The sequence below is a fragment of the Ranitomeya imitator genome, chromosome 1 (genome assembly GCF_032444005.1).
Source record: "Ranitomeya imitator isolate aRanImi1 chromosome 1, aRanImi1.pri, whole genome shotgun sequence".
NCBI classification, from domain to species: domain Eukaryota; kingdom Metazoa; phylum Chordata; class Amphibia; order Anura; family Dendrobatidae; genus Ranitomeya; species Ranitomeya imitator.
The window spans coordinates 745,104,072-745,248,250 of NC_091282.1; the positions used below are offsets into that span (position 1 = coordinate 745,104,072).

The 144,179-nt window shown below is 45.7% G+C and overlaps 3 protein-coding genes across 3 annotated transcripts; 2 read left to right on the forward strand and 1 right to left on the reverse strand.

The window, feature by feature from the left end:
• The first annotated feature begins 1,958 nt into the window (after positions 1-1,958).
• On the forward strand, positions 1,959-14,439 carry LOC138645102 (SERTA domain-containing protein 2-like). The gene is made up of 2 exons (XM_069734165.1): positions 1,959-2,237; positions 11,985-14,439. The coding sequence occupies exon 2, from the start codon at positions 11,989-11,991 to the stop codon at positions 12,814-12,816; it is 828 nt and encodes a 275-aa protein (XP_069590266.1). The 5' UTR covers positions 1,959-2,237; positions 11,985-11,988; the 3' UTR covers positions 12,817-14,439.
• A 22,187-nt stretch (positions 14,440-36,626) lies between these two features.
• On the reverse strand, positions 36,627-56,138 carry CLBA1 (clathrin binding box of aftiphilin containing 1). The gene is made up of 6 exons (XM_069734152.1): positions 55,993-56,138; positions 46,499-46,886; positions 44,678-44,823; positions 39,611-39,731; positions 39,058-39,165; positions 36,627-37,928 (listed from the first exon to the last, which is right to left on the reverse strand). Exons 2-6 carry the CDS (start codon positions 46,808-46,810, stop codon positions 37,779-37,781), a joined length of 837 nt encoding a protein of 278 aa, XP_069590253.1. The 5' UTR covers positions 46,811-46,886; positions 55,993-56,138; the 3' UTR covers positions 36,627-37,778.
• A 34,844-nt stretch (positions 56,139-90,982) lies between these two features.
• LOC138644445 (uncharacterized) lies at positions 90,983-91,942 on the forward strand. The gene has a single exon (XM_069732866.1). It carries the CDS (start codon positions 90,983-90,985, stop codon positions 91,940-91,942), a length of 960 nt encoding a protein of 319 aa, XP_069588967.1.
• Positions 91,943-144,179: the final 52,237 nt, after the last annotated feature.

The following is a 144,179-nucleotide window of genomic DNA, read 5'->3' on the forward strand; positions in this document are numbered from 1 at the left end:
TTTTTAACTTTTGCCATGCTTCAATAGCCTCCATGGGAGGCTAGAAGCAGGGACAGCACGATCGGCTCTGCTACATAGCAGCGATCTGCTGATCGCTGCTATGTAGCAGTATTGCACGTGTGCTGTGAGCGCCGACCACAGGGTGGCGCTCACAGCGACGGGCAATCAGTAACCATAGAGGTCTCAAGGACCTCTATGGCTACAATGGAGACGCATCGCCGACCCCCGGACATGTGACGGGGGTCGGCGATGACGTCATTTCCGGCCGCCCGGCCGGAAGCGGTAGTTAAATGCCGCTGTCTGCGTTTGACAGCGGCATTTAACTAGTTAATAGGTGCGGGCAGATCGCGATTCTGCCCGCGCCTATTACGGGCACATGTCAGCTGTTCAAAACAGCTGACATGTCCCGGCTTTGGTGCGGGCTCACCGCGGAGCCCTGCATCAAAGCAGGGGAGCCGGCATCGGACGGTATAGTACGTCCGATGCCGGTAAGGGGTTAAAGAGTCTGCGTCTTTCTTTCAATTAAAGGACTTTATGCTGGCTGTGTATTTTTTACAATATGACTATGGGATTAGTAATGGGTGTGTCTTAGACACCTTTCCATTACTAACCCCTGGGATGGATATCAGTGGCCATAAAACAGCAGACATCAACCCCAACCATTACCCATCTTGCCACCGCACCAGGGCAAGTGGGAAGAGCGAGACTAAGCACCAGATGTGCTGCATTTAATGGATGCGCCATTTCTGGGTGGCTGAGGACTGATGTTATTATCCTGGGAGGGTGACAATATTCCTGACCCCTACCCAGGCTATTCATATCAGCCCACAACTGTCTGCCTAGCCTTTGCTGGTTTGAATTTATAGGACCCTATGTAACTTTTTTTCACCTCGGAGGGCCCCCTGAAAACTAACCAGTAAAGGCTAAGCAAACAGCTATGATTGTAATTGATAAGTGATGACTGTAATTAATAGCCTGGGAACATTTAGGGCTAATGGCAGAGTGTTACAGAGCAGGAAGAGCTGAGCATATTGAAATACATCTACGTGGGAAATGTTTCCGTAAAATATATATTCAATTTATTATGCATTGCTTATATAGCGCTATCATATTCCACAGTGCTTTACATATACTAGTGAATGCCTGGTGTCTATGGATATGAGTCCAGTGGGTGGTCCTTTCTACTGATTGACAGTCTGCCCTCCTAGGACTGTATGCAGAGATAGCTGTCAATCACTAGTAAGACCGCCCCTGGACTCATACATATCATGCCGCCCACAGATCGACCTACATCGTACTAAGAAAAAAAAAGGGCTTTTGAATTGATATGCAAATGAGGCCAAAGGGCTATGGTAGATCTGAAGCTTTGGTCACTCCAGCTCTGCTCCTCACTGTCCCCTCCTCCTCCTAACAGCCTCTATGCTGTGACTTCAGGCAACTGATCAGTCAGTCCAGCAGGAGGAAGCAGCGCTGGATTGGTAATAGAGCTGGAGTGACAGACGCTTCAGATCTACCATAGCACTTCAGCCTCTGGGACCGCTCACTTGAGGTTTTTTAACAAAAGTCACTTTTGCTCTCTGAATAATGTGCGACTATCAAGACCAACATCCAACTTGGAAAAAAAAAAGATGTTAAATATGTATGGCTTAAAAACAAAGAGAATAGATTTTTTTTTCCCCCAAACAAAAAATAAATCCTGAAACCTGTAAGGAAACATATTATACGCCCCAGTCCGCACACCCCGCCGGTTCTGCGCTGCCGGCATGCGCTGTCAGCTCTTATAGCGCGCCTCTGACGTCATCGTGACGTCAACTCACCCGCCCTTCGTTCTCATTGGTTATCCGAGTTGCGCAATCCGATTATCACCTTGTCTCCTCCCCTGTGACCAATCAGAAAATGGTTGCTGTGCAGCCCTAGCCGCCGTAAGCCAATCAGAGGCGACGCACCTGACAAGGGCCGTCAATCAGCTGGGTATCCTTCACGCACTTTCTGTGCCTGGTGTTGGCGGCGGATGCTGCTCACGCTGGAGGGGAGCTCGGGGTGGGGGGCAGCATGCCGTGAGCCCGGCGGCTGCGGGGAGCACGTAGGACGTGACCGGAGCCGGTGCCCTCGGTCCTAGAACCTGTCGCCTCATGGTTAAGGTGACTGGAAGACGACGTCGAGGCGGAGGAGGCGGGCAGCGGCGCAGTCACAGACGGGAGACCGGGGAGGAAGTGTCCGCAGCCGCCGTGTGTCAGGTGAGTGCTCCCTGCGCCACCGGGCGCCTCTTGTAAAGTCTGACGTCACGCAATGACATCACAGCCGCCCGCTTTAACCCTTACATAACCGGGCCTTTTTCTTTCTTTACTTTTTATTATTTTCCCGTGGACGATGCGGTCCTTGTGCTCGCTGTTTGCGGTCAGTGTTCCCTCAGTATGAGGCCGGGTGTTTTACCATATAACTTACTACATGCAGGAAGAAAAATCCTGGTGCGATGAAAACGTGAAATAAATGCAATTCCGCCATTGGTTTCTGGGTTGTATCTCCGGCACTTGTTCCATGGTAGGTAATGACCCCCTAAAGGCGATTCTCGGGGTCAGTACCGTTATACTTCTGCTTGGCGCCCTTTTTTTATTTATTTTTTTTTAGGCCGGTGACTTTTTAATATGATTTTTCTGCTTTAACCCCTTCATGACCCAGCCTATTTTGACCTCAAAGACCTTGCCGTTTTTTGCAATTCTGACCAGTGTCCCTTTATGAGGTAATAACTCAGGAACGCATCAACGGATCCTAGCGGTTCTGAGATTGTTTTTTCATGACATATTGGGCTTCATGTTAGTGGCAAATTTAGGTCAATAAATTCTGCGTTTATTTGTGATAAAAACGGAAATTTGGCGAAAATTTTGAAAATTTCGCAATTTTCACATTTTGAATTTTTATTCTGTTAAACCAGAGAGATATGTGACACAAAATAGTTAATAAATAACATTTCCCACATGTATACTTTACATCAGCACAATTTTGGAAACAAAATTTTTTTTGTTAGGGAGTTGTAAGGGACCACCTCACATTTGAAGTCAGTTTGAGGGGTCTATATGGCTGAAAATACCCAAAAGTGACACCATTCTAAAAACTGCACCCCTCAAGGTACTCAAAACCACATTCAAGAAGTTTATTAACCCTTCAGGTACTTCACAGCAGCAGAAGCAACATGGAAGGGGAAAAATGAACATTTAACTTTTTAGTCACAAAAATTATCTTTTAGCAACAATTTTTTTATTTTCCCAATGGTAAAAGGAGAAACTGAACCACGAAAGTTGTTGTCCAATTTGTCCTGAGTACGCTGATACCTCATATGTGGGGGTAAACCACTGTTTGGGCGCAGGGCTTGGAAGGGAAGGAGCGCCATTTGACTTTTTGAATGAAAAATTGGCTGCACTCTTTAGCGGACACCATGTCACGTTTGGAGAGCTCCTGTGTGCCTAAACATTGGCGCTCCCCTACAAGTGACCCCATTTTGGAAACTAGACCCCCCAAGGAACTTATTTAGATGCCTAGTGAGCACTTTAAACCCTCAGGTGCTTCACAAATTGATCTGTAAAAATGAAAAAGTACTTTTTTTTCACAAAAAAATTCTTTTCGCCTCAATTTTTTCATTTTCACATGGGCAGTAGGATAAAATGGATCATAAAATTTGTTGGGCAATTTCTCGCGAGTACGCCGATACCTCATATGTGGGGGTAAACCACTGTTTGGGCACACGGCAGGGCTCGGAATGGAAGGCGCGCCATTTGACTTTTTGAATGGAAAATTAGCTCCAATTGTTAGCGGACACCATGTCACGTTTGGAGAGCCCCTGTGTGCCTATGCATTGGAGCTCCCCCACAAGTGACCCCATTTTGGAAACTAGACCCCCCAAGGAACTTATCTAGATGCATATTGAGCACTTTAAACCCCCAGGTGCTTCACAGAAGTTTATAACGCAGAGCCATGAAAATAAAAAATAATTCCAGTTTGTCCTGAGTACGCTGATACCCCATATGTGGGGGTAAACCACTGTTTGGGCGCACGGCAGGGCTCGGAAGGGATGGCACGCCATTTGGCATTTTAAATGGAAAATTAGCTCCAATCATTAGCGGACACCATGTCACGTTTGGAGAGCCCCTGTGTGCCTAAACATTGGAGATCCCCCAGAAATGACCCCATTTTGGAAACTAGACCCCCAAAGGAACTAATCTAGATGTGTGGTGAGGACTTTGAACCCCCAAGTGCTTCACAGAAGTTTATAACGCAGAGCCATGAAAATAAAAAAAAAAAAATTTTCTCAAAAATGATCTTTTAGCCTGCAATTTTTTATTTTACAAAGGGTAACAGGAGAAATTGGATCGCAAAAGTTGTTGTCCAGTTTCTCCTGAGTTCACTGATACCCCATATGTGGGGGTAAACCACTGTTTGGGCACATGCCGAGGCTCGGAAGTGAAGTAGTGACGTTTTGAAATGCAGACTTTGATGGAATGCTCTGTGGGCGTCACGTTGCGTTTGCAGAGCCCCTGATGTGGCTTAACAGTAGAAACCCCCCACAAGTGACCCCATTTTGGAAACTAGACCCCGAAAGGAACTTATCTAGATGTGTGGTGAGCACTTTGAACCCCCAAGTGCTTCATAGAAGTTTATAATGCAGAGCCGTGAAAATAAAAAATCATTTTTCTTTCCTCAAAAATGATGTTTTAGCAAGCATTTCTTTATTTTCACAAGGGTAACAGGAGAAATTGGACCCCAGTAATTGTTGCGCAGTTTGTCCTGAGTATGCTGGTACCCCATATGTGGGGGTAAACCACTGTTTGGGTGCACGTCGGGGCTCGGAAGTGAGGGAGCACCATTTGACTTTTTGAATACAAGATTGGCTGGAATCAATGGTGGCGCCATGTTGCGTTTGGAGACCCCCTGATGTGCCTAAACAGTGGATACCCCTCAATTCTAACTCCAACACACCCCTAACCCTTATCCCAACTGTAGCCGTAACCCTAATCGTAACCCTAATCACAACCCTAACCCCAACACACCCCTAACCCTAACCACAACCCTAATTCCAACCCAACCCTAGCCCTAAGGCTATGTGCCAACGTTGCGGATTCGTATGAGATTTTTCAGCACCATTTTTGAAAAATCCGCGGGTAAAAGGCACTGCGTTTTACCTGTGGATTTACCACGGATTGCCAGTGTTTTTTGTCCGGATTTCACCTGCGGATTCCTATTGAGGAACAGGTGTAAAACGCTGCGGAATCCGCACAAAGAATTGACATGCTGCGGAAAATACAACGCAGCGTTCCCGCGCGGTATTTTCCGCACCATGGGCACAGCGGATTTGGCTTTCCATATGTTTACATGGTACTGTAAACCTGATGGAACACTGCTGCGGATCCGCAGCCAAATCCGCACCGTGTGCACATAGCCTAATTCTAAAGGTATGTGCACACGCTGCGGAAAACGCTGCGGATCCGCAGCAGTTTCCCATGAGTTTACAGTTCAATGCAAACCTATGAAAAACAAAAATCGCTGTACACATGCTGCAGAAAAACTGCACGGAAACGCAGCGGTTTACATTCCGCAGCATGTCACTTCTTTCTGCGGATTCCGCAGCGGTTTTTTCAACTGCTCAAATAGAAAATCGCTGTTGTAAAACCGCATTGAAATGCGCAGAAAAAACATGGTAAATCCGCAGCGGTTTAGCACTGCGGATTTATCAAATCCTCTGCGGAAAAATCCGCAGAGGACCAGAATGTGTGCACATTCCTACCCCTAACCCTACCCCTAACCCTAGTTCTTACCCCAACCTTAGTGGAAAAAAAAAATTGTTGTTTTTTTTTATTGTCCCTACCTATGGGGGTGACAAAGGGGGGGGGGTCATTTACTATTTTTTTTTTTTTATTTTGATCACTGAGAGGTTATATCTCAGTGATCAAAATTCACTCTGGAACGAATCTGCCGGCCGGCAGATTCGGCGGGCGCACTGCACATGCGCCCGCCATTTTGGAAGATGGCGGCGCCCAGGAAAGAAGACGGACGGTCCCCGGGAGGCCAGGTAAGTATAAGGGGGGGGGAGATCAGGGCACGGGGGGGGGGGCGTCGGAGCACCGGGGGGGTGGATTGGAGCACGGAGTGGGGGATCGCTGTGCGGGCGGGTGGATCGGAGCACGGGGGGGGATCGCTGTGCGGGGGTGGGATCGGAGTGCGGGGGGGTTTGTTTGGAGCACGGGGGGAGCGGGCAGGAGGACGGGGGAGCGGAGCACAGGACCGAGGGGAGCGGACCACAGATCGGGGGGCGATCGGAGGGGTGGGGTGGGTGCACATTAGTGTGTCCAGCCATGGCCGATGATATTGCAGCATCGGCCATGGCTGGATTGTAATATTTCACCATTTTTTTAGGTGAAATATTACAAATCGCTCTGATTGGCAGTTTCACTTTCAACAGCCAATCAGAGCGATCGTAGCCACGAGGGGGTGAAGCCACCCCCCCTGGGCTAAACTACCACTCCCCCTGTCCCTGCAGATCGGGTGAAATGGGAGTTAACCCTTTCACCCGGCCTGCAGGGACGCGATCTTTCCATGACGCATATGCTGCGTCATGGGTCGGAATGGCACCGACTTTCATGACGCAGCGTATGCGTCAAAGGTCGGGAAGGGGTTAAACTTGGGAGTACCAAGATGGTGGCAACTTTTATGACAGGCCACTGACTCCCCAAAATCTTGTCGTGGTGGGAGGACTACCCAAGTGATTGAGGCTTAAACGGACAATGCCGCTGTCAGGAGCGATCAGAGCCAGGTGATGCCGGCTGTGGGACCCAGTCGGCATCTGCCAGTATGTTTTTTGCCTCTGTTCCCACTCCATACACCTGCACCCAGGTACGGACTGGTTTCAGTCCTGGCATCTGAAATCATGCAGACCCATGCTGTCCCCATGGGATATATTACTAATACTAGCTGAAGAGCCCGGCATTGCCTGGGCATAGTAAATATCTGTGGTTAGTTATAGCACCTCACGCCTCTTATTTTCCCCCCAAAACACGCCTCATTTCGACCTCACATCTGTCATTTTCTGATCACTCCACTATTTTCCCTCACTCTCATTTTGCACTCACACCTCTCGTTTTCCCCTCAGTGTATATACATGTTTGTCATCTCCCTTATATCTATAATATAACGCTGGGAGCGTCACTCTGTCCGAAGCCTTTATAGACTGCGCAAGCGCCGACGCAGTCTGGCCCCCACAGAGTGACGCTCCCAGGAGATCGCGGTATGCGTAAACACTGAACGCACACCGTGATCTCCACCGGAGAGGCAGGGACCATGGACGCGCCAGGAGGGTGAGTATTATATTCACCTGTCCCCCGTTCCAGCGCTGCGTGCGGCTCCGTGTCCCGGTCCTCTGCTGTGACGTTCAGTTCAGAGGGCGCGATGACGCACATAATACGCGCCGGCGCCGCCCTCTGACTGAACAGTCACAGCCAGAGGAGCCGGAACACGGAGCGGACGCAGCGCTGGAATGGGGGACAGGTGAATATAGCAAGTGCTGGGGGGCCTGAGCTGGCGGCGATAGCGGCACCTGACCCCCACAGCGCGCCGGTGTCCCCGCCTGCTCAGGCCCCCCAGCGACGATGGGTGAGTATGGTATTTTTTTTTTTTCTATATCGCTGCAGTATACGGGGGCATATACTATGGAGCATCTTATGGGGCCATCAACCATAATGGAGCAGTGTACAGGGCATATACTATGGAGCATCTTATGGGGGCCATAAACCATAATGGAGCAGTGTACGGGGGCATACACTATGGAGCATCTTATGGGGGCCATAAACCATAATGGAGCAGTGTACGGGGGCTTACACTATGGAGCATCTTATGGGGGCTATATATATATATTTGTCTAAGGGTTTTTCTGTCTGTCTGTCCTGGAAATCCCGCGTCTCTGATTGGTCGAGGCCTGGCGGCCTTGACCAATCAGCGACGGGCACAGCGACGATGATGTCATAAAGGACATAGACATCCTGCGTCTGATTGGTCGAGGCCACAAGGCCTCGACCAATCAGCAACAGGCACAGTATCAACGTAGATGTCATAATGGTTGCCATGGCGACGATGATGTCATAAAGGTTGCCTCGACCAATCAGCGACGGGCACAGTCTGCCACGAATTCTGGAATCATCATTGTCCATATACTACGGGGACATGCATATTCTAGAATACCCGATGCGTTAGAATCGGGCCACAATCTAGTATATATATAATTGTCTAAGGGTTTTTCCGTCTGTCTGTCCTGGAAATCCCGCGTCTCTGATTGGTCGAGGCCTGGCGGCCTCGACCAAATCAGCAACGGGCACAGCGACGATGTCATAAAGGATGTAGAAATCCCATGTTTCTGATTCAGCGACGGGCACAGTATCGACGTAGATGTCATAATGGTTGCCATGGCGACGATGATGTCATAAAGGTTGCCTCAACCAATCAGCGACGGGCACAGTCTGCCGCGAATTCTGGAATCATAATTGTCCATATACTACGGGGACATGCATATTCTAGAATACCCGATGCGTTAGAATCGTGCCACAGTCTAGTAAACCATAATGGAGCAGTGTATGGGGGCATACACTATGGAGCATCTTATGGGGGCCATAAACCATAATGGAGTAGTGTACGGGGGCATGTACAATGGAGCATCTTATGGGGGCCATAAACTATAATGGAGCAGTGTACAGGGGCATACACTATGGAGCATCTTATGGGGGCCATAAACCATAATGGAGCAGTGTACGGGGGCATACACTATGGAGCATCTTATGGGGGCCATCAACCATAATGGAGCAGTGTACGAGGGCATATACTATGGAGCATCTTATGGGGGCCATCAACCATAATGGAGCAGTGTACGGGGGCATATGCTATGGATCATCTTATGGGGGCCATCAACCATAATGGAGCAGTGTACGGTGGCATACACTATGGAGCATCTTATGGGGGCCATAAACCTTTATGGAGCACTGTACGGGGCATACACTATGGAGCATCTTATGGGGGCCATCAACCATAATGGAGCAGTGTACGGGGGCATATACTATGGAGCATCTTATGGGGGCCATAAACCTTTATGGAGCAGTGTACGGGGGCATACACTATGGAGCATCTTATGGGGGCCATAAACCTTTATGGAGCAGTGTACGGGGCATATGGATGGGAGAAGCAAATTAAAGAATGGTGGCGCAGGATGGGAGCAGCACATGACAGAACAGGGGCGCAGGATGGGTGCAACACATGACAGGATGGGGGCGCAGGATGGGCGCAGCACATGGCAGGATGGGGACGCAGGATGGGAGCAGCACATACCAGGATGGAGACCATATACCAATATAAATACTCGCCACCCGGGCGTAGAACGGGTTCAATAGCTAGTATAGTATACACCTGTATGACATCTCCTGTATATAGTATACCTGTGTGTCATATCCCCTGTATATAGTATATACCTGTAAGTCATCTCCTCTAGTATATACCTGTAAGTCATCTCCTCCTGTGTATAGTATATACCTGTGTCATCTCCTCCTGTATATAGTATATACCTGTCATCTCCTCCTGTATATAGTATGTACCTGTATGTCATTTCTCCTGTGTATAGAATATATCTGTGTCATCTCCCCTGTATATAGTATATACCTGTGTGTCATCTCCCCTGTATTAGACCTCGTTCACACGTTATTTGCTCGGTATTTTTACCTCAGTATTTGTAAGATAAATTGGCAGCCTGATAAATCCCCAGCCAACAGGAAGCCCTCCCCCTGGCAGTATATATTAGCTCACACATACACATAACAGACAGGTCATGTGACTGACAGCTGCCGTATTTCCTACATGGTACACTTGTTGCTCTTGTTGTTTGTCTGCTTATTAATCAGATTTTTGTTTTTGAAGGATAATACCAGACTTGCGTGGGTTTTTAGGGCGAGTTTCATGTGTCAAGTTGTGTGTGTTGAGTTGCATGTGGCGACATGCGTGTAGCAACTTTCTTCTGTGTGTCGAGTTGCATGTGACAGGTTTCTCTCTCTCCTCTCCAGCGATGCTCCTCACGACACTCCGTTCCCAGTTATGCCTTGTGGCAATAACCCGTGATGATGTAGCGGTCTCACAAGACCGCTACGTCATCTGTGGTCATTGCCACAATGCATTCTTTGGGCCGGTGAGTCACGGGAAAGGCGGACGCCAGAAGGTGAGAATATAATGATTTTTATTTTCTAATTTTTAAAATTATATGTTTTTACTATTGATACTGCATACGAAGCATCAATAGTAAAAAAGTTGGTCATACTTGGTGTTAATGGCAGCGTTAACGGACTGCTAAAACGCTATGTGGGCGCTGACTGGAGGGGAGTAAGGAGGGGCCAATTCGCGGCCGGACTGTTCCTGTCGCTGATTGGTCGTGGCCGGCTGGGCGCGACCAATCAGCGACACGGGATTTCCGTAACAGACGGAAGTGGACCTTAGACAATTATATAGTATATGAGAGATATATAGATATACTAGATGGTGGCCAGATTCTAACGCATCGGGTATTCTAGAATATGTATGCGTAGTGTATAGCACAGCCCACGCAGTACATTTCGCAGCCCACGTACATTGTTCAGCCCGCGTAGTGTATTGCCCAGCCCGCATAGGCAGCATGAATAGTAAAAAAATTGGTCACACAGGGTTAATAGCAGTGTTAACCGAGTGCGTTACACCGCCGTTAACGCTGCCATTAACCCTGTGTGAGCGCTGACCGGAGGAGAGTATGCGGGCGCCGGGCACTGACTGCGGGGAGGAAGGAGCGGCCATTTCCTTCCAGACTGTGCCCGTCGCTGATTGGTCATGGCTGTTCTGCCGTGACCAGTCAGCAACTTGGATTTCCATGACAGACAGAGGCCGCGACCAATGAGTATCTGTGACAGACAGACGGAAGTGACTCTTAGACAATTATATAGTAGATAGAGAGATATATCTATCTCCGTATGTATGCATTGTCTCTACTATATAATTGTCTAAGGTCCACTTCCGTCTGTCTGTCTTCCTTTTTGCCTTTTTGCCACGACCGATCAGTGACGGGCACAGTCCTGCGGCAAAATGGCCGCTCCTTACTCCCCGCAGTCAGTGTTGTCTTTGTTGTCAAGTTTGCATGGGGGAGATCACCTGTACATTCCGAAATCAAATATTGGATCCAGTAGATCCTCACTTTTCTTGTACACACAGACTAAAGTCGGCTGAACCCGCAGGACCGCCAGACATCTGATGCCGGTGGAGAAGAGGGTCAAGCGGTTTGAAACTTAATACTTGACCCTTTCGTTGTTCAAAAGATGAGACAAATCCTGTGGTAAACCCCAAAGGTGACAACGCCCTCATAGAGGCCATGAGCGCACTCCTGTATATGGTAGAGCCCAGCAATATGGCTGTCAACCTAGCATGTACGACGGACTTTAATCTATATTCCCATGGGGTGAAAACAGTGGATTTTCCTCTGTATATTCACTTGCAGAGAATGTGCTGCACTTTTACAGTGACTGCATAGTGCATGAAATCTTAAGAAATGTCATGCTGCGAAATATATCTGCTGTATAAATCCTATAGGAGTTGAGATCGACAACATGTCGGCTCCTAATGTGGATGTAGATGTGAATTTCACGCTTTATAATTCAAGAGATAAAATGTGCAGGGTCCCCTCATAATGATATCCACAGTGGGAGGTCTCCAGTGGATATACTACTGAGCCTTAGTTTTCTGTGCCGGCCATTGGCACCATGACTCTGACTCAAGGTCTGTGGGACTATGAACACCACAACCCAGGCAGCTTCAGTGCTATGGATTTGCATATTGCTCTTTAGTATATTATTTTATTATTTGTCAGACTGATCCCTTTTGCTGCCCCACTGACTTTGAGATACCGTTGAATATAACAAACGTGCCCCTATTTTTTTTTCTTTTCACAGACCCATGCTTGGTAGAGGACTTAAACGCAAAGTAAATGATTGCGAAGAGACCATGAGTGACTTTCCTTGTGCCTACGATTGCAACCGAGCCATGCCATACAGTCATCAAAGGCAACTGGTGCTCAACATGTGCCTCAACAAACTGCAAAGCTATAAAATGCTGGCGGAACCCAACCTGCACCGATCTGTTCTCATAGCCAATACAGTCCGTCAGATTCAGGAGGAAACCAGGCAGGAGACAAGCCAGCTGCCAGGTGTCATGGGGGGTGACATCCCCTCCAACCTACTGTACCCAGGAAGTGATTCCTTAGACTCCTCGCTAAACGTACCCTTTGTAATTAATACTGACTTAACAAGAGATCCCTGGCCTAATGAGAACCCGTTGGACAGTCTGATGGAGGTCACAGATGATGACATGTCTTCTGCTATTTCATCAATCCTTAAGGATCTTGACTTTGTTGAGGACATCAGCCCATCTACAAACCAGGGTCCTGCCGCTGATGAGCCATCAAAGCCCATGGAAAGTGGATGCAAAGGTGAAAAGCTGGATGTTAAGGGAACAGAATGCGTTTTTGGTTCTTTCGAACTGACCAGTTCCACCAGTTACTTAAAGGACCTGTCGGTGGATGACATTTTTGACGACATTGACACTTCTATGTACGACTCAGATTTCAGCTTTTCCTCTTTGATGTCTCCAAGATTGCAGCCGGCGATGGAGGAACCCCTCAAGCTCTATACCATGTGCAATAACACCTCAAACAGTAACTTGCAGCCCTGCAGGACGGATTTGAATGATCTGGACCACATCATGGAGATTCTAGTAGGGTCCTGACATCATACTAGTTATGAAAGCCAGACCATGTGGTCTTAAAGGGGAAATGTATTTTACAGTAAATCTGGAAAAACCCAAAAAGGGCAATTTTTACTTTACAGATGCACAAACAATCAGGTTGTACTTGTATGGAGACATATAGGCCTATGAAATCCAAAATTGCCTAGGTACGGTCATTCAGTATTATGCATATTCTTCTTACCGGAGATCTGAATTAAAAAAACAAAAAAACACCATAGCGTGAACGCTCAGAAGAAACCCAATATTTTTCAAGTTATGACAATATTTATAAACCTTTTTCAGATAGTAGAATAACCTACAAGAGCCAACGCGGGATGTCACTTCTTGTATATAGTGGACACTACCTCTTTAAGATGAAGTGCAAAAACCTTCTTGTGTGCTTTTTTTTTAATGTTTTGATGTTTTTTTTTTTTGTTCTTTCAATCTCTTGGTATCGGCATTTTCAGGTTATTTTGTGTTTAATTTATGAACTGTAATCGGATTTTATTAGCGGTCTGCTCGGCGTGCAAGCCATGTTTTAGGTGGTGATCAATACGTCTACATAAAATCACTGGGAACTTTTGACGCCAATGAGGCATTATTGGAGCTGTCTGGGATTAAAAGAAAGGACACTGCGCCACTCTTGTCCATGGGCTGTGCCTAGGTTTGTAGTTCAGCGCCGTTCAGTTGAATGTGAATGAGCTGCAGTAACAGAAGATGGCCTATGGATAAGAGTGGTGCGGTTTTCGGCAAATAGAAAATATATATCGTAATTTTTTTTTTTTCTTGTCTAATCCCCTTTTTAAAGGGGTTGTCCACCACTTGCCATCACTTCTGTTTGGCCCAAGGTCCAAAAAAAAAAATCAAATAAAATACCCGCCTTCTCGACTTCTGGTACTCCTCTGTACTCTCCATTGTGTCCTAGCAGCAACATTTAGTGGGGGCATCGTATGACGCTGGTTACCTGTAGCCCTTGGATTTCATCTGAGCCATAAAAAAGGGGCTGTTGAGTAGTGGACAACCCCTTTAGGCCCAAGTTGAGTCACTGGTTCCCAGTAATGCTGAGCTACGACTACCCCAAAGATCACCCCAAATATAAGCTGAGCATAGCCCGCAGGTACCTGTTCTTAGCATGCTGGCACTTTACTTCCGAGGCTGTCCTTGGCTTCCCTCCTTAGATCTGATCACTTCATTTCTACCTCAGATTTGTTCGTTTTGTTTGTTTTTTTTGTGGCTATTTTTCTAACGTCCGATTTTTGGTCTAGAAGAAGCGGCCTGCAGATTTTTTTTTTCTTGTATATATTTCTTGTTCTTTTTGCTACTCTTTCTTCCGAGCTATGCATTTGTAGATGTCCCAAATGTGCCGTGAGCATGTCTACGCAAGTAGTGCAGGTTTTTTTTTTTTGGTTTTTTTTTATGCTCTTTGGAAAGCACTTATTTCTTGATGTTCGTCTTTCTATAGAAAATTATTTCTAAACTTGTAAGAATCGGATACTTTGTAATAAGAGACTGAGAAATGTGCAAAGGATGAGGCTTTCTTATATACATGTTGTTGTAACACTCATTATACCACTGACTTGTTTTCTGGATTTTTTTTTTTTTAAAGGTGCGATTTAATATTTACCCTCTTTATATTGGCTTCTGAATTTACGCCGTCTTTTATACCTGCCATAAAATCAATTTAGGAAAATGTATGTGTTAGACCTGAGTTCCGGATTTATGCCATGACCCTGGAAGAAATGCACCATGTGGCACTGTACAGTAGCACGTAATACCGCACATCTTAGTACATAGAAGTATAGTTGCGCCTGTGGATTTCCATTGAATCAAACAAAAAAAAAATCTAGGTAGAGGTACACAAGGATGCGCCATTATGTCCCTGTACGGTTTGGAGGTTTTTATTCATAAAAACTATTCAGCGGTGGACGCCGCGATGACAGCACCCATATAGGCTGTAACTTTTCTCTCTGGATATCCAATACTATATTGGTAGCTACCTCCGGGCAGGCCATATAGCCACTTGAATCTATATATTGTCCCAGTAAACGTTACTGATGAAGGTCCAGTTGTGGGACCGAAACGTTTTCTGATTTGGGATAATAAATCTTTCGTTTCTTCACACCACAAAGTTGAGTGCCGGGTTTTGTATTTATTTATTCATAAATTGGGCACGTGACTCTAGTCTACAGCAATATCCTTTTTTTTTTTTTTCTTTTTTTCTTTTAAATCACACTTCATATCTCCATTTTAAAGTCTTGCTAATGATTGATCGCTTTTAAGGACGGTTTGAATGTCAGGTATTTTCTCTGGATCAGAACAGTTCCCACTTACCCGAATCTTAGTTTCCATCTTCAGATTTCTTAAAAGCCAAAGAAAACTGTTCAGTAGAGGACTTACACTGAAATGGCAAATGGCTGTGCCTTTTAAATCATTTTGTTTTTTTCCTGTCCGTCCTCTAATGGATGCACTCAGGCATCTGAAATGCATTTTCTTGGGAATAAAGCTCGACACTTGATGCTGAGTCAGTGCCTGATGGCTTCTTGTAACGTTCCAGGGAGAGTAATACACGTCGTCCCTCATCGTGCGCCAGCTGCTGCTGGTTTTATCTATCTGCGCTGTATTATCGGGATATGAGATTACCACCGACTCTATACACCCTGGTCTAAGATGGATGCAAAACGGCAAAAAGGCCATGTTCGCATGCAGTTTTTTGAGTCCTCTTCGAAGAGACTTCATAATCAAATTTTATCCGGTTCTACAATCAATCCATTTGCTATTCATATGACATTTTTTGAGGGTTAGACTCACCATTGTAGTCCACATAAGGGCTGAGAAATACTCTTGTGAATCCGGCCTTAATGAAACAACTGCAGGTGAAGTTCCTAGGTATTGTTTCTTAAAAAAATAAATAAAAAATAGCGCACGTGTTTATGCGTATAGCCGAATTGAAATTAGAAGCAAAAATAGTGATTTAGAAAAAAAAATTGAGAATGCTTTTAAAATCAGGAAAAAAAGTTTGGTGTGATGAAATGTAGTACATTGCCACCTTTTTTTTTTTTTTTTTTTTTTTTTTTTTCCCTTCGCCAGCTGTCCCAAACTCTTACGACGTCCTTCCTTTTTACATCTCTCCCCACAGACTGCTAAAAAAAGCAAACGAACACACACACTTTAGTGAGAGGGTTGTGGCATGGTATGGCAAATAAACTCATCAGAATTTACAGAAAACGTGCATTAGGCTAGGTTCAGATTGCGTTAGTGCAATCCGTTTAGCGCCTAGCGCTAGCGGATTGCGCTAACGCAATGTGATGTAAAGGGGTCGCGTTAAACGTCCCCGCTCTCGCAGATCTCTGCGAGAGTGGGGAACAGACCGCGGGCGCGCCTCGGACGCTGCAAGCAGCGTCCGCGGCACGCCACAAAACACCGGCACATCGCTAGCGCGTGCCGAAATTGGCATGCGCTAGTGATTCGCGTCCCCATTGCTGTTAATGGGAGCACTAATGGACGCGTTGCACGGCGTTAATTTCGCCGCGCAACGCTGTCCGTTAGCGCAGTCCCATTAACGCAATGGGAACCTAGCCTTATAAACATGAAGAAGCTGACAGAACCCAACGTTTTGGCCGATATTGGCCTTTATCAAGGTTATCTGTATTGTGCAAGTAGACAGGAGTACAATCTGTATGCTTATGGCAGATGGATGCTGCTTATGTTAACTTCTTTATATGGGTTTATAATACTTTATTTTTTTTGCAAGTTATCCAGTCTGTGCCAAAGGTTTTTCCCTTAAGTTGAATTGATGTCTTGCCTGACGGCACTACTACAGATAATTGCTGTTCCCCTTTTTCACTATATATACCGGCAATCATCAGAATTTATGACGGATTTCAGTATTTATGATTGTATTTCAGTTCCCTACTAGTTCCCTACTAGAGTACATTTCTTGAATTGACAAACGAAGATGCACCAAGATCATGAGTCGCACATGTCGGGGTACGTTTCCACATTCAGGAATTGCTGTGGTTTTGATGCTGCATTTATGCAGAGTCAAACCCACAGCAGCCAGATGTTATAGCATAGTGGATGGGATGTCTAGAAAGCCCATGACCATTATGCGCCACAGACGCCTGCGGATCACCTTCGGGGACAGATATGCGTCGCATCTTTCAGTACCGCAGCATGTCTCTTTATCTTAGGGAGACTCTTATCTCCGGAACAGAAATGTAGTCATTAGAATGGATTGAACGTGGTGAACCCATGTGTATTTACCTGCATTCAATAGAAGGCGGCACTTTGGACACAGTAAACGTGCTCTGCTCATTCCGGATCGTGGGCACATAACTTAAAGCCGGTGTCACACTTGCGAGTGCAGTGTGAGAACCTCGCACGAGTCTCTCGCATCAATACCCGGCACTGCCGCCGGGCTCTTGGGAATGGAGCGTTCCGCTGCATAGAAATACATACAGTCGCACATGCAGTGCCAGGTACTGATGCGAGAGACTCGTGTGTGTTTCTCGCATTGCACTCGCAAGTGTGATCGCGCCCTAACTCCAAGCTCTTCACCTTATGTGCAAAACGCTAGTCTTAATAAATAAGGGGGCTTTCTAGCTGGAAAAAAAAAATTCACCATTAAATAATAAAAAGCAGAAAAATGCTGCTTATATAAAAAAAAAATGCACCAAAAATCCACATTAAACTTTAAACATACCCTTAGTGGGTAGCCACTGATGATTTATAAGTACATTGCCCAGCAGGTGTTGGCATTTGGCACAAGAGAAATCAGCCCAATGGCAAAGAGTGGTTTTTGTTATCCGCCCCTCCACTATGGGAGTGAAACTCAGAAGTTACAAATTTGCGTCTTACAATTTTTTTTTTCCCCAATGTGTTTCCTATTTTAATCAGCTGTATTTAGTGTAATATTATCAGTAGTGACTGTTATTGCTCTTTAACATTCCCAATGTAATTTTCAGCTATTTAGTAATTCTGTGAATGTTGTGCAGGTTTTCTCTATATATAAATGAATGTCTACGTTTTCTTTCCCTCTGTGTTCATGACATGAAACCGCTGTACATGTTCTTAATATTTGCGTTTTTTTTTTTTTCTTTTGGTGTCGTGGTAGACTCTTGTTTTCTCCTATAGCAACAATTAGTTGTAAATGTCTATATTGTGCTGTTTTATATGATCATTCTCAATAGCTTATGATGGTGTTGCAGTAGTAACCATCATAGGGGGAGAGTTATCAAAACAAGTGCAAAGGAGAAGATTCATAACCTATAGCACATAGATTGTACATCTGCCCAATGGTGATGGGCAATTTACTAGCATTTCTTCTTTTCATCAGTTTTGATTAACTGTGTGTATGTGTTTTTTTTTCCATAGGGCAATATCTTCTGCATGTCAGTTCACCTACACCCTGTGGAGGCAGGTTATTTGTTTTTTGTTTTTCTTCTGGCTAATTAAAGCTCAATTACGCTTTACCGAAGAAAACAAGCATTAGGACAAGTAGATTAGTAAGCTGAGAAACACAGCTTTTTAGCATGAAAAGGACCCTAAAAAGCCTCAAAGTATGTAAAAAGGGTTAGTAATTGTGAAGCTTGGCTTATCATATTGATGGGGACAGTGCGCCCACAACTAGTGTTTAAAACATGGTTAACGACCATAACTGAGCTCCACCTTGCCACTGTCTAGTTGCATTTTTTTTTTTTTTGAGTCCGGGTTAGATTGTGACTCTACACTGGGGCTGATTTAATAACTTTTTATAGTTCAAACTTCTGTCTGGTTTCTAGCCAGCAATGGGCGCGTATTGACTATATTCAAGCCATTTGAAGCTCATTCAGGCAAAAGAATCACAAATATGGTTGATCTGTCCCAGCAAACAGTACATGTTATTGTCCTTTTTATACTTGCAAATGTGCTTTCGATAACTTGTATTTGAGGTCATAAATCAAGGAACGATCATTGTTCTCCTGATTATTTGCCAACATGCTTCCTTGGGCCAAAAATCAAGAACTTTAGACCAGTTTGGTGCATCTCTGAACAATCTAATCATCATCATCATCAGGCATTTCGGGGGCATTTTACGATTGGTCTAAAGCTGCCCAGGCACATTTACTGTAGATAAGTCGGTCAAACCCACCGATTTCTGCAGGATGTGGCAACTATCTAATATGCATGGGGGGGTCTCCTGACTTCTCCCCCAACAGATAGAGGTTGGAATTTATACTTTTATAGGACAAACCTTTTGCTCAGTGGCGACAACACATGGCTGGGCCGAGTACTCCTGTGTATGGGGAGTGTGGGGGTCAGGGCAGAAAGTTGTTGGCCAAACAATTCCTTGGCTGACAGCATCTGATTTGTATGGGGGCCTTAAGCCGTACCACTTCTTGGTTTGGTTTGTGTTTTTTGATGCACTAGCTTATGTCTAATTGTGGCTCAATTTAGGCCGTACCCTTTTCTGGCCACTTCTCAATAAGGAAAAATTCAAGAAAACACACCAAAAACAGGCAGAGATGCTTACCTATCTGAATGGGCCTCAATACAATTGCACAGACAGGGTGCAGCGGACCCAAGTAAAATGGCAAATGCACAGGTGCAATACCAAATGCAGCAGCCAGCCTTCAATCGGGGATTGGCTGTGTGGTACACCAATGCACTAAGATATATACTCTGTATGTGGCGTGTTCACACAAGGAATGCAGAGCATCTGGCTGCAGCCGATTACTAACGCCCTATGGCGGGCTGCCCAGTGCTACAATGCATCCTGAAGGTAAAATGCTGCTTTTGTTGGGTGACATGATTTTTAAAACTACCCTTAAAAATTAGTGATGAGTGATCTTGCTCTGATGACTGAGGTGTTTTCCGCACATGATCGCGTGCCAACAGTGTATTCGACGTTCTCAAAATGAGTCCCCATGGCTGCATGTCTCGTGGCTGTTTCACAGCTGCAACACTTGCATGGATCGTCTAACAGGTAATCCTTGCTTGTGTTGAGGCTGTGGAACAACCACGAAACATGCAGCCAAGGGGACTCAAAACCTATTTCTCGAACACGCCAAAGTCACTCAGCCTAACCGATAACTCCTTATCTGAGCACGTTCGCTTATCACTATTTAAAAATCATCACTCAGCAGCGCATCGTCCATCTTGTAAACCGGACCTGTGACGCCGAGGACAATGGCAGCCTACGTGCACAATTATCTAGGAGTAGTACAGATCTGTGTGCACTTAGTACAGTCACCCTTATAAACAGGCAATTAAACAGTGGTGCTTGATAAATGCAGCCTCCATTGTGTATGTGACATGTAAATGCTGGGACGTCGCCTGCCTATAAGCCATTGCTGCTATACTTTCTATACCTGTGTATGTGTGGAAGGAAAAAAAACAAAAGTACAATGCAGGAATTTCATATAATGCTAATTACTACCAGTGTTGGGAATTTGCTAAGATCCCCGTGTTTTCCTCTCTGCACTATCTATGTACAGTTTTGTAAAATCTCTTCTCACCCATGATGTGCTCGCCTGCACAGTCCAAAATAAGGAAGGCAACCCAAACCTCTGGGGGCCTCTAGGTGCATCCCCCACTAACTATATATACCGTATATATAACCTACCTAATGCGATAGCTTTGTACAGATTTGCCTTTGTTCTGAGTATAGTATTTAGATGGCAACTTCAGCAGAAAACTTAGGTTATGACTTTCTCTTTTGTGCAAAATTCTGGAACATTTCTATGTATGCGCTGGCAATGACATTTGTAAATCACAGGTTTCCTATGGAAATATGCTGCTAAAGGACAGAATTACAACAGATTGTTGCTGACTGTTAATTCAATAAAGTTATATGATTCAATCTGATGGAGCTGTGTCTGGGTTTATGCAGGTCCTACACAATCCTGTGACTTCCTGTCCCTTTTGCCTCCTCCAGGTGTAGCACAGGTTTATAGAAGACTGGGATAAAGCACCACATGGAATGCAATGGGACATCACAGCACCCAGACCTGTAACATAAGGGCGTGCGGCGATCGTTCTGCTCACATACTTAATGTACTGTCAGCAGCATATCCCATTTACATGGGGTAATGTGCTGCCAACAGCAATGATTTACTGACCTGCAATCAGCCAATGAACTAAAATTTAGCTCATTTGTTGGCTAATCTGCACCAGCTGAGGATTTAGGAATGAGGTTTTTTTTCTGCCGATTATTAACCCATCTAAAGTCTGACCATGCTGTGGATTTTGTGAAGCCTACAATGCAAGGGTACATTTACACTGCACAATTATTCCTTGAAGTGCTAGTTTTGCTGTAGGAAAGGTCATTGCCATTCTTCTCAGCAATGGAGGACAATGTATTCCAGATCATATTGTTAAACCACAAGATTGAGACAAATTGTGCAACTGTTGGCCACTCGTTTAGTGGTGGGAGTTTTGGCCACATCATGTGGACTCACTCTTAGGGTATGTTTTACCTGCGGATTTCGCCTTCATTTTTTACACCTGCATATTCCTATAATGGAGTAGGTGTAAAAATGCTGTGGATTCCGCACAAAGAATTGACATGCTGCGTAGAATTTTCTGCATGTGCACAGCGGATTTGGTTTTCCAAAAGTTTACATGGTATAATACACCGCATGGAAAACTTCTGCAGATCTGGAGGGCGAAATCCGCAACGTGTGCACATACCCTTAAGGTGCCATAGACATTGAAGGAATGTTTGCCTACTGTTGGATTGGCCAAGTATTTCATTCTAATGAGGGTTCTCTTACATCTGTCTGCATGGACATACTCAATTATAATACTTTGTTTTTACAGATGGCAACCCACTGGTAGAGGTGAGCATATATGGAGAACAGTATAAGGCTGGGGTACATCTTGACGTTGCCCAGCACAAAGGACGGCAGTTAATCATTGTATGTCACTGCTGGGTGACAGGGAGTTGTGATTAGTAAGTCACACAAGGGGAACACCAGTTGAATTTTGGGGGGGAATTTGCTTGTGTGGGGGTAACTTGCAGGTCATAATGTGATCCCCATTCACTTCTGAATGATTTACATCTGTTAGCCAGCTTGATTACATGTGGGGATTCCCTAGCAACCAGGCAACCCCCACATGTACTGATGCTGGCTTATAGATGTAAATCATTCAGCTGCGGCGATGAAAACTAAATAGCCGACCACTAAAAAATACTCGGAGGACACCCGAGCGTGAAATCTCGAGTAACGAGTATATTTGCTCATCACTACTGATTATAACTGTAAGCCTTTTTCTTGTTTATGAATTTACCATAGTAACTATGCAAATTGGTTAATGTATTTTAAAAAGAGGACATCCTTTTGGCACATTGGATCAAGAGAACTTGTATTTGCTCTGGGTAGAGGAGACAACCTAATGTTTTCACGCTGCGTTTGCAACATCTGTCAAGTGTACAGCTCTTACGTCTAGGCAGGGAAGAGGGACAGGCAGTTTCCTCGTGAGTGGTATCCCGCTGGAATCCAAGCAAGTTTGCTAGCATGGCTGGTGGGTGCTGAGCCTGCTGGTGCATTCAGCAAACAAAGGAAAAGTTTCTGGCGCATCAACCAGTTAAAATGAAAAAAAAAATATTTGGAGATATATAGATATAGTGTCAAGCCACGCCCACTCCTCATAGCAGGCACAAGCCACATCTAGCTCTGTCATGTCTAGAATGGAGTTGCTCCTGTGAGGTAGGGTGGAGAGCCAAGCTACCAGTCTCTCCTGTGTATCTGGGCTGGAACCATCAGAGCTGTCACCGGTGTTTCAGGGGGAAGAGATTGTGTACCAGGGCAGTTCAGGGCACCTGACTGAGGGGGCGGCTCCAACATAAATAGCAGTTTTAGCGGGAAGATGGCTCATTTGGCGGGGACCAAGCTTGTGAGTAGTAAGATTAACTCCCTATGCACTAACCCTCGCCCGCTAGCTGTGCCTATACCCCCAGCTAGCCAGACTGTCGACGCGTCCTGCCCTCAGCCCATAGTACTCCTTACCAGGTAGTGACCAGGATAGAGTACGGACCGTTGCTCCACTTACCATCGAGGAGGCACCGCTTAGTCCCATCCTTGCTGTGCCTGCTGAGGACCAGCCCGTGCCTGTGGACTGTGTGCTCTTATTGCAGCCTTGCTCACTGAACTTTCTGCTTCTTCTGTGCCGCCAACCATCACCTCTGCCCCACCGTGCGCACGGATCAGGAGATCGCGTGCCGAAGAACCTGAACGATTCGTCGCCGTAAGGAGAAAGGGCATCGCTCATCTGTGGGACTGGATGGGAGACATCTCGCGCCGCCGAGGGATCTTCCAGCCACCTTCCTTCAGACACAAACTGATAAGTAACCTGTTATATTTTTGTGCATTTTGACTTTTTGCCCATTCTCCAGTCACATCCCTTATCCCCCTTTTTGTACCATTGCTGTTCTTATACAAGAACCTGTTAACCATTGCTCTGCCTCCTGTGTGTCACTGCATCCTATGCACCAGCTAGCATCCTACAAGTGGCATAGTCGTCAGGATGCAGTCCAATAACATGCAGGCAGCAGACCTAGGGGTGGCCCCAGTACTAGCCTTTCCTTGGGGGCCATGCTGAGTAATTTGCCGAAGTTCACAAGGAGCAACACTATGCTTTGGAGCTGAACTGAGTGCCTTAGAGGCCTGATGAGAATGCACCCCATGACCCCTGCGCTGAAGGCTGAAGTGGCCATTATGGCACTGGATGGAGAAGCCAGGGATTCAGTAATGTTACGGACCCCACGAGACCACAATACCTTTAATAAGGTGCTACAGATCTTGAAGGGGACCCACGGGGACCCCACAGATGTAGGAGAACTGAGAACATGACTTTTTAGTAGGATGCAGAAGGGGGAGACGGTGACTCAATATATGAATGCCTTGCAAGAGCTACACACCTCAATTATTAGGAAAGACTGCAGGGGAGTAGGACCTACAGACATAATGTTACAAGACCTCCTAGTGACAGGCTTGAGAGACGTGCTGATAAAACAAGCCTTGCGAGAACGTGTACGGGTGAACCCCCAAATGACTTTCCCTGAAGTAGGGAGTGAGGCATGCATGCATGAACAGAAGCAGGGGGTGACAGTCCTGGTGGGGAAGGTCCAGAGCATGGGGGTGTCTGTAAATGTTATTGCTGAACCCCAATAGGTGGAAGAACTGAGGAGAGAACTTCTGAGTGTGAAAGTAGAACTGGCTGACATCAAGAGAAAAACAGAGGTTACCTGTAACCCTCCAGAGGGCAAGGTAGGTCAGGAGCCCCATCGTGACTCCAGAAGATTTCACCGGCCGAGGCTTATCACGTGTTATAACTGTGGAGAGCGCGGACACATTGCACGGGAGTGCACTCGCCGCAGAAGAGTGACGTCTCGTCACCCGTTAAACTAGAGGGCTCCGAGCAGGGGGGACGCTGCCCGGAGACAGAACAGGTGAGGAAGAGTAGTGGAAGGCTTGCAAGTTTAGTGTCAACATGCCCCCTGATATGGGCAGAAATGGACAGACTTGCAGTACAATGCTTGGTGGACACGGGCTCGCAGGTGACAACGATGCCAGAGGCTTATTACCAGCAACATTTCCCCCGGGGCATACCAGCCCGAATGGGGCTCTGAGATAAAGTTAATGGTGGTCAACCAACTACCCATCCCAGTCGCAAGGGTGGTATGGATGCAAGTGTCCATCTGTGGGATGAAAAGGCATGGTACTGACACAGGGAGAGGTGAATTATGGACCCGTTGTCACCTTGGGGATGAACGTGTTGAAGGAGTTTAGAAGCCTTCTCCTCAGAGACCCTCGAGACTCTGAAACAATGGGGCCCACACACACCACAGATAAGAATTTTCCAAAAATTTGGCACGAGTGGCACAAGTACAGGAGTCTAACTGTGAGGGAAGAGTGTTAGGAAAAGTAATTGTTCCGGCCTCCAACCAAAATTGTACTTCCACTAGAACAAACAGTTCTGTCTCTGCCCATTCGTGCCTGTGTCCTTCTGAAGGAAGTTGAGGTCCAAATCGAACCATCCTCTACTGAACAACTACCCACGTGACTCCTAGTGGTGCATACATTGGCCATTGTAAGGGAAGGAACTGTACCGGTGCGGTGCATTAACTTAGGAGATCTGGACATTACTGTCATTCCCAGAAGTGTGGTGGCCCGAATCATGAACCCACCTGAAGAAGTAATGCCCCCTCAAGAAGTGCAATTGGAGGTACAACCCTGAGACCCCTGGACTGTGTCAGTGAACTCCATGTCAGTGTCGGAACCTCCTTACATCAAGGAGGGCCGACCCATATTTGAACAAATGCGGGCTGAATTGGCCGAACTCGAACACGCTCAAGTGCAACAGGTAGAAGCTCTGCTGAGAAAGTATATGGAAGTCTTCGCTCTCCCCGAGGATAATTTTGGCTGCACCACAGCCTTTGCACACGAAATACCAACTGGAAGCACCGTGCCCGTATGAGAGCGTTATCGGCACATTGCCCCACAGTTGTGAAAAACATGTTGAATCAGATGTTGTAGGCCAGTGTGATCCGGGAGAGCCAGAGTCCATGGGCTACCCCAATTGTGTTGGTGTGAAAGAAAGATGGCACCTTGTGATTTTGTGTGGATTACTGAAAATGTAATGCCTGTATGGTGAGGGACTCGTACCCGCTATCCCGGATTGAGGAGTCCCTGTCTGCTCTGGGGAAAGCCAGGTTCTTTTCTACACTGGACCTCGCCAGCGGCTACTGGCCTGGCCGGTCTGTATGAATTCAACCGCATGCCGTTCGGCCTAGCCAATGCTCCCGGAACCTTCCAACATCTCATGGAGAGATGTTTAGGGGACTTGAACTTTAAGTCGACACTCATCTATCTGGATGACATAGTCTTTGCAGCTTCATTTGATGAACATCTGCAATGCCTGGAACAAGTGTTGGCCCTTCAGAAGCATGGTCTAAAGGTGAAGCCCCAGAAGTGCCATTTGTTCCGCACACAGATTGAATACCTGGGTCATGTCGTTTCTGCCGAAGGGGTACAACCCTCCAGAGAGAAGGTTGCCATGATTCAAGACTGGCCCACTCCAGAGACCGTGAAAGATATGCGGGCGTTCCTGGGACTGACTGGTTATTACAGGCGGTTTATGAAGAATTTCGCTCAACGGGCAGAGCCCTTACAGGGACTGTTGGAAAAAGGTACCCTCTGGTGACAAGAACTGGAAAATCTGTTGGCAGGAGCCCTATGAAGAAGCCTTTCAAGATCTAAAAAGGGTACTCACCGAAGCTCCTATCCTGGCCTACACGGATTTCTCTCAACCATTCATTCTCCATACTGACGGGAGGCTGCTGGGACTTGGGGCTGTGTTGTCGTAGATGCAGGACAGAAGAGAGGGTGATTGCTTATGCAAGTCGGTCCCTTCACGATTCTGAACCCAATCTGGACCATTACCATGCTTTCAAGTTGGAGCTGTTAGCGGTGGCGTGGGCTATGACTGAGAGATTCATAAAATATCTGTCTGGCTCTGAAGTGTTGGTGCATAGTGATAACAACCCGCTTGCGCACCTGGAAAATGCGAGACTGGGGGGCCTTAGAACAGCGGTGGGTAACCAGAATGGTGAAATTCCTTTACAAAATCGCCTACAGAAAGGGGGCAGAAAATTCCCACGCCGATGCCCTGTCCCAGAGGAAGAGTACCAGACCCGAGCAGGACAGAGATGAAGAGCTAGAGCAGTGTTCCCCAACTCTGGTCCTCAAGAGCCACCAACAGGTCGTTTTCAGGATTTCCTTAGTGTTGCACAGGTGATGGAATTATTGCCTGTGCATGTGATGCAATTAGCACCTGTGCAATACTAAGGAAATACTGAAAACATGACCTGTTGGTGGCTCTTGAGGACCGGAGTTGGGGAGCACTGAGCTAGGTCTCTAGATTCTGGAGGTCCACCAGGATGGTGGTGGGATCACAGGGACAGATACATACCCCAGTCCAAGACGACATACTGGGACGAACTCAAGATGAGTGGGTTCAGCTTTTGCAGGACGATGGCGAACTGGCTTTGTTAAGACTATGTGTTGCTTCTAGGAGACTACCAAGCTCGTCAGAAAGGGGAACCTTGTTCCCAGGGGTGTTGCGGATCCAACGACAGTGGGAACAACTACGGATGAAGAACGGTTTACTATATCGAAAAGCGCAACTGCGTACTGAGCCGAATGTGACCTGGCAAGTCCTCGTTCCAACGTTATTATCTTAAATTGCTGTCGCTGCACACAAGCAAGGAGCCCAATTTGGTTCTGCAAAGACCTTCCAATGGCTACAACAGTTTCAATTTCCATCCTCAGTTGAAGGCGAAAGTGGACGAGGCCTGTACAAAGTGACGGACATGTGAGCTAGCTAAGCCACCAGAACAGAAGGCTCCCATTCAGTCCATTATAACTTCCGCTCCTCTGGAACTCTTGACAATAGAATATCTAACCATTGGCCCGGCCCACCAGGCTACGAACATTGCCTGGTAATGGTGGATCATTTCACGAAATTCGCCATTGTCACTCCGACATGGCATCAGACTGCAAAGTCCACTGCGTATGCAATATATAAGAACTTCATTCAACCCTATGGGTGTCTGAAGAGAATTCACTCCGATCATGGAGCTTGATTCTTGGAAAAAGTAATGGATGAATTGTACCGTCTGTACTGGATTGACATATCACGCACCACACCGTACCACCCTCAAGGTAATGGTGCATGTGAACGATTCAACCATACACTGACTCAGATGTTAAGGACTCTAGAGGAAGATCGGAAGGCCCGGTGGCCAGAGTATGTTTCTGAACTGATGTGGGTGTATAATAATCAAATACACCGAACCACGGGATATACACCTTAAGGTACCGTTACATTAAACGACTTACCAACGATCACGACCAGCGATACGACCTGGCCGTGATCGTTGGTAAGTCGTTGTGTGGTCGCTGGGGAGCTGTCACACAGACAGCTCTCTCCAGCGACCAACGATCAGGGGAACGACTTCGGCATCGTTGAAACTGTCTTCAACGATGCTGAAGTCCCCGGGTAACCAGGGTAAACATCGGGTTACTAAGTGCAGGGCCGCGCTTAGTAACCCAATATTTATCCTGGTTACCATTGTAAAAGTAAAAAAAAACACACTACATACTCACATTCCGATGTCTGTCACGTCCCCCGCCGTCAGCGCCGGCCGTAAAGCAGAGCACAGCGGTTACGTCACCGCTGTGCTCTGCTTTACGGCCGGCGCTGACAGTCAGTGCAGGGAAGCTGACGGCGGGGGACGTGACAGACATCGGAATGTGAGTATGTACTGGTTTTTTTTTTTTTCTTTTACAATGGTAACCAGGGTAAATATCGGGTTACTAAGTGCGGCCCTGCGCTTAGTAACCCGATATTTACCCTGGTTACAAGTGAACACATCGCTGGATCGGCGTCACACACGCCGATCCAGCGATGACAGCGGGTGATCAGCGACCAAAAAAAGGTCCTGATCATTCCCCAACGATCTCCCAGCAGGGGTCCGATCGTTGGTCGCTGTCACACATAACGAGATCGTTAGCGAGATCGTTGCTACGTCACAAAAAGCGTGACATTGCAACGATATCATTATGTGTGAAGGTACCTTAACTCCCTTCTGTTCGGCTGAGACTGAAAAGGAATCACCGAATTGGCGTTGGACCCAGAAGAGGACTACCCACTGCTGGGGGTGTCCTTGGTTCGAGAACATCGACACCGCCTGCAGACCTTACACCGGTTGGTCTAGACTAGGTTACAGGAGTTAGAACATGCAGAAAGCACCTCATCTGGAGCAACAGAGTTTTGAGCTGGAGACCGTGTTTTAGTACGGGAGAAACGCCCTCGAGACAAGCTGTAAAATCAATGGGAGAAAGACCCATATCGGGTGAAGAGAAGAGTTCGTCCAGAGGGACCTGTCTACGTAATTCAACCTGAAGGAAAAGAAGATGCCTCCACTCGAATTCTTCATTGGAATATGCTCCGACCCTGCTTGTCTAGGAACCCTGTACGAGTAGAAGAGGAGCCCAAGGCTCCTGAGATAGTCCATATTCTGGTAGAAGCGAGGGACGAAGAAGGGGGTGAAGGATTAAGCTCCAAGAGGTTAGAACCAGAGTATGCAAGCTCACCCATGGCTCTTCCCCCCACAAGAGAACTCCACTACTTTTTCTGAACCGAGACGCTTCGAGCGAACAACAGCTGGCAAACCACCCAATCGCTATGACCAAGAGAATTTCATCTGGCAACAATTCACACAGAAAAAGAGAAGACACACACTTCTCAAAGAGTCTCGCCCATGGGATGGCGAGGAAAAAGAGCAGGGGAATGTAGGGTGGAGAGCCAAGCTAATGGTCTCTCCTGCGTATCTGGGCCGGAACCATTGGGGCTGTCACCAGTGTTTCAGGGGGAAGAGATTGTGGACCGGAGCAGTTCAGGGCACCTGACTGAAGGGGGCGGCTCCGACAAATAGCAGTTTGAGCGGGAAGTGGGCTCATTTGGCAGGGACCGAGCTTGTGAGTAGTAAGATGGTTAACTCCCTCTTCACGGACCCACGCCCGCTAGCTGTGCTTATACCCCCAGATAGCCAGACTGCCAACGCATCCTACCCTCAGCCAAGAGAGACTTCCTCACTGGGTAGTGACCAGGATAGAGTACGGACCTTTGCTTCTGTCACCACCGTGGAGGCACCACTTAATCCCATCCTTGCGGTGCCTGCTGAGGAGTGGCCCATGCCTGTGTCCACTGGACTATGTGCTCCTACTGCGGCCTTGCTCACTGAACTTTCTGCTTCTTCTGTGCCGCCAACTATCACCTCTGCCCCACCGTGTGCACGGATCAGGAGATCACGTGACGAAGAACCCAGAGTATGTGTCGCCGCAAGGAGAAAGTGCATCGCTGATCTGCGGGACTGGATCGGAGACATCTCGCGCCACCGAGGGATCTTCCAGCCACCTTTCTGCAGCCACAGAGACTGATAACTTAACCTGTTATATTCTTGTGCATTTTGACTTTTTCCCCATTCTCCAATCACATCCCTTACCCTCCGCTTGTACCAGTAATGTTGTTATACATCAAGAACCTGTTAACCCTTGCTCTGCTTCCTGTGTGTCACTGCATCCTACAAGGTATTATGTCAATGGAAAGGGAGGAGCCTCATGGATAGAGAGGCTGTGTATAAGGACACATTCAGTATTTGACCTCAGTATTTACAAGCCAAAACCACAAGTGGGAGAAAAATACATAAGGGGTGACGCGTATCTAATATACTTTTCTTCTGATTGTTTTTCTCTCAGTTTTAGCTTACAAATACTGAGGTAAAAATACTGACCAAATAACATGTGAATGAGGTCTAATACAGGAGGAGATGACACACCGGTATATACTATGTAGAGGAGGAGATGACACACCGGTATATACTATATACAGGAGGAGATGACACAGGTATATACTTAGGGGAAAATGAGAGGTGTGAGGTGAAAATAGTGGAGTGATCGGAAAATGACAGGTGTGAGGGGGAAAATGAGAGGAGTGAGATGCTATAACTAACCACAGTTAGTTACTATGCCCAGGCAATGCTGGGCTCTTCAGCTCGTATAAAATAAAAGCAACCTCACGTGTTTCTGGCACAACAGTGCACCCTTTGTCATAGGATATAGTGAGAACAGACAGATAAATAAGGAACAAGCACCAATCAGAGCAAAGAAAAACGAGTGAAATGCAGCAGCTGTAAGAAAACAAATGACTGGACATTGAATGGTTATTAGAATCAACAGATATAGCACAAATCGTTTTTATAATTCATTCCCTTGGGGAATTTTATATCTAGGCGCCAATCTGCTATATAATTGTCTAAGGGTCACTTCCATCTGTCCTTCTGTCTGTCACGGATATTCATTGGTCGCGGCCTCTGTCTCATGGAAATCCAAGTCACTGATTGGTCTCGCCAGCTGCCTGTCATGGCTGCCGTGACCAATCAGCGACAGCCACAGTCCGATTAGTCCCTCCCTACTCCCCTGCAGTCAGTGCCCGGCGCCCGCTCCATACTCCCCTCCAGTCACCGCTCACACAGGGTTAATGCCAGCGGTAACAGACCGTAACAGACAGTGTTATGCTGCGGGTAACTCAGTTACCACCACTATTAACCCTGTGTGACCAAGTTTTTACTATTGATGCTGCCTATGCAGCATCAATAGTAAAAAGATCGAATGTTAAAAATAATTAAAAAAAAACAAAAACCTGCTATTCTCACCTTTCGTAGTCAGACGATGCGCTCGCGCCTGCCGCCGGCTTCCGGTCCCAGAGATGCATTGCGAAATTACCCAGAAGACTTAGCGGTCTCGCGAGACCGCTAAGTGATCTGGGTAATTTCGCAATGCATCCTGGGAACGCAAGATGGTGGCAGCCGCGCATCGCCAGAGGTTCGCTGGATGCAGCCGGCGGGTGAGTATATAACTTTTTTATTTTAATTATCTTTTTTAACAGGGATATGGTGCCCACACTGCTAAATACTATGTGGGCTGCTATATACTACTGGCCAGTGTTAGATACTATGTAGGCTGTGTTCTATACTGCGTGGTCTGCGTCGTTATATACTACACTAGATTGTGGCCCGATTCTAACGCATCGGGTATTCTAGAATATGCATGTCACCGTAGTATATGGACAATGATGATTCCAGAATTCGCGGCAGACTGTGCCTGTTGCTGATTGGTCGAGGCAACCTTTATGACATCATCGTCGCCATGGCAACCATTATGACATCTACGTCGATACTGTGCCCGTTGCTGATCAGAGACGCGGGATTTCTACGTCGATGCTGTGGCGGCCTCGACCAATCAGAGAGCCGGGATTTCCAGGACAGACAGACAGACAGAAAAACCCTTAGACAATTATATATATAGATGGCTGCTATATACTACGTGAGCAGTGTTATATACTACGTGGCTGTGTTCTATACTGCGTGCTATATACTACGTGGCCACTGTTAAGATACTATGTGAGCTGTGTTATATACTGCGTGGCCTATCTTAACGCATCGGGTATTCTACAATATGCATGCATGTATGTATGTATATAGCAGCCACATGGTATATACCACAGGCCACGTAGTACTCCTATATACTACGTGGCCTGTGCTATATACTATGTGGCGGCTATATACATATTCTAGAATACCCGATGCGTTAGAATCGGGCCACCATCTAGTAGCCAATAAGATTCCCTCATCAATAAATGTTTGCCAGTCCCTCATCTAGGACAACTGACCTTGTCTATGGCAAAACATGTAAAATTAGTGAGGTCACCTTTATGGGTAGAAACAAAAAAAAAAATAATTGGCCATAAAGGTGACCTCACTAATTTTACATGTTTTGCCATAGACAAGGACAGTTGTCCTAGATGAGGAGGGGACTGGCAAACATTTATTGATGAGGGAATCTAATTGGATATTGGCGCCTAGCTAAGAAATTCCCCAAAGGAATGAATTCTAAAAACGATTTGTTCTATTATCTGTGGATTCTATTAAACATTCAATGTCCAGTCCTCATTTGTTTTGTTACAGTAGCTGCATTTCATTCATTTTTCTTTGCTCTGATTGGTGCTTGTTCCTTAGGCTACGTTCACATTGGCGTTCCGCCAATGTGCGTCGCTGTTGCGCCGGCGACGCGCCGGCGACGCAGCGGCGACGCGCCCCTATGTTTAACATAGGGGACGCGTGCGTCGTTTTGGTGGCGTTTTTCGCCACGTGCGTCGTTTCCGACGCTAGCGTCGGACGCAAGAAAACGCTACATTGTAGCATTTTCTGTGCGTCCGATTTTCGTCAAAAACGACGCACGCGTCGCAAAACGCGCGCGTTTTTGCGCGCGTTTGCGCGCGTTTTTACGTGCGTCGCGCGTTGCGTCGCCGACGCAGGGCGGCGCAACGCTAGTGTGAACCTAGCCTAACTTATCTGTCTGTTCTCACTATATCCTACTAGCTCTTGAACCCGTTCTACGCCCGGGTGGCGAGCATTTATATTGGTATATGGTCTCCCTCCTGTCATGTGCTGCTCCATCCTGCATCCCCATCCTGTCATGTGCTGCTCCATCCAGCGCCCCCATTCTGTCATGTGCTGCTCTATCCTGCGCCCCCATTCTGACATGCGCTGCTCCCATCCTGCGCCTCCATTCTGACATGTGCTGCACCCATCCTGCGCCCCCATCCTGTCATGTGCTGCTTCCATCCTGCGCTCCCGTTCCTTCATGTGCTGCTGCCATCCTGCACCCCCGTTCTGTCATGTGCTGCTCCCATCCTGCGCCACCGTTCTGTAATTTGCTGCTCCCATCCATATGCCCCGTACATTGCTCCATAAAGGTTTATGGCCCCCATAACATGCTCCATAGTATTATATGCCCCGTATGCTGCTGCGATATAAAAAAAACAACATACTCACCTATCGTCGCTGGGCGTCGAGTGCTGGGGGGCCTGAGCAGGCGGGGACACCGGCGCGCTGTGGGGGTCAGGTGCTGGTGTATGAGGGGGATATAGGGTAATATCAGTGTATGAGGGGGATATAGGGTTATGTCGGGGTCTTTGTTACATTAGCTGCTCTCTGTATCCAGCATTGCCTCCGGGCTCAGTAATGTCTGCAGTGATCTATGGGGGGAGGAGGACATTCAGCTGCCGTCTATGCTCTGACTAATGGCGGCTGTCGGGCAGATACTTTCCAGCTGGGACCGGGGACCTCCCACCACCAAGCTCCTGGAGCTGTGGACGGTCTCCGTGTATTAATAATGCTGCACTCACCCACAGCGGAGGGTCGGGCTCAGGGCTGCTGTCAGCTGTTTCCGAGAGCTGCTGCTTCCTTCCTTCCGCCCGGTGCTGCTCTGTGCTGAGTGTGGGCCACGGTGGCTGCTCCTGATCCAGAGCTGCGTGCCGCTTCTTCCGGGTCCTCTGGCTGTGACTGTTCAGTCAGAGGGCGGCGCACATTAAGCGCGTCATCGCGCCCTCTGAACGTCACAGGCAGAGGACCCAGAACACGGAGCCGCACGCAGCGGTGGAACGGGACGGGTGAATATAATACTTACCCTCCTGGCGCGTCCCTGCCTCTCCGTTGGAGATCGCGGTGTGCGTTCAGTGCTTACGCATACTGTGATCTCCTGGGAGCGTCACTCTGTGGGGTCCAGACTGCAACGGCGCAGTCTATAAAGGCTTCGGACAGAGTGACGCTCCCAGCGTTATATTATAGATGACTTAATGGTGCACCGTTGTGCCAGAAACATGTAAGGTTGTTAATTTATTTTTAATCATATCCAATTAAACTTTTTTTTTTTCCATTTTAACTTGTCAGTGGGCCGGAAACATCCTTTCCTTTTCTCAGCACTTAAGTCTAATAGACTCCATAAGCAGTTACTCTGAACTGATGAGAAGCAAGATCCCCAAAGTAGTATACAGGGGAGGAGGCTTTTGATGAAGATTTGGTGAAGGTTCTCCTTGAGAGGGACAGGCAGTGGCTTTTTTCAAGAGGAGAATGGCTAGCTTACTAATGCCACCTACCAGACTTCACCCTCTTACCCTAAAAGGAGTCTTCAGATGAAGGTATTTCTTTTTGGAGCGGACTCTGGAGTTTGCCATTTATCTTAAGTCAAGGCTCATTACCGAGCTTGACTTTTATAGGGTGGCTACATCCAATTGGTTGCCTTGGGCCATGATCAGTATTTTACGTAATTATTTAGAAGCCAAAACCAGGAGTGGGTGATAAATACAGAATTGGTGACTTGTTTCTATTATACTTTTCCTCTGATTGTTCCACCCCTGGTTTTGGCTTCTAACTACTGATGTAAAATACTCAATTTGTGCATGTGGCGTTAGTCAGCTTTCTTCCACTCTTGAAACTATACAAATTAGTTTTTGGTAACATAGTAACAGTTAGTAAGGCCGAAAAAAGACATTTGTCCATCCAGTTCACTATATTCCATCATAATAAATCCCCAGTTCTACGTCCTTCTACAGAACCTAATAATTGTATGATACAATATTGTTCTGCTCCAGGAAGACATCCAGGCCTCTCTTGAACCCCTCGACTGAGTTCGCCATCACCACTTCCAGAGTGCAGTCTGGCATTTTTTTAAACAACATCCAATTGATCAGCGCAAAGTCATCTGTCAAAAATGTTCAACTACCTTAAGCAGAGGGCAGAATCTGAAAAGTCTCAATACAAGTTGCATGCATAGACATTTAACCACCATGCATTTGCAAGCTTGGACTAACTACCAAACGTCCCTTAAGGTTGTAGCACCCTCGGCCAATGAACATAGTAACATAACATAGTTAGTAAGGCCGAAAAAAGACATTTGTCCATCCAGTTCAGCCTATATTCCATCATAATAAATCCCCAGATCTACGTCCTTCTACAGAACCTAATTGTATGATACAATATTGTTCTGCTCCAGGAAGACATCCAGGCCTTTCTTGAACCCCTCGACTGAGTTCGCCATCACCACCTCCTCAGGCAAGCAATTCCAGATTCTCACTGCCCTAACCGTAAAGAATCCTCTTCTATGTTGGTGGAAAAACCTTCTCTCCTCCAGACGCAAAGAATGCCCCCTTGTGCCCGTCACCTTCCTTGGTATAAACAGATCCTCAGCAAGATATTTGTATTGTCCCCTTATATACTTATACATGGCGATACCTCTGCTTTTAAATGTTCAGGGAATTATCAGACTTTTACTGATGGCAGTGTTGAGATGAGCATCCCCAGCCTTCACGGACCGGATACAAAATGTACAAAGTGGGATACATTATCTTACAGTTTATTCCGGTAAAGCATTATAAAATCATTTATTTGATGTTTAATAAATAAAAATCTGTATATAACATTGTGCAAAAGTCATTGATCATGAAAATCATATAAACATTAATGTTAAAAAAAAAAAATGTTATGCCAGGAAATACAAATAAGTTAGTAGGGAGTGCAGGGATGTATTTTGTTCCCCACCTCTCCAGACCATGATTACACAATCCCGTGCCATGTGGAAGAAGAGGTGAGACACCGGATAACAGTGCATTATTAATGCTCTGGAGGGGCAGAGGACAAAAACCAACTATAAAAAAACAAACAAACAAAAAGCCATAGCTACTATCGTATAAAGCCCTTGTAATCATTGCACACTGATGGAAGTTTGTTTTAATTCTAGTCTTCACGACTCCTGATTAATTTAGTCGTACGGATAACACAGAAGAGAACATCCTCACATATTAACAAAGAAAAAAAAAAAAAGTGCAGTTCATCTTAAGTGATTGTAAACTTTTACAACACATGCATAGATAAACCATTAGAAAGATTCCTCTGGCATCAATACATTAAGCTTTGTGTGACGCTTTACAGTGAGTTCACAGTTTCCATCTGAACATTGTGCAGAATAAACAAGCTACGTCATAAGGAAAAAGAGAAGTTATATATTGAGTCAGGTGCTAAACATGCCTGGTTATACAAACAGAGTTACAGGAGTGTTCTAGTTTCAGCAACCATTTTTTTTCTAGAGCCCTTTCTGAGCAAGTTTTTTTTCATGGTGGTTTAGATCTCTGCTTGCGGTCATAAAATAGAGTTTGTTTATTCAGTCATTCATATGGGTGTGCAACCTGTCGCTGTGCAGGCAGAAGCGTTGACTTCTGCTCCCAGGGGGTAAACACTGAAGGAGAACAAGCAGAGATCTGAAAAAAAAAGTTTAAAAAGTCAAGAATCAATGCATAAGCTGTACTGGAAACTTTAACTTTAATTTTTTACATGCAAAGGATTCAATTGTTTTTTGTTTTTTGAGGGGGGGGGGGGGGGGGGTGTATTGCCAAGATTAGATTAAATTATCCATTAACTACTCAGCTTTGCAAGCCCCATACACATTGGCTGAAATGGTTATATCCCATGAGATTGCTGCAGCAAAATTACTAGCCTCAGTGGTCTATGTCAAGACCACTGAGGGCATAGATTGGCTGCGGCGGTCATGAGTAGTATACAAGACATCAACCACTGCGGGCCAGGTAAAGAAAAGGATAGGGGAACAGCAGGGAGTAAATGGTATAAGTATACATTATTTACTGTAACTATTTGGGGGATATAGGCAGCTTTTTAAATATCTTGAAAAACAAATCAAAACTTTAAAAGTATGTAAAAGATGAGGCTACGTACGTGCAGGCAGATGTTTTTCTGATAATTCCGCTCTCTCCTCCCCTTCCCCCCTCCCCCCCCCCAATCCAAAAAAATAAATAAAAATAAAACACACACATAGCATTGAAAAGACTTTCTATTCAGTTCAAGATTAATTACGTCTGCTTTTCAACTGAGCAGTTTTTCTCCCCTTCAAATTTCAAAAATGCTCCTGGTAGAAGTTGCTTTAATTAGGGATTTTCATGTGAAAAAACGTGTAATTTGTGAAGGTTAAAAAAAAAAAAAAAAAGTGAATATAGGTCCTCTTTAATGCCATCACTAGGTAAAAGTTGCCATTTTTTATTCCCCTTAGCTGCTCTGAAGATCATCTGGGGTGTGTCTAAGCCGCTTTGCATTGCTACCCTGTAAGCTGTGCTTCCTTGTAAAGACCACAAAAATTATCCATATCCCTGGAGCCATATGGTTAATTTAAAAAAAAAAAAAAAAAAAAAAAAAATCCTCTGGTATGGGCAGGAATAAAGCAAAAAACTGAACACATCTGACAGGTCCTCTTTAAGGCGTTATTATTTACCCTCCCGCTCTGCCTTTTCCAATAAAGGCAATGCCTACAGTGAATAATTGCCATTCTGACAGTTCTCACATCACTGTATTCAGAAATTTCTTCGGTGAGTAGGCAGAATATACAGTGCAATAAGTTAGACATTTGCTTAAAATTTCAGTAGTATAAATATATGCTTATCCAAAAAAAAAAAAAAAAAAAAAAAAAAGCTAAAAACCAAATCAACTTTAAATAAAGAACTTCATATAAGTGTTAAAAATTAAAGCGCAAATGGCTTGCGCTGAAAAAACTCTTTTTCCCCGTAAAGGCGAGAAAAGGCAAAGAAAGTTCACTCTGAGACTTCTTCAGGACCAGTTGATAGGAAAAAATGTGTCCGCTCTTGGAACCCGGCGCAACATCCAACTGAAAACAGAAATATGTTAATTTCATCTTGAGAAAGCTAGTGGATTTGTAAGTAAATGACAAACAGCAATACAACACAAATGCTAAAGGGATGGTAATGGGGTCCATAAACACCCCTTGAAATGTAGCAGAAATATATGGTCACAAGGGCCATTGTTCTTCCACAGATTTCAGACTCAATATTTAGTAAATCTGCCTGATAAATTATCTAAAAATTAGACGTTTCATCTCATTCTTCTCAAATGGCATGTACCACTCTAAATTTGACACACCTATAGTCTGTTTGCCCTAAATTTAAGCTGAAATTCTGGCATACTGATTTTAGTAAGTTTCCTCCATTGTGTTATTAGATTATGAAAGTCCAAAAAGGAGTGTGCATGTGACCTATATTTTCCATTAGAGGTACAGTTTCTGGGGCAGCGAGTTATTACACCACTGACATACAGGTCTCTCCATAGGGACCTGTCAAATCACCTCTAACAGAGCCAGGGCAGAGTCTGAAAAATCTCATCTCCGACTAAGGTCTTCCACTGGATCTTCAAGGTATATTTTCTCTGAAAAGTTGCCTGGCTGCAATCATGGTTAGGGCAGCATGAATCGCTCGACAGGTTCCCTTTAATGTGACTAATTCAATCTCGGCACCAAGGCTGTAGGCAGCAATATCTGCTTTATGACTAACCCATAGAGGTAAGTTTGTTTCTAACTTTTATTTAACATTTTCAAAATGCAGAATATGAATTGTTATTTCTTCTGGGTGGGAATCTGCACAACACTCAGGCCTGAAACACTAGTGGAAGATCAAACTTCACTACATCGCCTGTCATTTATCACATATGCTGCACAGATTAGGCCACATGTGATTTACACACCATCACAGATTTTGCAATGGACCTTAGCAACATTTTCCATGTGATACCTGCAGATTTGGGTGTAGATTTCACCCTATGAAATGGACAAATTCACAGTGAAAATTTTTTTGGAAAAAAGAAAAAAAAAACACATTTCCAATAGAATATTTTTCCGAAGTGTGTTCATACGATTTGTTGTGCTGAGAGTTGGTTACTTTGTTACTTGTCTGCAACAACTGGATTCATAACCTCATGGAACACGGAATTAACCAGTATCTTACCTTGGTCTGTATTAAGTGTTTACTGCCAGCAGGGGGCACACTTTCATTAACTTGTAAGTGTTTAGTATCTGTAAAGGTCGTTTCGGTTTTCTCTCCATCCACAGAAGACTGAACAGAAAAAATATATATTATTATTATAGCGCCATTTATTCCATGGTGCTTTACATGCGAGGAGGGGTATACATAATAAAAACATGTACAATAATCTTGAACAATACAAGTCACAACTATTTATCACCTTTCGAGGTGGAAACAGCTATCAAGTAAGACCTATTTACACTGCTGGGACAAGCTTGTTTGCCGCTCCCTGGAATTATTTTGATTTTCCTTGACTTCCATCAAGACAATTATTGTTCCTTCAAGGTTCTTCTCAGTTAGTGGTAAACCCTACAATCATACCTCATCTGCGCCATCAGCAATGGAGAAGAAACGTGGAGCAACGAATAATATTTGTCATGTTAAAACTAAGTTACCCGTGAAAAAGTGCAATACTGTATAAAAGGATTATATGTGGGTGCATATATACATACATACACAAACAGATGAGACTTACATTATCAGCCGTCGTTCCAAGCAGCATCATAAGATCTCTGCATCCCTTAGATTTCGGCCACTCACAGCCGGATTTGGCGCATGCGCCGTCAATACTTTGCCCCGATGGATCACATTCTAGCCTGGAAGACACATTGAGGCAATATTCACATTGGAAGGAAACATTGCTGCAGAGTTCCATGCACATGCCCCCAAAATACCCCTAACGTTCACATTGACATTTCTGCAACTTGTTCCATCAATAGCTTTCACGGATACAACACATGCGCTGTACAGTTTATGGGGCTGTTCACTAATTTTTTTTTTTTTTTCTTTTATCGTGCAAATAAAGGGTCATGGGTTTGTGACGATAATGCCCCCCCCCCCCCCCCGTTTATTGGATGTAAAAATAGAAACCGATATGGGAATGGAGCTCAACATTGGGCTACTACACTCACTTTTCTGCTACTTTATTATTTACTCCCTCAATTTTGATTTTCTTTTTTGCACCCAGATTTCATCATCTGGACTGCCACTGGTGAAAAACACCAGGTTTTTTCTATGTAATCTGAAAGAAGCATGGTGCGGGAGCAGAGACCCTAATTCCAGCCATGGCTCACTTACTGGGCTGCTTGGTGCAGTTTTGTTAGAATCACAGGTTTCTCTTCTGCAGATCTAGCAGAGCTCTTGAGTCTTGAATGCTGAGCCCCGTTAAACCCGCCCACACCACTGATTGGCCGTTTGCTAAAAAATATACAACAAACGAAGCTGCCAATCAGGGATGGGGACAGGGTCCACAGACAAGCCAGACTGCTGTGCACATGACACCTAGTCCTGCAAGGATAATCTCCTACTGATGAAACACTGTATTGAAACTACAGCATGCAGCCCAGTAACTGACACATTGCTGGAATCTGGGTCCCCGCCTCTACATTATGCTGCTCTCAGACCAAATGGCAAAAACGTATTGATTAGATTCCCTTTAAGATGTCACAACTTTTTTTTTTTTTTTTTTTAACCCCTTCCCGACCTTTGACGCATACGCTGCGTCATGAAAGTCGGTGCCATTCCGACCCATGACGCAGCATATGTGTCATGGAAAGATCGCGTCCCTGCAGGCCGGGTGAAAGGGTTAACTCCCATTTCACCCGATCTGCAGGGACAGGGGGAGTGGTAGTTTAGCCCGGGGGGGGGGGTGGCTTCACCCCCTCGTGGCTACGATCGCTCTGATTGGCTGTTGAAAGTGAAACTGCCAATCAGAGCGATTTGTAATATTTCACCTAAAAAAATGGTGAAATATTACAATCCAGCGATGGCCGATGCTGCAATATCATCGGCCATGGCTGGACACACTAATGTGCACCCACCCCACTCCTCCGATCGCCCCCCCAGCCCCCCGATCTGCGGTCTGCTCCCCTCCGTCCTGTGCTCCGCTCCCCCGTCCTCCTGCCCGCTCCCCCCGTGCTCCAATCACACCCCCCCGCACAGCGATTCCCCCCCGTGCTCCGATCCACCCGCCCGCACAGCGATCCCCCACTCCGTGCTCCAATCCACCCCCCCGTGTTCCGATCCACCCCCCCGTGCTCCGACGCCCCCCCCCCCCCGTGCCCTGATCTCCCCCCCCCTTATACTTACCTGGCCTCCCGGGGACCGTCCGTCTTCTTTCCTGGGCGCCGCCATCTTCCAAAATGGCGGGCGCATGTGCAGTGCGCCCGCCGAATCTGCCGGCCGGCCGATTCGTTCCAGAGTGAATTTTGATCACTGAGATATAACCTCTCTCAGTGATCAAAATAAAAAAAAAGTAAATGACCCCCCCCCCCCCTTTGTCACCCCCATAGGTAGGAACAATAAAAAAAATAATTTTTTTTTTTTTCACTAAGGTTGGGGTAAGAACTAGGGTTAGGGTTAGGGGTAGGGTTAGGGTTAGGGGTTGGGTTAGGAATGTGCAAACGTATTCTGGTCCTCTGCGGATTTTTCCGCTGCGGATTTGATAAATCCGCAGTGCTAAACCTCTGCGGTTTTACCATGTTTTTTCTGCGCATTTCAATGCGGTTTTACAACAGCGATTTTCTATTGGAGCAGTTGTAAAACCGCTGCGGAATCCGCAGAAAGTGACATGCTGCGGAATGTAAACCGCTGCGTTTCCGTGCAGTTTTTCTGCAGCATGTGTACAGCGATTTTTGTTTTCCATAGGTTTACATTGAACTGTAAACTCATGGGAAACTGCTGCGGATCCGCAGCGTGTGCACATACCTTTAGAATTAGGCTATGTGCACACGGTGCGGATTGGCCGCTGCGGATCCGCAGCAGAGTTCCATCAGGTTTACAGTACCATGTAAACATATGGAAAGCCAAATCCGCTGTGCCCATGGTGCGGAAAATACCGCGCGGGAACGCTGCGTTGTATTTTCCGCAGCATGTCAATTCTTTGTGCGGATTCCGCAGCGTTTTACACCTGTTCCTCAATAGGAATCCGCAGGTGCAATCCGGACAAAAAACACTGGAAATCCGCAGGTAAAACGCAGTGCCTTTTACCTGCGGATTTTTCAAAAATGGTGCGGAAAAATCTCATACGAATCCGCAACGTTGGCACATAGCCTTAGGGCTAGGGTTGGGTTGGAATTAGGGTTGTGGTTAGGGTTAGGGGTGTGTTGGGGTTACGGGTGTGTTGGGGTTAGGGTTGTGATTAGGGTTACGGCTACAGTTGGGATAAGGGTTAGGGGTGTGTTGGAGGTAGATTTGAGGGGTTTCCACTGTTTAGGCACATCAGGGGGTCTCCAAACGCAACATGGCGCCACCATTGACTCCAGCCAATCTTGTATTCAAAAAGTCAAATGGTGCTCCCTCACTTCCGAGCCCCGACGTGTGCCCAAACAGTGGTTTACCCCCACATATGGGGTACCAGCATACTCAGGACAAACTGCGCAACAATTACTGGGGTCCAATTTCTCCTGTTACCCTTGTGAAAATAAAGAAATGCTTGCTAAAACATCATTTTTGAGGAAAGAAAACGTATTTATTATTTTCACGGCTCTGCATTATAAACTTCTGTGAAGCACTTGGGGGTTCAAAGTCCTCACCACACATCTAGATTAGTTCCTTTGGGGGTCTAGTTTCCAAAATGGGGTCATTTCTGGGGGATCTCCAATGTTTAGGCACACAGGGGCTCTCCAAACGTGACATGGTGTCCGCTAATGATTGGAGCTAATTTTCCATTTAAAAAGCCAAATGGCGTGCCATCCCTTCCGAGCCCTGCCGTGCGCCCAAACAGTGGTTTACCCCCACATATGGGGTATCGGCGTACTCAGGACAAACTGGACAATATTTGGGGTCCAATTTCTCCTATTATCCTTGGCAAAATAGGAAATTCCAGGCTAAAAAAATCTTTTTTGAGGAAAGAAAAATTTTTTATTTTCATGGCTATGCGTTATAAACTTCTGTGAAGCACCTGGGGGTTTAAAGTGCTCAATATGCATCTAGATAAGTTCCTTGGGGGGGGTCTAGTTTCCAAAATGGGGTCACTTGTGGGGGAGCGCCAATGTTTAGGCACACAGGAGCTCTCCAAACGCGACATGGTGTCCGCTAACGATGGAAATAATTTTTCATTCAAAAAGTCAAATGGCGCTCCTTCCCTTCCGAGCCTTACCATGTGCCCAACAGTGGTTTACCCCCACATATGAGGTATCGGCGTACTCAGGAGAAGTTGCCCAACACATTTTAGGATCCATTTTATCCTGTTGCCCATGTGAAAATGAAAAAATTGAGGCTAAAAGATTTTTTGTGAAAAAAAAAAGTACTTTTTCATTTTTACGGATTAATTTGTGAAGCACCTGGGGGTTCAAAGTGCTCACTATGCATCTAGATAAGTTCCTTGGGGCGTCTAGTTTCCAAAATGGGGTCACTTGTGGGGGAGCTCCAATTTTTAGGCACACGGGGGCTCTCCAAACGTGACATGGTGTCCGCTAAAGAGTGGAGCCAATTTTTGATTCAAAAAGTCAAATGGCGCTCCTTCCCTTCCAAGCCCTGCCGTGCGCCCAAACAGTGGTTTACCCCCACATATGAGGTATCAGCGTACTCAGGACAAATTGGACAACAACTTTCGTGGTTCAGTTTCTCCTTTTACCATTGGGAAAATAAAAAAATTGTTGCTAAAAGATAATTTTTGTGACTAAAAGTTAAATGTTCATTTTTTCCTTCCATGTTGCTTCTGCTGCTGTGAAGCACCTGAAGGGTTAATAAACTTCTTGAATGTGGTTTTGAGTACCTTGAGGGGTGCAGTTTTTAGAATGGTGTCACGGTTGGGTATTTTCAGCCATATAGACCCCTCAAACTGACTTCAAATGTGAGGTGGTTCCTAAAAAAAATGGTTTTGTAAATTTCGTTGTAAAAATGACAAATCGCTGGTCAAATTTTAACCCTTATAACTTCCTAACAAAAAAAAATTTTGTTTCCAAAATTGTGCTGATGTAAAGTATACATGTGGGAAATGTTATTTATTAACTATTTTGTGTCACATATCTCTCTGGTTTAACAGAATAAAAATTCAAAATGTGAAAATTGCGAAATTTTCACCAAATTTCCATTTTTATCACAAATAAACGCATAATTTATTGACCTAAATTTACCACTAACATGAAGCCCAATATGTCACGAAAAAACAATCTCAGAACCGCTAGGATCCGTTGAAGCGTTCCTGAGTTATTACCTCATAAAGGGACACTGGTCAGAATTGCAAAAAACGGCAAGGTCTTTAAGGTCAAAATAGGCTGGGTCATGAAGGGGTTAAACTTTAGACTATGGAGCCTTGGTTTAGCCTACCATGGACACTGGTATTAGCCCTTCTCTGCCCTAGAAAACCAGGGATGCAAACATCAGCTGTTTTTGGCGAGATGTGAACAGAGCCCTAGAAGTTGTGTAAGGAGTGTTGCAGTTCTCCTCTATTCACATGTAACCACTACCAGAGATTAAAGCAGCTTAGCACAGGGGGGCCAGTTGTCGGACCCCGACCAATCCGATATTGATGACCCATCCATAGACTGTTCCTACGATGTCTTAAGCCCTGTAAAACAGCTTGCAAGAATTGTTGTACCATAGTCGTGTCTTTATTAATTTGGAGAGGTTTTCTTCAGTGGCTGACGTCAGCAGGGATTGCAGGCTTTTCACATCTTCACTTGTTTCTTCTACAGGAACGGCTGGAAAGCTCAACCTGAATATTCGCTCACATTCCTGTCTGTTCTGCACCAAGATGACAAACAAAAGAAACATTCAAGTCATGTGTACAGTCACAGGGACAGTCAAAGCTCCTGCTGATTGTTATATTCTACGCAGGTCCATGTCTGATCAGAACATCTTATAGGTCACCCCCCACCTACCATGGAACACTTATAATTCTGCTTTATTAGGCAGAGGGGCTTTACTCACCAAGCCTAACTACTGTCCCTGCAACACTTTTCAGAAAATGTATATTTTGGTAACTTTCTTATTCCTTTTAAGCCTCACTCACACGTCCGTGTTTCCAGTACGTGTTGCATCCATTGTTTTCACATACTAGATGGTGGCCAGATTCTAATGCATTGGGTATTCTAGAGAGAGAATATATATATATATTTTCTCTCAATAGTAAAAAGTTGGGGACACAGGGTTAATAGCAGCGTTAACGGAGTGCGGTACCCACAACATAACGCGGTCCGTTAACGGTGGCATTAACCCTGTGTGAGCACTGACTGGAGGGGAGTATGCGGGCGCCGGGCACTGAGTGCAGGGAAGTAGGGAGGGACTAATTCTCGGCTGGATTGTGCCAGTCGCTGGTTGGTCGCAGCAGCCAGGACAGGCAGCTGGTGAGACCAATCAGTGACACGGGATTTCCGTGACGGAAGTTGCCGACAGAAAGACAGAAGTACCCCTTAGACAATTATATAGTAGATGGTATGGTTCAATATTACAAAATATAGAAGAAGCTTTATCATTTAATTCTTTATCCATCCATGAAAAAAAAAAAAAAAACCAGGTGGCAACAAGGGGCACACAGCATTGATGACACTGGTAGGTACCATTTTTCACCTATGTGCTTAAACACAGACGTGTGAATGAGGTCTAAGCTAAAGGAGCCATCTAAAAACACTGAAAACGTTGTAGCAAATTTCCCCTGGCCTTCCATGAGAACCTATCAACTTTGGCGCCCTATATTAAAGAGAAAGGTCGGTTTCATGAATCCAATATTCATGGCGCAAGTACAGACTAATGTATGGTCTGGCCGCAGGTCTCCTGACCTGAACTTGAAGGCCTCTTGTAGGAGTTTATGCTGAGAGACCCATGTCCAGTTCATACTTGGACCATGAATGTCAGCCTTGGTAAACTATTTAGTTATCCTCCATCCATTACAAAATTATGACTTTGATTAATGTACTTTATTAGTGTTTTGTTTCACCCTCCACTGCAGTGCGTTTCTGTGCTAGTTCAGGCTCCTTTAGAAGCCGCTTCCAGCTGCTGCTCAGCATAGATCTGTACTTTGTATTTAAAGAGTCCACAGACTGCCCATTTCCCTGTCTGAATAAGAGGTTGGGAATCAGAGCGGTTCGAAGAGGGAAAGCGTCAGACTCTATTGATATTTCCCGAGCAGTAGTTGAAAGCAGCTTCTAAAAGGGGTATGATCTGGGCACAAACAGCACTGCATCATATTGTTTGGGGAAAAAAAGAAGGGTACTTCTAAACCACAGCAGAGTCTGAAGTAAAAGTAGTAAAACTACACTTGGCCTGTTCATACATTACATAGTCAGGATGCAGCACTGCATACCTAAACAAAACTTGACTTGAGGATTCCAAAAGAAGAGTGCTGTTTTTAACAAAAGTAATATTTAGCCAATACCTGATACTTATTTGAACATAGCCATTAGATTCCTCAGACACATACCTCATTTCCTAGATTGAATGCATCCCACTGGGATTCTTCATCCGTTGGGTCAGGGTAGCCTTCTCCATCATGTATGTTCTCATCTAATGGTCCATTTTCATAGATAATTTGGTCAGACCCAGGTGTGAACTCATTAAAACTCTCAAAGTCTCCCCAAGTATTTGTGACCTCGGGTGAAAATTTATCAGCTTTGCAGTCTTTGTGAAGATCTAGTGATCCACTAGGTCCCTTCTCCGAGCACACAGATGGCACAGGTAAAAAGGTCTTTCCATTATCGTTGCATCCAGTAATGACATCACTGCCATTCTTCATTGTCCTTCATAGGGTTTGGAGGTAAATAGTCCTGAATATACCTGAAACTGGGCCAGTGAGGCATCTAGATGGAAATCTGTAACAAAGCAGATTAGGTCTTTAGGGCAATGCTATGATAGAACAACAGTGCCATGTGCTAAAATAAAAGTCCGCTCGTATGGATGCGTTGCTGACCCATTTCAAGATCTCCGCTTGCCATCAGTGTAAAACTACAGCAGCGCAAGTAAAGTTTTGGATAGAAGAAGCCGGAAGCTCAAATGTTTATTCACAGATATACTTTTAAAGATCCGTTTTTGGAACGAACCAACCAGGGCATCCACCGGCGTGCCGAAAAATCAAACATACCCCATGACATCCAGCACCATACTAAGCCATCTTAGGCCTTGTACACATGATTTTTTTATTTTTTTTTTACCGCTGGAGAAGAAAAACGGAGTAGCATTTTACAGTACCAGCAAAGTGAATATATGCATATAGGCAGCGCTTTGGATGCAGCGGATAACCCGCTCCACCCAAAGCGCTGCCCCCTTTTGTATGCGAGGTGATTCCGCTTGTGTACATATACATAACAGAAACAGACACAAAACTATAGATAAATAGTCTGCTAGAAAGGCAAACGTGTATGAGCATCACATTGCTCTCACATGTATAGTAATCAAATAGCCTAATCAAGGTAACAAGCCTTGGTAGATAAAAGAAAAAAAAAATCCGATCAATATTAATAGCTTATTTGTTTCAATGTGGCGCTTTATCTATGTTTTTTGTCCTTTGTATATAACACCAGGGGTAATCTATCTATATATAATTGTCTAAGGGTTTTTCCGTCTGTCTGTCTTTCTGTCTGTCTGTCCTGGAAATCCCGGCTCTCTGATTGGTCGAGGCCGCCAGGCCTCGACCAATCAGAGACCGGCACAGCATCGACGTAGAAATTCCGCGTCTGATTTGGTCGAGGCCGCCAGGCCTCGACCAATCAGCAACGGGAACAGCGACGATGATGTCATAAAGGACGTAGACATCTCACATTTCTGATTCAGCGACGGGCACAGTATCGACGTAGATGTCATAATGGTTGCCATGGCGACGATGATGTCATAAAGGTTGCCTCGACCAATCAGCGACGGGCACAGTGTGCCGCGAATTCTGGAATCATCATTGTCCATATACTACGGGGACATGCATATTCTAGAATACCCGATGCGTTAGAATCGGGCCACAATCTAGTTTCATTATATTTGCTGTGTAAAAACTCTCATTATATTGGGCATAACAGTTGCTGTGTTTATTGTGTGCATCCATCGTCTATCTGGTGTGCATGTGTAAGCAGGTTATGGGATGCAGTGATGCAGAGCAAGGGTTAACAGTATAACAATTTAATTGGAACAACAAAGGAACTCCTTGCAGGGAGATAGGTAATTTGAGAACAGAAGTTACAATACAATAGTCCAGTTATTAAACTTCTCGTGTCTTTAGGTTCCTCAAACACAGCTGATCCGTTGGGGGTTGTGGTCCGGCAACGGCCGATGTAGTGTCTTCCGATGGGGTCCCACAATTAATGGTCCAACTTCTGGTGGCAGCGGGCAGTCTCCGATTTTGCCCATTGAGCCTCTAGTCCATAAGCACCTGCAGCCAAAGTAAAGAGGGCTGCAGAATCCCAGTACCAGGCGGGGGCTGATGTGCGCTGGCCAGCAGAGGGAACCGCAACTCAGTATCCTGTAGCGGCCCACGTTTCTCTACACGAACATGGTCCTACGTTTAGCAGGGCGCACAGCACTCTCCATGCTCCCTGTCCTGCTGGAGTGCTCAGGAGATGTCGGCTGTAGTACGTCGTGGCGCTGCTGCTCGGGGGTGCAGCGCACGCTGCTCACCCTACTCCACTCTCCCTGATGGCAGGAAGCTACCTGAAGCTTTGCGCGCTTTCAGCTCTGTTTCCGGCTTAAACACGTCCCCTCTTCCCGGGTCATGGGTCCTGTCCAGTCCCCTATGCAATAGTCATGACCACTTGTTGTCCTTCCATAAATTCCCGGGTCCTGGCTTTACGGTCATACCAGGTTTTTTGACTGGACTGGGCCATTCGCTAATGTTCATTAGCCAAGGTAGCTAGCTGGGCGAGAGTTTCTGAGCCCTAGAACATAGGGAATGACGGGCGTTCCGATGTCTGCGATATCCCTCTCCAATTGTTCTTTCTGACTAGTGAGAAGTCCGAACAGATTGCTCCCCAGTGAGGTCCGGATGCCATGGTGCTTGAAGGGCCTGTAGTCGGGTGACTGCTCCCACAAAATGACACTAACTCCCCAGTGTCATTTGCGAATACCCCCCACCAGGACAATCAGAATGACCGCATCCAGGTGAATTGCCTGGGGTTGAACCACACGGGGGGGGGGGGGGGGGGGGGGGGGAGGAAGGGGAGGGGTTGCAGTGATAGTCAGGCATGCCCAATGTCTCTAAATCCAGACACTTTGTATCCATCAATGAAGACATCCTGCAGGTGGCGTTGTCGTTGCTCTGTATTTCTGGAGGGACAAATGCTGAAGTCCGTACACTCCAGGAGGGGTATCTATGGTGCCTGGGTTGGTGGTCTATTCAGGTGGTGGTTACTCTTCCTCAGGCGAGATGGAGTGCACAAGATGCACTGGACGAGGTGGGGCTGCATGGGGCTTCCTCCGAATCCTTGAGGGACAGCTGGATTGCAAATGCCCAGGTTGCCCACATGTATAACATCTCTCGGTGATACCCCAGGTTGTGGTCGGAACTGTTGGGGCCAGGATTGTGAGGCGTGATTGTCATTGGCCTGTGGCTGGGTAGAGGGGCAGATATAAATTTTAGGAGGTCGGGGTGCGGGTACAGGCTGTGGTTTATTGTCCAGAAGCCTCATCCATTGCGGTCGAATTGTAAGGGCTTCATTGGCCAAGGCTGCAGCTTTGTCCACAGTCCCAGACCCATTCCCATAACTCTGCAGGGCACTTGGCAAAAAAATTCTATAACAAACGCCCGTATAACATCTTGCACAGTAAAGGCGTCTTCTGCTTCCAGCCATCTCCGACATGCCTGGGACATCTCATGGGCATACACCCTAAATGACCCCCCTGTGGTGCATGGGAGGTCTCGGAACTGGGTCCTATGCGAGTCTGAGGTGATAGCATGGTAATCCAGGAAAGTCTGCTTTACAATGTTATAATCCCGATTCCGCTGGGAGTCAATGGTTCGGTAAGTCTCCGCTGTGCTTCCGTTCAGGAGTCCCACTAATAAACGCATCCAGCAAAAGTGGGGCACCTCCATCACAGCACACTACTGCTTAAAGTCCTTGAAGAACGCCTCCACATCTCCCGAAGCCTCATCAAATGGCTTAAAGTCTGTCCGAGTGATCCGTACAGGCTCCCGACTGTGGGGTTTACACTCCACATTGCATTACTCCATCTATCGATCTCCATCGCTTCTAGTCTTCGCTGTGCTTGGCGACCAACCTCCTCCTTATATTCCAGAGAGACGCCTGGGCCCAGAACCGCCGTCTCTTCTTCGTTGCACACCACCCACTGGCTTTTTGGGGTGTGGGTCCTTGTCTCCTGCGCTTCTCCTTCAGACATATGGGAGTAGGTGGTCTGGCTAGTACCCACCAGTAGATAAATTAAGGCCTCTTTAGCCAGTCCCTGGTAGTTCAGGCCCAGGTCTCTGACTCTCTCCTCTAAACTTGATACGGTCCAATTTCTGTACGCACTCTGTGTGTAGTTCTCCATTTAGTTACGCTCTTTTGATCCCACCAATTGTCACGTGGTCTTTCTCCGGTATCACACAATCAACAGAGCAAGTGAAGACTGAACAATCCCAAGACCTTTATTTAGGCAGAAATACGAAAGGTCCATATATAATCCACCACACAAAGGATAAGATAGTCCAGAAGCGGAATGTAGTTCAGTAACAGGTTACAAGCCCAGGGAAATGAGAGTCCAACAATCCAGCAGACAGAGCATAACAGTCCATATACTCTTCTTCCTCTCTTAGGTGCTGATCTTGTGTCTCACCACCCTGATATTTTAAGAAGTCCCCCACCTCATTCACAGGTTGGAGGGGGAAAGTGGGGGGGGGGGGGGGCTTTGGGGGAGTTGTCGCATGGGTTCACTGTTTCAAAAAGCTAGGTCAATATGTCATTAGCATATTCGCAAACAGTACAGTACTGTGGGGGCCGAGATCAGATGGCAACAACAGCCATTCATCAATTAGCAAATAACTCATCCTACACGATAACACCATGAACATCAGTAAAAGATTAATACAAACAAAATGATCCCCACATACCATATCCCACCAACCCACATAGTACTGCTTACAATGGAAGGATATGGCACAATATGTAATTGCCTACCCTCTGGTTATATTAGCCCTTTGGAATATCTTTGTGTTTAATATTGGTTTTTGCACATTGCACTTTCACCTTATAGTGGGTATTTAAAATTTCTCTTTTTTAATAAAACTTAATAGTTATACTTTACAAAAGGGTTTTCATTTAGCTGTCTTGTCACCCTTTACATATCTATTCATGTAAGATTCCCCAACGACAAGTAACGTGCATAGACCAGAATATTTCCAGGAAAGAACATGGATGGACTGATGAATGTCAAAATTCAGCACAATCCTAAAGATGGAAAGTTGCCACTAGAGGCAAAGACCCCACCTCAGTACATGGATGGTGCTCCTTTTAAGAGTAATGGTGGCAGGGGCCCTTTATGACTGTTATACATGCAAAATTGGCATTTTCTGATGAGGCAGAATGCACACGTGTATGAGAAATAGGTGCTGGGCCCCAGTGAGGGTTAGGGCCGCGGATGTACATGCACAGATTTCCCTGAAGTCCTCGCACTATTTCAAGTCGCAGCAGCAGAAGCTAGAAAATTGCTTGGCTACTGGGGAAAAGCTCTGTAGCTAAATAGAGAGTCTCCCAGTGGGGATATATGCGCCATGGAAAGCCCGGCTTCCATATCACATACTGTCTTTGTGCAGCTGAACGCATTGCTCCCCAGGCAATATTCAGTATAGAGGCCCTTTGCGTCTTATGAAGTCAAAATCAGAATGTATCTTATAAATGACCTCTCCTCCTCAGTAACCGGATGGAATGGAAAGGGAGGAAGAGAAAGGCACTGGTCTGATCTTTACCCACTACACCCGTCCCCTGCTCAGTGCACGTGTGGCACCCCAGGAGTTCGGGTACCACAGTAGTGCTGCCTTCCTCTCGGAGAGGGTAGTGCTATGCCTGGAAACAAGAGGAATTCTTTTGGCAGGTAATCTTGCACACAACACCTTCCGAATCCAGGCCAGGAGGGGAAGCTCTAAACCCAGTTTCAGGGCAGCTTCCCTGGATAAAGATCCTGGTCTGGAGGAGGAGTCAGACAGTTGATCCCACGAGACCAGTGAGAGCAGTTCAGTCTAGAGCAGACAGTGAAGGGAAAGGAGCAGAGGAGAGATTTGGGGGCTCAAGTAGGCTAAGAGTGGGCCTCCGAGGAGCCAGAGCGCAGAGACTGGGTACCGGGAGCCCAAGGCTATGGAGAGCTGCAAGCCCCATAGCAGAACCGGAGCGCACAGAACTACACGTATATTTCCCAAATTAAAGGGAACCTGACACCCCCAAAATCGAAGGCTGAACTGGATGGACAAATGTCTTTTTTCGGCCTTACTATGTTACTATGTTACTATGAAGGTGAGCTAAGCCCACCAGCATCAGGGGCTTATCTACAGCATTCTGGAATGCTGTAGATAAGCCCCCGATGTATCCTAAAAGATGAGAAAAAAAAAAAGGTTAGATTATACCCACTGCGGTGGGCGCCACGGTCCGGTCCAGGGCCTCCCATCTTCTTACGATGACGTCCTCTTCTTGTCCTCACGCTGCAGCTCCAGTGCAGGCGTACTTTGTCTGCCCTGTTGAGGGCAGAGCAAAGTACTGCAGTGCACAGGGAAAGGTCAAAGAGACCCGGCGCCTGCGCACTGCAGTACTTTGCTCTGCCCTCAAGGCAAAGTATGCCTGCGCCGGAGCAGCAGCGTGAAGACAAGAAGAGGACGTCATCTGATGAAGATAGGAGGTGCCGCACCGGACCGCGACACCCATCGGACCGGACCGCAGCGGGAACGCCCCTGGGTGAGTATAATATAACCTCTTTTTCTCATCTTTTAGAATACATCGGGGGCTTAGCTCACCTTCGATTTTGGGGGCAACAGGTTCCCTTTAAGCCTGTGGTACAGCAGCATTCTGGAGCCACCGTGCAGAGACCCCAGAAGGAACATGTGTTCCTATGCGGCCGCACGCTCCGCTCTGGAGTGCCGGCGCGAGAGCTTGGATTTCACATGCGAGACACAGACGTGTTTCTCGCATGTGTGATCCCGGCCTAACAGACAGTCTCCATGTAGCTCCAGCCTAAATCTTGCTCCTTTCATGGTGGACCAGGTGTGTCCATGCATTATATGGATGGACATTCATGTAAAGCTACATTTACACCACTGAATGGCATGGCATCCCCCCGAGGGATAATAGCTGATCCCCACAGCTGCTCCCCTGGTGCTTGTATTTCCCAAATGTACTTCAATTCTATCCAAGTGCCTCTAGGGTCAAACATTTCCAAAAAAGTGCCCCACCAGGAAGGCATCTGAGACTCCATCAGAAGTTCCATCAGACGTGACAATGCTAATAGGAACGCACACAGTGTATTCTTACCATCAAAAGAACAGGCCCCTATTATAAGTCAACGAGGACTGGAGGGGGCCAGTGATATTGATTTCTGTCATATTATGGGTCCCATTTCATACTGAAGCAGGGAACAAAGTGGTGCCCATACCATGGCACAAATGCGGCTAGCATTGTTAAAGATGCTATGGCTGAAATTCCGCTTCTATAGAAACTTCTTTCCTGGTGAAATATGGCCAGCACAATGGGCACGAGAAGAGTCTTACTGGGGCAATATAGGAGCACTTGTGTATGATGTGGTGTGTACACTTGATGGGAGCGTAGGGGTCAGCATAGGGACGCCGCTGCTGCCATCTACCATCACTCATGACCCCCTCGCTGGTTGAGACTCCAGCCATGGACTTCCCAACACCAAAGTTAGGCTATGTGCAGAAACCAAAAACTGGAGCAAAAAAGTCTCTTGTGTGACCACTGCACTTAATGTACAGCATCTTGTATGTTCCCACAATGAGTATTTGACAGTGTGTATTTCCATAAAAAAGAAAAAAAAAAAAAAAAAAAGCAGTGTCTTACAGTCCTAGCAAAGTGGATGGGATGGGTTTTTTTACGTCACTTAACGTGACCTGAGCTACGTTTTGCCAATCTGCAACATGTACATTTTTCTTGAAGGTACGCCGAGATTTATTGGCGGATTTTCCTCATAAAATTGAAGAAAAAGCCTCACACGCACGTAATCCACACACGACTTTTGTGAAAACCTAATACCAGAAAAGATGAAAAACAAGAACTTTTAAAACACGCCAAGAACCTCAGCATCAAAAAAATGTGAAAAACGTAATGGAAAAAAAAACAAAAAAAAACTGCATAGGAACGTTACGTGACCACACTGCTCCAATGAGAACACTCACAGGTATATGGACCTGTCCACATCTCTACAGCCTACCTGTCCAGCCACGTTCTATGCCATGGCTTCCTTGTTTCACATTCATGGAATCACCATGTGATGTTTGGCAGTGTGAAGAAAAAAAAAAAAAAAAGTCGGTTCTGGAGCAGTTTCTGCTTGAAAAAAAAAGGAAAAAAAAACAAAAAACAAAAAAAAACACACATACACTCTCCAAAATTGGCGCCTGATTATACAGAAACAAAGAAATTAACAAAAACTTTTGTTTTTGGATATGGATCCTTAAAAACCCATGTTCCATGGGGATTTTTTTTTTTTATATAAACACAATTTTTCTGCTGAAAAGTCCATGCCAAAAAAACTGTGTCAATACACGGTGTGTTTTCCTGAAATTTTTTTTCCATGCGGGGTATTTTTTCTGCTTGTATTGAGTCAGTGGTTAAATTTGAAGCTGTTTTTTTCCCGTAAAAGAACATGCCTTGCATTTTATTTCTCCATTGTGGAAAATTAACAGCAGCATTTGCACTATAGTCTTGTTTTCTATAGGAAGTTGAGTCAAAGTGTATTTGAAGCATTTTTTTCTTCCTTTGTGTGAAATTTAGAGCAGTGTTCAGCTTCAAAATCCACACCAAAAGAGAAGAAGAAAAAAAAAAGACTCAGTGTGAACTTACTCCTACACGCAACAGTTCCCTTCGATTAGCAGTAGAGTTGAGCAAAAAGATTTGCAGGTCCCCGGTCATCAGTAGTCTGGTGAACTGATCAATACCTGCCGGCATCACTGGTGCAATGCATGACGTCACATCTGGGGAAATAATCAGAAGAGGCGCTTCGCGGGGCTCTGGTCCAGCCGCCACACACACACACACACAGACGACGTGGCCGCCACACGCACGGACGACGTGGCCGCCACACGCACGGACACAGACGACGTGGCCGCCACACGCACGCACACACACAGACGACGTGGCCGCCACACGAGCACACACACACACAGACGACGTGGCCGCCACACGCACGCACACACACACAGACGACGTGGCCGCCACACGAGCACACACACACACAGACGACGTGGCCGCCACACGCACACACACAGACGACGTGGCCACCACACGCGCACACACAGACGACGTGGCCACCACACACACAGACGACGTGGCCGCCACACGCACACACACAGACGACGTGGCCACCACACGCGCACACACACACACACAGACGACGTGGCCGCCACACGCACACACACAGACGACGTGGCCGCCACACGCACACACACAGACGACGTGGCCGCCACACAGACGACGTGGCCACTGGATTACGGTCTCGCAAACTTCTCTGCCCAACTCTAGTTAGTAGCCCTTCTCCCAGGATCAGGGGCAAACGCCCCGAGAGACTGTGCTGATTATTAAGAGACCGTTTCCGAAAACAGATGGACAATTGCCATTTTTAACAATACAAACGCCAAGATCTCCTTTAAGGATCCACCAGTGAGAGCAGGATTAAGAAGTGGATCAATTAGTAAACGCTCCCTGACAACCCTGTTTATGACGGCTTGTGTCCCAGTGATGCTCCGAGACCTGACATTAGAGGCAATAGTGAGGTGAGCTGCAGTCTTACCATGGTGGGTGCCTGGACATCCCCAGAAGCAGAGACTGGGGGCTACTTCCTTGTGAAGCCTCAGCTGCGGGTCACAGAGGTGCGACTGGTGCAGGTGGAGTCTCTATGACCAGCACCGGGGGCGGGTAGAAGAAGCATTTTGCAATGTAGGTTAATGACTACACGCCCAGAGATTCTCCTCCTTTGTTTCTTCTTGCTCAGCCTGTTTTTAACCCGCAGTCATCTGAAAAGGAAACGTGACCTCTGTGTAAGCGTCATTGAGGAAACGTGAAGTTGTCATGTCACTGCAGCAGACGGATGGATGAGGTTTTCTGCAGCTGAGTTGTTTTTTTAATTATTTATTTTTTTGCAAACCCCGATCAAAAACAAAAAACGCAGAATTTTCTTTCCTGGAAGTGGAAAAAAAAAGCCGCAATGGTGTCTGATCACGCTGCCTAAGGCTACTTTCACACAACAGGTTTTTTGCATTAAGCACAATCCAGCGAATTAAAAAAAAAGATCCTTTTTTCCCGCCGGCCTCCGTTTTTTCTCATAGAGTTGGATTAGTGCCGGATTGCGCCTGATGTCCAAATGTTTTATCCGTTTTTTTGCCGGATCCGTCAAAAATTATTTTTCCGGCGGATGGAGAAAACGTCCAGAGGAATGTTTTTTCTGTCCGGCGGAAAACCGCACAGCGACTGATCCGGCCAAAAACGTATGAAACGCAAGGAGAACTGGCCTAATCCGGCGGCCGGATCCAGTTTTTTTTTACAGAAATCATGCATTTTCCATTCTGGAATCTCTCTCTCTTGCCTCCCCAGAACATGAAGTCTCTGTATTCCCATGTGGAAAACACAAAACGGATCCAGCAGAAAAACGGATCCGTCAGATCAGTTTTTCACTATTTGCGACAGATCTGTTTTTTTTTTTTTTTTAAATAGCCGGATTGTGCCTGAAACAAAAAACCTGATGTGTGAAAGTAGACAAAGACAAAAGTCTTAAAGACTAGTGATGAGCGAGTGTACGTGTTGCTCGGGTGACCTCCAAGTGTTCACATCGCGGACCTATTCATTGATGCGTCCATAAATCACGAGCGCATACAAGGTGTGCAAACAATAGAGCCAGGTTCACACAAGCATAATTTACGTCGTATATGGACCGTATGAGCTCCTTCTCAGGCCGGCCTCACACTAGCGAGTTTTACAGACGTATAAGCGCAATAAATACGTCCGTAAAACACGCATTCCACACGGCCCAATTATTCTCTATGCCCCAGCTCCTATCTGCCGTATTTTACTGATCCGTATTATACGGCTTTCTACGGCCGTAGAAAATCGCAGCATGCTGCGTTTGTCACCGTATTGCGCAAAAAAATCGCCAATGCAAGTCTATGGGGGCCTGAAAAATACGGATTACACACGGACCAGCAGTGTGACTTGCGAGAAATACGCAGCAGTGTTAGCGAGAAAAGCCGGCAATTCAGTGCGGTGTACAGTAAAATCACACTGACAGGTTACAGTAGAATAGGTGGAATAAATGTCTACACATAGAATAGGTATATATATATATATATATATATATATATATATATATGTCATTGAGACACATATATGTATATATATTAATATTTCATCCAGCGCGAGATAGCTTAAAAGCCGGCAACTCAATTGCCGGCTTTTGCTATCTCCTTCCTAAACCCGACATGATATGAGACCTGGTTTACATGCAGTAAACCATGTCATATCCCCCTTTTTTTTGCATATTCCACACTACTAATGTTAGTAGTGTGTATGTGCAAAATTTGGCCGTTCTAACTATTAAATTAAAGGGTTAAATGGCGGAAAAAATTGGCGTGGGCTCCCGCGCAATTCTCTCCGCCAGAGTAGTAAAGCCAGTGACTGAGGGCAGATATTAATAGCCTGGAGAGTTGCCACGGTTATTGGCCCCCCCTGGCTAAAAACATCTGCCCCCAGCCACCCTAGAAAAGGCACATCTGGAAGATGCGCCTATTCTGGCACTTGGCCACTCTCTTCCCATTCCCGTGTAGCAGTGGGATATGGGGTAATGAAGGGTTAATGCCACCTTGCTATTGTAAGGTGACATTAAGCCAGATTAATAATGGAGAGGCGTCAATTATGACACCTATCCATTATTAATCCAATTGTATGAAAGAGTTAAAAAAAACACACACACATTATTAAAAAGTATTTTAATGAAATGAACACACCGTTTGTTGTAATATTTTATTGTACGCTCAATCCACTGGCTGAAGACCCTCGCTCTGTGACAAAGAAAAAATAATTAACCAACAATACACATACCTTCCGAGGATCTGTAACGTCCCACGTTGTAAATCCATCTGAAGGGGTTAATTTTTTTTACAGCCAGGAGCTCTGCTATAATGCAGCTGTGTTCCTGACTGTAAAACCCCAGCGAATGAATGGAAACTAGGTCAATGACCTGTAGCTACCTTCATTCGCGGTGAGGCGCCCTCTGCTGGTTGTCCTCATTTGAACTCGAGCCTGGGAACTTTTCTGATTTTTTCCCACGCTCGAAGGACATCCAGCAGAGGGCGCCTCACCGCGCAATACGGTGACAAACGCAGCATGCTGCGATTTTCTACGGCCGTAGAAAGCCGTATAATACGGATCAGTAAAATACGGGAATGGGAAGAGAGTGGCCAAGTGCCAGAATAGGCGCATCTTCCAGATGTGCCTTTTCTGGGGTGGCTGGGGGCAGATGTTTTTAGCCAGGGGGGGGCCAATAACCGTGGACCCTCTCCAGGCTATTAATATCTGCCCTCAGTCACTGGCTTTACTACTCTGGCGGAGAAAATTGCGCGGGAGCCCACGCCAATTTTTTCCGCCATTTAACCCTTTAATTTAATAGCTAGAACGGCTAAATTTTGCACATACACACTACTAACATTAGTAGTGTGGAATATGCAAAAAAAAGGGGGATATGACATGGTTTACTGTATGTAAACCATGTCTCAAATCATGTTGGGTTTTTGAAGGAGATAGCAAAAGCCGGCAATTGAATTACCAGCTTTTAAGCTATCTCGCGCTGGATGAAATATACAGTGGGGCAAAAAAGTATTTAGTCAGTCAGCAATAGTGCAAGTTCCACCACTTAAAAAGATGAGAGGCGTCTGTAATTTACATCATAGGTAGACCTCAACTATGGGAGACAAACTGAGAAAAAAAAATCCAGAAAATCACATTGTCTGTTTTTTTAACATTGTATTTGCATATTATGGTGGAAAATAAGTATTTGGTCAGAAACAAAATTTCATCTCAATACTTTGTAATATATCCTTTGTTGGCAATGACAGAGGTCAAACGTTTTCTGTAAGTCTTCACAAGGTTGCCACACACTGTTGATGGTATGTTGGCCCATTCCTCCATGCAGATCTCCTCTAGAGCAGTGATGTTTTTGGCTTTTCGCTTGGCAACACGGACTTTCAACTCCCTCCAAAGGTTTTCTATAGGGTTGAGATCTGGAGACTGGCTAGGCCACTCCAGGACCTTGAAATGCTTCTTAAGAAGCCACTCCTTCGTTGCCCTGGCGGTGTGCTTTGGATCATTGTCATGTTGAAAAACCCAGCCACGTTTCATCTTCAATGCCCTTGCTGATGGAAGGAGGTTTGCACTCAAAATTTCACGATACATGGCCCCATTCATTCTTTCATGTACCCGGATCAGTCGTCCTGGCCCCTTTGCAGAGAAACAGCTCCAAAGCATGATGTTTCCACCACCATGCTTTACAGTAGGTATGGTGTTTGATGGATGCAACTCAGTATTCTTTTTCCTCCAAACACGACAAGTTGTGTTTCTACCAAACAGTTCCAGTTTGGTTTCATCAGACCATAGGACATTCTCCCAAAACTCCTCTGGATCATCCAAATGCTCTCTAGCAAACTTCAGACGGGCCCGGACATGTACTGGCTTAAGCAGTGGGACACGTCAGGCACTGCAGGATCTGAGTCCATGGTGGCGTAGTGTGTTACTTATGGTAGGCCTTGTTACATTGGTCCCAGCTCTCTGCAGTTCATTCACTAGGTCCCCCCGCGTGGTTCTGGGATTTTTGCTCACCGTTCTTGTGATCATTCTGACCCCACGGGGTGGGATTTTGCGTGGAGCCCCAGATCGAGGGAGATTATCAGTGGTCTTGTATGTCTTCCATTTTCTAATTATTGCTCCCACTGTTGATTTCTTCACTCCAAGCTGGTTGGCTATTGCAGATTCAGTCTTCCCAGCCTGGTGCAGGGCTACAATTTTGTTTCTGGTGTCCTTTGACAGCTCTTTGGTCTTCACCATAGTGGAGTTTGGAGTCAGACTGTTTGAGGGTGTGCACAGGTGTCTTTTTATACTGATAACAAGTTTAAACAGGTGCCATTACTACAGGTAATGAGTGGAGGAAAGAGGAGACTCTTAAAGAAGAAGTTACAGGTCTGTGAGAGCCAGAAATCTTGATTGTTTGTTTCTGACCAAATACTTATTTTCCACCATAATATGCAAATAAAATGTTAAAAAAACAGACAATGTGATTTTCTGGATTTTTTGTTCTCAGTTTGTCTCCCATAGTTGAGGTCTACCTATGATGTAAATTACAGACGCCTCTCATCTTTTTAAGTGGTGGAACTTGCACTATTGCTGACTGACTAAATACTTTTTTGCCCCACTGTATATATATATATATATATATATATATGTGTGTCTCACTAACATATATATATATATATATATATATATAGACAGTATATATGTTTTTATTATTTTTTGAGCACATGGATCCCTTGTATATCCGTATGTTGGTTTTGCAAGCCTGCGAGAAAATCTTGCAGTACGGATGCCATACGGATTACATACGAAGGATGCCATGCGCAAAATACGCTGACACACCCTGCCTACGGAAGAGATACGGACCACTATTTTGGGGACTTTTCAGCGTATTACGGCCGTAAATAACGAACCGTATTTTTATACGCTGAGTGTGAGGCCGGCCTCACTTGCGTGAAATACGGCCGAGTCTTGCAGGTTAAAACCCGGCTCTGCCGCTGGCACTCCAGAGCCGAGCGTGCGACCGCGCAGCATTACATGAAGCTGCACGCTCCGCTCCCTAGTGCCGGCGGCAGAGCCGGGTGTTACCATGCGAGACTCGGCCGTATTTCACGCAAGTGAGTATGAGCCCTTATGGTCAGACTGAGCATTGATCTCCAGACCCAAAATTTCAGCCGCATAGACACATATGAGGCTGTAAATTTGGGTTGGGACTGAGACCCAGAGCATTGTGTTTTTGGACCTTGACATACACCAGTGTGGACTTTTTGATCCTGCAGATTTTATGCAGCATTTTTGCACCTATTTGCATTTTATCGAGTTTGTGTCTCTGTGATGTCTTTTTTTTTTATATATAAAACTGCTTTGTTTTTCATACTTCTTTATACCCTTTAACGAGCCTTGCCATATGACTTAGGATAAAAGCCAAACCAGAATCTCAGTTTGCAAACACATGTTTTGGGGTATTGCCCCTCATCAGTGCAAAGTGTGAGAACTGATCTGGTTGTATGCAAGGCATCTGACAGGTCCAAGGGGTATCGTGTTTGTTTGTGGAGAGTAACTGCTCAGAAAAGGGTGGATATTGGCTTTCAGGCTTGCTACTTCCAGTAGGTGGCACTAGAGTTCAAATCCTCTTCCTCTCTGAAGAGACTATTTGCATATTTAATTTCCCAGAGGAGCATTGCACGGCTTATAAGTCTCCTTACACTGGCATTTCAGGCCATTATCCCTTATCCTAAGTGCAGAAATATTGAAGTTTTTCCACTGATTGTTGCATTTTTTATGCTTTTTTAGCGCAGAAATGCTGAGATTTTATGTAACAATGCAATTGTGGTTTTTACAAGTGTTTTTTTCAGACACACATTTTGGCAACCTCTTTAAACCACCATGGCCAGGAGTTTTCATGACGTCACATCCAAATTGATTGTGTGGTTACAAAAGCAGATTTTCTGCACACAAAAAAATGTAAAAAATTGCTGACAAAAAGTAGAACATGGTCTAATGCGTCCAAGTGCTATCTGTGGAAAAAAAACGGTGTGTAAGGCTAGTTTCACACATCAGTTTTTTCGCGCCGCCATGCTGGATCCAGCGTAATTTGTGAAAACCTGATGGGACAGATCCGGTTTTCTGACGGATTCGATGTCTGGATCCAGTGCTAAATCGGATCCATCCCATCTGGTTGGCATCCTTTTCGTCCGTTTTTCCATCCGGTTTTTAAGAACGCCCCTGGGAGGCTCCAAAATGTGATTGGCCCCCTCAAAACTATATATACAGTCTTCCTACAGCCCATCAGTCACAGGTTGGAGAGGAGCAATTGTTTGGAGAGAAAGATGGATGTCATTATTGCGAATATTCTGCAGAACAACGTGGATTTCATTGTGGAGGCGAATCGCTTGAAAGCAATTGTTCTGGAGAAGGAGCGAGAGAGACAACGCATCATGCGTCTGTGCCGACGCTGTTTGTGGATCCACCCCATCACCGCACAGAGAATGACATTTGGGGTGTTTTGTACACTGCACATGGAGCTACGAGGAGTCCCAGAGAAATTTTTCTCATATGTGCGGATGAAAGCGGAGAACTTTGATCTATTGGTGGACCGAATTGAACATCTCATAGGAAGGAGTCATATGGACTGCCGATTCTCTATTTCACCGGCCGAGCGTCTGATGGTCACTCTTCAGTAAGCCATTTTTATTATATGTACTCCTGTAGTACCCTTTAATTGATTGTAATTTGATTTTGTAGTAATTTCTGCCTTGCTTTTGTTCACAGATTCCTTGCTACTAGAGAATCCCTTTTGTCACTACATTTCCAGTTCACAGGGAAGGAACAACCACGGGAAGGGCAGCATCCAAAAAGGAAAACCACCTATGCCAAAACATGGTATCCATCCACAGACAGCTGTTTCGGGGTATTTGCCCCTCATCAGTGTGGAGTAGGAAACTGTGGATGGATACCATGTTTTGGCATAGGTGGTTTTTCTTTTTGGATGCTGCCCTTCCCGTGATTGTTCCTTCCCGGTGAAAGACCTGGCTATTTATTGCTTGCGTTGAGAAACACGTGATGGTGTCTCCGCGGCTTTTCTACATGAATTTGCATATTTCCCATAAGGGATGGGAGCAGTGTTCTGGAGCAGTGTTCTGGATCACTGCGTTGAGAAACACGTGATGGTGTCTCCGCGGCTTTCTTAGATGCATTTGCATATTTCCCATAAGGGATGGGAGCAGTGTTCTGGATCACTGCATTGAGAAACACGTGATGGTGTCTCCGCGGTGTTGGATGTTTTGATCTCTTCGAGGTCATTCATCCTTATGTTTATAGTACATTTCCAGTTCAGACTGGGAATTTCCACGATCTCCGAAATTGTAAAGCACACTTGCCGTGCACTGTGGGACTCTTTGCACGATAAATTTTTACCACATCCCACAATGGAGAGTTGGTTGGAAGTAGCCGAGAAATTCCAGCAAGTGTGTCAGTTTCCCAATTGCTTGGGCGCGGTGGACGAGAAACATATCCGTATTGTGAAACCAGCTGGTTCGAGATCAGAATATTTTAACTATAAAAAGTGCTTTTCCATTGTGCTGATGGCCACGGCCGATGCGGAGTACAAATTTGTAGCCGTGGATATTGGGGCGTATTGTTGTGAATTCTGTGGCTGAATTCACTCCTGTGGTCACAAGTGGTACTGCAGCTTCTGAGCTTCCTCCCTCAGGTGTTCTGGTGAGCTCGTTAACTGCTTCATTACTTAACTCCGCCTGATGCTGCTATCCTTGCTCCTTGTCAATGTTTCAGTGTTGGATCTGAGCTTCTCCTGATTGTTCCTGTGACCTGCTGCTCTGTATAGCTAAGTGCCTTTTGTTTTTTTTGTTGCTTTTTTTCTGTCCAGCTTGTCTTTTGTTTTGCTGGAAGCTCTGAGACGCAAAGGGTGTACCGCCGTGCCGTTAGTTCGGCACGGTGGGTTTTTTTTGCCCCCTTTGCGTGGTTTTGCTTTAGGGTTTTTTGTAGACTGCAAAGTTCGCTTTACTGTCCTCGCTCTGTCCTAGAATATCGGGCCCCACTTTGCTGAATCTATTTCATCCCTACGTTTTGTCTTTTCATCTTACTCACAGTCATTATATGTGGGGGGCTGCCTTTTCCTTTGGGGAATTTCTCTGGGGCAAGTCAGGCCTATTTTTCTATCTTCAGGCTAGCTAGTTTCTTAGGCTGTGCCGAGTTGCCTAGGTAGTTGTTAGGCGCAATCCACAGCCGCTTTTAGTTGTGTTTAGGATAGGATCAGGTGTGCAGTCTACAGAGTTTCCACGTCTCAGAGCTCGTTCTTGTATTTTTGGGTATTTGTCAGATCACTGTGTGCGCTCTGATCGCTAAGCACACTGTGTTTCTGGATTGCCTTCATAACACCTGTCATTAGCAAACATAACAGTACAAGGAGCCAAACTAATGATTCTCAATAGAGGGAAAGAAAAAGTTCTGACATCATTTTTTTTTTTTTTCTGCTCTGTGTTCACTTTTTTTTTTTCCCCTAGACATTTGGGTGATTCTGGACACAGGTGTGGACATGGATATTCAGGGTCTGTGCTCTTCAATGGATAATCTCGTTATAAATGTACAAAAAATTCAAGATACTATTGATCAGAAATCTATGTTAGAACCAAGAATTCCTATTCCTGATTTGTTTTTTGGAGATAGAACTAAGTTTCTAAGTTTCAAAAATAATTGTAAGCTATTTCTGGCCTTGAAACCTCATTCTTCTGGTAATCCTATTCAACAGGTTTTGATTATTATTTCTTTTTTGCGCGGCGACCCTCAAGACTGGGCATTTTCTCTTGCGCCAGGAGACCCTGCATTGAGTAGTGTCGATGCGTTTTTCCTGGCGCTCGGATTGCTGTACGATGAGCCTAATTCAGTGGATCAGGCTGAGAAAAATTTGCTGGCTTTGTGCCAGGGTCAGGATGATATAGAAGTATATTGTCAGAAATTTAGGAAATGGTCAGTACTCACTCAGTGGAATGAATCTGCGCTGGCAGCTTTGTTCAGAAAGGGTCTCTCTGAGGCTCTTAAGGATGTCATGGTGGGATTTCCTATGCCTGCTGGTTTGAATGAGTCTTTGTCTTTGGCCATTCAGATCGGTCGACGCTTGCGCGAGCGTAAATCTGTGCACCATTTGGCGGTACTGCCTGAGGTTAAACCTGAGCCTATGCAGTGCGATAGGACTATGACTAGAGTTGAACGGCAGGAATACAGACGTCTGAATGGTCTGTGTTTCTACTGTGGTGATTCCACTCATGCTATTTCTGATTGTCCTAAGCGCACTAAGTGGTCCGCTAGGTCTGCCGTCATTGGTACTGTACAGTCCAAATTCCTTCTGTCCATTACCTTGATATGCTCTTTGTCGTCGTTTTCTGTCATGGCGTTTGTGGATTCGGGCGCTGCCCTGAATCTGATGGATTTGGATTATGCTAAACGTTGTGGGTTTTTCTTGGAGCCTTTGCGGTGTCCTATTCCATTGAGAGGAATTGATGCTACACCTTTGGCCAAGAATAAACCTCAATACTGGGCCCAGCTGACCATGTACATGGCTCCTGCACATCAGGAAGTTATTCGCTTTCTGGTGTTGCATAATCTGCATGATGTGGTCGTGTTGGGGTTGCCATGGCTACAAACCCATAATCCAGTATTGGATTGGAATTCCATGTCGGTATCCAGCTGGGGTTGTCAGGGGGTACATGGTGATGTTCCATTTTTGTCGATTTCGTCATCCACCCCTTCTGAGGTCCCAGAGTTCTTGTCTGATTATCAGGATGTATTTGAAGAGCCCAAGTCCGATGCTCTACCTCCGCATAGGGATTGTGATTGTGCTATCAATTTGATTCCTGGTAGTAAATTCCCTAAAGGTCGATTATTTAATTTATCCGTGCCCGAACACGCCGCTATGCGCAGTTATGTGAAGGAATCCCTGGAGAAGGGACATATTCGCCCATCGTCATCACCACTGGGAGCAGGGTTCTTCTTTGTAGCCAAGAAGGATGGTTCGCTGAGACCGTGTATTGATTACCGCCTTCTTAATAAGATCACTGTTAAATTTCAGTATCCCTTGCCATTGTTATCTGACTTGTTTGCTCGGATTAAGGGGGCTAGTTGGTTCACTAAGATAGATCTTCGTGGTGCGTATAATCTGGTGAGAATCAGGCAAGGAGATGAATGGAAAACTGCATTCAATACGCCCGAGGGTCATTTTGAGTATCTAGTGATGCCGTTCGGACTTGCCAATGCTCCATCTGTGTTTCAGTCTTTTATGCATGACATCTTCCGTGAGTATCTGGATAAATTCCTGATTGTTTACTTGGATGACATTTTGATCTTCTCAGATGATTGGGAGTCTCATGTGAAGCAGGTCAGAATGGTTTTTCAGGTCCTGCGTGCTAACTCTTTGTTTGTGAAGGGATCAAAGTGTCTCTTCGGTGTGCAGAAAGTTTCATTTTTAGGGTTCATCTTTACCCCTTCTACTATCGAGATGGATCCAGTTAAGGTCCAAGCCATCCAGGATTGGATTCAGCCGACATCTCTGAAAAGTCTGCAAAAGTTCCTGGGCTTTGCTAATTTTTATCGTCGCTTCATCTGTAATTTTTCTAGCATTGCCAAACCATTGACCGATTTGACCAAGAAGGGTGCTGATTTGGTTAATTGGTCTTCTGCTGCTGTGGAAGCTTTTCAGGAGTTGAAGCGTCGTTTTTGTTCTGCCCCTGTGTTGTGTCAGCCAGATGTTTCTCTTCCGTTCCAGGTCGAGGTTGATGCTTCTGAGATTGGAGCAGGGGCGGTTTTGTCACAGAGAGGTTCTGATTGCTCAGTGATGAAACCATGTGCTTTCTTTTCCAGGAAGTTTTCGCCCGCTGAGCGTAATTATGATGTGGGCAATCGAGAGTTGCTGGCCATGAAGTGGGCATTCGAGGAGTGGCGTCATTGGCTTGAAGGAGCTAAGCATCGCGTGGTGGTATTGACTGATCATAAGAACTTGACTTATCTCGAGACTGCCAAGCGCTTGAATCCTAGACAGGCCCGTTGGTCGTTATTTTTTGCCCGCTTCGACTTTGTGATTTTGTACCTTCCGGGCTCTAAAAATGTGAAGGCGGATGCTCTGTCTAGGAGTTTTGTGCCCGACTCTCCGGGTTTATCTGAGCCAGCGGGTATCCTCAAGGAAGGAGTCATTGTGTCTGCCATCTCCCCTGATTTGCGGCGGGTGCTGCAAAAATTTCAGGCGAATAAACCTGATCGTTGTCCAGCAGAGAAACTGTTCGTCCCTGATAGGTGGACTAATAAACTTATCTCTGAACTTCATTGTTCGGTGTTGGCTGGTCATCCTGGAATCTTTGGTACCAGAGAGTTAGTGGCTAGATCCTTCTGGTGGCCATCTCTGTCACGGGATGTACGTACTTTTGTGCAGTCCTGTGGCATTTGTGCTAGGGCTAAGCCCTGCTGTTCTCGTGCCAGTGGGTTGCTTTTGCCCTTGCCGGTCCCAAAGAGGCCTTGGACACATATTTCGGTGGATTTCATTTCTGACCTTCCCGTTTCTCAAAAGATGTCAGTCATTTGGGTGGTCTGTGATCGCTTTTCTAAAATGGTCCATCTGGTGCCCTTGGCTAAATTGCCTTCCTCCTCTGATTTGGTACCTTTGTTCTTTCAGCATGTGGTTCGGTTGCATGGCATTCCTGAGAATATTGTTTCTGACAGAGGTTCCCAGTTTGTTTCAAGGTTTTGGCGAGCCTTTTGTGGTAGGATGGGCATTGACCTATCCTTTTCCTCGGCTTTCCATCCTCAGACTAATGGCCAGACCGAACGAACCAATCAGACCTTGGAAACATATCTGAGATGTTTTGTTTCTGCAGACCAGGATGATTCGGTGTCCTTTTTGCCGTTGGCTGAGTTCGCCCTTAATAATCGGGCCAGCTCGGCTACCTTGGTTTCTCCATTTTTTTGCAATTCTGGGTTCCATCCTCATTTCTCTTCAGGACAGGTTGAGTCTTCGGACTGTCCTGGTGTGGATTCTGTGGTGGATAGGTTGCAGCAGATCTGGACTCAGGTAGTGGACAATTTGATCTTGTCCCAGGAGAAAGCTCAACTTTTTGCTAATCGCAGACGCCGTGTGGGTCCCCGACTTCGTGTTGGGGATCTGGTTTGGTTATCTTCTCGTCATATTCCTATGAAGGTTTCCTCTCCTAAATTTAAACCTCGTTTTATTGGTCCGTATAGGATTTCTGAGGTTCTCAATCCTGTGTCTTTTCGTTTGACCCTCCCAGACTCCTTTTCCATACATAATGTATTCCATAGGTCGTTGTTGCGGAGATACGTGGCACCTATGGTTCCATCTGTTGAGCCTCCTGCCCCGGTTTTGGTGGAGGGGGAATTGGAGTATATTGTGGAGAAGATTTTGGATTCTCGTGTTTCTAGACGGAAACTCCAGTATCTGGTTAAATGGAAGGGTTATGCTCAGGAAGATAATTCCTGGGTTTTTGCCTCTGATGTTCATGCTTCCGATCTTGTTCGTGCCTTTCATGCGGCTCATCCTGGTCGGCCTGGGGGCTCTGGTGAGGGTTCGGTGACCCCTCCTCAAGGGGGGGTACTGTTGTGAATTCTGTGGCTGAATTCACTCCTGTGGTCACAAGTGGTACTGCAGCTTCTGAGCTTCCTCCCTCAGGTGTTCTGGTGAGCTCGTTAACTGCTTCATTACTTAACTCCGCCTGATGCTGCTATCCTTGCTCCTTGTCAATGTTTCAGTGTTGGATCTGAGCTTCTCCTGATTGTTCCTGTGACCTGCTGCTCTGTATAGCTAAGTGCCTTTTGTTTTTTTTGTTGCTTTTTTTCTGTCCAGCTTGTCTTTTGTTTTGCTGGAAGCTCTGAGACGCAAAGGGTGTACCGCCGTGCCGTTAGTTCGGCACGGTGGGGTTTTTTTGCCCCCTTTGCGTGGTTTTGCTTTAGGGTTTTTTGTAGACTGCAAAGTTCGCTTTACTGTCCTCGCTCTGTCCTAGAATATCGGGCCCCACTTTGCTGAATCTATTTCATCCCTACGTTTTGTCTTTTCATCTTACTCACAGTCATTATATGTGGGGGGCTGCCTTTTCCTTTGGGGAATTTCTCTGGGGCAAGTCAGGCCTATTTTTCTATCTTCAGGCTAGCTAGTTTCTTAGGCTGTGCCGAGTTGCCTAGGTAGTTGTTAGGCGCAATCCACAGCCGCTTTTAGTTGTGTTTAGGATAGGATCAGGTGTGCAGTCTACAGAGTTTCCACGTCTCAGAGCTCGTTCTTGTATTTTTGGGTATTTGTCAGATCACTGTGTGCGCTCTGATCGCTAAGCACACTGTGTTTCTGGATTGCCTTCATAACACCTGTCATTAGCAAACATAACAGCGTATGGCCGCTCAAATGATTCCCAAGTTTTCAAACTGTCTGCAATGGGGCGGCATTTGTATGGAAACACCTTTCAATTCCCCTCCCCCTCCCCCAAGACCACTGCCTCAAACCTTTGGGCCAACAATGCCTTTTGATTGCGTTGGGGATGAAGCCTTCCAGCTGTCAGAACATCTGCTGAAACCCTACTCCAGCCGTGGATTAACCCAAACTAAAAGAATTTTTAACTACTGCCTCACACGTGCACGGAGAATGGTGGAGTGCGCTTTTGGGATTTTGACCGCCAAATGGAGAGTTCTACTGACATCTATAAACTTGAAGACAGACACCGTTGACGAGGTGGTGAAAGCTTGTGTTGTCCTGCACAATTATGTGATATCCAAGGAACAAATTTCCATTGAGGACCACTCTGAAGAAACCACCTTGGCTGATTATAACAACATTACGTATAGAAGTTCTGTGACAGTTTCCCAAATTAGGGACCAATTCGCAGAATACTTTATTTCACCGGAAGGAAGAACAGACTGGCAGTATGAGAGAGTTTGAACAATTTGTCTTTGACCTTGTAACCGTATTTTATCATATTGTACCCAAGTTGTGTACCTGTTTGGGTTCTACCTAAAGTATATTACCTTCTTTTACCCAAGTTGTGTACCTGTTTGGGTCCTACCCAAAGTATATTACCTTCTTTTACCCAAGTTGTGTACCTGTTTGGGTTCTACCCAAAGTATTTTACCTCTAACCAATAAACCTTGTTTAACCCAAGTGTTAACTATACCTTATAAAGAAAATACAAGTTTCCCTTAAAAACAGTTTTATTACAAATTTTTTTTAACAAAACAAAAAAAAACACTTCTCTTTGGCAACACAAAAATTTATTTGGCTGCGCCAGAAACTTAGAGGTTTGTATAAGTCGGGGTGGAGATAGTGCTGGAGGGGCTGTCAGATGGGGACACTTCAACAGTGGGAGTGTGGAGAGAGGAATGTGGTTGTAGTGGTGGGGAAGGATCAATAGGTAGTGGTGAAGGGGTGGAGAAAGCAAGTGAACGGGTGGACAGGAAACTGGGAGTTGGGTTAGGAATTTGGTATGATGGAGGGGTGTAGCTGATGGTTTGGGAGGATTGGGAGGCAGAAGCGGTGATGGATGGAGAAGAGGGTTGGGACATGACGGGTGAAGGAGGCTGGTGGTAGTGGGCAGGGAGAGGAGGCGCGGAAGATGTTGTTGGAAATTGGTATGGGGAGGGATGTTCATACTGGTCTGGATGGTGGGAAGGGGCACAGGCGGGACGCTGGTAGTTGTCTGAATGGTGGGACGGGGCACGGGCAGGATGCAGGTACAGGTCTGGAGGATGATAGTGGCTGTAGTGAGGGACAGTGGCTGAAGGGGAGGCAGGTGCAGGAGGGGTGGCAAGTGTGGTGGCTTTGGAGGCAATGAGCGCTACAGTAAACTGGCAGGCTTCCATTACTTGCATCTGCTGATCAGTAGATAGGTTCTCCATTTGCTCGAGTACCGACCGGAAAAAAGTGTGGTTCGGTGACTGACTTGCCTCTGAACACATCGTTAGCAGAAGTGTATGCAACTCGAGTGTACTTTTATTTATTAAATTGAAACCTGCAGCCATTTGCTCGGACAAAACTTTGAGACAGTTCTGGAATTATGCGTTCAAGTGCAAGAACTCGGGCGCATAGGTCTGTACCTGACCCCTCTGCTGCTGGCGCCCCAAAGCCACAGGTGTACTAGAGGTGGCAACAGCAGAGGGGTGGGGTACAGGAAAAGCTATATCCTCACCAGCAGATTCATGCAATGGAACTGGCCAGGATGCTCCAGCGCTGGTGGATGGGACCGAGGGATCAGATGGGTGGGAAGGTGCAGAGTCGGAAGGTGCAGAGGGGCCGGGACTGTCGAAGTGTCCCTCGGTGGCGGACCCCAGAAGGGTTCAACTCAGCTGCTGGCTCCCGAGTGCTCCCGACAGTGCTGTGGAACAAAGGGAAAAAAAAAATAAAATGAATATACTGATATTGCATGGCCCTTGCTGAAAACAGCAAAAAAGGGTTAGACATGTAAAACATTGGTTTTTACATGTGGTGGGTAATATTTACCTTCGGGTCACCATCGTTGACCTGAGGAACGACAGGGCTTGGGCATATTTTTATCTGCTCCTGCATCCTCCAGAACCACTCGGGGCCTGCATCTCTTTGTTGAACTCCTTCTTAAAGTGATCCCTGATAGACCGCCAACGCTTCACAATCCTCTCACCTGTAAAAAAGGAGAAACACAAATTGGTTAAGATACAATACTTAGAATGTATCAACATAACTGAACTGTGTATACTTACGTTCTTGATTCTGGGCCCGAACATCGAGGTCCTCCCAGTTCTCTACTAGCTGTTGGCATACTTGCTCCCAGAGTCGAAGGGTCACTATGACATCAGCATGGCGGCGGTCACCCATGTTCCACAGCGGCTCCCTGTCTCGGATCAGATCGATGAGGAGGTTAATATTGAGGCCGACCTCCTCACTGTCCGAATCAGGAGCACGCTGTGAAGCCTGTTATAAAAAAGGACAAAAAAAATAAAATTAGATTCAAAACAACATAAAGAAAATACCAAAATAAAAAAAAGCTGCTTACACGATGACGGCCGCCACGACTCTCACGCCGACAACCCTGGGAGCCACTCGGAGGACCTCTGGATCAAGCACCAGAATCCGAACTCTAAGGCCGGCGTCACTCTAGGCGTAGGGAAATACAGTCTGTATTATACTGTCGTAATATGCAGAAATGTTCCCAAAACAGTGATCCGTATGTCATCCGTAGGCAGGGTGTGGCAGCGTATTTTGCGCATGTAAACCTCCGTATGTAATCCGTATGGTATCCGTACAGCGAGATTTTCTCGCCGGCTTGCAAAACGGACATAGAATGGATCCATGGGCTCAAATATTCATGAAAACATATACCGTATTTTTCGCTTTGTAAGACGCTCCGGATTATAAGACGCACCCCAAATTTTGAGGAGAAAAATAGGAAAAAACTATTTTTTAATAAATTGGTGGGGCGTCTTATAATCCATGCGTCTTATTACTTACCAGGGGTTGTGGTTGTGGTGGATCAGGGTCCCAGGCTCGTTGCCGGAGGCAGGAGTGGAGCATTGCTGCAGGCTGGGATGAGGGGGTCTGCAGGGGGCTCCTGTGCTGCAGGGGGGCTCCTGTGCTGCAGCCTGGGATGAGGGGTCTGCAGGGGGCTCCTTTGCTGCAGGCTGGGATGAGGGGTCTGCAGGGGGCTCCTGTGCTGTAGGGCTGTCTCCGGTGCTGCGGGGGGCTCTGGCGACATTTTGTGAAAGACCAGAGCCCCCCGGCAGTTCTTCCATGCGTTCCAGTATGACTAATTCCGGGAAAATGGCCGCCGGAATCTCGAGAGATGAGATCTCAGCGCTGAAATCTCATCTCCCGAGATTCCGGCGGCCATTTTCCCGGAGTCAGTCATACTGGAACTAACTCCGGGAAAATGGCCGCCGGAATCTCGAGAGATGAGATCTCAGCGCTGAAATCTCATCTCCCGAGATTCCGGCGGCCATTTTCCCGGAATTAGTCATACTGGAACGCATGGAAGAACTGCCGGGGGGCTCTGGTCTTTCACAAAATGTCGCCAGAGCCCCCCGCAGCACCGGAGCCTTCAGCATCACCCGGGGCAACAGCGGACAACCCCGGCAGTGGCGGCGGACGACAGCGGCGGCAGGCGGTAGCGGCGGCGGACACCCCCTCCTCCCAGCCTGTAATGGTAAGCGGTATATCCGCTTTGTTAGACGCACCCACATTTCCCCCCCAAATTTGGGGGAAATAAAGTGCGTCTTACAAAGCGGAAAATACGGTATACAGTCTCTCTCTCTCTCTATATATATGTCAGTGAGACACATATATATATATATATACAGTATATATATATTTAATACAGTGCTAGATAGCTTAAAAGCCGGTAATTGAATTGCTGGCTTTTGCTATCTCCTTCTCAAACCCGGCAGGATATGAGACATGGTTTACATACAGTAAACCATTTCATATCCCTTTTTTTTTTTTTTACACAGTCCTCATTAATAATGTTACAAGTGCATGTGTGTAAACTTTGGGGTCTCTAGCTGTTAAAATAAAGGGTTAAATCATGGAAAAAATTGGCGTGTGCTCCCGCGCAATTTTCTCTGCCAGAGTGGTAAAGCCAGTGACTGAGGGCAGATATTAATAGCCTAGAGAGGGACCATGGTTATAGGACCCCCCTGGCTAAAAACATCTTCCCCCAGCCACCCCAGAAAAGGCACATCTGTAAGATGCACCTATTCTGGCACTTAGCCACTCTCTTCCGACTCCCGAGTAGCAGTGGGATATGGGGTAATAAAGGGTTAATGCCACCTTGCTATTGTAAGCCAGGTTAATAATGGAGAGGTGTCAATAAGACACCTATCCAGTATTAATCCAATAGTAGTAAATGGTTAGTAAAACGCACACACATTAGGAAAAAAGTATTTTATTGAAATAAAGACACAGGGTGTTGTAATAGTTTATTATACTCTCAATCCAAATGACGAACCTCGTTCTGTAAAAAAGGAAAAATAAAAAAACAACAATATCCCATACCTTTCCACCGTTACAGCCATGTCCCACGCTTTAAATCCATCTGAAGGGGTTAAATAATTTTACAAGCAGGAGTCTGCTTATGCAGCCACCCCTGCCTGTAAAAACTGGGGAATGAATGGGAAGAAGGGGAATGTAGCTACCTAGACTTGCGGTGCTGCGCCCCCTGCTGGCATATCCTCAGATGAACTCGAACGTGAGAAAATATTCAGAAAAATTCACACGCTTGAGTTCATATGAGTTTATACCAGCAGGGGGCGCAGCAACGCAAGCCTAGGTAGCTACGTTCCCCTGCTTTCAATTCATTCCCCAGTTTTTACAGGTAGGGGTGCCATGTGAAATACATTAATATATATAGACAGGGAGAGAGCTAGAGAGAGCGAGAGAGAGAAAAATTATATAAAAAAACATATATTTACCTCAGTGCACTGCCGACGAGAGGGAGGGCTCCAAGAAGAAGACATGGCTGATGGCAGCAGGCTCTCGCTGGCAGGCAGGCTCTTGCTGGAAGGCAGGCTAGGCTCTAGCTGGCAGGCAGGCTCTTGCTGGAAGGCAGGCAGGTTCTAGCTGGCAGGCAGGCAGGCTCTTGCTGGAAGGCAGGCTAGGCTCTAACTGACAGGCAGGCTCTTGCTGGAAGGCAGGCAGGCTCTAGCGCTGGCAGGCTCTAGCTGGAAGGCTGGCAGGCTCTTGCTGGAAGGCAGGCTAGATTCTTGCTGGCAGGCAGGCAGGCTCTTGCTGGAAGGCAGGCAGGCTCTTGCTGGCAGGCAGGCAGGCTCTTGCTGGAAGGCAGGCAGGCTCTTGCTGGAAGGTAGGCAGGCTCTAGCAGGCAGGCAGGTTCTAGCTGGCAGGCAGGCTCGACTCTTGCTGGCAGGCAGGCTCTAGCTGACAGGCAGGCTCTTGTTGGCTCTCTTGCAGTATGGCTGGAAATGAGTGAGGGCCTCAATGGCATTGTTTTATATATGTGTCCTGGGGGCAGGCCAATAGGTTCTGAGCATGCTCAGATTAAAAAAATGGATTAGGCCGCCGGATCTGCTTTTTTCCGGATCCGGCGCATTCTGGCGTCCATAGACATGCATTGTAGTGAAAAGCCGGAAGAGCCGATCCGGCCCTTCCAGCTTTTTCGCCGCAGACACAAAACGTTACTGTAGACGTTTTTTTCCAGACAACAGAATCAAAATTTTTGCCGGATCTGGAAAAAAATGGAAGGAACGCTGGGCCATGTGGCGCAATCCGGCGCTAATACAAGTCAATGGGGAAAAACCGGTTCCGGTTTTTATTTTCGATGTTTCCGGTTTTTCCCAAAAGAGCCGTAGTCAGCCTGAATGAAAAAACCTGATGTGTGAAAGTAGCCTAAGGTGACTTTCACACTAGCGTAGTTTTCAATACGTCGCAATGCCTCGTTTAGGGGAAAAAAACGCATCCTGCAAAGTTGTCTGCAGGATGCGTTTTTTCCCCATAGACTAACATTAGCGACGCATTGCGACGCATTGACACACATCGCAACCGTTGTGCGACGGTTGCGCCGTGTTGTGGCGGACCACCGGAAGCAAAAAAAGTTACATGTAACGTTTTTTGCTGCCGACGGCCCGCCATTTCCGACCGCGCATGCGTGGCCGGAACTCCGCCCCCACCTCCCCGCACCTCACAATGGGGCAGCGGATGCGCTGGAAAAATGCATCCGATGCCCCCGTTGTGCGGCGCATTCACTGCTCGCGTCGGTACGTCGGCCCGATGCACTGCGACGGGCCGAGTAGGACGCTAGTGTGATGGCAGCCTAACACACATATGCTCTATCCAGAAAAAAAAACACCAAACCCAGTACACCCATGTCTGACAACCACAGTGCACCCATATCTGACAACCACAGTGTACCCATGTCTGACAACCACAATGTACCCATATCTGCCAAACATAGTACACCCATGTCTGACATCCACAGTGCACCCATATCTGCCAAACATAGTACAACCATATCTGACAACCACAGTGCACCCATATCTGACAACCACAGTGCATCCACATCAGCCAAACACAGTGCACCCATATCTGACCACAGTGCACTCATATCTGACAACCACAGTGCACCCATATCTGACAGCCACAGTGCACCCATATTGGACAACCACAGTCCTCCCATATCTGACAACCACAGTACATCCATGTCTGACAACCACAGTGCACCGATATCTGACACCACAGTAAACCCATATCTGCCAAACATAGTACACCCATATCTGACAACCACAGTGTACCCATATCTGACTACCACAGTGTACCCATATCTGACAACTACAGTGCACCCATCTGACAACCACAGTGTACCCATATCTGACAACTACAGTGCACCCATATCTGACAACCACAGTGTACATATATCTGCCAACCACAGTGTACGCATATCTGCCAACCAGTGCACCCATATCTGCCAACCACAGTGCACCCATATCTGACAACAACAGTGTACCCATATCTGACAACCACAGTGTACCCATATCTGAGAACCACAGTGCACTCATATCTGACAACCACAGTGCACCCATATCTGACAACCACAGTGTACCCATATCTGACAACCACAGTGCACCCATATTTGACCACAGTGCACCCGTATCTGACAACCACAGTGTACCCATATCTGACAATCACAGTGTACCCATATCTGACAACCACAGTGCACCCACATCTGCCAACCACAGTGTACCCATATCTGACAACCACAGTGTACATATATTTGCCAACCACAGTGTACGCATATCTGCCAACCAGTGCACCCATATCTGCCAACCACAGTGGACCCATATCTGGCAACCACAGTGGACCCATATCTGACAACCACAGTGTACCCATATCTGACAACCACAGTGCACTCATATCTGACAACCACAGTGCACCCATATCTGACAACCACAGTGCACCCATATCTGACCACCACAGTGTACCCATATCTGACAACCACAGTGTACCCATATCTGCCAACCACAGTGTACTCATAGCTGACAACCACATTGCACCCATATCTGCCAACCACAGTGTACCCATAGCTCACAACCACAGTGTACCCATAGCTGACAACCACAGTGCACCCATAGCTGACAACCACAGTGCACCCATATCTGCCAACCACAGTGCACTCATATCTGCCAACCACAGTGCACCCATATCTGCCAACCACAGTGCACCCATATCTGCCAAGCATAGTGCACCCATATCTGCCAACCACAGTGTACGTATAGCTGCCAACCACAGTGTACGCATATCTGCCAAACAGTGCACCCATATCTGACAACCACAGTGCATCCATATCTGACAACCACAGTGTACCCATATCTGACAACCACAGTGCATCCATATCTGACAACCACAGTGTACCCATATCTGACAACCACAGTGCACCCATATTTGACCACAGTGCACCCATATCTGACAACCACAGTGTACCCATATCTGACAATCACAGTGTACCCATATCTGACAACCACAGTGCACCCACATCTGCCAACCACAGTGTACCCATTTCTGACAACCACAGTGCACCCATATCTGACAACCACAGTGTACCCATATCTGACAACCACAGTGCACCCATAGCTGACAACCACAGTGTACCCATATCTGACAACCACAGTGTACCCATAGCTGACAACCACATTGCACCCATAGCTGACAACCACAGTGTACCCATAGCTGACAACCACAGTGGACCCATAGCTGACAACCACAGTGCACCCATATCTGCCAACCACAGTGCACTCATATCTGACAACCACAGTGCACCCATATCTGCCAACCACAGTGCACCCATATCTGCCAAGCATAGTGCACCCATATCTGCCAACCACAGTGTACGTATAGCTGCAAACCACAGTGTACGCATATCTGCCAAACAGTGCACCCATATCTGACAACCACAGTGCATCCATATCTGACAACCACAGTGTACCCATATCTGACAACCACAGTGTACCCATATCTGACAACCACAGTGCACCCATGTCTGACAACCACAGTGCACCCATATCTGACAACCATAGTGCACCCATATCTGCCAACCACAGTGTACCCATATCTGCCAACCACCGTGTACGCATATCTGCCAACCAGTGCACCCATATCTGAAAACCACAGTGTACCCATATCTGACAACCACAGTGTACCCGTATCTGCCAACCACAGTGTACGTACAACCCCTGGCAAAAATTATGGAATCACCTGCCTTGGAGGATGTTCATTCAGTTGTTTAATTTTGTAGAAAAAAAGCAGATCACAGACATGGCACAAAACTAAAGTCATTTCAAATGGCAACTTTCTGGCTTTAAGAAACACTAAAAGAAATCAAGAACAAAAAATGTGGCAGTCAGTAATGGCTACTTTTTTTTAACCAAGCATAGGGGAAAAATTATGGAATCACTCAATTCTCAGGAAAAAATTATGGACTCATGAAAAACAAACAAACAAACAAAAAAAAAAAAACCCACTCCAACACATCAGTAGTATTTTGTTGCACCACCTCTGGCTTTTATAACAGCTTGCAGTCTCTGAGGCATGGACTTAATGAGTGTCACACACCACTCTTCATCAATCTGGCTCCAACTTTCCCTGATTGCTGTTGCCAAATCAGCTTTGCAGGTTGGAGCCTTGTCATGGAGCATTTTCTTCAACTTCCACCAAAGAATTTCAGTTGGATTGAGATCTTGAAAAATGATTTCATCATTCCCAAACATCCTTTCAATTGATGGGATAAGAAAAGTGTCCAAAATATCAGCATAAACTTGTGCATTTATTGAAGATGTAATGACAGCCATCTCCCCAGTGCCTTTACCTGACATGCAGCCCCATATCATCAATGACTGTGGAAATTTGCATGTTCTCTTCAGGCAGTCATCTTTATAAATCTCATTGGAACGGCACCAAACAAAAGTTCCAGCATCATCACCTTGCCCAATGCAGATTCGTGATTTATCACTGAATATGACTTTCATCCAGTCATCCACAGTCCACGATTGCTTTTCCTTAGCCCATTGTAACCTTGTTTTTTCTGTTTAGGTGTTAATGATGGCTTTTATTTAGCTTTTCTGTATGTAAATCCAATTTCTTTTAGCCGGTTTCTTACAGTTCGGTCACAGACGTTGACTCCAGTTTCCACCCATTCGTTCCTCATTTGTTTTGTTGTGCATTTCCTGTTTTGGAGACATATTGCTTGAAGTTTCCAGTCTTGACGCTTTGATGTCTTCCTTGGTCTACCAGTATGTTTGCCTTTAACAACCTTCCCATGTTGTTTGTATTTGGTCCAGATTTTAGACACAGCTGACTGTGAACAACCAACATCTTTTGCAACATTGCGTGATGATTTACCCTCTTTTAAGAGTTTGATAATCCTCTCCTTTGTTTCAATTGACATCTCTCGTATTGGAGCCATGATTCATGTCAGTCCACCAGACTAATGCGCAGATCTAATTTGATGCAGGTGTTATTTTTGGGTATGAAAATTTACAGGGTGAGTCCATAATTTTTTCCTGAGAATTGAGTGATTCCATAATTTTTCCCCTATGCGTGGTTAAAAAAAGTAACCATTACTGACTACCACACTTTTTGTTCTTGATTTCTTTTAGTGTTTCTTAAAGCCAGAAAGTTGCCATTTGAAATGACTTAGCTTTGTGCCATGTCTGTGATCTGCTTTTTTTCTACAAAATTAAACAACTGAATGAACATCCTCCAAGGCCGGTGATTCCATAATTTTTGCCAGGGGTTGTATATCTGCCAACCACAGTGTACGCATATCTGCCAACCACAGTGTACCCTGTCATGATCCCAATGGCAGGGGATCACAAAAGGACAAGCACAAAAAACAAAACAAGCTCTAGGGTGATGGAAACTGAGCTGACCGCGATCCTGAACCTCAACACACAACTAGCTGCAGCCGGGGAACGTGCCTACGATGATTCTAGACGTCTCGCGCCAGCCGAAGAACTAACTTTCCCTATTAGAAGAAACACAGACCTCTCTTGCCTCCAGAGAAACACCCCACAGAAATAGCAGCCCCCCACATGTAATGACGGTGAAATGAGAGGAAAGCACATACGTAGTTATGAAAACAGATTCAGCAAAATGAGGCCCGCTAAAGCTAGATAGCAGAGGATACAAAAGTGAACTGCACGGTCAGCGAAAAACCCTACAAAACACCATCCTGAAATTACTTGAACTCATGTTCCAACTCATGGAACATGAGGAGTAATATCAGCCCACTAGAGCAACCATCAAAAAGGAATCACATATCTGCAAGCTGGACTAAGACAAAAATTAAGCAAAACGTGGAACAGGAAAATCAAAAACTTAGCTTGTCCTGAAGAATACAGAAGCGGGAAGCAGAGGTAACAAGACACACTGATTACATTGATAGCCGGCGAGGAAATGACAAGAAAGCCAGGTTAAATAGGAAACTCCCATATCCTTATAGAACAGGTGGACACCAGAGACCGCAGAGAACACAAGTCACCCAGTACCATCTGTAACCACCAGAGGGAGCCCAAAAACAGAATCCACAACAGTACCCCCCCCCCCTTGAGGAGGGGTCACCGAACCCTCACGAGAACCACCAGGGCGACCAGGATGAGCCCTATGAAATGCACGGACCAAATCAGCAGCATGAACATCAGAGGCAACCACCCAAGAATTATCCTCCTGACCATAACCCTTCCACTTGACCAAATATTGGAGTTTCCGTCTGGAAACACGAGAATCCAAGATCTTCTCCACAACATACTCCAATTCTCCCTCCACCAGCACCGGAGCAGGAGGCTCAAGCGAAGGAACAACAGGTACCTCATACTTCCGCAACAACGACCGATGGAACACATTATGAATAGCAAACGATGCCGGGAGATCCAAACGAAACGACACAGGGTTAAGAATTTCCAAGATCCTATAGGGACCGATGAACCGAGGCTTGAACTTAGGAGAAGAGACCTTCATAGGAACAAAACGAGAAGACAACCACACCAAGTCCCCAACACGAAGTCGAGGACCCACGTGGCGACGGCGATTAGCAAACTGCTGAGCCCTCTCCTGGGACAACTTCAAATTGTCCACCACATGACTCCAAATCTGATGCAACCTATCCACCACCATGTCCACTCCAGGACAATCAGAAGGCTCCACCTGACCAGAGGAAAAACGAGGATGAAACCCCGAATTACAAAAGAAAGGAGAAACCAAGGTAGCAGAACTAGCCCGATTATTAAGGGCAAATTCGGCAAGCGGCAAAAAGGTAACCCAGTCATCTTGATCAGCAGAAACAAAACACCTTAAATAAGTTTCCAAGGTCTGATTAGTTTGTTCCATCTGGCCATTCGTCTGAGGATGGAATGCAGACGAAAAGGACAAATCAATGCCCATCTTAGCACAGAACGTCCGCCAAAATCTAGACACAAACTGGGATCCCCTGTCAGAAACGATGTTCTCCGGAATCCCATGCAAACGAACCACGTTCTGAAAAAACAGAGGGACCAACTCAGAGGAGGAAGGCAACTTAGGCAAGGGTACCAGATGAACCATCTTAGAAAAGCGGTCACACACATACCAGTGGGCTCAGAATTTCCAGGGGAGTCAGGCACAAAACTCCTAGAAAGAGCATCCGCCTTCACATTCTTTGAACCTGGCAGGTATGAAACCACAAAATCGAAACGGGAGAAAAACAGTGACCAACGAGCCTGTCTAGGATTCAGACGCTTGGCAGACTCAAGGTAAATCAGATTCTTGTGATCAGTCAAGACCACCACACGATGTCTAGCACCCTCAAGCCAATGACGCCACTCCTCAAATGCCCACTTCATGGCCAAAAGCTCCCGATTACCAACATCATAATTCCGCTCAGTGGGCGAAAACTTTCTAGAAAAGAACGCACATGGCTTCATCACTGAGCAATCGGAGCTTCTCTGTGACAAAACCGCCCCCGCTCCAATCTCGGAAGCATCAACCTCAACCTGAAAAGGAAGCGAAACATCTGGCTGACGCAACACAGGAGCAGAAGAAAACTGGCGCTTAAGTTCCTGAAAGGCCTCCACAGCCGCAGGAGACCAATCAGCCACATTAGCACCCTTCTTAGTCAAATCCGTCAAAGGCTTAACAACACTAGAAAAATTAGTTATGAAACGACGATAAAAATTAGCAAAGCCCAAGAACTTCTGTAGACTCTTAAGAGATGTAGGCTGCGTCCAGTCACAAATAGCCTGAACCTTGACGGGATCCATCTCAATAGTAGAAGGGGAAAAAATATACCCCAAAAAAGAAATCTTCTGGACTCCAAAGAGACACTTTGAACCTTTTACAAACAAAGAATTGGCCCGCAGGACCTGAAACACCTTCCTGACCTGCTGAACATGGGACTCCCAGTCATCCGAAAAAAACCAAAACATCATCCAAATACACAATCATAAATTTATCCAGATATTCACGGAAAATATCGTGCATAAAGGACTGGAAGACAGAAGGAGCATTAGAAAGTCTAAAAGGCATCACCAAATACTCAAAATGGCCCTCAGGCGTATTAAATGCGGTTTTCCACTCATCACCCTGCTTTATCCGCACAAGATTATACGCACCCCGAAGATCAATCTTAGTGAACCATTTAGCCCCCTTAATGCGAGCGAACAAATCAGTCAACAATGGCAAAGGATACTGATATTTAACTGTAATCTTATTCAAAAGACGGTAATCTATACAAGGCCTCAAGGAACCATCCCTTTTGGCCACAAAAAAAAAACCTGCTCCCAAAGGGGACGAAGATGGATGGATATGTCCCTTTTCCAAGGAGTCCTTAACATAATCCCGCATAGCAGTATGCTCTGGCACTGACAGATTGAACAAACGACCTTTAGGAAATTTACTGCCAGGAATCAAATCTATAGCACAATCGCAATCCCTGTGAGGAGGAAGCGAATTGAGCTTAGGCTCCTCAAAAACATCCCGATAATCAGACAAAAATACCGGAACCTCAGAAGGAGTAGATGAAGCGATAGAAATCGGACGTGCATCATCATGAACCCCCTGACATCCCCAGCTTAACACAGACATCGTTTTCCAGTCCAAGACTGGGTTATGAGTTTGTAACCATGGCAGACCAAGCACTAAGACATCATGTAAATTATACAGTACGAGGAAGCGAATCACCTCCTGATGAACGGGAGTCATACGCATGGTCACTTGTGTCCAGTACTGAGGTTTATTCATAGCCAAAGGTGTAGAGTCAATTCCTTTCAAAGGAATAGGGACTTCCAGAGGCTCCAGACTAAACCCACAGCGGTTGGCAAATGACCAATCCATAAGACTCAGGGCAGCGCCTGAATCCACATAGGCATCGACGGAAATGGCTGATAATATATCTCTGCTTCATCTTGCCCCTGAGAGAGAGCCAATAAAGCTTTTTCAGCCTGAATCTCTAGGTTAGGTTCCTCATAGAGCAAACCCAATGCCAGAAAAAACGCATCCACATTGAGCAACGCAGGATCCCCTGGTGCCAATGCAAATGCCCAATTCTGAGGGTCACCCCGCAGGAAAGATATAACAATCTTGACTTGCTGAGCAGGGTCTCCAGAAGAGCGAGATTTCAAAGAAAGAAACAACTTGCAATTGTTCCTAAAATTCAGAAAACTAGATCTATCTCCAGAAAAAAACTCTGGGATAGGAATTCTAGGTTCAGACATAGGAGCATGTACAACAAAATCTTGTATATTTTGAACCTTAGCAGCAAGATTATTCAGGCTGGAAGCCAAACTCTGGACGTCCATGATAAACAGCTGAGGTCAGAGCCATTCAAGGATTAAGAGGAGGTAAGACGCAGCCAGGCTGCAATTAAGGCTATGCAGCAAACTCTGAGGGGGGGGAAAAAAAAAAACTTCCTCAGACTACTTTTCCTCCTACTTCAGCCAATACGATTACCACTTTTTGGCCGGCTATACTGTCATGATCCCAATGGCAGGGGATCACAAAAGGACAAGCACAAAAAACAAAACAAGCTCTAGGGTGATGGAAACTGAGCTGACCGCGATCCTGAACCTCAACACACAACTAGCTGCAGCCGGGGAACGTGCCTACGATGATTCTAGACGTCTCGCGCCAGCTGAAGAACTAACTTTCCCTATTAGAAGAAACACAGACCTCTCTTGCCTCCAGAGAAACACCCCACAGAAATAGCAGCCCCCCACATGTAATGACGGTGAAATGAGAGGAAAGCACATACGTAGTTATGAAAACAGATTCAGCAAAATGAGGCCCGCTAAAGCTAGATAGCAGAGGATACAAAAGTGAACTGCGCGGTCAGCGAAAAACCCTACAAAAAACCATCCTGAAATTACTTGAACTCATGTTCCAACTCATGGAACATGAGGAGTAATATCAGCCCACTAGAGCAACCAGCAAAAAGGAATCACATATCTGCAAGCTGGACTAAGACAAAAATTAAGCAAAACGTGGAACAGGAAAATCAAAAACTTAGCTTGTCCTGAAGAATACAGAAGCGGGAAGCAGAGGTAACAAGACACACTGATTACATTGATAGCCGGCGAGGAAATGACAAGAAAGCCAGGTTAAATAGGAAACTTCCATATCCTTATAGAACAGGTGGACACCAGAGACCGCAGAGAACACAAGTCACCCAGTACCATCTGTAACCACCAGAGGGAGCCCAAAAACAGAATCCACAACAGTACCCATATCTGACAACCACAGTGTACCCATATCTGACAACCACAGTGTACCCATATCTGACAACTACAGTGCACCCATATTTGACAACCACAGTGTACCCATATCTGACAACCACAGTGCTCCCATATCTGACAACCACAGTGTACCCATATCTGACAACCACAGTGCACCCATATCTGACAACCACAGTGCACCCATATCTGACAACCACAGTGCACCCATATCTGACAACCACAGAGCACCCATATCTGACAACCACAGTGCACCCATATCTGACAACCACAGTGTACCCATATCTGACAACCACAGTGCACCCATATCTGACAACCACAGTGTACCCATATCTGACAACCACAGTCCTCCCATAAGTTCGCTACAATTCCCAACATGTGAGAAACACAGTAAACACTTGTCCTCTCCATGTTCCCATGTTGCTTAGCTTTCTCTCAGTTGGATGTTATCTGCAGCCACTCACATTGAGCAGTAAGGCTATGTGCACACTTTGCGGATTAGGCTTAGGAATTTCTGGTGCAGATTCTGCCTCTCCGGGCAGAAAACGCACCTGCAGATTTTGTCACGTTTTTTGTGCGGTTCCGCAGCGTTTTTTGTGCATTTTTGCTGCGGTTTTCTTGCGGATTTGCTGGGTTTTTTACCCCTGCGAATTTCTATAATGGAATGGGTACAAAAACGCTGCAGATCCGCAAAAAAAGAAGTGACATGCTAGTTTTTTTAAACCGCAGCGTTTCCGCAGCGGATTTTCCGCAACGTGTGCACAGCTTTTTTTTTTTCTCATTGAATTACATTGTACTGTAAATCAATTGCGAATCTGCAGCGTTTCTGCACCTCAAAAAACGCAGTGGATCCGCAGAGAATCCGCAACGTGTGCACATAGCCTAATACCCCATCCTCCATATTGTCAGACTCAGATCAGGTCATGTCATGCACCTGTGATCGGGAGAGAATTTTGTGTACACGAGCGATTCTTCCCCACCTCCTGGCCTGTACGGTAGGCACAGTTGGGTCATGGCATTTGCCTCCATATCAGTGCCATCTGGGTGCGTTCTCTTTAAAGAGAATGTCTCAATTTTCAGCTATAAGAGGGGACCTGCCACTTGCCAAAAATATGTAATTTTTTCCTGATGTAAATGTTGCTGTTCTCCTGAATTCGGCGCTGTTTTTCTTGTTTTCCTGCTCCTCTCCGTTCCTGAGATATGGCCTTATCTTCCCTGTTTATAAATCTAGTCTTGTTAACCAGGTGGGAGTGGTCATCAACTCTTTTCTATGACCCCGCCCAGTTGGCTTCTTTGTTCCCTAGATTTACATACAGTAAAGAGGAACAGAGAGGCAGAGGAACAGAGAGGCGCAGGAACAAAAGAAAACAGCGCTGGATTCAGGAGAAGATCAGCATTTACACCAGGAAAAAAAATATATACAGATTTATGGAAAGTGGAAGGTTCCCTATAAGTTACTATTTAACCAGTGTCATTTCATTTAATGAGTCTATTTTCTGCAGGAAAATAAAACTTCCCTTCCTCCAACATTCCTTAAAAACAGCATTAGGGTAATGAGATTTTATGATAAGCCGCTTTGACAATGTTAAGCCACATGCTGGACGTAGCCAACGATCGGAACCCGATGCCGCAAAACATCACTGAAACACATCAGGAAATAGTAATGTATTACTGTGGTATCATCCGTCTCCGGTAGTTCCCGTATTTGGCCTCTGTCCCCACCTCGACGTGCAGTAACCTGGAGCTTTCTGATTTGGGGCCAGGTTTAACTATAAAAGGGTAAAAGATCAGGAGTATGGGAAGAAGCCGGACCCCCTTTCTCTGCATACTCTTAGCGCCGTTGTATGAGAAGACCCCACATGGTTGGCATTTCTTCTTCAAACCTGGCAGCGATCAGTCTAAGGCTGCCGTCACACTATCAGTATTTGGTCAGTATTTTACCTCAGTATTTGTAAGCCAAAACCAGGAGTGGAACAATTAGAGGAAAAGTATAATAGAAACATATGCACCACTTCTGTATTTATCACCCACTCCTGGTTTTGGCTTTACAAATACTGAGGTAAAATACTGACCAAATACTGATAGTGTGACGGCAGCCTAACACCGATACCTGGCTCGGGGATGGCAGGAGCTGCGCTCTTGTCCGTGGGACGTGTCCGATGTTCCCATGATGAAGGCCACCATGGAATAATATACGCCGCCCTTTGAAAAGTGGGTGACAGGTTTAGGAAAATAAGACAAGGTTTGTTTTCATTTATTCTCAGTGAATAGATGATTGTCACAGGTCCGGCCCTGCAGGGAAAAGCAAGGGTCTCTGAGGTAAAAAACCCTTCATGTGAACTACCACATTGACATGCATTGGTCCGTGTGCTGTTGATAGCTTGTCTGAACGAGACCTTACATCCCAGTAAATCTAAAGATGTGCGGGGTCCACCAGTATGAGAGTCAGGGGCGGACATACCCTTGGTGCAACATGTCAATCCACACAGGGGCCCGAGAGGTAAGGGGACCACTCCTATCTCCAAAGCAGGTGGAATTGTGCATTATGATGATGAGCTTTGGACTGCAAAGGGCCCATATACTGTTCTTTGCAGTAAAGGCTGTATAAATATATATATTTTTTATTACATCAGTACTTTGTGAGAACACTAGGTGGCGACCACAACATATTAGTTTCAAAATGAAATTTATGTTCGTCATCCAGGAATTCATTCCACGCTTCTCTTGCCCTGACATGTAATCTGTGGCTGGTTGATCCCACCGTCAGGGCCGGCTCCAGGTTTTCGAGGGCCCCGGGCGAAAGAGTCTCAGTGGGCCCCCCCCTTTAACACATACCCTGATTTATGATGCACAGATACGGCAGAGAAATGTATAGTACAATGCCAGATTTCACTTCTTACATGAGTGACAGCTATTGTAGATTCTGCAGTGTATATATACAGGAGGAAAGGTGCTGTGCAGTGTATATATACAGGAGAGGTGCTGTGCAGTGTATATATACAGGAGGAAAGGTGCTGTGCAGTGTATATATACAGGAGAGGTGCTGTGCAGTGTATATATACAGGAGAGGTGCTGTGCAGTGTATATATACAGGAGGAAAGGTGCTGTGCAGTGTATATATACAGGAGAGGTGCTGTGCAGTGTATATATACAGGAGGAAAGGTGCTGTGCAGTGTATATATACAGGAGAGGTGCTTTTCTGTTTTGAGTTTTTCTATGAAACAAAGACTTTTCTACATAAACAACGTTGTTTGGTTTTGCGGCCCCAACAGATCTGTGCTACAAAGTAACAGGCGGCTCGGGCATTAACGAGGGACCTGATGCTGAATCCTTTCCACAAACCCTAATGACCCAATTAGTGCCCCGCCATTAGAAGCTCATTAAACGCCTCCCTGTCCCGAGCAGTCATGTACAGTATGGGGGGATCCTGCAGCCCACCCCCTGACTGCTCCATACCATACACTGCCCTCTGTCTCGCTCACTATTATCCTGTGCATTTCTCCGTCATCGTTACCCCATGTTGCACTTGTCACCCCCCACTACAGAGTAGCAGGGCAGCCAATGTCACCCCCTCCCGGACCCTAATGGCAGCAGGAAATGTCTGCTCCTCTATTGGGTTGGAACCTGATTTAATCAAGGAATAATGTGGATTTGTTGCCGGTGGCTGCAGGGGAAGGGTTAAGTGATGCCATGTCCGTGGTGGGAGCAGTGGCAGCTGCTGGGACCTGGACAGACACAACCAATGTTGCTGTGACTGCACAGTGTGACCTGGAGGAGAGAAGCTGAGACTCCGGAGCAGAAATCACCCACATGCCAGCACTGGGCAGAGTCCCTCCAGTCACCAGCCTGGGGCCACGGGGCCCCAACCTACAGCCCACAGCTCAGATTTATCCATGGCAGCAGCTCCCCTTCCTCCTGGCATCTGGTTAACCCCATTTATGTGGGTCGGATTGTTATCTTTAAGGTTCAGCAATAACCTTCATACAGATGGGAAGGGGTTAAGCTTCTTCCTACCCCACTGGTGCAGGTTTGGTGCAGCATGCATGTATTCTGGGTGAGCTGAGCGGCTACAGGCTGCACCCCACCAGCTGCTCCTCCAGACATCACCCACATTTTTAGGCAGCGGAGACAGACAGCAGCAGACTGAGCCACAACTGCAAGATACCTTTGCACTCAGGCACTGGTAGGACGGAGCTCCGAAATCTGCCTGATAAACTTCAGCACTGTCCGCAGCCACCCAGGGGGGAGAGCAGAGAACTGCTCTCTCAGCCCACAGTGTCATACTGGCTGCCTTCTGTTAACCCCTATGTGTGCCTGCCTGGCTGCACTGACTGAGTGAGAAGATGCTTGTGTCAGAGCTGGCACATAGGGGTTAAGAGAACGCAGCCAGTGTGACTTTGTGGGGGGAGAGAGCATGTTATCTCCTGCTCTGCTCTCCCAGCTGTATCTATGACAGCTAAGTGGGCCCCCCCCTCTCCCCAGGGCCCCGGCATTTGCCCGCTGTGCCGGGTGCTGACGCCGGCCCTGCCCACCGTCCTCTCCTGGTGTCATGACTAGATAACAATCACATTACTTTGCACATTCCTTTAAAGGGAATCAGTCAGCATGTTTTTACATATGGAGGTAGTGATATGGCTGTGCTGTCCCCCAGTAAGGGCTCATACTTGCGTGAAATACGGCCGAGTCTCGCATGGTAACACCCGGCTCTGCCACCGGCACTTGGGAGCGGAGCGTGCAGCTCCATGTATTGCTGTGCTGGAGTGCCGGCGGCAGAGCCGGGTTTTAACCTGCGAGACTCGGCCGTATTTCACGCGAGTATGAGCCCTAAAAGTGATACCTTTTCTGTCAAGATGCAATGTGCAAGTCATGAGAAATCTATATGCAAATCAGACCTGAAGTGCACTGGGGCGTGTCTGTGCACTATTAGAATGCATCTTCCAAGTGAATTGACATGCCCATAGTGCACTTACAGTCTCATTTGCATATGACTTCAAATATGTTCTCTGAAAATTTCCCTTTAAGCAGGATTTTATACAAGAAAGAGGTTTACACTCACATAAAGATATGGGGTAGATTGCGTAAATGTGTTCACTTCCTAAAACATCATATATTCCTACAAAAACACATTATAAATGCTTCATAGTTTAAAGGAGTTGTCCAGTTTCATTAAAGGGGTTGTCCAGGACTATTTGCTGATGTCATGCTGATTGACAGCCAACTCCCCGCAGTTAGGAAGCAGGGAGCTGGTTGTCAGTCAGCATGACATCAGCAGTCATGCCCCATACATAGAGCAGGGCAGAAGAGAAGGCGCTGCTCTGTCAGCGGAAGCTGATCATTCGCAGGGAGGTCTGTGATTGCTCTGTGACAGCAGAGATCGGTGCCAAGCACAACAGGCAGCTGCTTCGCAATTACCTGCCTGTTAGTTCTTAGGCCCATAGTAAAAAATAAAAATAACAAATTGTCCTGGATAACTGCTTTAGAATATTATTAGTGTGACTGGCGCCCATAACAAGCCTTATCTATGTTATTTTATAATGTTAGGCAAACGTTCCCTTCATGAACGGTAGGTGTGTGAATCTTTGGTTCATCAGTATTTTGCACCTGATCTGCCTTCTTACTTTATCATGGAGGTCTGCTGCATCCTGCAGTCCATTAGCATTGTGACCAGGTGTTGGTAAGTAGGGCTGTTTTTTATGCAATGTATTACTTTCCTACCATTACCATTGTTAATTTATTCCCAACGTGCCCTACAGGATCTTGTGAAACATGCCCCAGAGGTTCCTGTGAGACGTGCCCCAATAGTTACTCTGAGACATGCCCCAGAGGTTCCTGTGAGCTATGCCCCAGAGGATCCGGTGAGACATGTCCCAGAGTTCCTGTGAGACATGCCCCAGAGGTTCCTGTGAGACATGCCCCTGAGGTTCATGTGAGACGTGCCCTACAGGATCCTGTGAAACATACCCCAGAGGTTCCTGTGAGCTATGCCCCAGAGGATCCGGTGAGACATGCCCCAGAGTTCCTGTGAGACATGCCCCAGAGGTTCCTTTGAGACGTGCCCCAATGGTTACTCTGAGACATGCCCTAGTGGTTCCTGGGAGACGTGCCCCAAAGGTTACTGTGTGACATGCCCCAGAGGTTCCTGTGAGATGTGCCCTCAGAGGTTCCTGTGAGATGTACCCCAATGGTTACTCTGAGACATGCCCCAGAGGTTCCTGTGAGACATGCCCCAGAGGTTGGTTCCTGTGAGACATGCCCCAGAGGTTCCTGTGAGACATGCGCCAGAGGTTCCTGTGAGACATGTCCCAGAGGTTCCTGTGAGACGTGCTCCAGAGGTTCCTGTGAGATATGCCCCAGAGGTTCCTGTGAGAAGTGCCCCAGAGGTTCCTGTGAGACGTGCCCCAGAGGTTCCTGTGAGACATGCCCCAGAGGTTCCTGTGAGACATGCCCCAGAGGTTCCTGTGAGACATGCCCCAGAGGTTCCTGTGAGACGTGCCCCACAGGTTCCTGTGAGACGTGCCCCACAGGTTCCTGTGAGACGTGCTCCAGAGGTTCCTGTGAGATGTGCCCCAGAGGTTCCTGTGAGATGTGCCCCAGAGGTTCCTGTGAGATATGACCCAGAGGTTCCTGTGAGACATGCCCCACAGGTTCCTGTGAGACATGCTCCAGAGGTTCCTGTGAGACATGCGCCAGAGGTTCCTGTGAGACATGCCCCACAGGTTCCTGTGAGATGTGCCCCAGAGGTTCCTGTGAGACATGCGCCAGAGGTTCCTGTGAGACATGCTCCACAGGTTCCTGTGAGACGTGCTCCAGAGGTTCCTGTGAGATGTGCCCCAGAGGTTCCTGTGAGATGTGCCCCAGAGGTTCCTGTGAGATATGCCCCAGAGGTTCCTGTGAGACATGCCCCACAGGTTCCTGTGAGACATGCTCCAGAGGTTCCTGTGAGATGTGCCCCAGAGGTTCCTGTGAGATGTGCCCCAGAGGTTCCTGTGAGACATGCCCCAGAGGTTCCTGTGAGACATGCCCCAGAGGTTCCTGTGAGACATGCACCAGAGGTTCCTGTGAGACATGCCCCAGAGGTTCCTGTGAGGCATGCCCCACAGGTTCCTGTGAGACAAGCCCCAGAGGTTCCTGTGAGACATGCAATACAGGATCCTGGGAACATGCCCCAGAGGTTCCTGTGAGACATGCTCCAGAGAATCCTATGCAATAAGTCCATAAAATATCATTAAATAAAAAGACTGATATCTCTGGAGCCATATATGGCGGATTTAAATTAAATCAGTAACAGAAATAAAATAATAGCAAGGACTGGTCACTTTTGACCTGGTCACAATTACTCTTTAAATAGATGTTCCCATCTTTTACATTCATGGCATAGCCACAGGATGTGTTGTGTATGGTAGATGCTGGTCCCACCAAATGGACCTGCATCTATCCTCGGGTCCTATTTTGAGGAGGTATCAGTGATGAGATAGTCAGGTTCCCATACAAATGAATGGAGAGAGCCATGCATTTGTATGGGAATTCTCAGCACCTCTCAATATAGTTATTAAGGTTGAAGGAAGACTATATGTCCATCTAGTTCAACCCATAGCCTAACCTAACATGCCCTAACATGTTGATCCAGAGGAAGGCAAAAAAACCCCATGTGCAAAGAGTAAGCTCCACATTGGGGAAAAAAATTCCTTCCCGACTCCACATACGGCAATCAGACTAGTTCCCTGGATCAACGCCCTATCAAGGAATCTAGTGTATATACCCTGTAACATTATACTTTTCCAGAAAGGTATCCAGTCCCCTCTTAAATTTAAGTAATGAATCACTCATTACAACATCACACGGCAGAGAGTTCCATAGTCTCACTGCTCTTACAGTAAAGAATCCGTGTCTGTTATTATGCTTAAACCTTTTTTCCTCCAACCGCAGAGGATGCCCCCTTGTCCCTGTTTCAGGTCTATGATTAAAAAGATCATCAGAAAGGTCTTTGTACTGTCCCCTCATATATTTATACATTAAAATGAGATCACCCCTTAGTCTTCGTTTTTCCAAACTAAATAGCCCCAAGTGTAATAACCTATCTTGGTATTGCAGACCCCCCAGTCCTCTAATAACCTTGGTCGCTCTTCTCTGCACCCGCTCCAGTTCAGCTATGTAACATAGCAACATAGTAACATAGTTAGTAAGGCCGAAAAAAGACATTTGTCCATCCAGTTCAGCCTATATTCCATTATAATAAATACCCAGATCTACGTCCTTCTACAGAACCTAATAATTGTATGATACAATATTGTTCTGCTCCAGGAAGACATCCAGGCCTCTCTTGAACCCCTCGACTGAGTTCGCCATCACCACCTCCTCAGGCAAGCAATTCCAGATTCTCACTGCCCTAACAGTAAAGAATCCTCTTCTATGTTGGTGGAAAAACCTTCTCTCCTCCAGACGCAAAGAATGCCCCCTTGTGCCCGTCACCTTCCTTGGTATAAACAGATCCTCAGCGAGATATTTGTATTGTCCCCTTATATACTTATACATGGTTATTAGATCGCCCCTCAGTCGTCTTTTTTCTAGACTAAATAATCCTAATTTCGCTAATCTATCTGGGTATTGTAGTTCTCCCATCCCCTTTATTAATTTTGTTGCCCTCCTTTGTACTCTCTCTAGTTCCATTATATCCTTCCTGAGCACCGGTGCCCAAAACTGGACACAGTACTCCATGTGCGGTCTAACTAGGGATTTGTACAGAGGCAGTATAATGCTCTCATCATGTGTATCCAGACCTCTTTTAATGCACCCCATGATCCTGTTTGCCTTGGCAGCTGCTGCCTGGCACTGGCTGCTCCAGGTAAGTTTATCATTAACTAGGATCCCCAAGTCCTTCTCCCTGTCAGATTTACCCAGTGGTTTCCCGTTCAGTGTGTAATGGTGATATTGATTCCCTCTTCCCATGTGTATAACCTTACATTTATCATTGTTAAACCTCATCTGCCACCTTTCAGCCCAAGTTTCCAACTTATCCATATCCATCTGTAGCAGAATACTATCTTCTCTTGTATTAACTGCTTTACATAGTTTTGTATCATCTGCAAATATCGATATTTTACTGTGTAAACCTTCTACCAGATCATTAATGAATATGTTGAAGAGAACAGGTCCCAATACTGACCCCTGCGGTACCCCACTGGTCACAGCGACCCAGTTAGAGACTATACCATTTATAACCACTCTCTGCTTTCTATCACTAAGCCAGTTACTAACCCATTTACACACATTTTCCCCCAGACCAAGCATTCTCATTTTGTGTACCAACCTCTTGTGCGGCACGGTATCAAACGCTTTGGAAAAATCGAGATATACCACGTCCAATGACTCACCGTGGTCCAGCCTATAGCTTACCTCTTCATAAAAACTGATTAGATTGGTTTGACAGGAGCGATTTCTCATAAACCCATGCTGATATGGAGTTAAACAGTTATTCTCATTGAGATAATCCAGAATAACATCCCTCAGAAACCCTTCAAATATTTTACCAACAATAGAGGTTAGACTTACTGGCCTATAATTTCCAGGTTCACTTTTAGAGCCCTTTTTGAATATTGGCACCACATTTGCTATGCGCCAGTCCTGCGGAACAGACCCTGTCGCTATAGAGTCACTAAAAATAAGAAATAATGGTTTATCTATTACATTACTTAGTTCTCTTAGTACTCGTGGGTGTATGCCATCCGGACCCGGAGATTTATCTATTTTAATCTTATTTAGCCGGTTTCGCACCTCTTCTTGGGTTAGATTGGTGACCCTTAATATAGGGTTTTCATTGTTTCTTGGGATTTCACCTAGCATTTCATTTTCCACCGTGAATACCGTGGAGAAGAAGGTGTTTAATATGTTAGCTTTTTCCTCGTCATCTACAATGTCTTTCTTATACACCGGAGACCAGAACTGTTTACAGTATTCTAAGTGTGGTCGAACTAGTGACTTGTATAGAGGTAAAATTATGTTCTCCTCATGAGCATCTATGCCTCTTTTAATGCATCCCATTATTTTATTTGCCTTTGTAGCAGCTGCCTGACACTGGCCACTGAATTTAAGTTTGTCATCCACCCATACACCCAGGTCTTTTTCATTGATGGTTTTGCCCAGAGTTTTAGAATTAAGCACATAATTATACATCTTATTACTTCTACCCAAGTGCATGACCTTACATTTATCCCCATTAAAGCTCATTTGCCATTTATCAGCCCAAGCTTCTAGTTTACATAAATCATCCTGTAATATAAAATTGTCCTCCTCTGTATTGATTACCCTGCAGAGTTTAGTGTCATCTGCAAATATTGAAATTCTACTCTGAATGCCCCCTCATTAATAAATATGTTAAAAAGAAGAGGGCCCAATACTGACCCCTGTGGTACCCCACTGCTAACCGCTACCCAGTCCGAGTGTGCTCCATTAATAACCACCCTTTGTTTCCTATCCCTGAGCCAGCTCTCAACCCACTTGCACATATTTTCCCCTATCCCCATTATTCTCATTTTATGTATCAACCTTTTGTGTGGCACCGTATCAAAAGCTTTTGAAAAGTCCATATACACTACATCCACTGGGTTCCCTTGGTCCAATCCGGAACTTACCTCTTCATAGAAGCTGATCAAATTAGTCTGACATGAACGGTCCCTATTAAACCCGTGCTGATACTGGGTCATGAGGTTATTCCTCTTCAGATACTCCAGTATAGCGTCCCTTAGAATGCCCTCCAGGATTTTACCCACAGTAGAGGTTAAGCTTACTGGCCTATAGTTTCCGAGTTCAGTTTTTGTTCCCTTTTTGAATATTGGCACCACATTTGCTATACGCCAGTCCTGTGGCACAGACCCTGTTATTATGGAGTCTTTAAAGATTACAAATAATGGTCTATCAATGACTGTACTTAATTCCTGCAGTACTCGAGGGTGTATCCCATCCGGGCCCGGAGATTTGTCAATTTTAGTGATTTTTAGACGCCGCCGCACTTCCTGCTGGGTTAAGCAGGTGACATTTAATTGGGAATTTTTATCACTAGACATTTTGTCTGCCATGGGATTTTCTTGTGTAAATACTGATGAAAAAAAGTCATTTAGCATATTGGCTTTTTCCTCATCCTCATCCACCATCTCACCCAGACTATTTTTAAGGGGGCCAACACTATCATTTTTTAGTTTCTTACTATTTATGTAGTTAAAGAATATTTTAGGATTATTTTTACTCTCTCTGGCAATGAGTCTCTCTGTCTCAATCTTTGCTGCCTTGATTTGCTTTTTACAGAATTTATTTAATTTTCTGTATTTATTTAATGCCTCCTCACTACCTACTTCCTTTAATTCTCTAAATGCTTTCTTTTTGTCCCTTATTGCGCCCCTTACAGCTCTATTTAGCCATATTGGTTTCCTCCTATTTCTAATATGTTTATTCCCATACAGTATATACTGTGCACAGGTCCTATCCAGGATGCTAATAAACGTCTCCCATTTTCTCTGTGTATTTTTGTGTCTCAGGATATCGTCCCAGTTAATTGCACCAAGATCCTCTCTCATCCGTTGGAAATTTGCCCTCCTGAAGTTTAGTGTCCTTGTAACCCCTCTACTACACATCTTTTTAAAGGATACATGAAAACTTATTTTGTGATCGCTATTTCCCAAGTAACCCCCAACCCTTATATTTGATATGCGGTCTGGCCTGTTGGTTAATATTAGGTCTAGCAGTGCCCCCCTTCTTGTTGGGTCCTGAACCAGTTGTGAAAGGTAATTGTCTCTCATAATTGTCAAAAACCGATTACCTTTGCTGGAACTGCAGGTTTCTGTTCCCCAATCTATTTCAGGGTAGTTGAAGTCCCCCATAATAATGACTTCTCCTTGAGTCGCAGCTTCATCTATTTGCTTTACGAGGATATTCTCCATTGCTTCCATTATTTTTGGAGATTTATAACAAACCCCTATCAGTAATTTATTATTTTTTCCCCCTCCCCTTATCTCCACCCACAGGGATTCTACATTTTCATTAAATTCACCTATATTATCGCGCAGGATGGGTTTTAAGGATGATTTTACATATAGACACACCCCTCCCCCTCGCTTATCTGTACGGTCATTTCTGAACAGGCTATAGCCCTGCAAGTTAACAGCCCAGTCATGGCTCTCATCCAGCCACGTTTCAGATATCCCCACCATGTCATAATTATGCTCCAACAACATTAGTTCTAATTCGTCCATTTTGTTGGCGAGGCTTCTGGCATTAGTATACATGCACTTTATGTTCCTCTCTGTACTTCTATTTCTTAAATTATTAACTGTTCTGACCCCACCCCCCATGCCACCGCCACCCCCAACTTCCTTATTTGTGCCCAGGACTCTGTCTGCACTATCTTCCCCTCCTATAAAATGAATACCCTCCCCCCCAATTCCTAGTTTAAACACTCCTCCAACCTTCTAGCCATTCTCTCCCCCAGCACAGCTGCACCCTCCCCATTGAGGTGCAGCCCGTCCCTAGCGTAGAGCCTGTAGCCAACTGAGAAGTCGGCCCAGTTCTGCAGGAACCCAAACCCCTCTTTCCTACACCAATTCTTGAGCCACTTATTAACCTCCCTAATCTCCCGTTGCCTCTCTGGCGTGGCACGTGGTACCGGCAGTATTTCGGAAAATACCACGTTGGAGGTCCTTGCTTTCAGCTTGCAGCCTAATTCCCTGAAATCATCTTTAAGGACCTTCCACCTACCTCTAACTTTGTCATTAGTGCCAATGTGCACCATGACCGCTGGGTCCTCACCAGCCCCTCCCAATAATCTGTCCACCCGATCAGCGATGTGTCGGACTCGAGCGCCAGGTAGGCAGCACACCGTTCGACGATCCCTGTCTTTGTGACAGATTGCCCTATCTGTTCCCCTAATAATTGAGTCGCCCACTACCAGCACCTGTCTGGCCTGCCCTGCTCTCCTATTTCCCTCCTTACTGGAGCAGTCACTCCTCCGGCTTTCAGAGGACATGCCTGGCTGCAGCAGTGCTACCCCTGTACTGGCACCCCCCTCATCTGCCAACTTAGCAAACTTATTGGGGTGTTCCAGATCAGGACTAGCCTCCCTGGCACTCTTCCCTCTACCCCGCTTCCTAACTGTCACCCAGCTTGCTACTTCATTGTCCTGCAGCTCCATCCCACCATCCCCCCCCTCATCTGTCCCATTGAGCGTCTGCTCCGTGAGCAGAAGACTCCTCTCCATGTTGTCTATGGATCTCAGTGTTGCCAGCTGCACATTTAGAGTCAGAATCTGGGTTTCCAAATGCACAACGTGCTCACATCTCGCACAGCAGTATGCACCCTCGATCGGCTGCTCAAGGACTGCATACATGTGGCAAGATGTGCACTGGATGGCATTAACAATCGTGGAGCACATTTCCTAATGGGGATTGCACCAGACAGAACAGTTCAATAAAAAAAAAAAAAAAATACAAAGTATTAATAAAAATCAGACAGCAATTCAGTAATTCCTCCCCTGAAAACTCCCTGACTCCAAAGTCACTGAATCACAAGTCACACTTACCGCCGTCCACACTTACGCTCTGGTCACACTCGCTCTGCTGAAGATTTATAGAGATTTTTTTTTTTTTTTTTTTCCTAGTTCCCCTCAACAGCAATCAACCTTGCTGTTCAAATGCACTTCCAAAAAGGACTTGAGCCCCAAACAGCTGCCCCTTATAAACCCTTAACTATGAGCCCCCACCCTAAGTTAACCCTTATGAATATAGCTACCCCCAATTCAGCAACTCACACCAATTCACACAGGTATTTGTTAAAGGCTTTCCAAATACCTCTTCACTGAATCACAAGTCACACTTACCGCCGTCCACACTTACGCTCTGGTCACACTCGCTCTGCTGAAGATTTATAGAGATTTTTTTTTTTTTTTTTCCTAGTTCCCCTCAACAGCAATCAACCTTGCTGTTCAAATGCACTTCCAAAAAGGACGGCGGCACCTTTTGCTGTACGTTTTTGAGTTTGATATGGGTCTCATTGGTGTGTTCCAAATCTACCATGGCAAAGGCAATATTCAACAATATGCTGGCCCTATATGTGACCAACCAACCCTTTCACATGTAGCTTCAATATATGTTGCCGCCATGTGTTAGGGCCTCCATTTACATTAGATTAAATTATTTGGGAGAGGCTAACTATGTAATGTGTATGTGTATCACTTGCTGAAAATGATATTTACTGTAACTCTTTATATAAGGCTACCCCTGATCACAGAGTATGGAGGGTATATGACTTCGAGAAAGGGTACAAGACTTTACGGCGATGCTATTTCTACAACAAGCAGAAATATATTACTAATCTCCATTTATATTGAAACCATCAGGAATGCATGTGGATAAAAATCAAAGCTTTTTAACATTTTAATCTGCTGTTTAGAGTAACAAGGCTCGGAGCGATTTCACTGTACTGCTCAGGATCCTTCTGTACTTGTTCTTCTCATGGCCCTTACATGACAAGAGCCTCTGGCTTTTCACAGATTTCTTACATAAATCTCTCGAAATTCTGAGAAAACTGCATGCGATAGGAAGTTATTGCAAAAAAGATAAGAACTTCTTGTTTGTCGAAGAATTAAAGGGAAGGAGGACGTCATGGACGACCCATGTCGCATGGACACTTCTTTCAAAAATTATTTGAACACAAGGGGTCCCCGCCACTAGTGATCTAATGTCATTGCTGAGCAAAGGGGCCTATATAGTGGTGCTGCCATATGTATGTTGCCGCCATGTGTTAGGACCTCCATTTACGTTTGATTAAATTAGGCGAGACTGGCTAACTATCTAATGTGTATAATTTATCTATTATCAATACCTTTTATGTGACAGTAAAAGATGAATATGAAGGTATACCAATCTGAGGGGAGATAGCTAGAGATCCAGTTTCTTTCTTAATTTCTTTGTACTTTTGATACATATAGGTAGAAGGGTACTAATAATATAACCAGTGCTCTCGGTAACACAGATTTGTGATGGGTCATACGTGAACGATCCGGTACAAAGAGCCAGCTCCCTGTTGTGAACGATGGAAGCCCGCACTCCAGTGAGAGCCACTGAATTCTCCCGAATGGCTCTCACTGGGCGTAAAATTAATTTGTTTGGTGGATGTAACTCCGCCCACCTGAAACAAACTCCACCCATTCATCAATTTAATTGGCTAGCTGCAAGTAAGCGGGGATTCGGCCATGGGTGGGTGGAGTATCTGCAACATTCACATCATTTTAAATATGTGTTCACATATTGTGAATAAATATTTAATAGGGATCCATTTAGGATTATTATTATTATTATTTATTGTTATAGTACCATTTATTCCATGGCGCTTTACATGGGAGGAGGGGTATACATAATAAAAACAAGTACAATAATCTTAAACAATACAAGTCATAACTGGTACAGGAGGAGAGAGGATACTGCCCACGAAGGCTCACAATCTACAAGGGATGGGTGAGAATACAGTAGGCAAGGATAGAGCTGTTCATGCAGCGGTTTGGTTGATTAGTGGTTACTGCAGGTTGTAGGCTTGTCGGAAGAGGTGGGTCTTCAGGCTTTTTGAAGGTTTCGATGGTAGGCGAGAGTCTGATGCGTTGTGGTAGAGGGTTCCAGAGGATCCAAAAGAGCCAGCTCTTCTTTGGGAGCGTAGTCAGGAGAGCCGGATCACCAAAAAGAGCTGGACCCCCCATCAATAACTGGCTGGAGTCACACACTATGAACTCTATGAACATATGAACTCTAGCGTGGTAATTTTTCTGAATATTTTCCCACGCTAGAGTTCATATGAGGTTATGCCACCAGGGGGTGCATCACCGCAAGTCTACGAAGCTAGGTGCCCCTGCATTCCATTCATTCCCCAGTTTTTACAGCCAGGAGCGGCTGCATTAGCAGGCTCCTGGTTGTAAAGTTACTTAAACCCTTCAGATGGATTTACATCGTGGGACATGACTGTACGGGGGACAGGTGTGGGATATTGTTGTTCTTTTATTTTCCCTTTTTTTTCAGAAGACAAGGGTCGTCAGTTGGATTGAGAGTACAATAAAGATGTTAAAACCCCATGTGTGTTTATTTCATTCAAATACTTTATTCATAATGTGTGTGTTTTTTAACCCATTATTACTATTGGATTAATAATGGATAGGTGTCTTATTGACATCTCTCTATTATTAACCAGGCTTACATTAGCAAGGTGACCTTAACCCTTTATTACCCCATATCCCACCACTACAGGGGAGTGGGAAGAGAGTGGCTTAGTGCCAGAATAGGCGCATCTTACAGATGTGCCTTTTCTGGGGTGGCTGGGGGCAGATGTTTTTAGCCAGGGGGGCAGCAATAACCATGGTCCCTCTCTAGGCTATTAATATCTGCCCTCAGTCACTGGCTTTCCCACTCTGGCGGAGAAAATTGCGCGTGAGCCCACGCCATTTTTTCCGTTATTTAACCCTTTATTTTACCACCTAGAGCTCCCAAATTTTCCACACAGACACTTCTTACATTATTAGTGAATATGTAAAAAAATACGGGATATGAAATGGTTTACTGTATGTAAACCATGTCTCATATCCTGTCGGGTTTGAGAAGGAGATAGCCAAAGCCGGCAATTGAATTACCGGCTTTTCTGCTGTCTAGCTCTGTATTAAATATATATGTGTTTGTGTCAATGACACATATATACAGTGGGGCAAAAAAGTATTTAGTCAGTCAGCAATAGTGCAAGTTCCACCACTTAAAAAGATGAGAGGCGTCTGTAATTTACATCATAGGTAGACCTCAACTATGGGAGACAAACTGAGAAAAAAAATCCAGAAAATCACATTGTCTGTTTTTTTAACATTTTATTTGCATATTATGGTGGAAAATAAGTATTTGGTCAGAAACAAACAATCAAGTTTTCTGGCTCTCACAGACCTGTAACTTCTTCTTTAAGAGTCTCCTCTTTCCTCCACTCATTACCTGTAGTAATGGCACCTGTTTAAACTTGTTATCAGTATAAAAAGACACCTGTGCACACCCTCAAACAGTCTGACTCCAAACTCCACTATGGTGAAGACCAAAGAGCTGTCAAAGGACACCAGAAACAAAATTGTAGCCCTGCACCAGGCTGGGAAGACTGAATCTGCAATAGCCAACCAGCTTGGAGTGAAGAAATCAACAGTGGGAGCAATAATTAGAAAATGGAAGACATACAAGACCACTGATAATCTCCCTCGATCTGGGGCTCCACGCAAAATCCCACCCCGTGGGGTCAGAATGATCACAAGAACGGTGAGCAAAAATCCCAGAACCACGCGGGGGGACCTAGTGAATGAACTGCAGAGAGCTGGGACCAATGTAACAAGGCCTACCATAAGTAACACACTACGCCACCATGGACTCAGATCCTGCAGTGCCAGACGTGTCCCACTGCTTAAGCCAGTGCATGTCCGGGCCCGTCTGAAGTTTGCTAGAGAGAATTTGGATGATCCATAGGAGTTTTGGGAGAATGTGCTATGGTCTGATGAAACCAAACTGGAACTGTTTGGTAGAAACACAACTTGTCGTGTTTGGAGGAAAAAGAATACTGAGTTGCATCCATCAAACACCATACCTACTGTAAAGCATGGTGGTGGAAACATCATGCTTTGGGGCTGTTTCTCTGCAAAGGGGCCAGGACGACTGATCCGGGTACATGAAAGAATGAATGGGGCCATGTATCGTGAGATTTTGAGTGCAAACCTCCTTCCATCAGCAAGGGCATTGAAGAAGAAACATGGCTGGGTCTTTCAACATGACAATGATCCAAAGCCCACCGCCAGGGCAACGAAGGAGTGGCTTCGTAAGAAGCATTTCAAGGTCCTGGAGTGGCCTAGCCAGTCTCCAGATCTCAACCTTATAGAAAACCTTTGGAGGGAGTTGAAAGTCCGTGTTGCCAAGCGAAAAGCCAAAAACATCACTGCTCTAGAGGAGATCTGCATGGAGGAATGGGCCAACATATCAACAACAGTGTGTGGCAACCTTGTGAAGACTTACAGAAAACGTTTGACCTCTGTCATTGCCAACAAAGGATATATTACAAAGTATTGAGATGAAATTTTGTTTCTGACCAAATACTTATTTTCCACCATAATATGCAAATAAAATGTTAAAAAAACAGACAGTGTGATTTTCTGGATTTTTTTTTTCTCAGTTTGTCTCCCATAGTTGAGGTCTACCTATGATGTAAATTACAGACGCCTCTCATCTTTCTAAGTGGTGGAACTTGCACTATTGCTGACTGACTAAATACTTTTTTGCCCCACTGTATATATATATATTGTAAGATTACGCTACCTGAGTGTGTTGGGGGACACTCGCTTGGCACAAGATTCAAGCACTCAGGCACGGTACCTCACATGAGTCTGGTTTATTAAACTGCATAAACCATATGATGTACAGTCCATTGCAATACATTCCATGATACAACAAGCACCTACAGTTTATGAAGGTACCTGACGGGAGCTCCTGCTCCACCTGCTGACTCCTTGTCAGTCCTCTGAGAAAGCTGCCTTACGGGGTTCACCAACTTGCCTGGCCGGCACACATCAGTCAGTCCAGAGCCACCGAAGGACTGTAGCTTCCCCAAACAGTAGCTGTCACTGGCTCTGCAGATCCCGGTCCTCACCTCGTGCTATTCAGGGATCCGGTCCCAACACCCAGGTTACACAGGATCACACAGGTGGCCAGTCCGGGTACTATTCAGGACGTCCATCCCCAGCTGGGACCGTCCAATACCCAGGCCACCAGTAGCAAAGTCCCACCATGTGCTATTCAGGAAATCCCAGGATTATCCAACACAGGCTTCCAGGGCCTTGCACTTGCACCATTCAGATCCAAACACAGGAACAACATGTGACCCACACCCTGGTCACATTACATACCTGTAACCACTCCCCTGGGTGGGAGTGTGGGTGTGTGTGGCTAGTCTGACCCTCCCATCTCTCATGACTAGCCCTGCCAATCTCCCAGTAGAACTTACACATTTACATGTGGGACTACAGGTCCCAGACCATAACATAACTTTAGACTGACAGCGCAGAGTGTCCTCCTCTGCGACACACATACCGGCCATTTACAATTCTGCCGGACTTTGTCTCATCACAACTATGCCTCCAAGTGCATCTTGAAGTGCACATGCAGCGCCCCCTGGCTGTAACGTTGGTCACTGCACCACATAATATATACAGTATATATATATATATATATATATATATATATATATATATATATACTAGCTGAAGAGCCCGGCGTTGCCTGGGCATAGTAAATATCTGTGGTTAGTTATAGCACCTCACTTCTCTTATTTTCCCATCACGCCTCTCATTTTCCCCCTCATCTTTCATTTTCCTCCTCACATCTCTCATTTTCTCCCTCACACCTCTCATTTTCCTCCTCACTCCTCTCATTCCTCACTCACCCCTAACACTTGTCATTTCGACCTCACATCTGTCATTTTCTGATCACTCCACTATTTTCCCTCACTCCTCTCATTTTGCACTCACACCTTTTTATTTTCACCTTACACCTCTCATTTTCCCCTCAGTAAATACGTTTGTCATCTCTCTTATATATAGTATACACCTGTATGTCATCTCCTGCATATAGTATATACCTGTATGTCACCTCCCCTGTATATTATATATACCTGTATGTCATCTCTTTGGTCAATAGTATATACCTCTATGTCATCTCCTCCTATATATAGCATATACCTGTATGTCATCTCCTGTATATAGTATATACCTTTATGTCATCTCCCCTGTATATAGTATATACCTGCTGTATGTCATCTCCTCCTCTATATACCTATGTGTCATCTCCTCTTTTATATAGTATATACCTGTATGTCATCTCCTCCTGTATATAGTATATACGTGTGTTATCTCCTCCTGTATATAGTATATACCTGTAAGTCATCTCCTCCTGTATATAATATATACCTGTGTGTCATCTCCCCTGTATATAATATGTACCTGTATTAGACCTCGTTCACACGTTATTTGGTCAGTATTTTTACCTCAGTATTTGTAAGCTAATTTGGCAGCCTGATAAATCCCCAGCCAACAGAAAGCCCTCCCCCCTGGCAGTATATATTAGCTCACACATACACATAATAGACAGGTCATGTGACTGACAGCTGCCGTATTTCCTATATGGTACATTTGTTGCTCTTGTAGTTTGTCTGCTTATTAATCAGATTTTTATTTTTGAAGGATAATACCAGACTTCAGTGTATTTTAGGGCGAGTTTCATGTGTCAAGTTGTGTGTGTTGAGTTTTGTGTGGCGACATGCGTGTAGCAACTTTTTGTGTGTCGAGTTGCATGTGACAGGTTAGTGTAGCAAGTTGTGTGCAGCAAGTTTTGCGCATGGCGAGTTTTATGTGTGGTGCGTTTTGAGTATGTGCAAGTTTTGTGTGAGGCAACTTTTGCATGTGTTGCAACTTTTGTGCATGTGGCAATTTTTCTGCGTGTGCAAGGTTTGCGTGTGGCGAGTTTTCCACGAGGTGAGTTATTATTATTATTATAGTGAGTTTTGCACATGTGGCTAGTTTTGCGTGAGCCTAGTTTTGCATGTGGCGAGTTTTGCATGTGGCGAATTTTGCGCGTGGTGAGTTTTGAGCGGTGACTTTTGTGTTTCAACTTTTATGTGGTGAGGTTGGTGTATGTGTGGTGAAATGTGTGCTGAGGGTGGTATATGTGTTCAAGCACGTGTGTGGTGCATTTTGTGTGTGTGTTCATATCCCCGTGTGTGGTGAGTATCCCAAGTCGGGGCTCCACCTTAGCAACTGTATGGTATATACTCTTTGGCGCCATTGCTCTCATTCTTTAAGTCCCCTTTGTTCACATCTGGCAGCTGTCAATTTGCCTCCAACACTTCTCCTTTCACTTTTTCCCCATTATGTAGATAGGGGCAAAATTGTTTGGTGAATTGGAAAGCGCGGGGTTAAAATTTCGCCTCACAACATAGCCTATGACGCTCTCGGGGTCCAGACGTGTGACTGTGTAAAATTTTGTGGCTGTAGCTGCAACGGTGCACATGTCATTCCCGGACATACACACATACATACACACACACACACACATTCAGCTTTATATATTGGATACCTATACTATGTGTAGACATTTATTTTATCTATTCTTTTCTAACCTGTCAGTGTGATTTTACGGTACACCGCACTGAATTGCCGGCTTTTCTATAGAACACTGGTGCGTATTTCTCGCAAGTCACACGCATGGTCCGTGTGTAATCCGTATTTTTCTCGCCCCCATAGACTTTCATTGGCGGATTTTTTTGCACAATACGCTGACAAACGCAGCATGCTGCGATTTTCTCAGCCCGTAAAATACGGCCGAGAAATATACGGCAGATAGGAGCTGCCCCATAGAGAATCATTGGTCCGTGTGCAATGCGTTGTTTTTGCGCCTCTCATACGTCCGTATTCCTCTCTAGTGTGACCCCGGCCTAACACAGATATGAAATATACAGTTAGGGCCAGAAATATTTGGACAGTGACACAATTTTCGCGAGTTGGGCTCTGCATGCCACCACATTGGATTTGAAATGAAACCTCTACAACAGAATTCAAGTGCAGATTGTAACGTTTAATTTGAAGGGTTGAACAAAAATATCTGATAGAAAATGTAGGAATTGTACACATTTCTTTACAAACACTCCACATTTTAGGAGGTCAAAAGTAATTGGACAAATAAACATAACCCAAACAAAATATTTTTATTTTCAATATTTTGTTGCAAATCCTTTGGAGGCAATCACTGCCTTAAGTCTGGAACCCATGGACATCACCAAACGCTGGGTTTCCTCCTTCTTAATGCTTTGCCAGGCCTTTACAGCCGCAGCCTTCAGGTCTTGCTTGTTTGTGGGTCTTTCCGTCTTAAGTCTGGATTTGAGCAAGTGAAATGCATGCTCAATTGGGTTTAGATCTGGAGATTGACTTGGCCATTGCAGAATGTTCCACTTTTTGGCACTCATGAACTCCTGGGTAGCTTTGGCTGTATGCTTGGGGTCATTGTCCATCTGTACTATGAAGCGCCGTCCAATCAACTTTGCAGCATTTGGCTGAATCTGGGCTGAAAGTATATCCCGGTACACTTCAGAATTCATCCGGCTACTCTTGTCTGCTCTTATGTCATCAATAAACACAAGTGACCCAGTGCCATTGAAAGCCATGCATGCCCATGCCATCACGTTGCCTCCACCATGTTTTACAGAGGATGTGGTGTGCCTTGGATCATGTGCCGTTCCCTTTCTTCTCCAAACTTTTTTCTTCCCATCATTCTGGTACAGGTTGATCTTTGTCTCATCTGTCCATAGAATACTTTTCCAGAACTGAGCTGGCTTCTTGAGGTGTTTTTCTGCAAATTTAACTCTGGCCTGTCTATTTTTGGTATTGATGAATGGTTTGCATCTAGATGTGAACCCTTTGTATTTACTGTCATGGAGTCTTCTCTTTACTGTTGACTTAGAGACAGATACACCTACTTCACTGAGAGTGTTCTGGACTTCAGTTGATGTTGTGAACGGGTTCTTCTTCACCAAATTAAGTATGCGGCGATCATCCACCACTGTTGTCATCCGTGGACGCCCAGGCCTTTTTGAGTTCCCAAGCTCACCAGTCAATTCCTTTTTTCTCAGAATGTACCCAACTGTTGATTTTGCTACTCCAAGCATGTCTGCTATCTCTCTGATGGATTTTTTCTTTTTTTTCAGCCTCAGGATGTTCTGCTTCACCTCAATTGAGAGTTCCTTTGACCGCATGTTGTCTGCTCACAGCAACAGCTTCCAAATGCAAAACCACACACCTGGAATCCACCCCTGACCTTTTAACTACTTCATTGATTACAGGTTAATGAGGGAGACGCCTTCAGAGTTAATTGCAGCCCTTAGAGTCCATTGTCCAATTACTTTTGGTCCCTTGAAAAAGAGGACGCTATGCATTACAGAGCTATGATTCCTAAACCCTTTCTCCGATTTGGATGTGGAAACTATCATATTGCAGCTGGGAGTGTGCACTTTCAGCCCATATTATATATATATAATTGTATTTCTGAACATGTTTTTGTAAACAGCTAAAATAACAAAACTTGTGTCACTGTCCAAATATTTCTGGCCCTAACTGTAGGTGTGTCTCCCAAAATATAGTAATGTTATTTATGCTGTCAATAGAATTTCCACCGCCACCATAGAAGTTCTGAACTTATCCTCCGGCGAGTCAACGCAGTTCCTCTAACTTCGACATAATTATTATCGGGTGGCAACACCCATAACTTGGCAGTAGATGCAGAAATATTCGTGTTTCCAAACCTCCTAGAAGCAATGTGGCCGGACAGGTATTATTTATAGCTCCAAATAACTGAGTTACCGTACTTTAAATGTATAATTTTCTGCAAAACGCAGAGATGGGCCGGGCCATGCTTCCAATGACTGGCAGAACGTAGACCCTCTGAGTCTGAAAATAGGGGCTTTCTGACTATGAAACCATTCTGACAGGTTGGGGACAGTGCGACTAACCCATAATGAGCTTTGTACAAGCTAGCTACATATATTTTTGGGATATGAAATGTTTTTTTTTTCCGCTGATCTGGACTCATTGGAGTATAATTAAGTTAAAGAGATAATGAAAGTATTAAAGCATCTTTTGATAGCCCCAACTGAGTGGTCCCAAAATGAACAGCTGCTCGCAGAGAAAAGGGAGATTTGGATATCAGTGGTGTCAAGTTGTAATCATTTCAACAATAGACTTTAGAGGCTGATGAGCTGTTCTTGGTCTTGGGTAATTATTTCACTTTACATCTGGATCGTTTAGTATAAACCAATAGTTCCATGGCTTTTTATCAAAATAAAAAAAAAACATAAAAGCCACTGAATTAGTTATGCAAATGGGTTAATCTTGGCATCTTCCGTGTTTATTGAAGTGGTGAGCTCAAGTGGATAAATTATGTAGCCGGTACCTTAACGTGATGGTCTGAAGGCAAAAGTAATTTTTCTCCTAAATCCCAGGATAATGCAGGTGCTCATTTCAGGGGCTGGGCTAGTCCCTGCGTGATGTGCCCTGTGCAATCACTCTCTGTTGCCTGCTCAGATCAGCAGTAATGAGCAGACAACAGAGAGACCAGCAGCGCCATCGCAAGTGATATCACTGGTCTCTGCACGCCAGTTATTCTGACACTGCTCTATTGTAAAGAGCACACTGTCATTGTGCACATCGAACAATGCACTTCACGCAGGGACTAGCCCAGCCAATGAAATGGTCAGGAGTGGAGATGTTGCCCACAGTCTCTCTTGAGGATCTGAAACGTGTTGTGAAGCATTATGATGTGTTTTATGTCTAATAAGTTTTTTGTTAGCAAGGATGTTGTGTTCTGCCCAAGCACAAGTAGTTGATAAGGACAGTCAGAGTTAATGGTTGGGACTAGCCCAGAATGGGAGAGACTACAGTGAATGGATAGCCGAGAGTTTGATGTCAGAATAGCAGTTAGGGACAAGCCAGCAGTAGCAGCAGACCTCTAGTCTGTTTGAGTAGCAGAACCGCATGCAGTGGGTGCATTTGTGGCAAGACGGAGCGCCCAGACAGGACCTCCATTTTCACGTATTGTGTCGCGGTGTGAAGAAAGAGCCACGGCTATGTTGCAAAACAAGTGTCACTGATGACCCTTTGTTTCAGGGAGGGGGCAGAGGAAGCTGAAGTGACCGCAGCCTCTGCCTCATGATGGCGCTGCCCTCGATGCACTGGGATTCTCAAATGAAGCATCATAAAAAAAGGAATTGAAAAAACAAAAAATAGAAAAGCAGTTACATAGTGTAGTTAGGAAAGGACAGGGAATTTTTAATGCAAGTATATTAGAAAACCGTTCAGATAATGGCACTAATAGGGATTTAGGAAGAAAATACATTGGCCCACGGACCACCCTTTTAACATACACCCCTTACAATCAGGAGGATTCTGATAATACTGCTAGAAAGAATTCAACTGTCATTGAAGGGGTTGTCCGACAATCAATGTCATCACCCCCACAAATCCAGCATTGGCTGCTCTGCAGGTCTGTCTCGGCTTCGGAAGGGATGATTGCTCCATTTAGAAATTGATTGGATAGAGCGTTGACTAGAAGAGCGCGTCATCACATGTTTTTTGCTCTATTAGTCACTTGATTGCTACCAGTCTTGCTGTAATCCGATGTGCCAGCGCTGAGAAATCAAGCTTTGAAGCCACATCTCTTGAAATGCATTGGGGGCGTATCAGTGCACTCTGAGTCTATCAACACACACCCCAGTGCACATCACTAATGATGATCAAGTGTTCTCATTGCTCGGGTTCTCCAGAGTATGCTCAGGTGGTCTCCGAGTAGTTATGACTGCTCGGAGATTAAGTTTTCATCGCGTCAGCAGCATGATTTACAGCTATTAGCCAGCTTGAGTACATGTGTGGTTTACCTAGCAACCAGGCAACCCCCACATGTACTCAGCATGGCTAATAGCTGTAAATCATTCAGCTGCCGTGATGAAAACTAAATCTCTGAACACTAACAAATACTCGGAGGTCACCCGAGCGTGCTCAGGTAAACCCAAGCAACGAGTACACTCGCTCATCACTACACGTCACTGCTAATTTGTATGTGACTTCAAATGGGTTGTCCACGAACCCACTCTCATTCCCCATGTTTGGCCCCGGTAAAATTAAAAAAGCTTATACTCCTTACCCGCGCCAGCGCCGTTTCAGTAGTGTTGGCACTTAGAATCATAGAATGGTAGATTTGGAAGGGACCTCCTGGGTCATTTGGTCCAACCCCCTGCTCAAAGCAGGATTCCCAAAAACATACCAGACAGATGTCTGTCCAGCCTATGTTGGAAGACTTCCATGGAAGCAGAACTCGCCACCTCTCGTGGCAGCCTGTGCCACTCATTGATCACCCTGTCAAAAAGTTTTTTTCTAATATCTAATCTTTGTCTCCATCCATTCAGTCTCATCCCATTGCTTCTAGTCTTTCCTTGTGCAAATGAGAATAAAGATGATCCTTCTACAATGTGACGACAGCCCTTGAGATATTTGTAGACAGCTATTAAGTCTCCTGTCAGTCTTCTTTTTTGCAGGCTAAACATTCCCAAAACCGGTAAACGTTCCTCATAGGACATGGTTTGCAGACCGGTCACCATTCTGGTCGCTCTTCTCTGAACTTGCTCCAGTTTGTTGATGTTTTTTTAAAATGTGGTGCCCCAAACTGGACACAGCATTCCAGATGAGGTCTGATCAAAGAGAAGTAGAGGGCAATAATGACTTTGCGTGATCTAAACTGTATGCTTCTGTTGATTTGCCCATTCTGTATATGCATTTTTTCATTTTTATTGCCCAGATGTAGTACTTTGCATTTTTCCTTGTTAAAAAACATTCTGTTAGTTGCTGCCCACTGCTCCAGTTTATTTATATCTTTTTGAATCCTCTCTCTCTTTTCTAGTATTAGCTATCCCTCCTAGCTTTGTGTCATCAGCAAATTTAATCAGTGTATCCTCAATTCCTTCATCTAAATCATTGATAAAGATGTTGGCCCACAGGGCCCAAGATAGAACCCTGTGGTACCCCACTTGAGACATTCTTCCATCTGGATGTGCAGCCATTTACAACCACTTTTTGGGTCTGATCACTAAGCCAGTTATGAATCCACCTAACAATTGCCTTGTTCATTCCATACTTAGTCATTTTTTCCATAAGGATTGTGTGAGATTCTTTGGCAAATGCTTTGCTGAAGTTAAAATATACTATATCCACAGCATTTCCCTGATCCACCCAGTCAGTGATTCTGTCATAGAAGGAAATTAAGTTAGTCTGACATGACTTATTAGTTATAAACCCATGCTGACTCTGGTAATCACTTCATTCTTATCCAGGTACTTACATACATATTGTTTAATAATTTGTTCAAAGATCTTTCCTGGTATAGAAGTCAGACTCACCGACCTATAGTACCCTGGGTCCACATTCTTCCCTTTTTTGAAGACAGAAACAACATTTGCTCTTCTCCAGTCTTCTGGGACTTCTCCTGTTCTCCAAGAATTTTCAAAGATTATGGAGAGTGGTTCCCTTGCTCTCGTGATGTATAAGTAATCAAGAGGAAAAGAGAGCTGCGGCTGGCCGGTAACCTACTTTTAATTATACATCTGAAGGCGGGAACAGTGATGACTGTGGTGATTGGGCGCAGGGCTCATGTGTCATAGCAAGCTCACATGAGCCCTGGGAACACGAGTGACGACACTGCTATTGCTGCGCTGACATGGGAAGTGAGTATGAGTATTTTTATTTTAATGGGGCCAAATATGGGTGTCACGATTCCCCTGACCGCTGTCACCAATTGGTCAGGATTCACACCGTGACCGTCACCCCTACGTCACGGATTGAGGTGACTTTAGGCCAACAGACGGCTATCACATGTGCAGGGGGGCTTATCTTAGTTATCCCTCCACTCCACGATGTGATGAAAAACCACACACGAGGCTATTAACCTCTTAGTTTACAGCAGGGGCTTATTTTAGGTATCCCACTGCTTTTCTATATACCACGAACTGCAGGAATTTATGTATATCCCGCTTACAGTTCCACTTAACACTCTCTGGCGCCCCCCTTACTCTCAGGTCAGATTAGGTACTGCACCTAGGGTAATTAGTCGCCAGACAGGCTGCCTGCTATGTACTGGCTATTGGGCATGCTGCAGCGACGCGATAAACTACTCCCACTTAGGCAGGAACAATATTTATCAACGGCGCAGTCGCTACAGCAGCACCCCAAAAGCCTGCACACGGTATCGCCGCCACCAGCTTCGATTAAACGGGTCCGAAGCTAACCCAACACAACAGTAGCGTATTTCCCTTCAGAAGACTTAGGGTACGGTTTAGAACAGGAGAACAAACTAATATTAAATATTATATTCCATAAAAATTAGGCAGTGCTTTATCAAAAATATTTTATAAAAATGTTACAAATGAGACAATTGCAAATATGTACACGGGTAATTATAACATAAAGGGAATAAAGGAGAAAAGATAACACTCACATGTTCAAAGCATGGCAGGCACCCAGGCTAGGGCAGTTTTCCATACGTCCCAGCTCATGGGATGTACTCAGCTCTTCCAGGAAAATAGGACAAGAAGGAACTGGGGATGCCTGCCAGACACTTAAAACCTGAAGGCTGTGACATCACAGAAAGGCTGTCTTATCCAGACCCTCCTCTCTCTACATTCTGAGTACTTCAATCTTAAATTTATCTACTTGCTATAACTTCGCTACAAAACATGTCATAGTCATAACGAACCCATAATTCATCTCGGATTAACGTGAGCATTCTAATGAGATCCAATATGTCCTATCTGGGATACATATTTACCAAGAAAACCCTACTTCTTTACCAGATGGAGTTAGAAGCCCGTGTTTCGGGTGATGGGTCGATACACCGAGTGAGAATACAAATATATATTTTCGTGGTCTTAACGTAAACCTGGTGCATACTATCGTACAAAACCCAAACAAAGAATCTTTCATGAATTTTGGAGCCATTTTTCCAGTTCCAGCTAGTGGAAGATTCTAACCTGGTCGTAAATACCGATCGGCCATAAAACTTCTCTTCCCCCATACATTGGCAAAGCAGCTCTTGGCTGAGTGAAAGGGAAGGAATTTGAAGCTACAAACTGCTGCAGCATCACTCCAAGAAGGGGGGCTTAGCCCACGCAGGCTAGCAAGAAAACTACTTATGATATTTCATACCATATCGTGACACCTCCCCCTTTTGGTGTGCGCTAGGGAGGCAGTACCCCACGGTATGCCTCCATGGGCACCTCAGTAGGTTCACCCTGGCGGGAGAGTCCATCTGCATTCCCATGCTCTTTGCCCGTTTTGTGTTCAATGGTGAAGTCAAACTGCTGAAGGGCAAGGCTCCAGCGTAGCAACCTGCCGTTGGTTCCACACATGGCGTTTAGCCAGCACAGAGGGTTGTGGTCGGTCACCACAGTGAAGGGGCGACCGTACAAGTAGGGCTGCAAGCGCTGCAGGGCCCAGACTATGGCCAGGCACTCCTTCTCGATGGTGGAGTAGGCCACTTCCCTCGGCAAAAGCTTCCGGCTCAGGTATGACACGGGGTGCTCTTGGTCCCCCGAGTCAACCTGGCTGAGCACAGCACCAAGGCCAAACTCGCTGGCGTCGGTCTGCACCAAGTACGGTCGACTGCTGTCGACTGCTTTCAACACAGGGGCGTTGCACAGTGCGGTTTTCAACGCCTGGAAGGCCCCCTCACAGCCATCTGTCCAGTTGACGATGTGGGGTAGCTTCTTCCTGGTGAGGTCCGTCAAAGGTTTTGCCAGGCTACTATAGTGCTGTACGAAGCGCCTATAGTACCCTGCAGTGCCCAAGAAGGACATCACCTGTTTCTTGGTCACGGGAGTGGGCCAGTTCACGATCACTCCCACTTTGTCAGGCTCTGGCTTCAGGGTGTTCCCGCCTACCCGGTGCCCCAGGTAGTGAACCTCCCTCATGCCCATCTGACACTTTCCCGGCTTGATAGTCAGTCCTGCTTGGTGAATTCGCCTGAGCACCTCCTTGAGATGCTGCAGGTGTTCCTTCCAGGAGGGACTGAAGATGGCAATGTCATCCAAGTACGCCACAGCGTACTTCTCCAGTCCCTGAAGCAGGAGGTTGACCATCCGCTGGAAAGTGGCAGGGGCATTCTTCATGCCGAAGGGCATGACCGTGGACTCGTACAGTCCAAAGGGTGTGATAAAGGCGGACTTCTCCTGTGCCTCAGGGCTCAGGGGAATCTGCCAGTATCCTCGACTCAGATCCATTATTGTTAGGTAACTTGCGCCAGCTAACTTCTCAAGCAGCTCCTCGATGCGCGGCATTGGGTGCGCATCTGAGGCTGTGATGGCGTTGAGCCCGCTGTAGTCCACGCAGAACCGGGTGGTCCGGTCCTTCTTTGGCACGAGAACTACAGGTGATGCCCACACGCTCTTTGACCATCGAATCACCCCCAGCTGTAACATCTCATCGATCTCTTGGCGCATAGTCTGCTGCACCTGGTCAGAGATTCGATAGGGTGTTTGCCGTAGTGGGGCGTGATTCCCGGTGTCCACCTCGTGGACTGCTAACTTAGTCCTCCCAGGTCGGTTGGAGAACACGACCCGGAAGGGTTCCAGTGTGGTTTGCAACTGCAACCGCTGGGGTTCAGTTAACAAGGCGCTTACCTCCACGTCCTCGATGGACCCATTGGCCTTGGCTTGGGCCAGCATGTCCAGGAGGGTGTCTTCCTCCCCGTCTTCGGGCAAGCTGCAGACCGGTAGGACGAAAGGTTCACGTTCGTGATGAGCCTTCATCATGTTGACGTGAAAGGCCTTTCGCCTACCCCGAGCGTGGTCAAGCGTGACCACGTAAGTGACCGGGTTGAGCTGTTGGTGGACGACGTACGGGCCCTCCCAGGCTGCCTGAAGCTTATCCGTTGGTACGGGGACCAGCACCCACACCTTTTGACCCACGTGGTAGGTCCGCTCCCGGGCGTTCTGGTCGTACCAGTGCTTCTGATCAGCCTGAGCCTGCGTCATGTTGTCATGCACCAACTGCGTCAAGGTCTGCAACTTGTCACGGAAGCGCATGACATACTCCACTATGGACACTTCAGAAGGGTTCGGCTCCTCTTCCCAGGATTCTCTTACCAACCCAAGGGGTCCCCGGACTCACCTGCCGTACAGGAGCTCGAAGGGGGAGAACCCCGTCGAGGCCTGCGGAACCTCTCGGTAAGCGAACAGCAGGTGTGGGAGGTACCGCTCCCAGTCGCGCCCTTGAGTCTCAACCAGCATGCGTAGCATCTGTTTGAGGGTACCATTGAAGCGTTCACACAAGCCATTGGTCTGTGGGTGATACGCACTCGATACCAGGTGCTTCACCTGCATTCTCTTACAGAGAGCTTCCATTAGGCGAGACATAAATTGGGTCCCTTGATCAGTAAGCATTTCCCTGGGAAACCCTACACGTGAAAAGATGGCCAACAGGGCATCCGCCACCTTATCTGCCCTAGTTGACGACAGAGCTAATGCCTCTGGGTACCGGGTAGCATAGTCTACCACAGTAAGGATGTATTGCTTTCCAGAGCTGCTGGGGACGGCCAGCGGGCCCACAATGTCCACCGCGATCCTCTGGAAAGGCTCCTCTATCACTGGCAAAGGGATCAGGGGAGCCTTAATAGCAGGCCCCGCCTTCCCCACTCTTTGACAAGTGATACAGGAGCGGCAGTAGTTTGACACATCTGTCCCCATCTTAGGCCAATAGAAGTGTTGAGACAGCCGGGCCTTAGTTTTGCTGATCCCCAAATGTCCAGCTAGCGGGATCTCATGGGCAATCCGCAACAACTCACCCCGGAATTGCTGCGGGACGACCAGCTGTCTTTCCCTCAACCACTCCTTTTGTGATTCTCCGGGTACTGTCTCCTGGTACAACCTTCCTCGTTCCCAGAACACCTTCTCCTTATCAGCCTCGGAGAAGAGCGTCCCGGCAAGTTGTCTCAAACTCTCTAGGCTCGCATCTGTGTGCAGAGCGGCCTGAAACTCCTGGCTAGGGGAAGCCAAAAGCGACGTCAGGGTCCCTTCCCCACGGGAACCATCTTGGACCTGCTCTGGGTCCACCTCTGGTTCAGTCACAGTAATGACTGAGGAGGGTCCGGAAGGCAGACAGTTATCTGTGTTCCGGGCACTCTGACTGCGGGTGACAGCAGCTACGTAGGCTGTCTTCCCGGGCTTTCTACAGGCCCATCAGCCGATGCTGCTATGGGCTCTACCTCCCCATCCACCCCCAACACTCCAGGGGCAGTGCTACTTATGGGCCAGTTACCTTCCTCGGTGGCACTGGTCACTTTCATGGCATCACCTTCCTCACGGTTCCCATGCATCTCCCCATTTCCTGTAGCACCGACACTTGCCCCTGTTAGGGGTTCCTCAGCCGTCTCACTCCGCAGAGCGACGTGGCTGGGCACGCCTGTACCTATGGACACATTAACCTTCACAGAAAAATAAGTATCAGGTTCAGCTGGCACAGGTACAACATTTTCACCATCAATCCTAGGGAAAAAATGGTTATTAGATGCATCATTACAAGATAAAGCATGGTCAGGTAACACATGCGATTTCCCATCATCATCATCATCAGGGTTAACTTTACCCTCATTAGTAGATTGAGGAGGGGTGTCAGGGACGTAGTATGCAACCATCCTCCCCAAATCAGTCCCCAACAAAACATCAGTGGGCAAATTATCAGACAGCCCCACTTCCTTCACCCCGCTCCCGGCACCCCAATCAATAAAAACCCAGGCCATCGGTAAGGGACAGCTGATGCCCCCAATCCCAGTGACAGTTAGGGTTTTCCCTGGAATGATTTCTTCAGGGGCCGCCAGTTCGGGTCGGATGAGGGTTCGTTCAGCCACGGTGTCCTTGAGGCCTGTAGCAACATGGCCTCCCACAGTGACGTGCTGTACGTTGTCACACACCCTCCCAACCACACCACCCACCAAAAGAACTGCTGCATTAAGCCCTGGGGCCTTGGCTGGGGTGTTCTTCTGCTTGGTTGGGCAGGAGGGACTGATATGACCAGTCTGATGGCAGGTGAAACACTTGCGAGGTTCAGTGGTAGGTCTGGTGCTGTTGGCTACGGGGACAGGACCTCTGGAGTGCTGGCTGGCAGGGATACTGGCGTTGGTTGCAAGCTTTCCCCCTCTCCAGCTGGTGGTGACTGGCTTCCGCACTTCCGATCTACGGTTGGCCTCATAGGCATCGGCAATCTGCGCTGCTTTCGTCACGTCTTTGGGTTCTCTGTCCATCACGAACTGTCGCACCTCAGCTGGGCAAAGATGAAAGAACTGGTCTTGGATCATCAAGTCTCGCAGCTGTGCAAAGGTGGTCACTGACAGTCCTTGGGTCCACTGGTCAAAGTGGGTCCCCAGTCCATGCACCACATCACTGTAACTGTCGTGTGGGCCACGTTGGAGGATCCGGAACTTTCTACGGTACACCTCGGGAGTAAGCTGGTACTTTGCTATCAGGGCCTGCTTGATGGCCTCATAGTCTCCATCTTGTTCTTGAGGGAGGGCAGCAAACGCCTCCAGAGCTTTGCCTCTCAGCCCTGGTGTCAGGTATCGGGCCCATTCATCTGTAGGCAGCTGGTACTGTCTGCAGGCTTTCTCAAAGGCCCGCAGAAAAGTGTCCAAGTCCCCGTCCTTCTCCATAACAGGAAAAGTGATCGGGCCGGGGCTTAGGTATCTGAGCGCTGCTGGGCTCACGTCTCTGGGCGGTGGAGGGCATCCCCCCCTGCCGGAGCATCTCCAGTTCATGTTCTCTCTGGGCTTGGCGCTCGGCTCTCTCAGCCTCCCGCTCGGCTCTCTCAGCCTCCCGCTCGGCTCGGGCCTCTCTCTCAGCTCGGACCTCTCTCTCGGCTTGCTGGGCCTGGGCCTCCTGCCGGTATTGCTGAATCAGCTGCCGGCGTCCCTCATGGTCGTCAGTGGGGAATTCTTTCAAGGCCGCCTGCAGGTGGGGGTCCAATTCGCCCGGATTGCTAACAGGGCCGGCATTCAGGTGTTGGACCTCTGCTGCAGCACCATGTTCGCTGGTGCTGGGTTCTGCGGCCTCTGGGCTCTGTGACCTGGCTTGGTCTGCTTCGAATTGCACCAGGTCAGCGACCATTTGAGCCTTGGACTTGTCCTGGGGGTTCAGGCCATGGTACATGCATATCCCAGCAAGAATGTCCTTCTTCTGCTGGTTGTACCAGGCTTCCCCTTTCGCAGCCATGGTTGCCAAATAAAAGATAAGATAGAAAAACGAAGAGGAAGGGAGGGGATAATTACCAGTACGCAATTGTCTCAAGACTAATAAAACACTGAGTTCGTTCTCCAAACTTATTTGCGCAGAGTCCTCGCAAGAACTTTCTGCAAGTTTTTAGTGAGAGGAATGATTACTCAAACCAAATCACTAATGCTCTAAGATATCCCACCGCCTTGCCACCAATTGTCACGATTCCCCTGACCGCTGTCACCAATTGGTCAGGATTCACACCGTGACCGTCACCCCTACGTCACGGATTGAGGTGACTTTAGGCCAACAGACGGCTATCACATGTGCAGGGGGGCTTATCTTAGTTATCCCTCCACTCCACGATGTGATGAAAAACCACACACAAGGCTATTGACCTCTTAGTTTACAGCAGGGGCTTATTTTAGGTATCCCACTGCTTTTCTATATACCACGAACTGCAGGGATTTATGTATATCCCGCTTACAGTTCCACTTAACACTTGCAGCTCTCTGGCGCCCCCCTTACTCTCAGGTCAGATTAGGTACTGCACCTAGGGTAATTAGTCGCCAGACAGGCTGCCTGCTATGTACTGGCTATTGGGCACGCTGCAGCGACGCTATAAACTACTCCCACTTAGGCAGGAACAATAATTATCAACGTCGCAGTCGCTACAGCAGCACCCCAAAAGCCTGCACACGGTATCGCCGCCACCAGCTTCGATTAAACGGGTCCGAAGCTAACCCAACACAACAGTAGCGTATTTCCCTTCAGAAGACTTAGGGTACGGTTTAGAACAGGAGAACAAACTAATATTAAATATTATATTCCATAAAAATTAGGCAGTGCTTTATCAAAAATATTTTATAAAGATGTTACAAATGAGACAATTGCAAATATGTACACGGGTAATTATAACATAAAGGGAATAAAGGAGAAAAGATAACACTCACATGTTCAAAACATGGCAGGCACCCAGGCTAGGGCAGTTTTCCATACGTCCCAGCTCATGGGATGTACTCAGCTCTTCCAGGAAAATAGGACAAGAAGGAACTGGGGATGCCTGCCAGACACTTAAAACCTGAAGGCTGTGACATCACAGAAAGGCTGTCTTATCCAGACCCTCCTCTCTCTACATTCTGAGTACTTCAATCTTAAATTTATCTACTCGCTATAACTTCGCTACAAAACATGTCATAGTCATAACGAACCCATAATTCATCTCGGATTAACGTGAGCATTCTAATGAGATCAAATATGTCCTATCTGGGATACATATTTACCAAGAAAACCCTACTTCTTTACCAGATGGAGTTAGAAGCCCGTGTTTCGGGGGATGGGTCGATACACCGAGTGAGAATATTTCATACCATATCGTGACAATGGGGAGTAAGAAGGAGTTGTCCGTATAGCACAACTCTTTTAAAGTTTGAATTCTCAACTCTGGAACAGCAGATGAATATAAGACAGATATCATTTTCATTGTTGTACTAGGACCTACACAGCCATACCAGTAATTTTAGTAGTAAAATTGTTGGACAGGTTCCCTTTAACTACTTAGTGGCATCCAGAATACATTTATTGTGGATGTGTGCACTTACTATATCGAGCAGTCTTAGATGATCATGCTCCATGCAGTGTAGGTGCTGGCTGTGCTGTACATGAACACCTGCTAGTTCTAGTTGCAACAGTTCAGCCTTTTAGATCAGGGGTCTCAAACTCAGCTGGGTATATTGGTCGCACATAGAAAAAAATTGTATTGGGGGGTTGCATTCTTTGTACGATAAAGTGACATTTTTAGTGCTACCATCTTTTTTTCGTCTTTTGATCATTTTTTTAAAAACATTTTTTGGCATATTTATTTTTTTTTTTAATTTTCATTCATCATATGGGTTATGACATAGTTTTATAGGTTGGGTCGTTATGGATGAAATTATTATTTTTTTACAATTTTGTTTCCCCTAATCGGCCACATGCAGTAATATTCTCTTAGCATTAACACCATATAGCAATTCTGGTAAACATCTTGTAGTAATGTCCTCCATCCTGGTCCCCATATTGTAGAAAGGTCAACATCTTGTAGTAATATCCCCATCCAGATCCCCATGTTGTAGTAATGTCCCATCCAGGTCCCCATACTGTAGTAAGGTCCCCATACTAGTCCTCTTCTTGTTGTATTGTCCCCATCCTGCCCCCCTTTTTATAGTAATGTCTCGTCCTGGTCCTGATCGTAAAGTAATACCCCACTCTAGTCCACTTCCTGTAGTAATTCCCCATCCTGGTCCCCTTCTTACAGTAATGTCCCATCCTGGTCCTCATCTTATAGTAATGCCCCACCCTGGTCCACTTCCTATAGTAATGCCCCATCCTGGTCCACTTCTTATGGTAATGTCCCATCCTAGTCCTTATTTTGTAGTAAAGTCACCATCAACTTGGGCTGAAAGGTGGCAGATGAGGTTTAACAATGATAAATGTAAGGTTATACACATGGGAAGAGGGAATCAATATCACCATTACACACTGAACGGGAAACCACTGGGTAAATCTAACAGGGAGAAGGACTTGGGGATCCTAGTTAATGATAAACTTACCTGGAGCAGCCAGTGCCAGGCAGCAGCTGCCAAGGCAAACAGGATCATGGGGTGCATTAAAAGAGGTCTGGATACACATGATGAGAGCATTATACTGCCTCTGTACAAATCCCTAGTTAGACCGCACATGGAGTACTGTGTCCAGTTTTGGGCACCGGTGCTCAGGAAGGATATAATGGAACTAGAGAGAGTACAAAGGAGGGCAACAAAATTAATAAAGGGGATGGGAGAACTACAATACCCAGATAGATTAGCGAAATTAGGATTATTTAGTCTAGAAAAAAGACGACTGAGGGGCGATCTAATAACCATGTATAAGTATATAAGGGGACAATACAAATATCTCGCTGAGGATCTGTTTATACCAAGGAAGGTGACGGGCACAAGGGGGCATTCTTTGCGTCTGGAGGAGAGAAGGTTTTTCCACCAACATAGAAGAGGATTCTTTACTGTTAGGGCAGTGAGAATCTGGAATTGCTTGCCTGAGGAGGTGGTGATGGCGAACTCAGTCGAGGGGTTCAAGAGAGGCCTGGATGTCTTCCTGGAGCAGAACAATATTGTATCATACAATTATTAGGTTCTGTAGAAGGACGTAGATCTGGGTATTTATTATGATGGAATATAGGCTGAACTGGATGGACAAATGTCTTTTTTCGGCCTTACTAACTATGTTACTATGTTACTATGTTACTAGTCCCCTTCTTATACTTATGCCCCATCCTGGTCCCCATTTTGTAGTAAGGTCCCCATCTTGCAGTAATATCCCTATCCAGATCCCATTCTTGTAGTAATGTTCCCATATTGTAGTAAGGTTCCCATACTGGTCTCCTTCTTGTAATAATGTCCCCAACCTGGTCCTCATCTAGTAATAATGTCCCCATCATGGTCTTCATCTTGTAGTAATGTCCCCAAACTGGTCCTCATATTGTAGTAATGCCCCATCCTGGTTGCCTTCTTACAGTAATGTCTTATCCTGGTCCTCACCTTACAGTAATGCTCCATTCTAGTCCCCTTTCTATAGTAATGCTCCATTCTGGTCCCCTTCTTATAGTAATGTCTCATTCTGGTCCTTCTAATCTTATATTAAATGATTCACAGGAATAAAGATAAAAGCTAAATAAATTATCACTGCCAATCGCATAGCCATTATCAAAAAAAATTATGCTGCAAATAAAGCAAGAAGAAACTCCATACAGATATTTTAAAGTAAAAAACGACTTCAAAATATGATACATATAAATTAATTTATTGAAAATAATAAGACAATAAAAAATCACTAGTAAAACAGAGGTGAACAAGGCAAGATTCCTAAATACACCCTGGGGCCATCTAAATCAGGGGTCCATACTGAACAGAGAACACAAAGTGTAATCAAGTCACCTGTATATTCATAAGTCTCAGTTATATCCACGGCGTAACAAATAAATTGCATAGTGCAAATCATACTCCATGAACAGATCAGCATAGCTTACCATAATAGAATGTAAGTGCACTGTCCCCAGGAGAGTCCGCGGACGCGCATTTCGCGTGCAGCTTTTTCAACAGGGATAAAAACAAAGTTTAAAAAGCTGCATGCGAAACGCGCGTCCGGGGACTCTCCTGGGGACAGTGCACTTACATTCTATTATGGGCAAGCTATGCCCTCATTGGCCAACAGCTGGCATTGGTATTGCTGTGTAGGGAGCTTGTCCAAGGACACACATTCAACTGGAATAGAGCACTGCCATCGGCGGCCCCTGGACCAGGCCGAGATTGTCGAGAGGTCTACAGTGGCTGCGAGGTGCAAGAAGCAACCTCAGGGGCCACATGCAGAGCGCGTGTTTGAGACTCTGGTTTTAGATGCTACTATCAATATGGCAGTGGCGTTTAGGATGTTACGAATGAAAGGTCAATTCCAACATCTATCGTCCACCGTACACCACAATCATACCGTGCTGATGGATTGTTACAGCAGCTACGGGCTTACTGAAGACCTCTCACGTCTGCCATGTAATGCTTTTCCTTATAGAGCATCATCATATTCCACAGACCTCATCATCACTGTCCCCATTGGGGCTCACAATCTTATCCTTATCAGTATGTCTTTGGAGTTGAAATCACACCCTTCCTTTTTCCCATAACAAAAACAAAGATATCTTAAAAATAAAAAATTTACAAATTTGGTATCACCGCATGCGTAATTGTCTAAACTAAAAACATTTATCATATACAATGAACACCAAAATGGAAAGAAATAATGAAAATGGCATAATTGCTGTTTTTTTGTTATATCACCTCCCAAAGAAATGAAGGAAAAAAAAATCAAAAGATATAAAAAAGTCATATAGACCTCAAATGGTACCAATAAAAACTACAGCTCACTCCACACAAAAAAAGTCCTCCTACAGCTCTATTGACCGGAAAAAAAGTAAAAAACTAAAAATTAAAAAGTTATAGCAGAAAAAAGCTCAAAATTATAGCATCAAAAAGAGGTAAAATAGGTTTTTGGGTATTGGTGGAGGTGTACATGGGATTTGGGTTTCTCCAAGACCACTAGGACCCTAATGCACACCTCAGAAGAAAACTTTTGTCATGACTGTAGGACTCGGTTTAATTACTGTGATTAACTGTTGCAAAAGATTTAGAGAAGGAGGAAGACTTTCTGGTTGACCAGCTGACACAAAATGTACCCTCAAACGGCTATTTTCTTTCTTAGAAACTGACGTCAGGAGCGCATACTACAGAGCTGGCAAAGAAGCACGTGCACATTTACTACATAGAAGCTCAGGTATGTGGTCGATTTGGCTGGAGGTGCACTTTAAGGAATTAAGAAAATTTAAGAATTAATGAAAAACAAAAATTCTCCTTGGGCAGAAGTACCGGTAAATGTCTCCTTGGAGGATAAAAGATGACAAAGCTCCAATAACTCATTATGGTACGTGGTCCTTGCAGCCATCACCCCCATAGCGATCTCTCTGTGTATGTGTAGCTTGATTGATCGATCGCCAGGGTATTAGGAGGCTGAAGCTTTGACACAATTGTATACGTGATGGTTAAGATTATATTCTTTCTGAATATTGGGAGCCGTGCCATGTTTTGGCATGATCTTGAGGAACTGCATGTTCCTGTCGGAAATTGAATAGTTGCTTCAAAGAAAAATAATATCCCTACTAAATATTCACCTCAATGTTAGTAGTTTATATAATAAGCTGCACATAATGAGGACCACATCTTCATTATTAAGGGCCCACCATTTGTAATTGTTTCTAAAATGCCTCCAAGCCTTTATGTATTAGCATAAATGCAATGTCCACTTTTCCTCACCATTTTTTAGAGCTCAAAGAGTTCAAAATCTTCTGCATAGACCTGGGAATGGGTTTGTAAGTCATAATCTGTGATGTTCAGGCACTCTACAGATCACATTGCCTCCTTTATCATGTGATTATGTCGCAGTTTCAGCTTATAGACCCCCAGGGGTGAACCTAGCCTCTCTGCTGCCTGAGGCGAGCTGCAAAATGGCGCCCCCCGGTGGGCCCCCCTTTAACACATACCACGATTCATGTTGCACAGATACAGCACAGAAATATAGCACAGCCACGTAGAATATAACAGAGCCCACGTAGTATATAACACAGCTCACGTAGCATATAACACAGCCCACGTAGTATATAACACAGCCACTTTGGCATATAACAGCCCACGTAGTATATAACAGCCCACGTAGCATATAACACAGCCCACATAGCATATAGTAGTTGGGAAGCATATAACAGCCCACGTAGCATATAGCACAGCCCACATAGCATATAACAAAGCCCACATAGTACATAGCATAGCCACGTGGCATATAGCACAGCCACGTAGCATATAGCTCAGCTTATATTTATTCTTTAACTCTGGGCCATGTTCACACATTGTAGGAAATATCCGCTGCGGCTTTGTGAGTGAATCCGCAGGTTACTGATGAGTTCACTCTACTCAGGCTATGGTGAAGTCCGTGGCAGGTTTCACACCCTGCATTTTTCTGCAATGTGTGAATGGGATGGTGAAACTCCCGCTACCTGTATAGTACTATAGATTGCTGCAGACGTGTGCGGAATCTACAGCAAGGTCTGGACGTGTGAACTTGTTAAATCTGCAGGGAATCCGCAGCACAGACAGAACTGTAAACACGCACAAACTGCACCTGGTCCCTGACACACCCAGCTCTCCGCCAGTCACTGCAGCCGCCCGATAGTGTGCTCAGAGGAGCACAGAACAATTCAGCCGCCGTACCTCAGCAGCAGAGCTGCACAGAGCAGCAGTGTTCGGAGCACATACTTACCATACTGGAGAAGACTACATCCGGTAGGTAGAGGACATTTCATGATGTCACGAGCATGTGATCAGTTATGTGTTGTCAGTGATGTCGCAGCTGAGCTAATGTTGCAAGAGGAGCAGAACCCGGCCAGGCACACACAGATCCGGCTCTTTTTGTTGATCCGGTTCTTTTTGGTGATCCTTCTCGCTATGGCCCCTGCACTTGCCTGGGTGCTGATGCCGGCCTTTGAGCCCTGTGTAATAGAGTACTAACTGAACCTGCGTCTCCAAAGCAAATTCAGTTACTATAGTGGCAGAATCTGCCGCCCCCTCTCTTCAGTGACTGCAGTGCCGCCTGAGGCAAAGCGCTCAACTTGCCACATGGTAGTGGTGCCCCTGTAGACCCCCATCAATGTTATGGAAAGCAACACTGGGTCCCCCCCTCAGTGAACTGTTCTCTGGATAGTAGGTTGTTACTCTGTGGAAAGAGAGTAATAAAAATAATGTTTTTAAAGGGGACTTATCTGGAGATACACACTGCCCAAAGCAGCATGAAATACAGATAGTCTAGCTTACTACAAGTGTTTATACTGAAAAACAGTGGCGCAGAAAGAAGATAGGTGCAATTACGGAGAGACCTGTCAATCAAGCTGATGTAGACGGGGAGATGCCAAAGGGAGCCGCCCTGCAGACTCTTCACCTGCCAGGACTGTTCAAATACTTTTCTGCCAAGACTTTTCTTCCTGTACCTGCCTCTTTGCCCTGCTCATGTCTGCCTCATTTTATAAACCATATTTTCACTTCTGAGGCCTCAATATTTCCAAGCAAAGCATATTAGGATTAGGAATAGGTTGTGGGATAGGTTTAGGGCTAGATTTAAGTCCAAGCTTTTACAAATCTTTGCCAATGTTTTTTATTCAACTCGTTAAATCCATGCTGAATCTTGTGTACTAAAGGCCACCTACTATATCAGAAGATTGCCCAGAAGCTAATATGGTAAAACAATCACTTTTCAGCAGCAATGAATGTTTTTTTCCCCACTGTTGTGGCTGTATGAGGATTTGGGTAATGAGGGAAAAATTGTATTATTTGGTACAGTTTGTACGAACAGATGAATAAGGTGTAATTTATGTACTTTTTTTACAGTGTGGATTTAGGCCAGGTTCACATTATATTTAGGCGACATGTTCTGAACTCTGTAAATGTTCCGTCAACCTCCTGAAAAATTAATGAGGATGTGCACCTGATGGAAGCATAGATCAAAGCATGCAACGTTGGACTTTTTTTAGCTTTTTTCATCCATAACTCTCTTTGAAGTCAGAATCAATAGCATAGTAAACTATGAAGACGAATACGGTCGAAAAAAGCCCAAAATGAAGTCCAAAAATAAATGTTTGGACTCGTTTTGATAATTGAAGTTCCATTGGGGATATGTCTAAATTCCATTTTTTGGAGGTACAGACTGAACCCCAGATAGAGTCACAAAACATGTGGCCAAAATGTAATGTGCATCCAGCCTTAGAAAAAAGCAATTTTCAGCATTTTTATTTGCTATTCACGTTTCACAACTGATAACCTATTACATTTTCAGGCTATTCCACTCATGTTCGTTTTTGCGTGTCTGTGTGTTTTTTGTCTTCTTTTTAAAAAAAGAAGATTTTAGTATTGGTATGCATTAAGGGGTTAAACACATTGACAGATATCGAGTCAAGTAGATAATTTTCTTTTTAGCATCTAAGAAGTTGTGTGGCCTTGAAATGTGTTAATTGTTAAAAATCCATCTTTACACCTGGTTTGGTACCAGGCATCACATGTGATGAAAGTATTGCCACAAAACGTGGTTAACATAGTTGTGGTTCCACAAAGATATTACTAATACTAAATAGTTGGTTTTAAATACTAACTGCAAGAGTCATAATTAGAAACCGTTACCTTTGAAAACTGATTCTCTTCAAGAACGTAAAGCTTGTGTTACCCAAAACACTCAGATTAACTAGAGAAAATTCAATGGGAATAGAAAAATCAAATCACTCAAGAATTTCCATAATATTGAGGAACTAGGGCACTAAATGTATGATCGCTGGGTGTTCGGATTCTGGGACTCTCACCAACGATGAGAACAGAAGTCCCAAAGTCTCCTATGGGAATATTAGTGATCATGAACGACCACTGCTGAATTCTCGCTCTATAAGGTTAGTGGTCGCACATGCTCACTACTCCATTAACACAGAGGTATTATTTAGCATCATTTGGTGGCATTACTGGGAAGCTAAATTGCACTATTATATGTGAATCAAAAGAAAATACTAAGTGGGCTCTTTTAATTGGGGAATATATGTTGTGGTATTATATGGATTAAAAAATGTCAAGCATAAGCAGCCCTACTTGGCTTCTGCTTGAAATTTCAGAAAACAATCTACAACAAATTAAACAGTCCATAAACATCAGTCACATGGGGCTGTATCCTTAATTATGCAGAATATCTCAACCATTAGGGTGTGTGATAGTCCAGCTTCTACAGTGGGGCAAAAAAGTATTTAGTCAGTCAGCAATAGTGCAAGTTCCACCACTTAAAAAGATGAGAGGCGTCTGTAATTTACATCATAGGTAGACCTCAACTATGGGAGACAAACTGAGAAAAAAAAATCCAGAAAATCACATTGTCTGTTTTTTTAACATTTTATTTGCATATTATGGTGGAAAATAAGTATTTGGTCAGAAACAAACAATCAAGATTTCTGGCTCTCACAGACCTGTAACTTCTTTAAGAGTCTCCTCTTTCCTCCACTCATTACCTGTAGTAATGGCACCTGTTTAAACTTGTTATCAGTATAAAAAGACACCTGTGCACACCCTCAAACAGTCTGACTCCAAACTCCACTATGGTGAAGACCAAAGAGCTGTCAAAGGACACCAGAAACAAAATTGTAGCCCTCACCAGGCTGGGAACACTGAATCTGCAATAGCCAACCAGCTTGGAGTGAAGAAATCAACAGTGGGAGCAATAATTAGAAAATGGAAGACATACAAGACCACTGATAATCTCCCTCGATCTGGGGCTCCATGCAAAATCCCACCCCGTGGGGTCAGAATGATCACAAGAACAGTGAGCAAAAATCTCAGAACCACGCGGGGGGACCTAGTGAATGAACTGCAGAGAGCTGGGACCAATGTAACAAGGCCTACCATAAGTAACACACAACGCCACCATGGACTCAGATCCTGCAGTGCCAGACGTGTCCCACTGCTTAAGCCAGTACATGTCCGGGCCCGTCTGAAGTTTGCTAGAGAGCATTTGGATGATCCAGAGGAGTTTTGGGAGAATGTCCTATGGTCTGATGAAACCAAACTGGAACTGTTTGGTAGAAACACAACTTGTCGTGTTTGGAGGAAAAAGAATACTGAGTTGCATCCATCAAACACCATACCTACTGTAAAGCATGGTGGTGGAAACATCATGCTTTGGGGCTGTTTCTCTGCAAAGGGGCCAGGACGACTGATCCGGGTACATGAAAGAATGAATGGGGCCATGTATCGTGAGATTTTGAGTGCAAACTTCCTTCCATCAGCAAGGGCATTGAAGATGAAACGTGGCTGGGTCTTTCAACATGACAATGATCCAAAGCACACCGCCAGGGCAACGAAGGAGTGGCTTCGTAAGAAGCATTTCAAGGTCCTGGAGTGGCCTAGCCAGTCTCCAGATCTCAACCCTATAGAAAACCTTTGGAGGGAGTTGAAAGTCCGTGTTGCCAAGCAAAAAGCCAAAAACATCACTGCTCTAGAGGAGATCTGCATGGAGGAATGGGCCAACATACCAACAACAGTGTGTGGCAACCTTGTGAAGACTTACAGAAAACGTTTGACCTCTGTCATTACCAACAAAGGATATATTACAAAGTATTGAGATGAAATTTTGTTTCTGACCAAATACTTATTTTCCACCATAATATGCAAATAAAATGTTAAAAAAAAACAGACAATGTGATTTTCTGGTTTTTTTTTCCTCAGTTTGTCTCCCATAGTTGAGGTCTACCTATGATGTAAATTACAGACGCCTCTCATCTTTTTAAGTGGTGGAACTTGCACTATTGCTGACTGACTAAATACTTTTTTGCCCCACTGTATTCATGGAACCATATACTGTTTGTGAAATCTCAAAACAAATAGTCTGGCACGATTCCTCTGCTCAGAGTGTCTGGGACTCAGTGATGGACAGCTCTGTCATTCTATCCTGTCCTTGGGTGTTCTGAGCTGTCAGTGCTTTGATGGACAGCTCAGTTGACCTATCTGAGACTGGAAGGTGATTTCCACAGGTGCTCCCTGTTCTTTGATAATTGTACTACTATTTAGGTGAGCTTCTCACCCAGATCACTGCTTGTCAAAAGCTTGTGCTCTCTGGTGTGTCTTCGCCTTATCCCTGTGCTGTTAGTTCTGATCTTCTGCTGCGGACCTTTGGATTGTGCTCTGACTACCAATTTGTTATTGCTCTTTTGCTTCTGATCTTCTGCTGCTGACCTTTGGACCGTGTTCTGACTACCCATTTGTTATTGCCCCTTTGCTTATCTGCTATTTCTCTGGTATTCTGGAATGTGACCTGACATACGACTTCATATTTTTCCTTGGTTTGCTGCATGCTCCTTTGGTATTGACCACGGAACATCTGACTTCGCTGACTCACGGCCTGTCTGTGGGTTATGACGAGCGTCACATAGGCTTTCATGTTGCATCCATAAACAGGGCTCAAAATTTCCCCATTTTAGTAAGACTTCTTTTTTTTATTTTTGAAAAAGGGTGGAAAACCCATTTAAAGTGACTGTCTAGTCAAGAGCTCAAACATGATATGTAAGTTAATATTCACACAGACGATTACCTGGAATTTATTTCCCTCAGTGCTTACACTAGTCTACTTTTTAATGCAGCTTGTTTGGGGCAAAAGTGTGATCTGTGACTACAATTTATCTACAAGGGGTGCCTTCAAGGGGTCTGAGGTGCTCTAAGGAACACCTCCTGTCTTCTCATTGGTTTAGCCTTCTGATCTCGCCATCCCCTTGCTACTTTGACTCCTCAGATTGGGTGCTGTGTATGAAAACAAGTTCACCATGAAGTCAGTGCATGGAACGCTGAAAGGATTAAAATAGGGTAGAAAGGATTATAAAGGACACAATTCCAAAGAAACACTAATAAAAGGTGATCAGGCTATTGCCATAAATATTGAGGGATTTCAATCTTAGCATGGGGGGGAGCATGGAGGATCGCTTTAATGTCAACAAACTTAATTTATCTTTGAATTTTTCTCACTTGATCAAATTTAATTTATGCAAATCAATTCTGCTAAATATTATATGCCAGAAGAGTGTGAATTTAAATGACTACGTAGAAAAAAAGTTTGCCTTTTCTTTATCTTTCTTGAATTAAATGAAGAACAAGACAAAACTTGCAGGAAGAAGAAAAGGGAATCTAACATCTCATTTATACCTATGTGTAACTTCAGGCTAGAATTCTTTGAATTAATGATAAGTGTTGCTCTACCTTAGATCTCTACATTTTACTTTTGCAGCAATTTCCTAATATACATTGCTACACCCATCTCATTATTGGAGTTTTCTGCCACAACTGAGATGGGTCAAATAAGCGAGAAAACAGCCGCACTCTCTCGGGTTATAGCTTGCAAAGTGGTGTATTTATTCACATGTGTTTGACATTCAAATATATGTACACATACAGCAGGATAGGAAAAAAAGTGATTTTTCGACCCAATTCGGGTCTTTCTCAAACTGAGTAGCTGATACTGTTTGAAAATTTGAAATTAGGTCCCAAAAAGGGCTCCTCTCGGTGTGGCGCTGGGGTATCCTGCTTCCTGGAAGCCACACTCTTCCAGGAAGCAGGATACCCCAGCGCCACACCGAGAGGAGCCCTTTTTTGGGACCTAATTTCAAATTTTCAAACAGTATCAGCTACTCAGTTTGAGAAAGACCAGGAATTGGGTCGAAACGTCACTTTTTTTCTTATCCTGTTGTATGTGTACATATATTTGAATGTCAAACACATGTGAATAAATACACCACTTTGCAAGCTATAACCCGAGAGAGTGCGGCTGTTTTCTCACTTATTTGACTGGTATTGGGTTCTTCCCAAGTACAGCCTGCACCACCTGATTTGCTTAGTGTGCTCCATTCCCTTGAATTTACAACTGAGATGGGAACTGCAGGAATTTATGACTCTGCCCATCCACCATTGGTTACGTAGATTGTAGCATTTATGGCAATCTGTATTTGGAACCTTTATAGTTGGCATCAACCTGGCGCAAGCTGCTCCTCATGAGCCATCTCCCGCAGCTCCTGTCTGAACCCCATCCAACACTCATGTATACAGTATACACTGCAGATTTAGACGCACTTTTTCAGTTTGCTGCTTATTTCTATGGAGGATTGCTTATAGTGAGTACTCACCAGAGAACAAAAGTATTCCTGTGTGACAGTGCCCATTGCAACCCCCAAACCCACATCTCCACTCCTAATGGCAAAATAGGCAAATGTCTACTTTGCCGACCCTTCGTTCCAGTGCTGTTTGGGCAACAGTTTGGTCATTCACTGCATTTCTCTTAGAGACATCCTTCTAGAATCTCTTTAACCCCTTCATGACCCAGCCTATTTTGACCTTAAAGACCTTGCCGTTTTTTGCAATTCTGACCAGTGTCCCTTTATGAGGTAATAACTCAGGAACGCTTCAACGGATCCTAACGGTTCTGAGATTGTTTTTTCGTGACATATTGGGCTTCATGTTAGTGGTAAATTTAGGTCAATAAATTCTGCGTTTATTTGTGATAAAAACGGAAATTTGGCGAAAATTTTGAAAATATCGCAATTTTCACATTTTGAATTTTTATTCTGGTAAACCAGAGAGTTATGTGACACAAAATAGTTAATAAATAACATTTCCCACATGTATACTTTACAACAGCACAATTTTGGAAACAAAATTTTTTTTTGCTAGGAAGTTATAAGGGTTAAAATTTGACCAGCGATTTCTCATTTTTACAACGAAATTTACAAAACCATTTTTTTTAGGGACCACCTCACATTTGAAGTCAGTTTGAGGGGCCTATATGGCTAAAAATACCCAAAAGTGACACCATTCTAAAAAATGCACCCCTCAAGGTACTCAAAACCACATTCAGGAAGTTTATTAACCCTTCAGGTACTTCACAGCAGCAGAAGCAACATGGAAGGAAAAAATGAACATTTAACTTTTTAGTCACAAAAATTATCTTTTAGCAACAATTTTTTTATTTTCCCAATGGTAAAAGGAGAAACTGAACCACGAAATTTGTTGTCCAATTTGTTCTGAGTACGCTGATACCTCATATGTGGGGGTAAACCACTGTTTGGACGCACGGCAGGGCTTGGAAGGGAAGGAGCGCCATTTGACTTTTTGAATGAAAAATTGGCTCCACTCTTTAGCGGACACCATGTCACGTTTGGAGAGCCCCCGTGTGCCTAAAAATTGGAGCTCCCCCACAAGTGACCCCATTTTGGAAACTAGACGCCCCAAGGAACTTATCTAGATGCATAGTGAGCACTTTGAACCCCCAGGTGCTTCACAAATTGATCCGTAAAAATGAAAAAGTACTTTTTTTTCACAAAAAAATTCTTTTAGCCTCAATTTTTTCATTTTCACATGGGCAGCAGGATAAAATGGATCCTAAAATTTGTTGGGCAATTTCTCCTGAGTACACCAATACCTCACATGTGGGGGTAAACCACTGTTTGGGCACATGGTAAGGCTCGGAAGGGAAGGAGCGCCATTTGACTTTTTGAATGAAAAATTATCTCCATCGTTAGCGGACACCATGTTGCGTTTGGAGAGCCCCTGTGTGCCTAAACATTGGCGCTCCCCCACAAGTGACCCCATTTTGGAAACTAGACCCCCCAAGGAACTTATCTAGATGCCTATTGAGCACTTTAAACCCTCAGGTGCTTCACAAATTGATCTGTAAAAATGAAAAAGTACTTTTTTTTCTCAAAAAAATTCTTTTCGCCTCCATTTTTTCATTTTCACATGGGCAATAGGATAAAATGGATCATAAAATTTGTTGGGCAATTTCTCCCGAGTACGCTGATACCTCATATGTGGGGGTAAACCACTGTTTGGGCACACGGCAGGGCTCGGAAGAGAAGGAGCGCCATTTGACTTTTTGAATGGAAAATTAGCTCCAATTGTTAGCGGACACCATGTCGCGTTTGGAGAGCCCCTGTGTGCCTAAACATTGGAGCTCCCCCACAAGTGACCCCATTTTGGAAACTAGACCCCCCAAGGAACTTATCTAGATGCATATTGAGCACTTTAAACCCCCAGATGCTTCACAGAAGTTTATAACGCAGAGCCATGAAAATAAAAAATAATTTTTCTTTCCTCAAAAATGATTTTTTAGCCTGGAATTTCCTATTTTGCCAAGGGTAATAGGAGAAATTGGACCCCAAATGTTATTGTCCAGTTTGTCCTGAGTACGCTGATACCCCATGTGTGGGGGTAAACCACTGTTTGGGCACACGTCGGGGCTCAGAAGGGAAGTAGTGACTTTTGAAATGCAGACTTTGATGGAATGGTCTGCGGGCGTCACGTTGCGTTTGCAGAGCCCCTGGTGTGCCTAAACAGTAGAAACCCCCCACAAGTGACCCCATTTTGGAAACTAGACCCCCCAAGAAACTTATCTAGATATGTGGTGAGCACTTTGAACCCCCAAGTGCTTCACAGACGTTTACAACGCAGAGCCGTGAAAATAAAAAATCATTTTTCTTTCCTCAAAAATGATGTTTTAGCAAGCATTTTTTTATTTTCACAAGGGTAACAGGAGAAATTGGACCCCAGTAATTGTTGCGCAGTTTATCCTGAGTATGCTGGTACCCCATATGTGGGGGTAAACCACTGTTTGGGCACACGTCGGGGCTCGGAAGTGAGGGAGCACCATTTGACTTTTTGAATACAAGATTGGCTGGAATCAATGGTGGCGCCATGTTGCGTTTGGAGACCCCTGATGTGCCTAAACAGTGGTAACCCCTCAATTCTACCTCCAACACTAACCCCCCCACACCCCTAACCCTAATCCCAACTGTAGCCATAACCCTAATCACAACCCTAACCACAACACACCCCTAACCACAACCCTAACCCCAACACACCCCTAACCCTAACCACAACCCTAATTCCAACCCTAACCCTAAGGCTATGTGCCCACGTTGCGGTTTCGTGTGAGATTTTTCAGCATCATTTTTGAAAAATCCGCAGGTAAAAGGCACTGCGTTTTACCTGCGGATTTTCCGCGGATTTCCAGTGTTTTTTATGCGGATTTCACCTGCTGATTCCTATTGAGGAACAGTTGTAAAACGCTGCGGAATCCGCACAAAGAATTGACATGCTGCGGAAAATACAACGCAGCGTTTCCGCGCGGTATTTTCCGCACCATGGGCACAGCGGATTTGGTTTTCCATAGGTTTACTTGGTACTGTAAACCTGATGGAACACTGCTGCGAATTCGCAGCGGCCAATCCGCTGCGGATCCGCAGCCAAATCCGCACCGTGTGCGCATAGCCTAATTCTAAAGGTATGTGCACACGCTGCGGAAAACGCTGCGGATCCGCAGCAGTTTCCCATGAGTTTACAGTTCAATGTAAACCTATGGGAAACAAAAATCGCTGTACACATGCTGCAGAAAAACTGCACGGAAACGCAGCGGTTTACATTCCGCAGCATGTCACTTCTTTGTGCGGATTCCGCAGCGGTTTTACAACTGCTCCAATAGAAAATCGCAGTTGTAAAACCGCAGGGAAATGCGCAGAAAAAACGCGGTAAATCCGCCATAAATCCGCAGCGGTTTAGCACTGCGGATTTATCAAATCCGCAGCGGAAAAATCCGCAGAGGACCAGAATACGTGTGCACATACCGAAACCCTAACCCTAACCCTAGCCCTAACACTAGCCCTAACCCTAACCCTAGCCCTAACCCTAACCCTACCCCTAACCCTAACTCTACCCCTAACCCTACCCCTAACCCTATTCTAACATTAGTGGAAAAAAAAAATCTTTATTTTTTTTGTTGTCCCTACCTATGGGGGTGACAAAGGGGGGGGTCATTTATTATTTTTTTTATTTTGATCACTGTGATAGATTATATCTCAGTGATCAAAATGCACTTTGGAACGAATCTGGAAGATGGCGGCGCCCAGGGAGAAGACGGACGGACCCCGGCAGGATCGGTAAGTATGATGGGGTGAGGGGGGAGCACGGGGGGGATCGGAGCATGGGGGGGTGGATCGGAGCACGGGGGGTGGAACGGAGCACAGGGGTGGAACGGAGCACGGGGGGTGGAACTGAGCACGGGGGGGTGGAACGGAGCACGGGGGGTGGATCAGAGTGCAGGGGGGGTGATTGGAGCACGGGGGGTTTATTGGAGCACGGGGGAGCGGACAAGAGCACGGGGGGAGCGTAGCACAGGACGGAGGGGAGCCGGAGCAGTGTACCGGACAGATCGGGGGGCTGGGGGGGCAATCGGTGGGGTGGGGTGGGGGCACATTAGTGTTTCCAGCCATGGCCGATGATATTGCAGCATCGGCCATGGCTGGATTGTAATATTTCACCAGTTTTAATAGGTGAAATATTACAAATCGCTCTGATTGGCAGTTTCACTTTCAACAGCCAATCAGAGCGATCGTAGCCACGGGGGGGGGGGTGAAGCCACCCCCCCTGGGCTAAACTACCACTCCCCCTGTCCCTGCAGATAGGGTGAAATGGGAGTTAACCCTTTCACCCGATCTGCAGGGACGCGATCTTTCCATGACGCCACATAGGCGTCATGGGTCGGATTGGCACCGACTTTCATGACGCCTACGTGGCATCATGGGTCGGGAAGGGGTTAAAGGGGTTGTCCAGTCTTAAGCCACAAGTGTACAGTCAGGCTGTGAGGATTCTCTGATGCTGGTGCTGGGCGTGTGACCGCAGGTATGTGATTTTCTTACATGCAGTCATGTGCCGACTAGATTGGTGCATCCTCTTTCAATGCAAGTAGATTGAACAAGGCTGGATACAGTCTAGTCGGAATGTGGCTGGTAGTGTGCAAATCGCATACTCGCGGTAACATGACCGCCTGCTCCCGGAGACTCCTGACAGTGAGCATGATGTGAGAATTCATAGAGTAAATGCAGACTTGTAGCTTAAAACTGGAAAACCTCGTTTGATCCATAGAAATGCAGAAGTTTGTTGTGGCAGAAAACCAACCAGGTGTTGAAATTGTTTTGTAAGAATTTTGGCTCATATGGACAGCATCACTTCTCGCAAATTAGAGGGAGATACTGACATGCTATACCTGGTTGCTCTATGGGATGAAGACATGGAGTCTGTGACTAAATGATTGTTCATTGTTCTTCTACCATAAGGTAAAAGGCTGTCACAAAGGGATGGACTTGGTCGACCACGATACTTAGGTAAACACTACTGTCCAAACATCCATTCACAGATATCAGAGTACCCAGAGTGTGCCAAGAAAACATTCCTCACCATAACTCTACCTCTACCAGACTAAAAAGTTTACACCTGTCAATTCATGCTGCTTGTGTCAATTTCGGACCCGCCTATCAGCGCAGTGCAACATAAATCTGGATTCATCAGGCATTGTTTTTTCCACTCCTCACTGACCGTTTTTGGGGTCATTGGAGACTCGGCTTATTGTCTGCCTTACAATGACACTCGAAGACGTCATCTGCTGTTATAGCCCACTCATGCTAAGTAAGTATGAGTTGTTTGTTCAAGAATGTTAGTTGGATTTCAGTTTTGTGTTGTACTACAATTTGTTTCAATGTGCAGAGCTTGTTTACCAGCACAATTATTGGCATCCTCCATTGATCCCTTTTGTCAACAAGTTGTTTATATCCACAGGATCCGTTTTCCTAGATTAAATTATTCCTAGTAGCCATTGTATAAGAATAAACAACATTTTCCGTTTTTGAAATCCTGGCTAGTCCAAACACTGAGGTGAATGCCTCATTCGAATTTCCCATTCTAATGTAAAGTCACACTGACAAAGATCTTGAGAAAATTTGATCAATTGATTTTATGCAGCAATTTGGGGTCATTTATCTAATTTCCATACAGGGAAGCTCAAATTGTTAAAGGACAGGTGCCTATAATAAAATGTGCATTGTGTATACATAAGTTAAAAAAATTGGCACTGATATTTTTCTGGAAGGATATAAAGCACGTAGTCGAATATTTGTTATGAGTTCAGTTTTTTACCAAGTTTTGCTTTATCTCCCTTTCAGCTCTTGCGTCGAGGAATTAGATGACCCCAGTCACTTGATCTCAGTACTAAGTAGTCACAAGAATAAAGACTGTACAGCGCCAAGTTGACCACACTGCAAAGCACATGCCAGCCTTCGAGGGTAGTGGGTGGAGAAGATGTCATTCAGTAACGCAAGAAGAGAGTTAGCTTTCATCTCATGCTAAGCCCTGCTGCTTCCAGAATTAAATACCACGAAGGAGAATTATGACAACATTCATTGATGTATTTCCAAATGTGTCTTACATGGAGTGAAGTGGTCATAAAACTTATCCAACAGGAACAACATCAAACCATCCACTGCTTTCTCTGAGATGGGAGTTTTTTTGTTTTTTATTACAAATAGTTTGGAAAACACAGAAACTTTAGGGGATTTTGCTCAAATTTTTTTCAAAGACTTATTAAAACACTTACATTTTTTATTTATTTATTTGCAACATCTATTTCTAGTCATCCAGTAGTATAAATATATTGTTTTTGATATCTCAGCATAAGGGAATTTATGATGGAACTGGAACTAAATGGGTAGAATTACATAAATTCTCTTTGCAAACAGTGAAGTTAAAAGCAATCACAGCATCAAGCTGCGCTTCTAGGAGGAATTACATGTCAAAGAGGCACCAGTGGAGCATTATAGCTACTTATGGAGCAGTCAGGATAATATTACTTGATAAGGTGCCACTGTGGGCATATTACTCCCTAAGGAGACACTTAAGGGGTATTTTTAGTTTCCAGTGGTACTCTGAATAGGCATTATTACTTTACTTTGCAATGCATTAATGCTATATTAGGGTACGCTTGGGGCATTGTTACGTTATAAGTTATAAGGTACCATGTTTGGAGTTATACATGTGAAATGAGAACTCGAGATGTTATTATGGGGCATTACACTGACACCAAAATTTTTGAAGTACATTACAGGGTAACGCACAACACAACAGGGGCAGCATTTGTGGAGGTTGAGATGATGCAGATGGTACTGGAAATGTGGGAAGTGAAATGTGTCTGTGTTGCAAACTCTGCAAACAAATTGTTGGAAGAAGTTGTCAAGACGTTCTGGGCCAGGTGGAAAAGTTAAAGGACATCACAAGAAACATGAAAAGGACCTTACCTTACCTTTGGGTCCATTTGGATAGCAAACTGGACTGGAGATGCCACTCAGAGTTTGTCTACAAGAAGGGGATGAGCAGATTGTATTTCCTAAGGAAACTGAGGTCTTTTAATGTGTGTAGCAAAATGTTAGAAATGTTCTACCAATCTGTGGTGGCAAGTGCCATCTTTTTTGCAATCACATGCTGGGGTAGTAGTGTGCGGGCCTCTGATGCTAATAAGCTGAATAAGATTATTAAGAAGGCAAGTTCTGCGGTCGGCTGTAATCTGGACTCTTTTGGGGAGGTAGTGGAGAAAAGAACTCTGAAAAAGTGTGTGGCAATTATGAACAATAATGCACATCCACTATATGAGCTATTCATGAGACAGAAGAGCACCTTCAGTAACCGGCTTATACTTCTGAGGTGTAAGAAGGAAAAATATAGGAAATCGTTTGTGCCAACTGCCATGGGAATGTACAACAATAACACTAGGGTTAAACCACCAAGGTGAATGTCTACTTATTTCTCTACATTTCAGTTCACTCGTTGTGTATGTCCTATTCTAATGTATAATGTATAATGTTCTTCTGTCAACTCCACTGTCATGTCAACTATGTAATTCCTTTATGATTTTTATGATTTAAGTCGTGCTGCTGTGATACCATAATTTCCCACGGGATCAATAAAGTGTATCGTATCGTATCGTATCGTACCTGTGAGTCACTAAATGTAACTGTATTGTAAGCATTTATATGGTCTGCAAAATTAGTATCTTATACTGTATGATCACTATGGAGGGGACATTGGTCTTGCTGAGGTGCACATTTTAACTATGATATGCCTGCATCCAGGGCCGCCATCAGGGCATGACAGCCGTGACTGGCGTATGGGGCCCGGTGAGCAGAGGGGGCCCGCATCGGGCCCCGTCTCATCTGGTCACCGGGCCCCCCCTGCAGGCGCTGCGGCAGCGGCACACTATTGACGTGCGGGCCCGCGCCCGCACGTCAATAGTTAACAGCCGCCAGCCAGTCTGAGGCTGGCGGCTGAATAGGGCCGCAGTGCGCACTCGCCAGCGTTGCCGGCGTCTGACGTCATTGTCAGCCGCCGGGCCCGGCGGCGAGTGCGTCTGTGTGGAGCCTGGAGAGGGAGCTTCACCCGGCGCTGGAGCTTGGCCAGGTAAGAAGTTGTGTTTTTTTTTTTCTTTGAGAGCTGCTGCGATCCGGGGGGCAGGATGATGGACACACAGGGGCAGAATCGTGGACACAGTGGGGCAGAATGCTGGACACACAGGGGCAGAAATGCCGGACACAGTGGGGCAGAAATGCTGGACACAGTGGGGCAGAATGGTGGACACACAGGGGCAGAATGGTGGACACACAGGGGCAGAATGGTGGACACAGTGGGGCAGAATGCTGGACACACAGGGGCAGAAATGCCGGACACAGTGGGGCAGAATGGTGGACACAGTGGGGCAGAATGGTGGACACAGTGGGGCAGAAATGCTGGACACAGTGGGGCAGAAATGCTGGACACAGTGGGACAGAATGGTGGACACACAGGGGCAGAATGGTGGACACACAGGGGCAGAATGGTGGACACAGTGGGGCAGAATGCTGGACACACAGGGGCAGAAATGCCGGACACAGTGGGGCAGAATGGTGGACACAGTGGGGCAGAATGCTGGACACAGTGGGGCAGAAATGCTGGACACAGTGGGGCAGAAATGCTGGACACAGTGGGACAGAATGGTGGACACACAGGGGCAGAATGGTGGACACACAGGGGCAGAATGGTGGACACAGTGGGGCAGAATGCTGGACACAGTGACACAGGGGCAGAAATGCCGGACACAGTGGGGCAGAATGGTGGACACAGTGGGGCAGAAATGTGGACACACAGGGGCAGAAATGCTGGACACAGTGGGGCAGAAATGCTGGACACAGTGGGGCAGAAATGCTGGACACAGTGGGGCAGAAATGCTGGACACAGTGGGGCAGAAATGCTGGACACAGTGGGGCAGAAATGCTGGACACAGTGGGGCAGAAATGCTGGACACAGTGGGGCAGAAATGCTGGACACAGTGGGGCAGAAATGCTGGACACAGTGGGGCAGAAATGCTGGACACAGTGGGGCAGAAAGGTGGACACAGGGGCAGAAATGCTGGACACAGTGGGGCAGAATGCTGGACACAGTGGGGCAGAAATGCTGGACACAGTGGGGCAGAAATGCTGGACACAGTGGGGCAGAAATGCTGGACACAGTGGGGCAGAAATGCTGGACACAGTGGGGCAGAAATGCTGGACACAGTGGGGCAGAAATGCTGGACACAGTGGGGCAGAAATGCTGGACACACAGTGGGGCAGAATGCTGGACACACAGTGGGGCAGAATGCTGGACACACAGTGGGGCAGAATGCTGGACACACAGTGGGGCAGAATGCTGGACACACAGTGGGGCAGAATGCTGAAGACAGGGGCAGAAATGCTGGACACAGTGACAGGGGCAGAATGCTGGACATTGGGGCAGAATGCGAGACACAGTGGGGCAGAATGCTGGACACAGTGGGGCAGAATGCGAGACACAGTGGGGCAGAATGCTGGACACAGTGGGGCAGAATGCTGGACACAGTGGGGCAGAATGCTGGACACACAGTGGGGCAGAATGCTGGACACAGTGGGGCAGAATGCTGGACACAGTGGGGCAGAATGCTGGACACAGTGGGGCAGAAATGCTGGACACAGTGACAGGGGCAGAATGCTGGACACAGTGACAGGGGCAGAATGCTGGACACAGGGGCAGACTGTGAGACCCAGGGGCAGAATGCGAGACACGGGGCAGAATGGAGATACGGGGCATGATTGGAGACACGGGGCAGGATGAAAGACATGGGGGCATGACTGGAGACAGATGGGGCAGGATTGGAGACAGATGGGGCAGAATGGAGACACAGGGGGCATGATTGGAGACAAGTGTCAGGATTGCAGACATGGGGGCATGGTTGGAGACATAGGGGGCAGAATGGAGACATGGGGCATGATTGGAGACACTGGGGGCAGAATTGGAGACAGATCGTGCAGGATCATGGGGCAGGATGGATATGATGGAGACAGATGGGGCAGGATGGAGAGATCACATGGGGCGATCATATGGGGCAGGATAAGGAGATCATATGGGGCAGAATGGATACTCATGAGGGCAGGATGGGAGAATATCTGGCTGACGCCAGGAATGAGACACACGGGGCCAGGCTGGGTGATATTATTAATATCATAGGGGCTAATTTAGGGATATTATTACTGCAGTGATGTATTTATTTTATTTTTTGAGTATACTGTTTTAAATGGGGGGCGGTCCTGTTACTGTATAGAGTGATACTATGTCGCCTTCTTCATGTGGTGTAATGTAGAAGTTGTGAAAAATTAAGTAATGTGTTCTGCAAGCGGAGCTCGAGATAACTGTGTTATTTCCTGCAGAGAGAAGTCCTGGCTGGATGAAATGATGGCGGTCTGTGCTGGATGAAAGATGAAGGACTTCACCTAGAGACGTCACTGGTGAGTCAGTGTGTTACCTATACACTGACACTATACACTGTATACAGAGCTCCTGTGTATAATTTCACTAGTGATATTATCTGTACACAGACACTGCATACTAAGTACAGATCTCCTGTGTATAATGGCACTTATGGTGATAGTATGGTGCTTTTTTAAAAATTACTGATCAGAATTGTAGTATTCAGTCACTATGTGGTGGTAATATGTGGTCTGGACATGGTGTTGTGGTATTTGTTCCTTGTATGTGATATTATTCGATCACTCTGGTGGTAATATGTGGTCTGGTCATGGTGTTGTGGTATTTGTTCCTTGTATGTGATATTATTCGATCACTGTGGTGGTAATATGTCATCTGGTCATGGTGTTGTGGTATTTGTTCCTTCTATGTGATATTATTGGGCATTTTAAAAATTGAAAAATAAATAAAAATATACCTAAATTGTATTGCATATTTTAACAAATATTTAATAGGTTACAGCAGAGTAGGGCCCGGCCAAAAGTGTCTACCGTGTTATGGTGGCGGCTTAAAAAATCTTTTGGCCAAAACAAAAGCTGCCTGCTATATGTGTGATCTGGTGATGGAAACTGTTAATGTGTGATTGGTGAGAAGTGGAGTTTTTCCAAGAGAGAGCGGTGGGACTGTGGACAGTTCGAGGGGTGGAGCCTGGAGGCGGGGCTGGGGTGGAGCCTGGGCGGAGTCTCAAGGGGGCCCCGAAAATTTTGCCAGTATGGGGCCCCGAAATTTCTAGTGGCAGCCCTGCCTGCATCATTATAAACATCTTCATCATCGTCTTCTGGTTTGGAGGCCAATTTAGATATATTTCGTTCCACCTGCTGAACCCCATTGTATGCCTCTGCCTATGTGAGCATTATCCAATTGCCTCAGTCCAGTCCATCCTTGCACTTATCTCATTTTTAACTTTTAATAACATGTGTCCACATTACTTTTGCAGACACATCCTGCAAACTGAGCTTCTGGTCATACAATATTCTTCTTCTACATTTAGGAGTAGAATGCACTTTTAATTTCTGGTCTTATTGGACTGAGTTGTGGAAATGTTCTCATCAATCACTTATGGACAAGTCAACCTTTACTTTACTCTCTTGTATTTATGACCACTTTATGACCACTACTCCCAGAAACCAATACTGCCTTTGTAAATGTACCGTATATACTCGAGTATAAGCCGACCCGAGTATAAGCCGACCCCCCTAATTTTGCCACAAAAAACTGGGAAAACTTATTGACTCGAGTATAAGCCTAGGGTGGAAATGCAGCATTTACCGGTGAATTTCAAAAATAAAAATAGATCATTATTTCCCCATAGCTGTGCCATACAGTGCTCTGCACCGTTCATATTTCCCCATAGCTGTGCCATATACGGTGCTCTGCACCGTTCATTGTGCCACATAGATGTGCCATATACGGTGCTCTGCACCGTTCACTGTGCCCCATAGATGTGCCATATACGGTGCTCCGCCCCGTTCACTGTGCCCCATTGCTGTGCCATATACGGTGCTCTGCACCGTTCATTGTGCCCCATAGATGTGCCATATACGGTGCTCTGCACCGTTCACTGTGCCCCATAGATGTGCCATATACGGTGCTCTGCACCGTTCACTGTGCCCCATAGATGTGCCATATACGGTGCCCTGCACCGTTCACTGTGCCCCATAGATGCTCCACATAAATCTCT

Bases quoted from the DNA above. Each gene is read 5' to 3' on its own strand.
- LOC138645102 (XM_069734165.1), top strand. From the start codon at position 11,989: ATGCTTGGTAGAGGACTTAAACGCAAAGTAAATGATTGCGAAGAGACC.
- CLBA1 (XM_069734152.1), bottom strand. From the start codon at position 46,810: ATGAAGAATGGCAGTGATGTCATTACTGGATGCAACGATAATGGAAAG. The intron at 39,166-39,610 runs GTAAGTCTCATC...TTTTCTGTTCAG, and splicing joins TTGGAACGACGGCTGATAAT to TCTTCTGTGGATGGAGAGAA. The intron at 37,929-39,057 runs GTAAGATACTGG...TTCTGTTTTCAG, and splicing joins AACACTTAATACAGACCAAG to TTGGATGTTGCGCCGGGTTC.
- LOC138644445 (XM_069732866.1), top strand. From the start codon at position 90,983: ATGCCCCAGAGGTTGGTTCCTGTGAGACATGCCCCAGAGGTTCCTGTG.